Source organism: Pyrus communis, chromosome 17, assembly GCF_963583255.1.
Source record: "Pyrus communis chromosome 17, drPyrComm1.1, whole genome shotgun sequence".
Taxonomy (NCBI): domain Eukaryota; kingdom Viridiplantae; phylum Streptophyta; class Magnoliopsida; order Rosales; family Rosaceae; genus Pyrus; species Pyrus communis.
Genome location: NC_084819.1, coordinates 11,262,449 through 11,404,952, shown reverse-complemented (window position 1 = coordinate 11,404,952; position 142,504 = coordinate 11,262,449). Strand labels below are relative to the sequence as shown.

The 142,504-nt window shown below is 37.6% G+C and overlaps 12 protein-coding genes and 3 long non-coding RNA genes across 20 annotated transcripts; 10 read left to right on the top strand and 5 right to left on the bottom strand.

Moving 5' to 3' along the window:
• Positions 1-7,166: 7,166 nt before the first annotated feature.
• Positions 7,167-8,689, bottom strand: LOC137721830 (uncharacterized). Its single transcript, XR_011066727.1, has 4 exons — positions 8,566-8,689; positions 8,349-8,448; positions 7,727-8,066; positions 7,167-7,589 (listed from the first exon to the last, which is right to left on the bottom strand). It is a non-coding gene; the product is annotated as an uncharacterized lncRNA (long non-coding RNA).
• Positions 8,690-9,333: 644 nt separating this feature from the next.
• On the top strand, positions 9,334-12,251 carry LOC137722485 (L-ascorbate peroxidase 2, cytosolic). Its single transcript, XM_068461494.1, has 10 exons — positions 9,334-9,495; positions 9,712-9,843; positions 9,951-10,125; positions 10,263-10,328; positions 10,920-10,968; positions 11,059-11,141; positions 11,236-11,315; positions 11,503-11,605; positions 11,738-11,796; positions 11,914-12,251. The coding sequence occupies exons 2-10, from the start codon at positions 9,725-9,727 to the stop codon at positions 11,930-11,932; spliced, it is 753 nt and encodes a 250-aa protein (XP_068317595.1). The 5' UTR covers positions 9,334-9,495; positions 9,712-9,724; the 3' UTR covers positions 11,933-12,251.
• Positions 12,252-15,034: 2,783 nt separating this feature from the next.
• LOC137723736 (uncharacterized) lies at positions 15,035-17,048 on the top strand. The gene is made up of 3 exons (XR_011066957.1): positions 15,035-15,649; positions 15,938-16,091; positions 16,438-17,048. It is a non-coding gene; the product is annotated as an uncharacterized lncRNA (long non-coding RNA).
• Positions 17,049-25,612: 8,564 nt separating this feature from the next.
• On the top strand, positions 25,613-32,574 carry LOC137722826 (probable LRR receptor-like serine/threonine-protein kinase At1g67720). Of its 2 annotated transcripts, none has more exons than XM_068461927.1 (15): positions 25,613-26,098; positions 26,435-26,966; positions 27,176-27,681; positions 27,857-27,989; positions 28,098-28,169; positions 28,286-28,354; positions 28,430-28,498; positions 29,271-29,339; positions 29,645-29,799; positions 29,897-30,135; positions 30,709-30,835; positions 30,912-30,980; positions 31,096-31,282; positions 31,722-31,857; positions 32,025-32,574. In XM_068461927.1, the coding sequence occupies exons 1-15, from the start codon at positions 26,032-26,034 to the stop codon at positions 32,364-32,366; spliced, it is 2,772 nt and encodes a 923-aa protein (XP_068318028.1). In that variant the 5' UTR covers positions 25,613-26,031; the 3' UTR covers positions 32,367-32,574. The 2 variants fall into 2 exon arrangements, with proteins under 2 accessions (XP_068318028.1, XP_068318029.1); XM_068461928.1 differs by having other exon boundaries at positions 25,614-26,098; positions 26,438-26,966.
• A 21,856-nt stretch (positions 32,575-54,430) lies between these two features.
• Positions 54,431-55,636, top strand: LOC137722891 (nuclear transcription factor Y subunit B-like). 2 transcript variants are annotated; one of them, XM_068462004.1, is made up of 3 exons: positions 54,431-54,617; positions 54,735-54,969; positions 55,074-55,636. In XM_068462004.1, exons 2-3 carry the CDS (start codon positions 54,746-54,748, stop codon positions 55,207-55,209), a joined length of 360 nt encoding a protein of 119 aa, XP_068318105.1. In that variant the 5' UTR covers positions 54,431-54,617; positions 54,735-54,745; the 3' UTR covers positions 55,210-55,636. The 2 variants fall into 2 exon arrangements, with proteins under 2 accessions (XP_068318105.1, XP_068318104.1); XM_068462003.1 differs by having other exon boundaries at positions 54,739-54,969; positions 55,074-55,631.
• A 6,823-nt stretch (positions 55,637-62,459) lies between these two features.
• Positions 62,460-69,946, top strand: LOC137722676 (E3 ubiquitin-protein ligase UPL4-like). Its single transcript, XM_068461735.1, has 17 exons — positions 62,460-62,678; positions 63,181-63,855; positions 63,968-64,078; positions 64,168-64,284; positions 64,368-64,526; positions 64,617-64,778; positions 65,029-65,181; positions 65,269-65,390; positions 65,471-66,644; positions 66,961-68,154; positions 68,261-68,491; positions 68,577-68,681; positions 68,791-68,871; positions 68,951-69,019; positions 69,108-69,236; positions 69,335-69,418; positions 69,519-69,946. The coding sequence occupies exons 2-17, from the start codon at positions 63,223-63,225 to the stop codon at positions 69,582-69,584; spliced, it is 4,590 nt and encodes a 1,529-aa protein (XP_068317836.1). The 5' UTR covers positions 62,460-62,678; positions 63,181-63,222; the 3' UTR covers positions 69,585-69,946.
• A 3,088-nt stretch (positions 69,947-73,034) lies between these two features.
• LOC137723572 (pentatricopeptide repeat-containing protein At3g09650, chloroplastic) lies at positions 73,035-75,898 on the top strand. Its single transcript, XM_068462769.1, has one exon. It carries the CDS (start codon positions 73,474-73,476, stop codon positions 75,697-75,699), a length of 2,226 nt encoding a protein of 741 aa, XP_068318870.1. The 5' UTR covers positions 73,035-73,473; the 3' UTR covers positions 75,700-75,898.
• Positions 75,891-81,422, bottom strand: LOC137723571 (probable DNA helicase MCM8). Its single transcript, XM_068462768.1, has 16 exons — positions 81,118-81,422; positions 80,681-80,939; positions 80,363-80,585; positions 80,116-80,279; positions 79,635-79,898; positions 79,111-79,206; positions 78,860-79,012; positions 78,296-78,366; positions 78,098-78,216; positions 77,685-77,814; positions 77,399-77,450; positions 77,107-77,263; positions 76,822-76,996; positions 76,378-76,548; positions 76,180-76,293; positions 75,891-76,026 (listed from the first exon to the last, which is right to left on the bottom strand). The coding sequence occupies exons 1-16, from the start codon at positions 81,301-81,303 to the stop codon at positions 75,973-75,975; spliced, it is 2,388 nt and encodes a 795-aa protein (XP_068318869.1). The 5' UTR covers positions 81,304-81,422; the 3' UTR covers positions 75,891-75,972.
• Positions 81,423-84,684: 3,262 nt separating this feature from the next.
• Positions 84,685-86,939, top strand: LOC137722001 (uncharacterized). The gene is made up of 6 exons (XM_068461010.1): positions 84,685-84,909; positions 85,417-85,614; positions 85,727-85,990; positions 86,495-86,529; positions 86,610-86,702; positions 86,910-86,939. The coding sequence occupies exons 1-6, from the start codon at positions 84,777-84,779 to the stop codon at positions 86,937-86,939; spliced, it is 753 nt and encodes a 250-aa protein (XP_068317111.1). The 5' UTR covers positions 84,685-84,776.
• An 81-nt stretch (positions 86,940-87,020) lies between these two features.
• On the top strand, positions 87,021-89,156 carry LOC137723813 (uncharacterized). The gene is made up of 3 exons (XM_068463001.1): positions 87,021-87,167; positions 87,276-87,850; positions 88,082-89,156. The coding sequence occupies exons 1-3, from the start codon at positions 87,137-87,139 to the stop codon at positions 88,778-88,780; spliced, it is 1,305 nt and encodes a 434-aa protein (XP_068319102.1). The 5' UTR covers positions 87,021-87,136; the 3' UTR covers positions 88,781-89,156.
• Positions 89,157-90,081: 925 nt separating this feature from the next.
• On the top strand, positions 90,082-91,065 carry LOC137722000 (NAC domain-containing protein 104-like). Its single transcript, XM_068461009.1, has one exon. It carries the CDS (start codon positions 90,082-90,084, stop codon positions 91,063-91,065), a length of 984 nt encoding a protein of 327 aa, XP_068317110.1.
• A 2,729-nt stretch (positions 91,066-93,794) lies between these two features.
• Positions 93,795-98,338, bottom strand: LOC137723375 (interactor of constitutive active ROPs 2, chloroplastic-like). 4 transcript variants are annotated; one of them, XM_068462562.1, is made up of 4 exons: positions 98,148-98,338; positions 96,688-96,786; positions 95,920-96,094; positions 93,795-95,735 (listed from the first exon to the last, which is right to left on the bottom strand). In XM_068462562.1, the coding sequence occupies exons 2-4, from the start codon at positions 96,714-96,716 to the stop codon at positions 94,077-94,079; spliced, it is 1,863 nt and encodes a 620-aa protein (XP_068318663.1). In that variant the 5' UTR covers positions 96,717-96,786; positions 98,148-98,338; the 3' UTR covers positions 93,795-94,076. The 4 variants fall into 4 exon arrangements, with proteins under 4 accessions (XP_068318663.1, XP_068318666.1, XP_068318664.1 ...); XM_068462565.1 differs by having other exon boundaries at positions 95,920-96,091; XM_068462563.1 differs by having other exon boundaries at positions 98,188-98,336.
• A 3,223-nt stretch (positions 98,339-101,561) lies between these two features.
• Positions 101,562-102,466, bottom strand: LOC137721796 (salt stress-induced hydrophobic peptide ESI3-like). Its single transcript, XM_068460808.1, has 2 exons — positions 102,304-102,466; positions 101,562-101,915 (listed from the first exon to the last, which is right to left on the bottom strand). Exons 1-2 carry the CDS (start codon positions 102,382-102,384, stop codon positions 101,832-101,834), a joined length of 165 nt encoding a protein of 54 aa, XP_068316909.1. The 5' UTR covers positions 102,385-102,466; the 3' UTR covers positions 101,562-101,831.
• An 8,183-nt stretch (positions 102,467-110,649) lies between these two features.
• LOC137721999 (uncharacterized) lies at positions 110,650-111,328 on the top strand. The gene is made up of 2 exons (XM_068461008.1): positions 110,650-111,190; positions 111,306-111,328. The coding sequence occupies exons 1-2, from the start codon at positions 110,650-110,652 to the stop codon at positions 111,326-111,328; spliced, it is 564 nt and encodes a 187-aa protein (XP_068317109.1).
• A 192-nt stretch (positions 111,329-111,520) lies between these two features.
• Positions 111,521-112,929, bottom strand: LOC137721718 (uncharacterized). The gene is made up of 4 exons (XR_011066706.1): positions 112,656-112,929; positions 112,385-112,491; positions 112,035-112,158; positions 111,521-111,915 (listed from the first exon to the last, which is right to left on the bottom strand). It is a non-coding gene; the product is annotated as an uncharacterized lncRNA (long non-coding RNA).
• Positions 112,930-142,504: the final 29,575 nt, after the last annotated feature.

The window sequence follows — 142,504 nt, the reverse complement described above, 5'->3', positions numbered from 1 at the left end:
TCCAACTCGACTCGAGCCTAATAACTAGCTTCCACGGTCAACACGTGGGTCCGCGTGTAGGCGCGTGGAGCACACTCGTCTTTGCCACCGTCCACGATGGTGTCGACGAATTTTTCAGCGACCTATCTCGGCACGTACGATGGTACATGGCATCCCAAGTCGCCGTACCGTGGCAACGTGTGCGGCGGCGTATGGGGGAACCTGAGGTCCCTCTTTGGGTTTTCGACGTGCCACATCCGAATCCATTTTCCCAAATTATATCGTTTTAGTAAAGTTTTACTAAATGGTTTCTAATTGTGTTTAGGCGCATCGGTGGAAGTGACCTCGTTCTCCCTAGTTCGAGCAGCTCCTCGGTAGTGGAATATTCTTGAGTGGACCCCTTCTCAAATTGCATGTTTTATAAAGTATTAGGATTGCATGCATATCATATTTCATGAATTGAGCATGTTTTATATTATGTTTTACGAATTTCTGTATTTATGGTTTATGGAGAATATATGATTTATTTAAATTGCTTTCACGAAATATTTATAATTTATTGAATTTACGTTTTACTAAAGGATATAAATTATGGGATTTTCGTATATGAAATTATGTGGATTTACGAATATGAATTATCATGGGTTTATGAGATGAGCTTTTGAGCTTTTGAGTTCTGGTGATTTGGTATGATTTTTGAGATATGTTTTCGGTGCTTATCTAGTGGGTTATCATACAACACATACACACAACACGGGTATGTAGACGTCTATGGCCATAGGACACAATTGAGGATATTTATGTCCTACCCCCAGCTTCACTGGTGAAACCAATGTCGAACAATTTCAATAGCCACGGCTAATGTCGGTGTGTTATGTTATATATATTTAACAAAAGGGATCCTCATTTTTCTAAAAAAATGGGGACACTCTCTTGACTATTGGATTGGCTTTAATGAAATTGTGTGGTTGAGATTAAATCACAGGCCACATAATCTCAACCACACAATTTCATTAAAAGCCAATCTAACGGTCAAGAGGGTGTTCCCATTTTTTTAGAAAAAATTGGGATCCCTCTTGTTAAAGGATTCTTATATATATCTTCTTTGGCGTAACCCAGTGTCGTAAAACTTCACCTTCGGGTGATGGACAAGTTATACCTTTGAGCGACTGTGATACCCCTAGTTGAGTACATAATTGATGTGATTTACAAATGTTTAATGGATTTGCCTTTGGGCGACTATACTACCATCTCTGAGCACTGTTTTATATGTACATGTTTTACAAATGTTTTCCTTGGCATGCTAGAGTTTTCAGGAAAAACCTATTACATAGTATTATATGAGTTTTCAAAATAGGGGGTTAGTATGTTCAGAAAGAAAATGTTTTTCCTATTATTAATATTATTATTATAAACTTTGGTCCTATCACCCTTTGTTTTGCGCCCCATTTAGGAGTTAGAATCGAGGCATGCAAGCTCGGTGTCAGGGCACTTTTGCATAGGCATCTTCGAGTCTTCTCAGCATATGACCCACTCCATTATTCTTACATTTTCTTAATTGTAATTCATTCACATTATGCTTGATTAGTTGTATGCTCTGAATATGTTTTCGCACTGGCATATTTTTTTCTAATTACCTATTTTATTTGTATGCGTGCTAATATGGCTTCGTCACCCTCAGGTGTCGGCCAGCTGTGCCCATCCTGGTATTTGGGAATATCGGGATTGGGACGTGTCAAAATTAGTTGGGAAAAAAAAAATTAGAAACAAAATGATAATTAGCATGTGTGGGTGTAGGTTTCGTTTCAAGTTTTAAGTTTAACTGAAACAACGCACGGCATCACCACTTTAACGTTGCTTTGATAACCGTCTTTTGTGGTTGTATGTTTAACTTTCAATTTTTCCATCGACATAGTGGTCCGTTTTGATTCATTTTATTAGCTTATGAGAGTTAGGGATGTAATTATAAGATCTCATGGTTTTAAGTGGATCGAGATAGGAATAAGAATTAGAATCTTCTCATGCATTCACTAACACAAAATTCTGACTCCACTAATGTTTATGATGGGCGGTAAAGTTATATTAGAGACTTAGCGTAGATACCTTACTCTTCCCAGTTTGTCCGATTTCCGCACAATGGCATCGGATTTAGCTTCCTCTAAAACTAAAGTTGAAATCTTTAGCAATGACATATGCATTTTAACACTGATGACTTGGTATAATTTAATCTTTGGGATGATTAATAATGAGAATCCAATTGCATCACATCCTCTTTTTAAAAAACCCCACGAGGAGCTGCCTCCGATAGACGCAACGACGTAACTTTTTTACGATTGTGAAACTGATTGCTCTTCTTCGTGGCAATAATTTTCCCCTCGACTACCAATCTGCTGCAGCAGCTGCTGCTTTTTTATTTTTTATCTTTTAAAGAAAAACTAATGAAAAGAACATGAAAAATTTTAGTTTTAATAAAAAATCATATTATAAGTTTTGTTTAATGATTAGTACAAGGCCATGTTAAAACAGTTTAACTAAAAATGGCCCAACTATAATAAATTATGATTTGTCGATTTTACCCCTAACTTTTTTAGGTTGGGTTCCAGATTTTCATCGTTAATAGAGTTCATCGTTGTTTTGCAGACCTTCTTCTTTTTCTTTGAAACAAAAATATAGATCCTCATGCTATTTAATTTATATTTTGTTGAAATGTGATCGTCGTTATTATTCATAGTGGATTTGAGATAATGATTTTCAAGTTTTCTTCGTCAGTGGAGTTCATCGTTTGTTTCTCGAGAAAATAAATTTGAGATCTACATACTATTCAATAACAACGACAGGTCACTGTTTATGGACTGTAAAAATAAACCTGTTTCTAGATTCTAAGTAACATTGTTTTTGGAATCTAAGTCATTGTTTCCAGAGACAGTATTAGTTTTTTTAGAGACAGTGTTAATTTCTCCAGAGACTGTTTTTTCAGAGACAATGTTAGTTTTTCCAGAGACAGTGCTAGTTTTTCCAGAGTTCTTCCACAGATAGTGTTAGTTTTTCTAAAGACAGTGTTAGTTTTTGCATAAACAGTTACAGATTCAAAACATAACGGGTTGCATTGTTTTCTAAAAAGTGGCAAAAAAATCATACTATTTCCTAGAAATGTTTAACATTAACAATGTTATGAAAGTTGAACGCCATGGTTGAAGTCACTTTTCTCTCTCTTTCTCGTCTACTTTTTCTATTTTCTTTTTCTTTTCTAGATTTTGTAATTGGGGAAGGTGGTTTTATCACATGTAGAGATATATTTTTATTTTTAGTTTTATGGAGAAATGGGTGCAAGGAATTGGAATTTTTGTTTTTTTCCTATTCCATGGAAAATGGATTCAGTTTGAGTGTCCTCCTCCTTGATTCAATTGCACATCTCCTTTCCTGTTCGTTTCTTTTTAATTGTACTTTTGGAGATTGGATTCAATAATTTGGGATTTTTTTTCTTCTCAAAGTCTGGTTATTCTCCAAATTTGAATCTAATTTGGACAAGGAAATTCAAAAACTGAAATATGCATTGAGAATGAAGGAAGAAAAACCCAGAAAACGAAATGCTGATCAACGCTTTGCTTGGAGCTAAGGTGAGTTTTCTCCTTCATGAGAACAAACAAGTTTCCGACCTGTGCCTCCTTGTTGGGGTAATTTTGGAAACTTATTTTTGTTTCTGTTGGGCTCTGTAATTCATCCCATGTAGAATTGAAGGCCCCTGCCTTTATGTTTAATTTTGAGGTGCATTTGATTAAAGAAAACTGTAGGGTAGTTTTTTTATTAAAATAATCTTGGTTTAAGCCCTTCTCATTAAAACTCTTTTTTTGTTTTTGTTTCCGAGGCAAGATCTTTGGTTATGGCGATTGACCATTGAGGAAGATGGAGTAATTAGATTGATTTATTCTTAAAAAAAAAATGCATTGGTTTGTTCTCAAAAGAAAGGTGGAGTATTTCGAAAATGCTTAGGTTATTGCCAAAATGGCAGAAAAAGATATTGGTATGAGAGCATATGCCTTGAGTCCTAATTCTCCCACTACGAAATCTGTTGTTGATCAATTACTCGAGACCCTTTCATTGGGAAGGCAGCAAACGGGGAGCTCCTCATCCCCGGCATTAAAGCTCTTGGGAATTTGGCAAAGACATTTGAGGCAACAGAAACAACGATAATCGGTGCATTGGTCCAGCTTCTTCATGGAACAGAAGTTGTGATCGCCGCAGAGGCTTGCATTGCACTCATGACATTTGTCTGTATAGACAATTATTTTCACCTCGATCATACCAAGGCAATAGTGAATTTTGGAGCTGCTAACCGTCCAGCTCCTGTATTATGGGGATCAGACGGTTCTGTTTTCCACGTCGGTTCTAATATGCTGCATTGTACATGTATCAGTAACTCATGAGAAACTTGCTACGTCTGGAGTGCTCATCATGCTTCACTGCGCATCAGACTGGTTTTCTTCTCAAGCAGCTTGCGCCTTTGTGCTGAGAGAATGGGGGAATGCCTATCCTTGCGGGCGCTCGTAGAATTGGATCGACCACCATTCTTATCACTCAAGGTCAAGCTCTCCTTGATGGTCTGAAGGCTGCTCGCGAGGGGATTTTCTTACTTGGATGTGGAGAGGGTGATTCTAAGGTCCCTGTTGATGCTTTGAATGGGAACTCCTCTACCCCTAGCAGCTATCTACTTTGGAAGCCGACATTCGGAAGTTTGCTTGCTACCTCCAAGATATTTCATTCCTTCATATCTTTCGTGAATCTAGTTTTGTGGCGGATGGTCTAGTGTTGGGCATTTGTCTTCTGATGTTCATATGCGGTGGCAAAATCTTCCTGTTGAAGCTCGTCCTACTTGGTTTTGGGACTTTTATAGGCATGCACAATTGTCCCCGGTGACCTAGAAAAGGTGAATGTTTTGGACCAACCCTAGAAAAGCAAAACCTAAATTAGACGAGTGCAAGCAAAAATGCCTATAACAAAAGGAACGAAGACCTAAATGAACTACAAATGGATGAGAGGCTAGAAAAACATGAGAAAAAAAAAAACACCAAGATGCACAGAAATAAATCTTAATTGTAATCGGGTCTATACACTTGGGAATAGCTAAGGTTCTCCCCTACTTAGTGGTCTCTGATAGTGTATGCCATAACAGTCAGCCAAATCACTACCACTAACTTAACTTTCAATTCAGCATTCATTTGTGACAATTATACACTTGCTCACTAGCGAAAGTGATCTATCTTTAACAAAGGTCGATATTGGGTACCATCAGATTCATCCATTGAGTAAACAAACGGACGTACTTGTTAATACCAGTGCCCTGAACTCTACCTGCAAAAAGAAAACAACACAAATAACTAATTACTATGTCGAGAAGCATTTTTCTGGACATGTGAACTTTAATTTGTCCTCCGCAAACGCAAACTATCCAAATTTACAACAATAAGGGGCAATTATCCAGACATTTGGACTGTATTATGTTTTTCTTTAATATACTTGGACAGATGTCACACTTACATTAGTATTTAATATACAACCTCCTTTAGCACAAACTAAGCATATGCCGCAAGTGCAGTCGCTATAGTCTATAACACATTGCAATGCATATCATTTGTCAATTCAAAATCTAATTAACGTAAATCTTGAAAACGGACATTATCTGTTTCAATATATGTGATGTATGTATAATGTATCTCACCTTGCTTTTAGAAGTTGCAGCAGCCCATCAGTGTTCCCTCATATCAATGCTAGCATATCCATATCCTTGCTTAGGTAACATGTGCCTTCACTATATGGAGACTGTTTAACTGCATTGACAGTTACGAGACAGACCAGGAATGTCGGTACTCGAGGCCTCTTACTAGCAAATGAATGCATAAAATTCCTTCCAGCTGATTGTTCCATTCTGTCAATGCAGCGATCCTTGAACCCATTACTTTGTCTTTTCAAGAAACATCAAATTCCAACAAAAAGAAAGACAAAGGATAAAGCTCCATCACATGGGAACATTTAACATCAACCAGGTCATCCACTCGGTCACACTTGACCCCAGTCAAGAGTGAAAGAGAAACTCCAGCTACAGGAAATCTCACATTTCAAATGATCTGTCGTTTAGATGACTGAAGTAACTTTTTGGAGACGGCATATTCTCATAACAGAGAATGAGCTTGTTGAATCCCAATGGATTGTTTCTCAGTAGATTTGATAAACCAAGATTGCAACACTATTGACCCCATTCCATTGCGCCCAATCATTATTTGATAAATGCATATCACTGAAGTGTTGACCGGGGGTTGCACAAATGAAGATGGATTGTTGGGCTAGAATTGATCTGGTTGCTGTGGAGTAATTCTTTGTGCATCATTTAGGTAAGAGTAACTATTCCTGAAGTGGTCTTGAAATCCTAAGTTATGTGGGGTAGAAGTTGTTTGCTGTCAGCATATGGAGCCTAGCATCTGGCTTAGAAGAATAACAGGACAAAATTAAAAGGACCAAGAAGATTGGAAGAGGGCAGTGAGGTAGTGTACTCTCTCTTTAGATAGAGAGCTAGGCACCATTACATAATCTCACAGAGAGCTCGGTCTTCAGCCACCTTATAATTTCACCATTTTCATGCTAGTTGGGTTTTCAGCCACCACATAACCTCACCATTTTCATGCTAGTTGGGTCTTCAGCCATGGCAACATCACCTATCACAGCACCACCCATCACCTCAGCCACTGAACCCTCCATCCTCCTGAAAACCCAGAAACTAACCCAAAAACTTTGGCCGCTTCTTTCACAACCCTGCTTGCACTTGGAAGGCTGTTGTTTGCTAGTGGTACCAGTGCTACAGGTACCTTTGTGAGTAATGATGCCCACAAAAAGTTGGTTTGGGTTGTCAGTTTCTCTCTGGGTTCTATTTTCTATGGACTGGTATCCTTATCTGCAAAATTAAAATGCCCTCTCCACATATGGGCTGGGTTTAGGAGTCTTTCATGGGATGAACGTCTTGATGGACGCCGAACCAGAATGTTATCCAAGTGAGGGATAACCCAGCCCATATGTGGAGAGGGTATTCTAATCTTGCAGATAAGAAACCGACAACCCAAACCAACTTTTTGTGGGCATTATTACTCACAATGGTACATGAAGGACTAGTACCAATAGCAAACAACAGTCTGGGCAAGCAGCGTTGTGAAAGAAGCGGCCAAAGTTTTTAGGTTTTCAGGGGATGGATGGTTCAGTGGATGAGGTGATGGGTGTTGCTGTGACAGGTGATGTTGCCATGGCTGAAAACTCAGCTAGCATTAAAATGGTGAGGTTATGTGGTGGCTGAACACCCAACTAGCATGAAAATGGTGAAATTATGTGGCGGCTGAAACCGAGAGAAAGTACACTACCTCCCTGCCCTCCTCCAGTCATCTTGGTACTTTTAATTTTGTCCTATTATTCTTTCTACCTGTGTTCCTGTAGAACATTGAAAGTGGTAACCCCACTTACACATAGCAACTGTTGTTTGGAGCCTGTTGGATAGCCCCATTTTCTATACGAGAGATAGAAACCTTCAAAATCTTTCCGTACTGGCCAAAATACTCCCTTCACTTGAGAAGCTAGTAAAACCGAAGAAAAAACAAATCTTAGGATCTACATTTATGAGAGTATTATACAATTTCCATAAGACATCAGGTTATGTTTGACTAGGTCCCAACTTAAATACTTTGAGAGCAATGAGATAATAGCTACTCACGTCTTCACTTGCAAGGTTAATAGGTATTCCAATCACATACACTAGGCTCCGTTGGAGAACTCTAACATCAGTAAGATGCTGCTTCTTTACTTCAAATCCCTTGGGTTTTTTCTGTTTCCGCTTCACATTAATTTCAGCCACCAACCTGTTCAAGGAGGGAAACAGTTTCTATCCTCAACTTGTCAGTTGTCACAGAACAACATACATTAACCTGAAACGAAACCATGTGCTGCCACTCCAACAATTTCTTGTCATAAGGTGTACGGCATACTGGACAGCAGCCCTCCCTTCCATCCTTCTCTGCCATTTCCATAATGTGATGCCAGCACCAAACACATACCTATGCCCGCAAATGGTGAACAATCAGAGGATTAGAGGAAGTCCACAAAGAAGTGCCACATAAATCTGAATACATAGTTTACTTACCATGAAAAACTACCCGAAGAAATCAAATCTTTCGCCAATTATACGAATTACAATGTCATCAAATTTACACATTCATCCATCCAGACTTTTATATCAAAGTTATTTCCACTATAGTCGACGAGTAAATACAACACATTGTCACAAAGAAATTACAAACAAATAAAACTAGCAAGTGAATTTAGTGTTTCGCTCAGACCTCGTAACCGCATTTCCACAGCTTCAGTTGCTGATCCGTCAAATCCATCTCCTCGGCACATATCGGACACGTTTTCCCTTCGATTTCAGTCATGATTTTGCTGAGAAACAAACAATGCCATAACCATTACTACCCAAACAAAGCAGTTATCGCACATCGACATTGATAACGTACTATCCAAACGAAGTCGCTCGGAGGCATTGAAGCGAAGACTTACAGACTTACAGCGTGCGACGGAAAAGGAGGAGACGAGAAGCAGGAAATGGTGTGTAGGAGATGAAACCCTGGATATGATAAAAGCACGGAAAAGTACACAGAGAGGACGTTTGAGGGTTGGGAAAAGTAAAGGGCCTTTTTTGATGACTTTTTGCGCGTCACTTAACGACCATCTTACAGGCATCTTATACTTTCGTTAAAAATAACTTTAAACCGCATTATTATAGTTAGTTGAGTGTGTGGTCATCTTGAGTTTGCAACTTTGCCACGGGTGAAGCTAGATTTGTGTTGTGCTAAATCACCTTAATATTTTGATAAAGATGGTTTTGATTGGAAGAGGATCTTCTTTGGATTCATTTTGTGGAGATTCTAGGGATTCTCATATCTTAATCGTTATTGTATCAGTTTTCGTCAGATATTATTTATGTTTAATTTTAAGTAAAAAAAGCAAAAAAAACTTTTAATCGCACGATACACGATAAATAATTAAGATATGAAAATCTTAAGATCTTCACAAAACAATCCTGATAGAATCTAATTCCGTTTTGATTGTTATGGTCTCTAGAAGCTACTCCTCAAATGACTCAAATCATTCTATGAACAAAAAAAAACAAAAATTAATGATCCAATCATCCATGTACGTCCAAGTAGTCACACTCTACACCACTCTCCATCCAACACGTGGCCCAACTAATTGCAAATTTCTGTTTCCTTTTCCGCCTCTAGTCCACACCTCAGCCCTCGCTTCCTTGGCACGATCTTGGCCGTTGGTTCAGCACCAGAAGACTAAAAGAATCGCTAGAACCTTCGTCCCCGAAAAAACGCTTCTTATATATCCATTTTGATGTGTGTCTGAAACTCACTACAGAGACCTGTGCTGTGCTCAATTCCGTAGCGTTGGCTTCTACTTTCTAGCTAGATTGTTTGGATCGTAAGTTTTATTTCTTATTTTCTTATAAATTTCGATTGCCGAAATGATTGTTTTTCAGTATTTGATCGATATGTGGTCATCACTTAATGGATATGTGATTAAACTTTCATCTATATGTTCATGAGTATTTGATTTTGATTGGTTTAACGACTGAGATTTGTAAATGATCGTGCTAAGTAATACACTTACCTTTTTATACTTTGAATGTGTGAAAAGATTGATCGTCAACATGGTGAAACAATACCCGACTGTGAGCGAGGAATACCTGAAGGCAGTTGAAAAATGCAAGAGAAAACTCCGAGGGCTCATCGCTGAGAAGAACTGCGCTCCTATAATTCTCCGATTAGCGTAAGAACTCATAAACCTCTGTGTATATATTTATTGATCTGACTCTTTTTGTTGTTGGCAATGATCGAGTGGGTGCTGAGTGTTGATGTTTTGAATGATGGGCGCAGATGGCACTCAGCTGGTACGTTTGACATAGAAACGAAGACTGGAGGACCATTTGGGACCATCAGGCACCCGGAGGAGCTCGCTCATGAAGCAAACAACGGTCTTGATATTGCGGTTAGGCTTTTGGAGCCGATCAAGGAGCAGTTTCCGATCCTCTCATATGCAGACTTCTACCAGGTACATATCCATTAAGGGAATTTGTCTTATAAAAGCGATGATCGACACTAAATTAGTCATTGAATCCTAATCTTTTATTTGATGTGATTAGTTTTGTTATTTTAATGAAATTTGATGTGTTTTGCTGTGAATTGAAGTTGGCTGGAGTTGTTGCTGTAGAAATAACAGGAGGGCCTGAGATCCCTTTCCACCCTGGTAGACCAGTAAGTAAACCCTTGTTTTTCTCCACAACTTTAATTTTTTTTTTTTTTTTTATGACATTTAATGTCCCGTATTGTGAATGGAAACTTGTTTGTGAGTTTATTTATAATATATACACTATGATTTCTTCACCCATTTTTTCTCCCGTTGGTAATAATCAGAAGTTTTGGTAGGATTAAAGGATTTGGTCGACTGAAATTTGGCTCTAATGACATTCACAATGCAATATTTGGTTTACACTCTTAGGCATCGTTTGGTATATTGTATTGGATTGAATTTGATAGCTTGCTAGATTTAATGTATGTAGCAAAAAGTGGATTCCAACTCCCAAACCTTGTTCGAGTTGATGGTAGAAGACGGATTATATATGAAGGCCTTCCACCTTGGTAGGATTGGAAGGTGAGGAAGGGACCTTTGACTTGGATAAAATTTGGGAGTTAGACAACCATTTCTTGTTCAAGTTTAATCTAGTGACTTATCCAATCCAATCCAAACCACTAAACGAGGCCAGACTTTAGGATAGAGTAGATAGTAATCATTGGTCGAACTTGTTTTCCTTCCTAGAATCATCTAACCTTGTGTACTAATTTTAGGATAAACAAGAACCACCACCAGAAGGTCGTTTGCCAAATGCCACCGAAGGTTAGTAGCTGCTAAATCTTGCAATTTCAAGTGTATGATTGTAAGACGGATGTCTTTAATTATTTCTTTCTGTGTTGGTATGTGTTCTAGGTTCGGATCATCTGAGGGTTGTCTTTGGACACATGGGACTTAGCGACAAGGACATTGTTGCATTATCCGGTGGACACACCTTGGTCTGTGCATGACCGTTACATTCTTCCTTCTGTGTAATTACCATAAGAGTATGTAGTACTGAAATATTGTGTATTTGGGATCTTTTTTCTGCAGGGTAGGTGCCACAAGGAGCGTTCTGGATTCGAGGGACCCTGGACAACGAACCCTCTCATTTTTGACAACTCCTATTTCAAGTAAAGATTCATTCCATTCAGTTTTACTTTCGCTGAATTAATAATACTTCGCAGATTAAATGGAACCTTGCGCTGCAAGTCATCTAATTATCCCTTTTATACTGTGCGTATGTTAATATTGGTACTACTAACTATTTGTGAAGAGTTAAGTATTGTCTGTCTGATTTACCATCATTTTTCCAAACAGGGAACTTCTTAGTGGGGAGAAAGAAGGTCTTCTTCAGCTGCCATCAGATAAAGCTCTTCTCGAGGATCCAGTCTTTCGCCCTCTTGTTGAGACTTATGCTGCGGTTTGTATCTAATTGTGCAATTCTACTTAATCTCAGTAACTTATGGCTTTAAGATGCAGTGTATGCGTATGATCTGCGGCATTGATGATCGTCTGATCCAACTTTTGATTTCTTTGGTTTTGCTTCGATTAGGACGAAGACGCCTTCTTTGCTGATTATGCCGAAGCACATTTGAAGCTCTCCGAGCTTGGGTGAGTACTGGAAACTTAGAACACTAGCTTTTGTTGTTTTTCCTTCGATTATTCTCTAGTATTTCAATTTATTTATAAATCTGAAAATTTGACTTGTGTAACATTTTTCTTTTGCAGATTTGCGGATGCTGAGTAAAGGATTGTGATTTGTAGATTGGTTGGGGGCTGGCTTGTGCGATTTCTTCTAGATTTGAATGAACAAATGATTGTAAAAATATGGTATGTTATTTTCTGTCAAAGTTTTTCCGCTTGTGATTGGTAATAATACTATGGCAGCATTTGCTGCTTATAATATAATGTCATGTGTAGTCGTAATGAACAATGCTAGTAAAACTGTATTATAATTTCACGTTGTGTATCACTTTTTTAATGTAATGTCACATGTGTACCCGTATTGAACAATGCTTCTAATGAATGTAATGTCAGAGGTGTGGTGAAACTTGTCCTTCATGACATTCACAATGCAATATTTGGTGCACACTTTTGGCCTTGCTTGGTGGTTAGTATTGTAAGAACAGTTTATAAATTCTCATTCAAGGAATATAGATTCAACCAATCAACCACAACTCATATCAAACAATCAACAAGCAAACCGAAGAATGAATACCTTTAACACTTCCGTGCCGGATTCGATCCAGATGATGAAGCCATTGCAGCTTCTTGTGCTCAAACCTTCTCTTTTACAAAAACAATAGCTCTTTCAATCAATAGGTTCTGGAACGAATAATAAGCCGGTGATTGCAAGAGCAGTGGTTTGAACTTTATATAATGTTCCTCCAACCATTCCCTATCAGAATATACAAACCATAAAGATCTATGAATCTAATAAGAGTTCCAGTACTAAGTTCTAATCCCAAAAGGATTGAACTACACTCAATTTTGTTATCCCAAAACACTAGGGATAACTAATAGCTTTTAATCAAGACCTTTCCACATCAATTTCAAACACTATAACCGGTTCTGACATATGCTTCATACTCATAATCTTACAAGTATTCAGAGGCGGATGCATTGAGGGGGCAGGGGGTCAGCTGACCCCTCGAACCTTGGTGAATGTCCATAGATAACTTGAGTGCTAATCCCCCGAACTTTGGTCAATATCCATAGATAACTTGGGTGGTGCTCCCTTGTAGATTGGAGTTGACTTCATACATGCCCTCCAACTGTAAGAGTAGCTCTTCTAATTATTTTTTAATAAATATTACTTTGAGCCCGAATTATTCATTCTTGGTTCTTAATGAACAAAGGCTAATTTGTTTTGCTTAATTTTATCCGAATGAATTTACTATGTCAACTTTTGGCACTTGAAGATCAACTTGAGCATTATATTCTTGATATGTGTTTGAGTAGTGAATTTTCTCAATTGAAAGGAATTGGTAGACTTGCAAAAAAAATGGTGGAGATGGGGAGGAATAGAGTGTATAATCACGTGTATTTGCTAATTACATTGGCTTTGGTTCTACCAGTTGCTACTACTTCAGTGGAGAAAGCTTTTTCCGCTATGAATATTGTGAAGACTTCATTGCATAACCGAATGAGATATCAATGGTTGATAGCATGATGGTTTATATTGAGAGCAATGTTTTTTCTTCCATTGACAATGAAGCTATAATGCAACGTTTTTAAAATATGAAAACACGTCGGGGATTATTGTAACTTGTATTGTTATTTGTTTTATAAGTTATGGATGATGGAACTATGATTTAATTTTTAAAATTATTATATGTCTAACACTCCGAAAAATAAAATAAAAATAAATAAATCCTAGATCCGTCACTGCAAGTATTGGATTGGATTTGATATCTTGTTAGCTTTAATTTCATCCTATCCAGTTGGAAGTTATAAGTTTTCTACATTGTTGAAGGTATAAGACCGATTAGATACGAAGGAAATTTGTCACTTCCAACTTGGTAGGATTGAAAGGGAGAAGTTTCCGTTCTAACTAATTTATGTTCCACCTTTAAATTGGATAAGATTTAGGAGTTGAAATGAATTGCTTGTTCAAGTTGAATTTAGTGAATTATCCAATACAATCATATACTCAAACAAGACCAAACTTTAAAATAGAGTCAAATAATATTGCAAACTTGCTTATCCTAGATACCAGGGTCCAAGAAAATTGTACCCACCGTTAGATCCTAATCCAATAGTAGATGGTCATTTAGTCCGAACTGTACTGACTAAATTAATCGAACGTTTGGTGCTGTGTCGGACTAATCTGTGCATCAGATGACGACGTAACTATAATAATTTTCAAAAAAATTTCACCAAATAATTGTTGTTAAAATGAATAAAAAGGAGAAAATTAACCAAAGAAAAACAAAAAAAAGGAATTAATCATCATAAAAAATTAGAAAAAAAAAAAAAAAGAAGAAGGAAACCCAGCGTGGCTTCCTTTCTTCATCTTCCCCACCAGCTGTGCATCAAGAAATGCGGCAAAGATTGAGTACCTTTTGGATCTCAGCAAATTGGCGACAAAACCGAAAGATTCTGGACCGGGCCGGTACGTTTCAGCCTCCATGTTGTAATTCACAGTCGTACTCGGAGCAGGGCTCAGCCGTTGAACACGCGAAACAAAGCTCATCAATGGTTGATCTGCCACCGGTTCTTGAGCGGCGTCGGTGGCCAAGAAGGACAAATTGAAAAGCTCGTCGATTGCGTAAACGATCATCGACCCATCATCTAGAACTGCGTTAGGATTAATACCCAGATCGTTGATCGACAAATGGCCTTGGAAATTTGGGGAGGCAGTGACGGTGAGGGAGTAATTGGAGAGCAAAGTCGGGATCTTTGTATTGGGGCGGAGGTACTTGAAGGTTGTTCACGGAGATTCTTCTCGGGGAGATGTTGTAGAAGATGAGTGGGAGAAAGGGCTCGCCCAAGGGCATGAAGGTGGCGTCTGGCGGAGCGAAGATGGTGGCAGTGGGGGATTTGAATTCGATGGAGTCGGACACAAGTTGAAGGGTGAGGGACATGGAGAGGAAGCTGGAGTTTGAAAGCCCACTCTAAGAAGTCGTTAAGGGTGACTTCGTGAAGATGGAAAGGACCCGACTAAGCCCCAGTTTAGGGTTGAGGTGATTTTAAAAAAAACCTAGAAGAGTTTTTGGTGTTTGATAAACCTCTCAAAACAGCTTTATTTCAAAATTTTAAATTAAAAAAAAAGCCAGAAAGTGGAAGCTGCAAAATGCAGCTTCAAGAAACGGCTTATTATACAAAACACGGAGCTACAATACTTTGTTAATGAATTTTTTTCAATTTGCCAATACTGCTCCCTCTTTTCTCCTTTCTCCTGATTCCTCAAAACACTCTGCACGCCCTCTTCTCTCTTGCAAAACACTCCGCACGCCCCTTTTCCCTCCTGCCGCTTCACCTCTTCCTCCTCCTCCTTTTCCTCTCTCTCAGTCGGTCTCAGCGCCACACCACCGTCGCCTTCTAGGTACTAGGTACTCGATTTGCTTGAATATATTTGTTGTAATTAATTTAGTCGGATCAAATCAAAGAGTGGCGCTGCAACTCTACTGCTGCAACTGTGTCCGAGAAGACGACAACGACGGTGACGATGGAGAAGGGAAAGGGAGTAATGGAAGAAGGTCGGAGATGGGCCGTTGACTTGACTGACAACTCAACTTCCCCTTCTTCCCGCAACTTCCCTGACCCTCCTGGCTTCTCTCGTGCCTCCCTCGAACGGTTTTTTTACCCCCTTTCTCTCTTTTGCTTCTTCGTTCGATTTGGATTGGGAATTTAGGGTTGGGTTTGTTCCCAATTAATTGGACTTGGGGTTTTTGTTTTTCTGTAGGATGATTCGACTGTGGGTCGCCAGAAGAAGGATGCTGAATCTACTTGGAAAGCTCATGTACTGACTCCCCTCTCCCTAAATTAGAATTTATTTAAGCAATTGGATTTAGGGTTTTTCAGACTTAGGATTTCAGACATTTTAAATGGTGAAAGATTGTACCTTTACCTCTTAACTCGAGAATAATCACTTGATCGCAAATTGGGCATGATTTAAATTGCTGATGGATTAGAATTTTAGATTTCTTTTCTGCTGAATTTTTTTAGCCCTGTTAATACCGATGAGAATGTGGTGATATTCGAATATTTGGGCTTTTATGGATTTCATGGTGTCTTTATGTTTGAGCAGAAAGCATGGGAAGTTGCACAGGCCCCATTCAAGAATTTGATGATGATGGGTTTCATGATGTGGATGGCTGGGAGTACGGTGCATTTGTTTAGCATTGGAATCACATTTTCCGCTCTTTGGTAGCCCATAAGCGCCTTACAGGGTGTAGGGAAGGGTAAGATGACTGTAACACTGTTAGACTGTTAGTCCATCTATAACTCTCTGAATGTGTGGAATAACAATTGAAAGCAATAAATGACTTTGAAATCTTATTCTATACTTGCTTGTCTGTATCGCCTTATCATCGTATGAATGGTTTCCTATAACCATCAGTCATGGCATTTTGTTGTAGCCACCTTGTCATTGCGGAATAATTCTGTTTTAATGGGAGGGTTTTGATTCTTCATTATTGTTATTCTGCCTTTACCTGCTTATGTTTTGATGAAATAAAGGTTGATCATGGCTTGCTGTCATAGCTCTCTCAGTATGACAACAAGATTACTAATTATTCACCTGTGCAGGAAATGTGAGTTACATTACCTTCTCAAACATAAATATGAGCACAAGATACTATGATCAATCCTGGTGGGGAAGAGCGGAGCCAATCTACATGACCACATGTCCTCGACACTCAAAGTCAAAGGAGGGTTCAATCTCTAACCTACTCTTCCATTAATATCACCTCAACTTCCGAGAATGGAGTATTCTTATCAGGTTCTAAAGGCGGGCTTCTGAGTGATTTACAATTCATTAACTTGGATCTGACTTACAGAAGATGGACCAACAATGCTGGTGGGTTGGTAGACTTCAGACCGGCATGCCAGGGACTTGTTAAACACAGCACGGCCGGGATCATCATGGAACACATCAATGGCTTGGTGATTGACAATGTTAATATGAGATGGCCCGATGATCCGTTAAGGCAATGGAATGATCCTTTGGATTTTAGGTCTGCTACTGTAAATAACATATCTCTGCTTAATTTCCACTCCAGGTTGTACAAACAATGAAAGAGGTGGATAGAGAGAGAGATTAGGAAGAGGTATTGAATAATGTCATTCTTTAGATTGTATGTTGGTGATGGATTTTGTTCAAAGTTTTTATTAGATTAAGGGCATGAAAGTTTGTTCAATTGGTCACCCACTAAGCAAAACCAATATCTAGAGTTGTTTTGTATGTTATGGTTTAAAAGTTTTTTAACCAGAATACACTACAAATTCCGTTCACTCGCACTCTGAGTTGTGAGAAATACGGAGGTATTTCAATTGAAGTATTTTGTCGTACTAATTAATATTTAAGATAAAGTTTATAAATTTTTTTCTTTTAAAAATAAAGCATATATTTAGTAATTCACCTTTATTTGTTAAGAAAATTAAATGAATAGCACATCTAGTATTATACATTTTTTTTGTCATTTCACATTGTCATAGTTGTTTTACATAAAAATTTACCAAACATTATTATACTGCTTTTTTTCCAAAAGCACTTTTACAAAAAAGTTTATCAAACACTCTGCTGCTTTATTTCATAGCCGCTTATTCTCACAGCACAGCAGAAGCAGTTTTTTTGCAAAACACAGCAATACCAAACCAACCCTAACTATCCCAAGCTTTTGGGGTGTTTTAATAGTCCCGTGTCAATTGTATTAAATTTGATGGAACAGTTAACAAAGCAGGTGTTTATTTAGTGCGAGAGTGTACCAAACAACTACTTCTATATTAATTATGATGAGTCATACGGCATGCCAAACAAGGTCTTAACTTTTATTGTTGTACTTTCTCTTTCGCCATTAAATAAGATTAAACCAAACTCAATAATATTGATTGGTCCATTTTACCTTCGTCACCAAAGTTGCATCAAAGCCCCCTAGAAGAAGGCAAGAAACAAGCACACTAACCACCAATCAATGGGACCAAACCATTACCACAAATAGAGTTAGCAGCAGAATGAGTGATTTTAGGGAACTCAACTGAAGTTTAATATGGGACTTAATTGAGTTGGAAACTATCATAACTAGTTGATAAAAATTCTTGAATTTATGATTGTTTTTCTCCACTCGACACAATAAACGATAACAATAAGACACGCTCATAACGCTATAGGTAAAAGAGATGAGCATCCAACGAAATAAGAAGAGGCCACTTTATAGTATTTGACATAAATTTATACTGTCATTCACAAAAATTAGTTGTTGACTAACTTTTTGAATCATGTTTCTAGTAGAAAGTTTAGTGTTGCATACTTTAACTTTGAAATTAATTGGAGTTTTGATTAGATTTTTCTTTTCTCGCTTATTTTACGTAGATGCGTATCGTAATCTTATGTAAATTGATATTGATAACGAGCCGCCATATTCTCTCCGTTGCATCATGATAAACGTTAGTTGATGGATTATAACATTTAATATATGAAGAAGGTTGATTTATATACCGTCAGTGAATACATACACATGTGTAGTTGAATTAAACATGGTAAAATACCAAAAATATATATGATAATATTTGGGAATTTCTTGTATATTCATTCATCTCCAAAGTGGAGTATGTATACGAGTTTCAATTAGTATTACATATGCATTTCGTCAATGTGGGACAACAAACTACTATTTACACTTTAACTAATATATAAATATATAACTCGCAACACTCCCCCTCAAGTTGGAACAAAGATGTCATGCATACCCAACTTGTCAAGCGAGTTGGAAAACACATTATTAGACATAGCCTTAGTAAGCACATCAGCAAGTTGATCTGAGATCCCACAAACGGAAAATTATTAATTCTAGCATCCAATTTTTACTTGATGAAATGTCGATCAATCTCCACATGTTTTGTTATCACAATGGAGTTTCATAGCACCCTTGGGTTTAAATCTAAGATCTCAACAATTTTTTCAACCACAACTCACATACACCATGAGACATACCACGAAACTCAGCTTCAACACTTGACCTAGCCACCACCTTTTGTTTCTTGCTTCTCCAAGTAACTAGATTACCACCCACAAAAGTAAAGTATCCAGATATAGATCGCTGGTCAGTGATAGAACCTGCCCGATTTGCATCTATATACCCTTCTACATTCAAATGACCATTATTGGAGAAAAGCAAGCCTTTGTCAGGAGCCATCTTCAAGTACCTCAAAATACAGATTACAACATCCATATGAGCTTCAATAGGTGAGTACATAAATTGACTTACCACACTAATTGCATAAGCAATGTCAGGGCGAGTGTGAGACAAATAAATTATTCTCCCCACAAGCTTCTGTACCGTTCTTTATTAGTAGGAACTTGATTTGGAAATAAGCCTAGACAATAATTCTACTCAATCGGAGTATCAATAGGTTTGCAATCTAACATACCTCTTTCATCTAATATATCAAGGACATCCTTCCGTAGAGACAGAAAAATACCATGCTTGCATCGTGCAACCTTGATTCCAAGAAAATACTTCAATTCACCCAATTCTTTCATCTCAAATTCAATAGCTAGATAGTTTTGAAGGTGTTGTACCTCCGCTTGATCATCACCAATCATTATCATGTTATCAACATAAATAATCAATGTAGTTAGCTTACCATTTCATCACTTTAGAAACAAAGTATGGTCTGAATGACTCTGAAAATATCCAAACTTCTTCTTTGAACTTGTAAACCTTCCAAACCACACTCTAGGAGATTGTTTCAAACCATACAAAGCCTTTCGCAATCTACACACAACACCTTTTTCAGGAGATATACCGATACTGGGTAGGAGATCCATATAAACTTCCTCCTTAAGGTCACCAAGAAGGACATCATTTTTAACATTAAACTGCAATAGGGGCTAATCCTGGTTTTTGCTAAGGACATAAGAACACGAACAATGTTAAGTTTGGCAACAGGATCAAAAGTTTCCTGATAGTCCACACCATAGGTTTGAGTATAACCCTTAGCAACTAACCTGGCTTTGTATCGGTTAATAGAACCATCTGCTTTATGCTTAATAGTGAACACCCACTACATCCAACAACTTTCTCCCTGTTTGGCAACGAAACCAATTCCCAAGTGGAATTCTTTTCCAAAGCTTCCATCTAAACATTCATGGCATTAACCCACTTAGGGTTAAACAAAGCATCCTGCACTTTTGTTGGAACTGATACACTAGATAACTAACATATGCAAGATGCATATGGTTTGGACAAATGATGAGTAGACACATAGTTGTTGATAAGATATTTGGCTTTAGCATGCATAACAGGCTCATATTTCCACAATTAACTCGTGGAGGCAATTGATAAGTAGAAGAATCATAAAAATTTACCTCATGTGTGTCACCATCTTATACCAAACCATTAGAAGAATCATCACTGGATGAACCATCAACAAGTAGCTCGTTAGTCATACCAGCAGTAAGTAACTGGCCATCAAAAGGCAATTCGTCAAACATAACAACAACATGCAACTCGTTAGGCACATCCGATGGGTTGTTTGTAGAAATAGTCTTAGGAATGACAGTTGACTGATCGCTATCTATAGCCAACTGGTTAGTATCACGCAGCATAACAGGTTTCGTCCGCAACTCTGCCTGTAACACATCATCCATACCATCTTCTCGAATTTGCACTTCACTCCCTCTTTCCCCCTAAAATGGAGAGTCAGAAGAAGGCTTCACAAAATACGAAAGTTCCTCGTGGAAGGTGACATCCATGCTAATATAAGTTTTTTAAGTCGGAGGATGATAACACTTATAGCCTTTCTGATTTTTAGCATATCCAATAAATACACATCAAAGTGCAAATGCATCAAGTTTACTCTGCTGAAGAGAGTAAACATGCACATATGCCACACACCCAAACACCTTCGGAGGAAGTTTGGATATAGAAATAGGAGAAACATATTTTTGTAGCACATTAAACGGTATCTGAAAATCAAGAACCCTACTTGGAAAACGATTTATCAAGGACATAGTAGCCAAAACAGCATGCCCTCACAAATGATTATGAACATATTTATCCAACATAAAGAGCGAGCAACCTCCATTATTTGACAATTCTTCCATTCAGACACACTATTTTGCTGGGTGTAAACATAGTAGTCATCTGGTGAATAATACCATGCATGAAAAAAGCATGCCAAAGTGTGATTCACATATTCTCCTCCATTATTAGACCTAAAGACCTTAATTTTGGTCTAAAACTGAGTTGATACCATTGCACAAAATTCTTGAAGAAGTAAAGGGGCATCACGCTTATTCTTCAGAAGACCCAAGTTAATCGAGTACAATTAACAATAAAAGTAACAAACCAACGAAATCCATTAGAAGTAACCTTCGTTGGACCCCACACATCAAAATGTATCAAATCAAATGGCAAAGTAGCTTTAGAATTACTTATGGAAAAAGAAGCATGATGACTCTTAGCCATGACACATGTTTCATGCTTGAACTCTGAATCACTACAAGTGCGAAATAAAGAAGGAAATAAATGCTTCATATGATTGTAGTACTAGAGTGTATACCATTATTACACCCAGTCCTTTTCATGTCAGAATATCTCAACATGAACTCGTGTGTCAGCATCTGTCAATGAGCACTCGATGTGATATATTTATTTATGTGAAATATTGTGATTACTAGAAGTTATGCTTATCTACGAAATTTGTGACGTATTGGAGTCTTGAGATATTGTAGGCTACGGTAAGTATTATCATACTATACATAGTATGTATATTTTGGAAACTATACTTGTTTTACGGCAAAGGGTTATAATGTTTTCAAAAAGGTTTTTATAAAACTTTATTTTTTGGCTCACTCATCTTTGTTTTTCGCCCCTCCAGGTTTAGTAGTTGTGCTTTTGTGTCGACGAGGAATCTTGTCAAATCTCAATATAGGTGGTTACTTCTGAGGGTATAATTCTCATCCTACTTTACTGTACTTTACTTATGTTCTGGCATCACGTGTGAAATGAGTTCATTCCCGCTCAAAAGCGCACTCTTATACTTAGGCTCGTTTACGCTTAAATTTATTCACATTTTCCACATTACTACACTTTATAACTTCGTCACATTCTTGGTGTCAACCAGCACAACTCGATTCGAAGTCCAGATAGATATTCCGAATCAGGATGTGTCAACCATAATCTCTCCATTGCATCTTGAGATGCCAGTTGATAGATGATACTTTAAAGAAAAATTAATGAAAATTGCTTGAAAACTTTTATTTTTACGATAAGGACAAAATAAAGGATAAAGTGAATAGTATCAGGTTTGACTTTTTAGTGTAAAAATGTGATTTTTCGTTAAAGTGAACAGTACCGCAAGCTTTTCGTTAAAACTCCCTAACTTTAAAGCATGGGAGTTTAATATAGTCGTATACATATTTTTTGTTGGTATGGAAGTACAATCATATATACTTAGATACTAAGAAACATGTTATATATATATATATATATATATATATATATATATGTATGTATATATATATATATGTATGTATGTATGTTAAGCCTTGACTATCTGTCTGAGTGTCTGTAGCTTTTGATTCCACTCCAAACTCCAACAAGCAAAAGCATCGTGCCATTAAAAAAAGCTTTCTTTTTGTAAAGCTAATCTGGACAAAGCTCGATTTATATACTTTGGTAAAAAAGAAAAGAAATTAAAGGTAAGATAAGATTCTAGGTCTATCATTGCTGCTGTGGTGTGTACATGAGCGCATTAACCTCTTAATTTTTGACATTTTGGTACTTAAATTTGAATAACACATATCTTTGTTTCAATATCTAAACTTATTCAGTATTCAGTTTCTTTGTTTCATTATACACCTTTAAAAGAAAGAGTCAGTTAGTGCATGGTAGTTGTTTACTTCACACCTGTATGGAATATTGTCATTAGTACACAAATATGACGTGAATGTGAATCGTTAAAGATAGTTAGATAGTCTCATACACGCCTCCAATATCTCAAACAAACCTTCTTTTTTTATTCTTTTCATACAAAAGTGATTTATGCAGTCTTTTTCTCTTCCTTTTTATATACTCATGTTTATTTCTTATCTTTGATCTGAACGAATCAAAGAAAAAACAAGAAACAAAAACTAACAAGATTGTAAAATGAAAAAAAAAATAGTTGTGAGCAATTCATTTTTCTTTTTACGTGACGTGCGGTGCTGTGAGCAATTGTAAGGCAAAAATACGTATGTTATTCCATGACCACCTCTTAAACAAGGTTTAATATTCTACGTAGGGCAAAAAATACAAACAAAACCAGCTCAATTCTTCCACTTTATAATAAGTACAAACAATGCATGATTTCATGGGAAATTTCATCTTAAGCAAAGATAAAGTGTAAAACGACAATCTTTGTTGGTGTTTTGTATAACAACTCTATCTAGTCGTAACAGCAAAACCCAATGCCCTCTCTGTCAAACATGGTCAACGATTTGGTCAAGCAACCGTCCCAAGCAACACAAAGCCACCAAATAACATGTGGAAATTAATGTCGTTTTTAAGTTTTTTGACACTAATATTTTTTTATAAATATTTTTAAATAAATAACATTAAGAATTCAAGACCATGTTTTACTCAACAATAATACGACCAAATTATTTGTCTTGTTATTATTATATTGCATTTGATTTAATTTTGGAGTCATCAAGTATCGAATGGTAGGTGTGGCCAAGTACAAAAGTAGATGGAATGTCAAGCAATAATATGGATCATTAACTTCTTCATTCTTATTAGATATATTTCACCAAACTAGGTACTGTTTCATTGCCTATATGAAAGTTGGGAAACCAAAACTTATCAAAGTATTACGAATCACCACGTGATTAAGGACAATCAAGTAGTTATGCAAGCAACGAGGTCCTTGAATCAAAAGATCTATGTGTGAAACGAGATGGATCTGAAGCTCGATAAGAAGTTAATAATTAAATGTCACGTTAATTTTAACCATTAAATTTCTTTTTCACGTTCATAACTTTTAAAATAGTAGTAACTTGGGCTTAGCTAATTTGGTGAGAGCAATATATTCTCTAGACCTCTTTTCATAATTTACTTAATTATATCGTAATTTAGTTTAAATTTTTGTTACCCATATATAGGCTTCTAAAAACATGAGTATGAGAATGTTTCATTTGTTAAATTTTGCTTTTTATATAAGAAAAAGTCATAATTATAAAAAATAATCACATATTATGACATACCATATGTCCCTATACCTGTCAATGGATAGGATTTTGACCCAAATTTGATTTGAATCCGATATAATTACGGATATGGATCGTAATTTTCAATCCGATTATTCGTATAAGAGCTGAACCCCACAGTCTAATTATACATGGACCCGGATACGAATCGAGGCTGATCCAATTTGGATTTAATATAACATATTATTTGATTTTTATATTATTCACTTTTGTATAATGGTAATTTAAGTTTTTTATGCAATAAAAATACACTTATATTATATTTTCTATTATTCATCATGAAAATTTTAATTAAAAATAGCAAAATATAATAAAAGAATGAGATTACTAGTGATATTTTCATCTTTTCTAGGTCTTAAATTTAATCCGATAAATTTGATTCCGAACCTAATCGGATTTGGAATGACAAGTCAAATTGATCCGAATAAGTACCGAATTTGTATCCGATTATAAATGTATTCAATATGGATCAAGACCGATTCAATCTGAATCCAACCCGTTTACAAGTCTATATGTCACACTATTTATTGATTACAAACTGCACTAAAACTTTAAAAAAAAAAATTAAAAAAAAAAAAAAAAAAAACTACACTAAAACTTAAAGAGAAACGCTAGTTACACTCCCGTTTGTACCTTCTCTTTTTACCATTTTCTTTATTTTTAAGAACTTTTAATATCACTTGAACGCTAGTTACATTTCATTTGTAAATTCGTTTGGTGAAAGCTCTTTTGCCGACAAAATCAATTTTGTTGGCTCAAAATTCATCGTTAGAGATGATTTTTCTAGTAGTGTGATAATCTTAAAGGATAACTAATGAAAAAAACTTGAAAACTTTGAGTTTTAACGATAAAAACAAAATAAAGGGTAAAGTGAATAGTACCAGGATTGACTTTTTAGTGTAAAAATATGGTTTTTCGTTAAAGTAAACAGTACTGCAAGCTTTTCATTGATTATTTTTTTAAATTACCATTCAAAGATCATCTTTACAAAGAATTAACTAAATTCGAATTCATTTAGTCATATAACTTGTTGTTCAATAAGAAATGAATCATATTTTATGGTTGAACAATGAAATCAGGACAATTAATCAAACAATTAACTAAATTTTGATTCTGTTAATTTTTTAAATAGTTCATCTCTATAGACAGCTGGTCTATAACGATTTCGATCATCTAAGTAATATTATAGAATCTTAAAAATAAAGAAAAATGTAAAAGGAGAAGGTAATATTGCAGAATAAAAAACGACAAAAGTCACTAAAATTTGGTGAAGATTGGAATGATTGATGAATACAAAGCAAAAACAGGTGGGCGTGTGCGATGTGAACGTGAGTCGTGACATGGTGCAAAAACAAATGGCGGGACCATCTCTTCTCTACTCACTTCCTCAACCAACTTACGAAAACTGGAATCTTGTCCTTCCAAACCAATCCCATCGTTTCACCACCGCACCATCACACGTACTCAACCTTGAGCTTTCCCTCCCTCTCTCTCTCTCTCTCTCTCTCCTCCGCAGACAGATAGAGGCAGTGAGGAGAGAAGGAGTTGCCCAGTCGCAACCCCCTCGCTTTATCTCCTTGCCGGGCCCCACTGGCCAATTGCGCTCTTACCCATGTGGAAAAACATTGGACCCCCTGTCCCCTCAGAGACTCCTCTCTCTCTCTTCTCTCTCTCTCTCTCTTCACTTGCTCTCCACCATGTTCTAACTAGTAACTTCTGTTCTTCTCAGTATATTTTATTTTTTGTTCCATTATGAGGGTTTGTTTGTTGGATTCACTTTTCCTTTTTATTCAAAATTTTTTTAATCCCCCTCAGTGCCTCTGCAACTTTATCTCTTTGTAATTACTCACATATTCACCACCTTTTTCGAGTTTTTCCTCTTAGCCAATTTTTATGGTCTCTCCATCTCTCTTCCATCTTTTCGCACCGCCATGGAGGTTTCCCTTCTCCTTCTCTCTCTCCTCCTCCTCCTCATCCCCTCCTCTGCTCAAATGCCTGGTACCCTTCTCTCTTTTTTGAATCTTTACGCTTTACTCACAAGATTTTAGTTTTCTAGTATTTTTCTTCGTTGAACTGATTGAATCCGAACAATTGTACTAAAAAAAGCATGATTTTTTTAGTATTTTTAGTACAATTTTAGCTTGTTTCTTAGTTCTTAGAAAAACCCTGTTCATAAATTGTATGAAAATTACTTTAGAAGTGAAAAATCGGCTTAAGTTTTACTGAATTCAGCCATGGATTACAAGTTTCTAAGTTTTTTATTAAACCCGTGTTTTAGTTTTACTCAGTTAGTCAAAATTCCTTTATAAAGTTCCTTCCTTGTTCAATTTGAAGCAGGATTTGTGAGTTTGGATTGTGGAGGTGAAGAAAATTTCACTGATGATCTGGGTCTGGAATGGACTCCTGATCAGCTCAATTACGGCGCAACGGCCTTTATAGCTGTTTCAAATGAATCGAGGAAGCAATACTCGACGGTGAGGTATTTTCCGGCGGATCCGAGAAAATATTGTTACACATTGAATGTCACAAGTAGGACTAGGTACCTTCTAAGAGCGACATTCTTGTATGGTAACTTTGACACCAATAATGCTTATCCCAAATTTGATATTTCTGTTGGGGCAACGCATTGGTCTTCGATTGTAATTTCGGATGCCAATACGATAGAGATGCGAGAGCTTATATTTCTGGCTATGAGTCCGACTGTAAGTGTGTGTTTGTCCAATGCTACGACCGGACAGCCTTTTATATCGACTCTTGAGCTTCGACAATTCAATGGTTCTATGTACTATACTGAATTTGAGCAACAGTTCTATCTCAGTGTCTCTGCTAGGATAAATTTCGGTGCGGATGATGAAGCACCAGTCAGGTATGCTAAATTTATCTTCGTAGAAGGGCTTCACAGCCTACTCTTTGATGTAGGTATTGGTCCAAATGTGTGCAACAAACCACTGCAAAATCGAACTTTGTAATAATTCCCTGACTTAGAATATCTGAGCTAGGAAATTTGTAGTCTGAACTCTTTTCGCAATGACAAAGATTTATGATTTTTAAGGTTATGTATTCTGTGAATTTCAGGTATCCTGATGACCCCTTCGATAGAATATGGTTATCAGACTCTGTCAAGAAAGCAAATTACCTCGTCGACATCGCTGCTGGAACCAAAAAAGTGTCAACCAAGTTGCCAATTAACATCAATAGCGATGAAAGGCCGCCCGAAAAAGTTATGCAGACAGCTGTAGTTGGCACAAATGGAACACTGACTTACCGGCTGAACCTGGATGGTTTTCCTGGTTTTGGATGGGCATTTACCTACTTCGCAGAAATTGAAGATTTAGCTGAAGATGAGTCTAGAAAGTTTAGGCTAGTACTTCCAGGATATACTGAACTCAGCAAAGCTGTTGTTAATATTGAGGAAAATGCTCAACGAAAATATCGTCTCTATGAACCAGGGTATACAAACTTATCCTTTCCGTTTGTATTATCGTTCAAATTTGGCAAAACATCTGATTCTTCCAGGGGGCCGCTCTTGAATGCAATGGAGATAAATAAATATCTGGAAATAAATGATGGTTCTCAAGATGGTAAGTTCAACAGTAGTGTCTGGATGGTTTATGGCTCCTTTTCTCACTTGATGCTGTGGTGCTAATTTTTTTGCACGGTTTATGCTTTTACCACATGCTCTTGTTCATCATTCTCTCAAATGAATCTTTTGAAGCTTTCCAGTTATATGTGATACTTGGTTTGTGTGATTTTCAGGAGCTATTATTTCCAGTTTTGTTTCACACTACTCATCAGCAGATTGGACTTCGGAAGGCGGTGATCCATGCCTCCCAGTTCCATGGTCTTGGGTTGAGTGTAACTCAAATCCACAACCAAGAATAGTTAAAATGTAGAGCTTATATTTTTCTAGTTAAAGTTATAGTATGAATTACTACTGCTTCTGCATAGGTATATAGTTCGGAGCTGACAACGACTTTTGTATCCCTTTGCTTGGCAGAAAATTGTCTAGTAAGAATATTACCGGGAATATCCCTTCAGACTTGACAAAGTTGAGCGGTTTAGAAGAGTTGTAAGTTTCATATTGCATTCTTGTTTTTATGAATGGTATCTAGTGTTTCCATGTTTAGTTTCATAAAACCTGATGTTTTTGTAGTTTCATCGTTAATATTTGTGTTCTAATTACAGATGGCTTGACGGGAACTCACTGACTGGTACAATACCTGATTTCACTGGATGTGTGGACTTGAGGATTATGTAAGTGATCTTACTTATTCTAACGATGCTTTTCTTAAAGAGATAATACTAATAAAATAGCTTTGCATTATACAGTCATCTTGAGAACAATCAGTTGACGGGAGGACTCTCCTCTTTCCCGAACCTACCAAGTTTGAAGGAACTGTAAGTATTCGGGGACTCACATTAGTTTACTTAAAATTGGAGAAAAAATGTGTGACTGTGTGTCAGTTGTTCTTTCAAGCAATCAGTCACATGGCCCTCTTTGTGTATATTTTTATCATTTAATTAAATGATTTTACTGAAATAGTGATTAGTACATAACGTCTGGCTTCCACCACATGCTTCTGGCACAAGTTATACATTAACAGACTTTGGTATTTTTTTCAGCTTAAAAGACCTTCAATGTGTGGGTGCCAGTGTTGTAATTAATGTTATATATTGTTGTCCCATAACTAACAACTTAAGTTTTTGGCTCTCGTAGTTGTCTGACATGGTATTAAAGTTCGGGTTGCTTGATTCCTGGGTTCAGGACCTCCATTCCCCAGTTTCTTCGTTTTCTTTTTTTTTATTGCAAGGTGCATGTCTGATAAACTATACATCGCTTGGCATCTCTACGTACAAGAGGCTGCACATGAAATAAGATGTTAGCGTGAACTACATTTTGGGTCATTCCCTAATCACTTAAGTTTTTGGATGTGTTTGTACTTGAACATTTTCATATGTAAAGATAGTCTAAGATACATTATACCATAAATTCCGTGTCTATTTGAGAAAAACGAATAGAAGATTATTATGACTAAGTACTTGGAAAATAAGTAACTCTAAGAAATTATTTATGCTGCTCATTTCTCTTTTATTTTCCATTTTTCTAATCAATTTCTGACATGCTGGTTTTTATATAAGATCTTAATCTTAGCGAATCTGATGTTTGCAGGTATGTTCAAAATAATATGTTAAGCGGAACAGTGCCATCGGGTCTTCTCGATAAAGTGGTTAATATGAAGTGAGTGGCATTTTTTGCAAATAAAACTGAAGAGCATGAGAAGAAAGCTATATGTGAATTTTAAAGCTTAAAATCAGTGTAAACCTTGTATTATGTTTATTTGTTTCTATAGTAGAAATCAGTGTGTCCCAAAGTAAGTGCACGTCTTCATCCTTATCTTCGTTCATCACATCTGTCTCTCTCTCTCTCCCTCTCTCTCTCTCTCCCAAAACTATCCAATTTCTCTCTCTACTCTAGTCATATGGACTTGTCTAGGATTTACTCCAATGTATTCATCACCGCTCTTTTATTTTGTTTTCCGACAGCTACACTGGAAATGTTAATCTTCGGAAAGGGAAAATAAGTGGGAGCCGCACAAACATTATTATTGGTACGTCAGTTGGGGCTGCTGTCTTGGTCATAGCTACTATTGTATCTGGCGTACTTCTACGGAAAGGAAGGAAGAAATGTTACGAGCATGGTACAATTCTGAAACAACTTTGAGGTTTACATGGTTTTAGTTTTCTCTTAATTTTCAGTTTGCTTGAATGTGGTGACATTATTCTAACTTGCTACAGACCAACTTGGGCATCCACCTGCGCAAGGAATACATTTTTCTAAGAGTGATGCTCCTAATGAATCTGCACACTGCTTCTCTTATGCCGAAATTGAAGAGGCTACTAGAAAGTTTGAGAGGAAAATAGGGTCCGGAGGTTTTGGAGTTGTTTACTACGGTAAAATGAAGGATGAAAAGGAAATTGCTGTCAAAGTTCTAACCAGCAATTCCTACCAGGGAAAGCGAGAATTTTCAAATGAGGTTAGTTTTTGTAATATTGGACATCTTTTACATTTCAGGTTGCTTTTTCTTTCTTTGAGAGGATGCTTAACCCTGTCTGTTTGCTACTGTGGTAGACTGGTAGTGCCTGTTTGTATCTTTCTATTTATTGAACCGGTGATGATTCTTCTTTTTCTTGGGGTCGAAAATTTATTTCTTATTTTTGTTATGTTTCCCATGCATATAAAATATGAAATGTAAACTAGTGGCAAACAACTGCTTGGAAACCTCTACCAATTTAGGAAGAAATAATTAACAGAAAGTTAAGTTGGACAGGGAATTCCAAGGATTAAAGTGTTTCCACATAACCTCGAATTTGCATTGATATATTTTTCTCTAAATCATAAAATATTCCGATTTTGCATCACTTTTGGAAACTAAATGGGATCAAGCAGGGGTGTTTTTAGAATTTCTCCGCTGTTCCCTTCTAGTGTAGAAGAGCATTCATAAAGAAAATTTCTCTCGTTGTTCTAGACATATCCTGTCACTTGACATTTACTGTTGGATGTCAAAACTGGAACTGTACGGACTGACATATGCTTCGATATCATCTAGGTAACTCTTCTTTCGAGGATACATCACAGAAACCTGGTACAGTTTCTTGGGTATTGCCAAGAGGATGGAAGAAGTATGCTGATTTACGAGTTTATGCATAATGGAACTCTCAAGGAACATCTTTATGGTAAGCTTCCTTGTTATTCATTGAATCTATCAAAACTTGGACAGCGAACGAGTTTTGAATTGTTTGTATTTTGTAGGCCCATTAACACGCGAACAGAGTATCAATTGGATCAAACGCCTTGAGATTGCTGAAGATGCTGCAAAAGGTCTAACAAGCTGAAGAGTTCTCGTTCGTTATTATTTCACTTTTAAGTAGCAGCCAAAGTGCCTTTTCCGTAGTTATATTATTATTAATTCATGGTCTTTCTCGTGGTTGTTCAGGAATCGAATACCTTCACACAGGCTGTGTTCCAGCCATCATTCATAGAGATTTAAAAAGCAGCAACATTTTAATTGACAAACACATGAGAGCAAAGGTTTCAGATTTTGGTCTTTCCAAACTTGCAGTAGATGGGGCATCCCATGTGTCAAGCATAGTTCGGGGCACTGTAGGGTATCTGGATCCCGAGTAAGGCCTTGATTTCCATAGAAGTTTCTGTTTCTCTTTGAGTTCAAATCTACCATCATTTTGAGATAAATATATTACTGCTTCTGTTGTTGAGTGACCGTGAAGCGGTAAATGCCTTCCTTTGTAGGGTGCTCCAATTGGTAATTCAATTGTGCTATACAGAGTAGGGCTTTAGGAGATAGCGACTGCACAATAGTTATACTTAATGTCTGACTACTCACAAAAGCAATCAAAATAAAATAATTTCTGCCACAGAAGTCTCTGTTGAAAGCCGTTCTCAGTATTTTCCTTCTGTGTTTATTACAGTAAATACATAATAAGAGCTTTTTTGGTCATGCACAATGATCAAAATTGAACTGAACCGTAAATTTTACAATTTCATTTCTTACCCCATATTTCTGTGCGTTAAATTGACTTCTTTGTCGTCATTGGTGTTCAGGTATTACATCTCCCAGCAGTTGACAGACAAGAGTGACGTTTACAGTTTCGGTGTCATTCTGCTTGAGCTGATATCAGGTCAAGAAGCGATATCTAATGAAAACTTTGGTGTTAACTGCCGTAACATAGTGCAATGGGTAAGTGTAGTTTGCTTTGCATTGCAGTGAAGTATTTGAAACTTTTGATCACTGGCCGTAAACTTTTGATCAGTACTAATATTGAAAGTAAAACATTGGCATAATACTTAGAATTACCGTCATTATGAGTTGTTCCCTTTCTTACCTGTGAAAATGGTTTGTCACAGGCAAAATTACACATTGAGAGTGGTGACATTCAAGGAATAATCGACCCCTCACTGGATGGCGAATACGACATCCAGTCAATGTGGAAGATAGCAGAAAAAGCCTTAATGTGTGTTCAAGCACACGGATTCATGAGGCCGTCCATGTCAGAAGTTCTCAAAGAAATCCAAGATGCAATCTCAATGGAAAGGGATGCCGGAGCAGTAAGAGAAGGTAACTCAGACATATCGAGGAATTCAATCCATTCAATTCATTCTTCCTTGAACACGGGTTCCCTGGACCTTGGCAGAAATGATAATTTCTTGTCGATCGATGAGTCTATCGCACGGCCAATTGCTCGATAGTAATTCGGTTGGCTTACATGACGTATAAATATTTCTCTTCTCCTATCGTAACCTTTGGTTGTACATCGAGTTTGCATTAGTATGACTCTTACTCTTAGCCATGTCGGTAAGTGTAGGAAGGAGAAAGGGATCAAAATGGCTACGATTTGAGGTTGCATGTTTTGATGGTGCAAAATTATTAGCATAATGGAATGCTGTATTGAATTTTTGATTGAGCGCCCTTTACAAGAAGTGTTGTGCGGAAGCGTCAACCAATACGTTCAAGATTATGTGCGAGAAAGTAAACTAATTACAACAAGAACACTGAAATTTATACTGGTTCGGCTATGTTAGATTGACAAAGATTTACGAGAGATGTGCAACACTCCAACATCTCACATCTCTCGTCAACAATTAATCGCAGGAAAGAAATGGCCGTCACAATGAACATCGACATGGTCTTGAAGAACCCGAAGTCACGAACCAACACTCGAAGCCGAATAGCTTCCTTCGTGGAAATAATAAAACACGACTGTACACAAAATATACCGTAAAATCCATTTGGCAACTTGTCAACGTCCTTTCCTCGGATTATCATGTATCGACTCACAATACCAACCGCTTGTGAAATATGAAGTTAAGTAAAAACTATAGCAGACATCAAATTACAACATCATTTGTGCCAGGAGACGTTGAAACACTAAGTTTGAAAAAAGAGTCAAAAGGTGTACTGATTTGGACTTGTCATCGATCCTGACAAGCCGTAGATTGAAAAAAAATAAAAACAATGGTCATGACTTTTTGTGTATTTCTGGCCAATCATAAACTGATCAAATTACTTGTTCAATTGTCGTGGAGATTGTTTCAACTCATACAATACGTTTATTGTTGAAAATAATAGTGGGTAATGAATGCCCACATAGAAACTAAAGATATTGGGTAGATTTTCAATGTCCATAAAAATTAATCTTGACTTGGGAGATGAAGGAAGATCATATTGTCAAAGATGTGTGCTTGGAGTTGCTCTATAAATAGAGCACTCCGTATGCTTTCAGTACAAAGAAGAGAGAGAAAGAGAGGAAGAGGATAGGAGAGAATAAATAGAGTTATCTTTGTACTCATAATATTCCAAATTATAATGAAAGCACCACAGCTGCTCGAGGACGTACTCCAGTCACACTGACTGTAGAGGTACCTCGTAAATTTTGTGTCTTGTTTTATTTATTTCACTGCACACACACCGTCGATTTTACAACACGTTATCAGCACAAGAAGCTCTCATGTCAGTGGAAAGCACAAAGCCATAAATCCGGTGAAGCACTATCTACCTCTCACCTCTGTCATCTAAAATCTCACAGAATAAAATGTATGTCCATTTTTCATCTCTCCCACTACGCCAGAAACACCCCACTGAATTCCGGTAAGAATTGAAATTTACGACCTGAAGTCGTTATGAGATGAGAAAACTCGTACCTGACAACTGGTTTCCAGAGATCCAGAAGAATCTCATCAGACTTGGAAACCCAGATCACGTTGTTTTCGACGGATCTCGAGAACTCCCATGAATACTTGGTTGTTTGAGATGGTGATGGCAAGAATGAATCCACACAGGCCTCCTTCTCTTGTGCCTCCGTCAACCCCATTGTCATCTATATCTCTGTAGGGAGGTTCTTGCTTAACGATGCCATGTTCCCTGGGTCATGCAAGAACAACGCCAGTCTCTAGTAGCCTTTTGGAAGGAATTGAATTTGGGCAACCTCCACAACTACCCAGCTGGCCCTGCGTTTCAAGACTGGCAGAGACAGAGAATGAAGAAAAATAATAGAAAAGGGGGATTGATGGAATGATAAGGCACATGTGAAGAAGAAAAGGAAAAAAAAAAAGGTGTTGACTGCACCCCAAGAAAAAAAATATATAAAGGGATTTGAATGGTGCACGACACCATTTGGTCAAAATAGTATAAAAGTTTCTGTTGGTGCATGGCACCATGTTGCAGAAATAAGAAAAGTAACTATAATAAAGTTTGAATCAGTGCTGACAAAAGAAAGAAAAATAATAAATAAAATGAGGTATGATATTTCTTGTTATTTATGTGAATTGGTGTTGGTTTAAAACTCTTTCACAAGTTTTATTTACTTTAAAGCAATTTATTTATCATGGACGGCTTTACCGCCTACTGCTTTAAGTTTTGATTTATGTGAATGGTGCTGAATTAAAGTCCTTGTCACAACCTTTATTTACTTAAATGCAATTTATTCACTATGGTTGGAATTATCGTCTATTGTTTTAATTTATTTATTGTACTTCTTTTTGTTACGATGAGTACATACTGGACCCGAAGTTCCTTGATCAGATCAGAACCTGAAGTTTCTTGATCCTCATCATATAAAAATGATTGGACTTGAAGTTCCATCATACAAAAAGATCGAGCATGAAGTCCCTTGATCCTCAAGATCAGGACATAAAGTTCCTTGATGAGTACAATAAGTTTGAAGTGCCGCATTGCCTCAACTTAACTAAAATAAAAGCCATAAGAGTCTCAGTCTACAGACTATTAAATAAGGATCAGAAGTTCCTTATGTCCATACTCAAAAATGGTTTAGCAGAAGCATTTATTAAGAGGATGAAATAGATTACCCGCGCTCTGCTCATGAAAACAAAATTGCCAGTTTTTACATGGGTACATGCTATTTTGCATGATGCATTATTAATTCGGTTGAAATTTGTTACCAACCATCAATACTTCTCAATACAACTCATGTTTGGGAACCAGCCAAACATTATACATTAACGAGTTTTTGGTTGTGTTATCTATGTGCCTATTGCACTGCCACAACATACTGAAATGAAGCATCATTGCGGATTAGGCATTGATGTTGAACATCATCTATCATTCAATATTTAGAACCCTTGACTGGAGATATGTTTACCACATGGTTTGCAGGCTGTCATCTAGATAAGACAATTTTCCAACCATTAGGGGGAGAAAAGAACATCATTCCAGCAGAACGATAAGAAAATATCATTCCAAAATAATGATGAGAAAAGGCCGTTCCAGAAGAACGAAGAGAATTTATCTTATGTTGATTAACAAAGCAATCAATGTGAAAATGAAGTAAGAATAATTGAATGATGCAATGATGTGCCAATCAAATGCCAGATGCATTTAATAATGCAACAAAAGTGATAAAATCACATATACTTGCTGCAAATGTGCTTACAAGAACTAATGTCCCTGTTGGACAAAATATAGTGATGCAGTAAATGATTTATCTGTTGCATACCTGAAGCATAGCAGACCCTCAAACTCAAAAGGTTCAGTCATTCGAAAGAAGAAGAATATGACACTACTGAACTATTGCATTCCTGAAGCATAATTGTTACATGCCGGAAACATGACAGTCGCCGCATGGATACACGTCCCAGAAAAGACAGTCCGCAGACATGGGAATATTGATGTCTCATGCATGAAGCATGATAAACGTATAGGTTCCAATAACTCAACTCCCGGAAGTGGAGATTAAAATACTAGCTTTATAACGCTCAAGAAGAGGTTATAATCCACATTCTCTAAGTTACGACTATCCTCGAAGAGATAATATAATGTCCTTAAAGAGGCAATGGATATCCAAAAGAAATGAAAAGTTTTTATGCATGCACATGCACATGAGAATAAGGGATCTTGAATTGATGATAACCAATTGTAATTTTGATTTTACAAGTAGCTACTAAATTCATCAATGAGCTATGTTGATATCGAGTCCTGTTCTTTTCCCGTCAACAAAAATTATTGACCAAGAATGGAGAAAGACAATTCCATTACAATTTTGTAAGAACGTGGAAAAATGGACATATATACTTGAATACAATACAAATAGCCAAAAGATATTGAACCGAGGAGGTCACATATGAGTATTTGTAATACAGTGAAATACACTCACATGATATGACACAAGGTTGGAAACGAGTTTATATAAATGGAGAATTATATACGAAGGGTTCTGAGTCGCCTACATCATATCTCCAAAAGTAAATCCCTCAAATATACATGGAAGCAAATTGTTCTGTATAAATTCCAAAGGAAAATGTGTCATGAAGTGTAGAAAATCCTTGAAGGATTCAGATTGCTTGAAGTAAGCCCCGGAAGGGTAAAGCATAAAATATGTACTCAATACCAATGGATGATATAAATTGCCTTAGTGAGCACTTTCATTATGGTATTATTGCAACATACTAAAATTTCTTGCAAGAGTTGATGATATTAAATTGGGACTCCTGAAGAGTCAAGAAAGATTATGAAGTGTTGAGAGAAATATTGTCTCGAACTGCAAAATCGAACAATATGCCAACATGAATCTTATCCATGATGTTTATGATATTAAAGAATCATATGGAATGAAGATTATGAGTTGAATACTTAAATGATTTAGACACTAAGAATGATCATTTATCTTCGCGAGAGTAAAGATAAATTGATATTTGGTCCAAAAACACCACATCTTAGTAAAGTATATGCTTTATTGTATTTAACACAATATACTGAATGAAATAAAGCTTATATATTAATATTTCCGAGAAATTACATACACATGAGTTAAAACAAACAAACAGGAGGGAACCTTCACAAAGGTTGCTCATGTGAAGCCTCAGTACTCGTAAGTACCCCAAAAGGGGGAGACACCAGAGGTTGATTATTAGGAGTCTCAATACTTGGTGGAACTCCAGACAGCTGAGACAATGGATGTCTTTGGAATAAAGACTCGAACCCCTGATTGTCATTTTGAGTCCGACCTTCGGATTCCAGTAGCTGGTCGAGCTTTCTTTTCATGCTCGTAGAGTAATTATTTGCAAGCATGTGTAACACTCTATTCTTGTGATTGAGCCATTTAATCTCTTGTTTAAGACTTGCCATCTCAGCCATTAATGATTCAACTTGGTGAGTTCAAGCAAGTAGGCGCTGGCCCATATTAGATACAGAGCCCGCACATTGAACACTGAGAGCCAATGAGTCTTGAACAGCCGCCTCATCAGACCGGTTTGAAAGGATTCTGTTATCCTTTGGAGTGAGAAGATTCCTGGCTACCACTATAGCGGTTATGTATTCTTCATCACAGAGTCCCCAACCATAAGAGGACCATTAAAAGATGAGAATGACGAACGCCATATGTTATCCTGACGCTGCTCGTCTATATCACTCCTGAGACTCAAATCTAAGCAAATGTTAGATGGGTAAGCCATTTTCAGAAATGATGAAGGAAGTCAGATAAAATCTCAGAAGTGCAAGAAAGGAAAATTTCTGTAGGCAACAATTTTCTGAGTGTTTCTGAACAAAATTGATATCTCTATTAAGGGAGAGGCAACATAGCCACTTATTCAAAAATCGAAGAGACACCGATTTTCGAATTTCAAAAGCTAGGTTTCCCTACATGACGTCTGTCAACATTTCTTAGATGCAATCTCAGCTCTTGGATATCACATGCAACTTTATCAAAGATCTCTGATAAAGTTCAAAATGCGTGAATCTTACTGTTCTAATTACACCACAGTTGCTGATAAGAGTAAAGGCACAACACTACTACCTGATATTGGGAAATCCTTATATATGTCAACCTTTTTCCTCCATGGCAAGGCAGAACTGAAAAATATCTAACTCTTCCTCATCTCCAAGAATGCATCTTCCACAAAGTATCTCGAAATACTCAATTTTCTTCCTCTCCGAGAATACCTCTACAAACAAGTCACACCAAAAAAAGAGTATCTCATATCATTAGGGACGAGAGCAAGAGTATCTCATATCATGCAATCTCCCTGTCCTTTCCTTTGCCCTTGTTCTTACCTGCCAAGACAAGGACAGAGAAAGCAATATGTCGGAACCTCCACTCAAACTTTCGCTACCACCAAGAAGTGATGGCCCATTCAAATGCAAGGTTTGCATTTAACTCCTGCATTAGTAAGCAACTACTACAAGAGAAGATGCCACACATGCATGGGGAAAAACTAGGGAACATACCACTTCTGCAAGGGAAACAAATAAGGCAAGTGAAAATGATATATTGAAGCATGTGGAGACAAGCACAACAAACACATGTCAGTTCATCCCCGACAAAGCCTAAGATCACTTGTCACATGAAGCTTTTCATGGTGATCAAGCCTAGACGGCCTTTGAAGAAATCACAAATCCGATTCAAGATCAAGTGTCCACCACCCTTGAATCAAATTCAGTGATGTGAGAACTATACGCACACAAATTAAACCCTCTTTTTGTCAATTGTAGCATAAGTATAAGTAGGGATCGTTCTTAACCGGGGATTAGGAGGGATTGCAAATCACTTGGAAACTGACTCAAAAACGTAAAATAAAGTTTAAAACACTATACTAGACTCAAAGAATGCAAAACTAAACTTTAAAACACTAAGACAAACCAAAAGACTCAAAACTGCCTAAAAACACTAACTAGACAGTTTCTGACCTTAAACCCAATTTTGGACGAATTTAAGATTATGACTTGATTCAAAACACTTTAAAACATAAACTAAACAGATTCTAAGCACTAAAGAACAAGAAAGTAAAGGGGGATTTTGATTTGACGAAAATTGAAATAACAAAACAAGTTAATAAACTAAGCAGATTGTAAAACGAATTTGATGGAATGGAATGGATGGGAAGCTAGCTAAGGGGTTCATCTCCATACATGTTATACTTGCATATAAAACGATTTCCAATTGCCTTTCGATAAACCATGAATTCTCAATGCTCCAAGTTAATTAGATCCGCTTAAATTAACTTTCAGATTTCCCTAGATTCATTGGATTGAATGGAATACGCATTACAACCAAATTATTCCTAATCAAAGTCCCTAACTATGGAATACGCATGATAGAGACATTCAACAAAGATCATTAAGTTCAACGGAAATCATAAACATCGACTAGGCATTCATAACTATGGAATACGCATGAAACTTATGCCAAGAATTCGTTTAACGCGATTGTTTATAAGCAACCTCCACTACTTGTGAATATAAGTTCGTAACTATTAGGTGAAACTCACTTATATTCTAGCGTCATATTCATGCATGATAATTAAGCGTGCACTCTCAATAAACATACATAAATAAGTTATTAATCAAACAGTTAAACGAATTGAATTCACAACTTATGAAACGCAATTAGACGTAATCAAATCATATCGCAAACATAAACATATATTTCGAATCCCCCCCTAGCCAAGGGGGTTTAGTTCCTCATACGTACAAAACAAAGAGAATTGAAATTAAACATTGAATTCAAAGGAAAAGAAACACCTAAATATTCCAACAACTCAAACTTGAATTGTATGAACGTTTAGGCCCGCTTCTCTTCCTCTTTGTTGTAGCACAAGGTCTAAGGTGAGTTTTGGGATTATGGATGATGTAGAATGATAGGTTTTGTGGAATAGTGAAGGAAGTGATGGTGTTTGGATTGGTAGGAAATGAACGGCAAGGGATGATTTCTGGTGGTGTTTCTGAATATGGAAGAGTGAATATGAATGTGTTTTGCACAGCCCCAAGGGCTCTCCTTTGGTGAATTTCTGAATATGGAAGTGTGAATGGATGTTGTGTGAAGTGTGTATGGTTTTTATAGGGAGAGAATGGATGGGAGAGCATGTGAATCTAATGGATTAAAGGGTGCATATGGGTTGGAAATGTGGCTGTAATGATGAGAGATTATGCACGGCAAAGGAGAATATGAATGCATGTGGCTGATTTAATTGAATAGGAAAGCATGTGGAATGACAGCTAGGTTGAATTAATTAAAGGGAGTGCATGTGGCTGCAAGGTGTGAATGATTATGAGTGTATGTGGGTGAATTAAAGGATGGAATGCATGTGAATTAGGTTGGAAAGCTGGAATGATGAAGTGGGAGTGCACAGCAAGGTTGGATTTGTGGTGGGTTGATGAAAGAATAATGTCAAGGTGTGGGATTGTTAAAGTGGGAAGTAAATGTGCAAGGTTGTTGTTGTGATAAGTGATGGCAGGTTGTGTATGTGATTGCACGGCACAAAGGTGTGGATGGTTTATGGGAGAATAAATGTATGATGGTGGCTGAATGATTAAAGGGAGAGCATGTGAGGGAATGATTATGGTGAATGATGATGAATGCATGTGGGAGTGTGGCTGAAATGAAGGAGTGGAATGTTGGAATGTTATGCACGGCAATGGTGGAAATAGAGGTGCTGGAATTGATGGAATGCACGGCTAAGGATATAGGAAAGGTTTAAATTTCCTAAAACTAAAGGGAACAAGGTTCCAACACTTTGGTCTTCAATTAGGTCTTCAATTTCGTCCAACACTTTGGCTCCAAGCATAAGCTATCCATCCTTAGCCCAAAAGTGCTCCAAAAGTCTCCAAAATGCATCTTTTTGCTCTTTTAGCCCTTTGGACCTACAAACACACGAAAATAGCTTAAAGTACTAAAATTACTAAGTACTAGCAACATAAATGCAAGAAAACAAACAAACTAAGGCGCATAAATATGCTCCTATCAAATTCCCCCACACTTAGCTTTTGCTAGTCCTCGAGCAAAACAAAACAAAAGAAACCAAAAACAAAACGACACTGAACAAGTAAAACACAACCTAAACCTTCCAACAATCGTCTCAGGGATTTCCAATGCACATGACAAGTTAAAAATCATTATTCCCACAGATTTTAGCCATCTTTACACATAAGTACATTCTTAATCATAGTCACCACATACTAGTTCACAATTAAGCATTTAAAACACATTTCGAATGTAGTAACATGCCTTAGAGAATTTCCTCAATTCCTTACTAGAATGCACTCTATTTTCACACAGATTTTCTGACTACACACCCTATACTAGTTATATGTGAGAGATTGATGTAAACATGAAAGACTAGTATCTCACATATGTTATAACAAAGAAAGCATTTTCTGGATTTACGATAATGACATGAATATGATCTCATGAATGGAATGCTACTACTTAGAATGAGAACCAGTGATTCCATAAGCTCATATCAATTCCAAACTCCACATTATTGAACACATAACGATCAAGATAGAAGTCAAAGGGGTGTAACGGGGCTAAGGTATTGGCTAACAATGAAAGGTGAAGGATAAACAAACATTCTTAAAGCAATAGTGAGCAAAGTATTGAATTAGGCACTTAGAATTCCCTTTTGAATGAAAACTCAACTTTTGAACAAAAAGGGAGAACAAGCTCTTTTTTCTTTCTTTCTTCCTTTTCTTTTCTGTTTTTCTTTTTCCATATGTTTTTCACAATTTTTTCTTTTCTTTTGACTCTCAAAACATACATAAACACTTAAGAACAAAACATTCTCTCCCCCACACTCATTTTCTTTCATAATGTACTCAAAAGGAATTCATTTAAGTCATGCTCACTATCTTTTAAGAACAAGGGTGTGGACAGTCCTAAACTAGGCTAGGTTAGGATAATGTGGGTTAACAATGAAAAAAGGCTAAACAAAGCTCAACGGGGTTAAAACTTACAACATATACGAAATATGGGAAGTAAGGCTATTTGGTTATGGTGGCAACTACACAACTTCATCTTGATATATGTTATGCAATTCAAAGTCATGCTTTGAATGAAACGGATATAAGTTCTAGCATGATACAATTGCATTCTAAGTAGCAACCAAGCAAGGAATAATGAGATCATGCAACAACTTTAGAAAACAAAGAATCACATATTATAACTCTCCAAAGAAGGTAATGGCTCGAGTCTCACAGGGTTGTAGCGTTTGTTTGAGTTCCTTCCTTCAAGCATGTTACAAAACGAATTTTTCTTTTATGATTGCATGTGAAGTCATACATTATAACCATAACCAAGCATATACCAAAAGTAAATCAAACTTTTCTCTATGTTTATAACTCTTTTTAACAGTCATGCAATTACAAACCAAATCCTTATCATTGTGTTGGAAGGTACCCTAAGACACAAACACACAAAAACGACTCAAAACACTCTTTTTAGGCTTTTCAAAACATGTTTTTCAAATTTTTATGTGATTTTCGGAGTTATAAAAACAAAACATACTAAAACACTCTAAAACAACTTAAAAACACCTTAAAACAGTAAGGATCAACATTTGAAGTTATGGGTGATAAAATCCCACGAATTTGCATCAAATATACTTAGTTACCCCCCCCCCCCCCCCCCACACTTAAATCAAACATTGTCCTCAATGTTTTAAGCATAGATTCACACAAAACATAAGTAAACACACAAAAAGCATTTAAACATACTAAACATGGCAGAATGTAACTAACAAAAAGAAGAGTTTAGGGACGCAAATCTGGAATTGGAGTGCTTTCTCGGTCTTCCTTTGTTGAATGCATGGGTTGATCTTGGTGATTCCACAGGCTTAATCTTGAACTGGTTTCCTCCCATCGTTGATTTTCCACAGGCTACTCTTGAACTAGGCTGTAGGATTCTTTTGGTCTCCCCCGAAGGTCTGAGCTTACCCCTTTTATCTGTTTCTTTGTTCAATCTTTCCAATTCGTATTGAAGAGGGTTAGAGGATAGCTCAGCATATGCAGTTGTTGCTTGTCTCCACATGCTTCAATATATCATTTTCACTTGCCTTACTTGCTCCTCTTTGCAGAAGTGGTCCATTCTCTAGAAGTGTATCAACCGTTGAAGATGACTATTCGAGAGCAACGCTAGGTAAGCAACCAGGAATAGATTCCAGGCAGTCAGTTCCAGATCGGAAGACTGACTCCAAGTGCCGGCTGATTGCTTCTTTCACTTTGCCATGCGAGTAAGAACAAGGACAAAGAAAAAGACAGGGAAAGAGCATGATATGAGATACTTTTGCTTTTGACCTTGATGATATGAGATACCTTTGCTTTTGAAGAAGCGGTGAATGAATCAGCACATGTATTTGTTGTGCTTGTCTCCACATGCTTCAATCTACCGTTTCCTCCTGGGTCATCTGTACTCCAGGCATCTGGTATCATCTTTGGGGAAGAAGAAAAAATTGAGTATTTCGAAAGGCTTTGCTGGGAGTGCGCCCTCAGAGGTGAGGAAGAGTTGGGCATTTTCTTCAGGTCTACCTTGCCATAAAAGATGAAGGTCGACATATATAGGGATTTCCCAATAGCAAGTGGTGGTACTGTTCTTTTACCATTGTCGACAAAAATTTTGATCCAGCAAATCCGGCTTTTTGAAAAAGAGTGATGACTCTTCGATTTCTGAACGAACGCCTCTTTGATTTCTGAACGACGCCTCTTCGATTTCTGAACGAACGCCTATTTGCTTTCTGAACGACACGTCTCTTCGATTTCTGAACGACACGTAGTAGTGCGGATGCGGCTCTGTCAGAGATCTTTTGACAAAGTTGCACGCGTTTTCTGAAAAGCAGAGAAAGCGTCGCCGAACTTTGCGCTTGTCGGCAAAAGTATGTAGTTGCGATGATGGCCTCCACGTGTTTTCGACTTTGTCAGAGATCTTTGGACAAAGTTGAACGCGTTTTCTGAAAAACCGAGAGATCGTCGCCGAACTTTACGCAGAAAAATCCGGCTCTTCGAATCGGTGGTCGTGTTGCCTTGGCTTTTTATAGAGGTATCGATCACCTCCCACATGCATACTCTGAAGATTGCCCATTCTTGAAAATCGTCTCCGGCCCTTTGAAATTTTACTCCATCCAACCCTTATCTTTGAACACCTTTGATAAATGACTAACCCATCGAACCTTTACTTAGATTTGAGTCTCAGCAGCGATCCGGTTGCGCCCCGTCAAGGTAATGTATGGCGCCCTTCTTTCTTATCTTCTAACGGTCCTCTTACAGGTGAAGACTTCATGATGACGGATGCAACAACAGCTACGATAGTAGCTAGGAACCTCCTCACTCTTAAGGATAGTAGGCTGCTTTTAGGACGGTCCGATGAGTTGGTCGTTCAGAGTCTCTCACTCTCAGTGTTCAGTGTGCAGGCTCTGTGTCCAACATGGGCCAACGCCTACTTGCTCGCTCCCGTCAGGTTGAATCGTTCATGGCAGAGGTGGAAAATCTCAAGCAAGAGATCAAACAGCTTAAGCACGAGAATAGAAGTTTGCACGTGCTTGCCAACAATTATTCGACGGGCATGAAGAGGAAGCTTGGTGAGCTACAAGAATCTGAAGGTCGAATTCAAAGTGACCGTCAAAGGCTTGCGGCTTATCTCCAGAGGCACCTCTTTCCTGGGTCATCCAGCGTTCCACCAAGTATTGTGGCCTCGAATGATCTAGCTTTGATGCCTCCCGCTCCGATGCCTTCCGCTCTGAGAGTTTTGCCAAGTAGTGGGGCTTCAAGCAAACAACCTTTGTGAAAGTTACATTCTTTTTTTTTTTTTTTTTTTTTTTTTTTTTTTTTTGAATCAAACGGCATGGAATTGATCTTTGAATGGAAGGTGATACTTGAAATGATCCGGTAATGGTTTAAATTCAAGATTGGATGCCTGAATCATTAACAACATGTTAGTATAAAAGAAAATTGAAATTGGAGGAGGTGGCTTACTTATGTGATCCAATAAGAACTCAAGAATAAACACTCCTTCTTTGAACATGTCAGGGACTTTGCACTTGGTCAGATTTGATGTGAGGATTGGTCCTTGTCTTGTGTCATAAAATTCAACTTCTTTGGGGTTGTTTATCTCAAGAACGTCCTCTTTGATGAATTCATGAAATTCCCTACTTTTCACCTTTGGAAGGGCTTCCAAGGTGTCTTTTTCACTTTCTTCTTCCTTGGAATTCATGAACCTGCAAGGAATAGGGATATTAGGTGGAATGGGGTTAGAACTAATTAAATTTGGAACAACCTTACTTGAATTAGATGGCATAGGAGCAATGGGTGCCTCCGGCAAAGGTGTTTCAAATCCTCCCTTCGGATTTGCAATGGTTGAACTAGGGAGTTCGCCTTGGTCTCGAAACTGTCCTACGAACTCCGCGAATGGCCCAATTTGCTTTTCCAAGTGGTCCAACCTTTTGTCTTGATTTTGGCTCTCTTTGTTTTGAGTTTGGACTCCCTGCATCAAAGTAGTAAGTAATTGAAAAATCTTATCATTATCACTTGAATTACCTACATTGCTTTGGGCAGGTTGTGGTGGCTGCATAGGCGTTGAATAGAATTTCTCATATGGCGGCCAATATCCTCCTTGTTGAGCCTCCTTGACTTGATTTTGTGAGCCATGCACCAAACAAATTAATTCATTAAGTTTTTTATTATAATCTATTGACGAACTTGAGTTTGGTTGGGCATATTGAATATGAGGTTGTGGTGGCTGCATAGGTCTTGAATATAACTCCTCATATGGCTGCTAATATCCTTCTTGTTGAACATGTTGAGGTTCCCACCACATAGAGTTTGAATGATCACTCCAATCCGAATTGTAAGTATTGGAAAACACGTCGTTCCGTGATTGAAGATCAAATGTACCAACGCTTTGCATTTGGGACCTTTCCATGAGCCGTGACAAAAGAGAAGCATTATCAAGTGCCATGTTGTGCTTCTCTAGTACCTAAAATCGACAAACAAAACACAAATCAAAAACTAAAACTAAAATACATAACAGAAATGAACAATCCAAGGGATTAGCAAATTTGCTAATCCCCGGCAACGGCGCCAAAATTTGATGCGAGAACTATACGCACACAAATTAAACCCTCTTTTTGTCAATTGTAGTATAAGTATAAGTAGGGATCGTTCTTAACCGGGGATTAGGAGGGATTGCAAATCACTTGGAAACTGACTCAAAAACGTAAAATAAAGTTTAAAACACTATACTAGACTCAAAGAATGCAAAACTAAACTTTAAAACACTAATACAAACCAAAAGACTCAAAACAAGTTCAAAAGACTCAAAACTGCCTAAAAACACTAACTAGGCAGTTTCTGACCTTAAACCCAATTTTGGACGAATTTAAGATTATGGCTTGATTCAAAACATTTTAAAACATAAACTAAACAGATTCTAAGCACTAAAGAACAAGAAAGTAAAGGGGGGTTTTGATTTGACGAAAATTGAAATAACAAAACAAGTTAATAAACTAAGCAGATTGTAAAACGAATTTGATGGAATGGAATGGATGGGAAGCTAGCTAAGGGGTTCATCTCCATACATGTTATACTTGCATATAAAACGATTTCCAATTGCCTTTCGATAAACCATGAATTCTCAATGCTTCAAGTTAATTAGATCCGCTTAAATTAACTTTCAGATTTCCCTAGATTCATTGGATTGAATGGAATACGCATTACAACCAAATTATTCCTAATCAAAGTCCCTAACTATGGAATACGCATGATAGAGACATTCAACAAAGATCATTAAGTTCAACGGAAATCATAAACATCGACTAGGCATTCATAACTATGGAATACGCATGAAACTTATGCCAAGAATTCGTTTAACGCGATTGTTTATAAGCAACCTCCACTACTTGTGAATATAAGTTCGTAACTATTAGGTGAAACTCACTTATATTCTAGCGTCATATTCATGCATGAAAATTAAGCGTGCACTCTCAATAAACATACATAAATAAGTTATCAATCAAACAGTTAAACGAATTGAATTCACAACTTATGAAACGCAATTAGACGTAATCAAATCATATCGCAAGCATAAACATATATTTCGAATCCCCCCCTAGCCAAGGGGGTTTAGTTCCTCATACGTACAAAACAAAGAGAATTGAAATTAAACATTGAATTCAAAGGAAAAGAAACACCTAAACATTCCAACAACTCAAACTTGAATTGTATGAACGTTTAGGCCCGCTTCTCTTCCTCTTTGTTGTAGCACAAGGTCTAAGGTGAGTTTTGGGATTATGGATGATGTAGAATGATAGGTTTTGTGGAATGGTGAAGGAAGTGATGGTGTTTGGATTGGTAGGGAATGCACGACAAGGGATGATTTCTGGTGGTGTTTCTAAATATGGAAGAGTGAATATGAATGTGTTTTGCACGGCCCCAAGGGCTCTCCTTTGGTGAATTTCTGAATATGGAAGAGTGAATGGATGTTGTGTGAAGTGTGTATGGTTTTTATAGGGAGAGAATGGATGGGAGAGCATGTGAATTTAATGGATTAAAGGGTGCATGTGGGTTGGAAATGTGGCTGTAATGATGAGAGATTATGCACAGCAAAGGAGAATATGAATGCATGTGGCTGATTTAATTGAATAGGAAAGCATGTGGAATGACAGCTAGGTTGAATTAATTAAAGGGAGTGCATGTGGCTGCAAGGTGTGAATGATTATGAGTGTATGTGGGTGAATTAAAGGATGGAATGCATGTGAATTAGGTTGGAAAGCTAGAATGATGAAGTGGGAGTGCACGGCAAGGTTGGATTTGTGGTGGGTTGATGAAAGAATAATGTCAAGGTGTGGGATTGTTAAAGGGGGAAGTGCATGTGCAAGGTTGTTGTTGTGATAAGTGATGGCAGGTTGTGTATGTGATTGCACGGCACAAAGGTGTGGATGGTTTATGGGAGAATAAATGTATGATGGTGGCTGAATGATTAAAGGGAGAGCATGTGAGGGAATGATTATGGTGAATGATGATGAATGCATGTGGGAGTGTGGCTAAAATGAAGGAGTGGAATATTGGAATGTTATGCACGGCAATGGTGGAAATAGAGGTGCTGGAATTGATGGAATGCACGGCTAAGGATATAGGAAAGGTTTAAATGTCCTAAAACTAAAGGGAACAAGGTTCCAACACTTTGGTCTTCAATTAGGTCTTCAATTTCGTCCAACACTTTGGCTCCAAGCATAAGCTATCCATCCTTAGCCCAAAAGTGCTCCAAAAGTCTCCAAAATGCATCTTTTTGCTCCTTTAGCCCTTTGGACCTACAAACACACGAAAATAGCTTAAAGTACTAAAATTACTAAGTACTAGCAACATAAATGCAAGAAAACAAGCAAACTAAGGCGCATAAATATGCTCCTATCATTCAGCTCCAGATAAAATAAGTAAATTAAGACCTTTGGAGGAAGTCTAGCAAAAAGCCATCCGACCCAGTTCAAGAACAAGCTTGTGGAAAGTTAACAACAAGTAAAACACCTTATTCGGCAACTATCACCGCTAAGAGACTAAAGCAGCAGGATCAATGATCAGCCCAAAGAATTTGAAATCAGGGGGAGATACTCATCAAGGGGGAGCATCCAAAAATAGATCAAGATTTTAACGAGGCAACTAATGTTAATATGTGGGCATCCAAGTAGGAGTGTTGAAAATAATAGTGGGTAATGAATGTCCACATAGAAACTGAAGACATTGGGTAGATTTTCGATGCCCATAAAAATTAATCTTGACTTAGGAGATGAAGGAAGATCATATTGTCAAAAATGTGTGCTTGGAGTTGCTCTATAAATAGAGCACTCCGTATGCTTTCAATACAGAGTAGAGAGAGAAAAAGAGGAGGGAAGATAAAGAAGAAGAGGAAGAGGAGATGAGAGAATAAATAAAGTTATCTTTGTACTCCTATTATTCCAAATTATAATGAAAGCACCACAGCTGCCCGAGGACTTACTCCAATCACACTGTTTGTAGATGAAACTCGTAAATTTTGTGTCTTGTTTTATTTATTCCACTGCACACACACCGTCGATTTTACAACATTTATGTAATTTACGAAGTCAATTAGCTTTATCAGAAACTTTTAAGGGAACTTTAACTAAAAGTTTCCGGTACTGTTCACTTTAACGAAAAACCACATTTTTACATTAAAAAGTCAATTATGGTATTATTCACTTTACCTTTTATTTTGTCCTTATCGTTAAAACTCAAAGTTTTTGAACATTTTTTTATTAATTTTCCTAACTTTTAATCCTTGTGAGTGACACATGTAAATTTTTTTTTTTCCAATCATTGTGCAAGAAAGTCGTCTTAATATCAAGTTGAGCCAACCCAAAGTCGTATTGCACATCCAAAGTCAATGCCTTCTTTTTGAGCGTAACTTTTGCTACCAACCTAGTTTTGAATCTTACAGAAGATTCCAACTTCTTGGCATAAATCCATTTGCACCCATTTTTCTTCCCATTTGGTAACTAAACCGGATTCCAAATTTTTATTTTTACAAAGAGATTTCATTTTCTCGCTCGTAGCCACTGTTCTAAAAATTCATTCCTAGCATCCTAAGTCATGCCTAAGTGCTAGGCGATAGTCACCACATTGATTAATCTCTAGGTGTTTGAAAGTTAAGAAATGGAACCTACTTAGGCGCTTGCCCAGACCCGCCTAGCCTGCCCAGACCTACCTAGGCGCCCATTTAGCCTGTCCAAACCCATTTAGGTCGCAATTCTCACGTAGACAAAAAATATATAACTTTCATTTTGTATTTTATTTTTCAATAAATTGTAAGAGACTTGTTGAATACTAAGATGAACACACATTATATGCTTGTTCCCCAATGGAATTATGTTTTTTTTTTAACAAACAATATTATATATACTAAGGGGGAGGGGATGAGCTTAGCCTCACAATGGGTTAGCAATAATGTGGTTCAAATTCAACTTTAGCGAAAATCGAACCTAAGACCTCTAACTTACAAGTGAAAAGGAATACCACTAGATCATAGTACTAAGTGGCAGTGCAATTATGTATTTCTTAAGTATAAGCAAACATTTTTTTGTACGATATATAGTAAATTTTCTTAAATTCGCCTAGTCCGCCTAGGCTCCAGCTTGTCCCCTAACGTCTTTTAAAACATTGACGGTCGCTTATTCAAATCTTCATTCTTTAACCTTCTAATTTATGCTTTGTAAGTAAACGAAATGTCATCTTCAATATCTGAAAGTGCAAACCAGGAAGAGTAGAGGAAGAAAACGTAGTGAGAAATAGAGGTGAGAAATAGAAGATGACGGCTAGACCTGAATCCTAGGCCCAATTTGAAGCTGGTACCATGTAAAATTATGTATCCTTGTTTTAATGTGGGTAAGGGTACAATATAATAGGGATAAGACAAGTCCTATTAAGGTAGGATGCAAATACCAGTTACAAATATATGATTGACAATAATTACAGAGAAGAATTTAGAGTCAAACATCAAACGAAATCCTAGTTATTCTTAGGGATTCTACTTTAACTTATCAAGAAGGCTTTAAAATATAACTTTCTTTCCATGACATGAAAATAAGCAAGACAACCAAATAAATGTAATTAGTCATAATTTCTCAAGCAAAGTATGATTCATGCGCTCTGTCCCGTTTCTGTTGCGGTGTCTCCCTAACCATTGAGTGCATGTTGAGAATGAGTCCCACACTGATAGGATAAGTGATCTTGCATGGGCTTATAAGTAGTTGGGTTACTCCCATATTGCTAATTGACTTTATGATGGAGCCCAACTTTCTTCATAGTATCATATTAGGTTGTCCCATGTATGACGCCAAACGGTCACACGCACTGCACATCACCTTGTTGTGTTGTCAACATGTTAGGCTTGAAAATTCACTACACATGAAGGGCGTGTTGAGAAAGTCCTGCATTGATGAGAGGAGAGACCTTGCATGAGGTACTCCTCATGTTGCCAATTGATTTTACGGTGAAACCCAACTTTCTTCAATGTGTCACAATACCCTAATTTTGACAAAACTTCAAAAATGGATCAGACTTACTCTCTACCATTTTCTTATATGAGATTCTTGATTTATTATTATCACTTTGAGTTTCAATCATTTTCTTCCGCTTCAATAATTTGTCCAAGACATTTTTATGCTTCATAATGTACACATATACTCTTCTAGATTCTAGAGAAGTCATCAGCGAAGAAGACAAAATAATGGTTCCTCCCAAACATGCATTATCGGAAGGACTACACACATCAGTGTAAACATAATATATAATACCTTAGATACGATGAATTGCAACCAAACTTTACTTAGTTTTGTTTTCCCAACACGCAATGTGCATACATAATGTGTACCTGTCTTATTAGATTATAAGATATCAACTCACATAATCCAACGACTAGAAACATTGTTTAGGATAACATGTATGAAGAGATTCTCTTTAACCTATATGCTCGAGAAGACTACCATTTTGAAATTACCACAATTCATATGTATGTAAAGTTATTCATGGACCAATTACCTAGAATACATCTAGTAATTCTACTATGGTGATCTTGCCTTTGTGATTAATTAATGGACTAATCATTGTATCACTTTAAGCAATTCACTAATATTGATTCTTTTGAAGGCTTACATCCAACAATGGTGAGTGACGATCCGATTATCACGCAACCTAGCTCGCTAGTTAGGGTCAGGAGTTTCTCTTGAAGCCAGGGAGTGGTTTCAACCGGATTTCCTTCCGGGGTTGAAGTATCAGGAATACAAATTTGGAGGTCAAAACTTAAGTTTGATGAGTGATTCCACGAACAATCTCCAGGTCCTTTATCCGCTTTTCCATATCAACAATGTTTGAACAGTTCTCTGCCTAGAAGCCTTCGAAATCTTTTGGAGATCATCAACAGGTTCGCTGATATTCTTCAGGGCTTCCCAAATCTGGTCCATGGTGGTTGCGTTCTCTAAAAGCTAGTTGCTTTCGTCTTAGGCGGTAGCGTTATTGTTAGTGGACATGTTGAGCATTCAGTTAAGGTGAGAACAGTAATCTGGTTGTCAATGAAAGCACCACCAATTAGAATTAAATTTCCGTACCAAAAAAATCATACAAAGACAAAAGTATGTCTTCCACAATATATTGTGGTTCATCATGACAAAAAGTCATTGAAAATATCTTCCACAAAATAAACAAATAATCTAGTTTCCCACAAAATAAAATCAATTCCCTGTGCTTCATCATTTCTTTTCCAACTTCTTCCACCATATACTTTAGTTCAATTAAAGACAAAATTGTAAGGCATATATGCATTCAGACCGGTATAAATTGATATAAAAAAAAATCAAATTCAAATAAGATTAAGACTCTAACTCATGATCAAAGACATGTTGACACTGGAAAAATAAACAAGGGTTTGCATTCGGATTTCTAAACTAAATACTTACGAAATTAGGCGCGACTTCACCTTCACCTCTTCTCTTAGCCATTGACATGGTTTTACAAGTATAGTTCACTCTTCGACGGTGTTCAAGTTTTTTTTTGCTATGAAATCTAATTTTAGTTGAACCGTAAGTCATACTAGATGTCCACATCATGGGATGTAATTTGGATTGAAATGACCAATTTGACCCCTCTATGTGATAGTCACGTGAGTTTATTTAGCGGAAAACTAACATAAGTTTAGATTTGGCCCTCAATTGCTAACAATGCTCAACACGAGGTTTTAATTAACAACATTTTCACCATGAGGGTCACATTGAAAATGTCGTGTCACCACAAGGACTAGGAAAAATATTTGGCCTAATCTAAGGTACCAATGTGGTACCAGCATAAAATCTTAGAGCTCAAGCAGTAGACAAGATAGCAAGGTATATGTTAACATGTGAACCTTAGGTGGGTGTTTTTATAATAGTAGGGAGAGAGTCCTTAGGATATTGAATCCACATTAAAATGGGAGAATTATGGAGGATATCTAGCATAAGATATTGCTTCTTTTTAAGATTATCTAGAAAAAGTCCTAGGTTTTGTTTGGTTCCTATGTTTGGATTGGACAGTCACAAGGTTTAATGTATGTTGAGTGAAATCTCCACTTCCAAATTTGTTTAAGTTGAAGGTAGATAGATTATTCATTAAGGAAATCCATCTCTCTCAAGCCTAATATACATTAACAATTTCGTACAAACAAACGCTCTAGGGCTTGTGTTTGGTGTCTATGGTCAGATTGGATACTAATTGGATTTAATGCATGTTGAATGAGAAATCAATTACAACTTCCCAATTTGTCAAAGTTGAAGAAGATGGGTTTATCATGATGGAGACTCTAGGACTTTGTTTATTGTCTATTGTTTAATTGGATACTCGCTAGATTCAATGATTGTTGAATGAGAAATGGATGACAACTTCGAAATTTGCCTAAGTCGAAGGTAGCAGATAGATTTATCATGAAGGAATTTGTCTTGTTCCTTACGTATATTAATGATTTCGAACAACAAACACTCTAGGACATTGTTTGGTGTATATGGCTAAATTGGATACTTTTTTTTTTATTTTTTTTTATCAAACAATAGACTTTGTTAGATTAGACACCGATGGACAAGTCGACAAACAACATAGGACTTTCTTTGGTGTCTTTAGTTGGATTGGATACTTACCAAATTTAATGCATGTCGGATGAGGAATGAATGCCAACCTCTAAATTTGTCTAAATTAGGGTACATAGATGTGATGCAAATAACCTTTTTCTCTCATTTTTAACAACCATTAACAATTTCGAACCAACGAATACATAATCATTGTTTGTTTTCTATGATCAGATTGCTCTCACTCATTCACTAGATTCAATGTATAAGTTTGAGGGAGGAATTAAATGTCAACTTCTAGATTTGTCTAATTTAAAAGTAGAAAACTTATTAGTAATGGAAGAAATCATTTCTTAATCACACCATTTTTGTAAGAATTGAAGAGATTAGTTTCCTTCATAGTTAATCCATTTTATACATTTAATTTGAACAAAATTTGGAAGCTGTCATTCATTCTTTTATCAACATGCTTTGAACCTACTCTATTATCTAATCCAATTCTTACACGAGTTGAAAATGTTCGAAAAAATGACAATATTCATTAAAACAATTTCAATAGTACAACTTGTACAACACACGAACCCAACTTAACGGGCAAAAACAACAAATTGAAAGAAGGATTAAATTAAAACGGGCAAAATCCGTACAAACAACTAAAAATCCTACAAAGACTAAAATCTTGTTATTAAATATTTATAAAATCTTTTACCTAACCTCTACATGCCGACGTTGTCCTAAAAATCTTCAACTAGCGCAGTAAATGTCATGGTGAAAAAATGGTAACTAGGACCTACCACCGCGATTTTGTCGGTTGGATAATTACAGGGCCACACAAATGATGATTTCAACAGGGAGTTCCTACGACGTCGTTTAGCGCCCACCTGAAAGTCCAAAACCACGTGGTCTAATCGTTATGACTACACCGCGCCACAACCGTACCCGCAGCAGAACACGGAATCGCTCCCTCCTCCTTCTCTCTCTCCTCCGCAAATATAAAAAGGAAAAACCAACGGTGCTGATAAGCATCACTCTCTCATCCCAGTCGTCTCCTCTCTCCTTTCTTTTCCAGCGTCCGATCTAAAATCTTCCCTGCAATCACCATCTCTCGCGCCAAATAAAATCAAATAGGTTTTCTCTTGTTCCTTCATCCCTCTCTCTCTCTTAATTATGGCGGGTTTAGGGTTTCTGATTTTTTCGATTTCGGTTCCGTTATGTGATTTCTGTGCTGTTTTGGATGTAATTAAGCTAGGGTCTCAATGGCGGAAGCTCCCGTGAGTCCAGGCGGCGGCAGCCACGAGAGCGGCGGCGACGGGAGCGGGAGCCCGCGCTCGAACGTTCGGGAGCAGGACCGGTATCTTCCAATCGCCAACATCAGCCGTATCATGAAGAAGGCGCTTCCTGCGAACGGCAAAATCGCAAAGGATGCCAAGGAAACCGTCCAGGAATGCGTTTCTGAGTTCATCAGCTTCATCACCTCCGAGTACGACGTCGTTTTGTAATTTTTGTTCGTAAATTATCATTTTTATTTTTGAAAAATTTATCTGTCGGTTTTGTTTTGATGTGTGGGGGTGGAATTATGTGCAGGGCGAGTGACAAGTGCCAGAGAGAGAAGAGGAAGACGATCAACGGTGATGATTTGCTCTGGGCAATGGCAACGTTAGGCTTTGAGGATTATATCGACCCCCTCAAGGTTTACCTCACCAAATACAGAGAGGTATAACTCTGTTTGCTAAGTTGTTGCGCCGTACTTGTTTGGTTGCTGAGAAAATTTAGCCGCAAATGAAATGAAGAGAAAAATATTGATCTCACTAGTTTTTCGTATTTTTTGAATTACTTGTATTCAATTAATCTCAGAATTTCGGATTTTGTTGCGAAACAAAACGGAGGGTTTTCCTATCTCATTTGTTGTAGGTTCAAATTTGGTAAATTCATTAGTAACATCATTTCATTTTGATTTTGTCGCGAAACAAAACCGAGTGTTTTCTGATCTCATTTGTTGTTGGTTCGAATTCGGTAATTCATTAGTAACATTTCATTTTGATTTTTTTTGCTAAGCGAAACGAGTGTTTTCTTATCTCATTTGTTGTCGATTCGAATTTGGTAAATTTGTTAGTAACATTTCATTTTGGGGTTTGACTAATACACTGTTGGTTTTGGTTTCAATGGTTGTCTTCTGGCTCGACTGGGATGTTTCAGGTGGAGGTGAGTTAAACTTAGGACTGTCATTTTCTATTTATGCAGCCGTTTTAATAATTTGTACCGTTTGCATCTTTTTCGCTTGTAATCAGATTTCTGTGTGTGTGGGGTAACAGGGTGATTCCAAGGGCTCGGGGAAGGGTGGAGATTCATCTTCCAAGAAAGATGCTCAGCCAAGTCCAAATCCTCAGGTTGAATATGGTTTAATCTTATTAATGAAGCGATGGTCTTTTTTGTTTTGTGGGTATAAAGTGTGCTTACTTCTATCAGGGGATTGTAATTTATATGGAAGTTTGTCTTGTTCTTATGGTGGCAATTTTTCTTATGGTAGATTGCTCGCCAAGGTTCTTTCTCCCAAGGAGGGAATTACTCAAATTCTCAAGTAATATCTTGCTCTTTATTTCTCCATACCTATCTGTTTTTCAGAATTTTTTTCTCTTTTAATCAAGTTTCTTTAATACTTATCGGTGTTCAAATAATATACGGTTGTCCTTTTATCGCCAATATATTTCCGTATATGTTATTATCATTTCCATCTATATATAAGCAATACATTTATGATATTTTCCTTTGCAGAGTTCTCTTTTATTGAGGGCTACCGCAAATAACCTTATTTGATGGAAACCTTGTAGGCCCCAACTCCGATTGTATTTTGAGATCCAAACTGAGTTTTTTAGGTATTTCCTTGAATAACATCCTTGCATAAAATTTGACAAGTCCGAAACCATTAAGAGATCTAGTTGTACCCAAGAAAATGATATTTCAAGAAAACACTAATGACAATCGTTTAATTAAGTGGGTAAATGCGAGGATGAACTTTGAGGGAAGACCTAAACACTGATGGTTTGGATCGTTGAAACACAATGAGGAGTGGGCCCTCCAAGTGTGTGGTATGATGGAACCCTCAATTAAGGTTCCCTATTCCTTTACATGTTTTGAGCATGATTTGTGCAAGGCCAAATGATGGTTCTTCAGGAAGAATCATTGACAATTTTTTCCCACATCATGATTTAATCTTATTCCTGGCTTTGGTTGATTGGGTTATTTTCACTTCGGTTAAAGATACAGAGTTGCAATTTTACGTAATAATTGTGCCTGTCACTGATAGAATTGCAAATATATGCTGGATGATCATTTGCTTGTGGAAAATGGATAACCTTGTCTCTATGCAAAATAAAGTGAAAGCTGCACTCCTACACTTAAACATGCATGGTTTTAGTGATATGTTTCTGGTAATTGCTTATATACATTAATTTGGCTTGACATGAAACAGTGGTGTAATTTTGGCCACCCTGAACGTCTGTTGAAAGTTTCTGCAGAGTTTGTAGTTGCTGCTATGTTTTTCTTTTCACTCAATGCATGCTAGGTAGGTGTGTGCTTTCCAATAGTTAAGGCTAGTGCTATAATATATACATTTGGCTGGGGAGATAATGAGATGTGGGCAAGCCACTATGAGCACTGTATTGTGTTTTAGTTCCGCTTCGAGCTTTCCAATAGTTGAGTCTAGCTTCAATAATGTTAAATTTTGGGTAGGGAGAACATGAGACGAATGTCATACCAGCTGTGCGGCAAAGTTACTGATGAAAGATTCTTAAATCTTCAGATGACATTTCTGCCTTCGTCTGTTTGGCTTGTGTTACAATTCTATTGTACATGATTATTGCTTTTCATTTATCTTTGGTATCGAGAATCGCTTTATGAAAGAAACTATAGAATTGTTATTGCTGGTGGTGAGTATGTTGGTTTTGTGGTTTTTGAACTCAGGATGATCTGATTTAACGAATGATTTATCGTCACAGAACCAATACAAGATAGCTCCTAAGCAAGGGTCAGAGTAGATCAAGTCTTCTTCAATCGACGCAATAAATCAGCTGCCCTTTAGTGTCCAGAACAAACAGCGACAAATAGCGCGTTAAATTATCTGTTGTGAAAGTTATAATGCGAGGGTAGTATTAGCGATTTCGTTTGTTTACAGTAGTGCTTTCTTTTCTGTATGGTTCGTATGTTAAGGAGTTTATTTGAGTCGAATTTCTAGTATTTTAAATCTCGGGAGGATCTGTATTCTTCTGATTTAGACTTTATCATGGCAATGTGCCTATTACTGTTCCAAATATTTGGCTTCTTACTTGTGAGGAGTCATCTTTGCAGGCAAATTACAGAACATGTGTAGAAAATATTCTTGTTGTCTTAACGATTTACTGTTGCACTGCAAATGTGTCTGGATTGTATTCACTGGCAACAAAGAATGGCTCTGCATAAGCCAAGCAAATGTTGTCATAAGATTCTCTTAGACTTTATGGTCTAAGAAAAGTGAAGTCACTTGCCGTTCAATTTCATTCAACAGTTGAGAAGAAAGTACAATAACAAAAGTTGCTGTTTACATTAAGATCGAATTGTAACGGTTGTAATTTTTTTGAAAAGATTGAACGTTGGGCGGTCATAATTTTTCTGAACTACCGAATCTAGGCGAATGGGACTGTACAATACGTTAATCTTCTTTGTACGATGACATTTCACGTCTTATCTCAAGTCTCCATTCAATCCCTAAAAATAGAAGTATCGTGCACAGGAAGGAAGGAAAAAGAATCCGTATTTTAATCAGCGAAAAAGAATCCGTAAGAGAGAAAAAATTCAAATGGGGAGGGTCGAATGTGTTTGTGGGCGGAGGTCCACGTCGACATGTTGCTTTTTGCGCGCCCAAATCCAACGTCGAAAGATTCGGGTTTTGCGTGTGGTGCACGAATAATGAAAAGAGTTTGAAAAATTTAAGCTTTAATGATAAGGATAAAATAAAAGGTAAAGTGAATAGTACATGATTGACTTTTAGTGTAAAAATATAATTTCAACAGTGCCGCGGATTTTTCGTTAAAATTCCTTTTATTTATCTGGAAGCGCAACTAGAAACATCGCTTCTAAAAACATTGCCAACTAATTTTTAAATGAGGCATTGCTTTTTTCATGTCAGGTCATGCTTAATATTATTGGTCCTTGGCTTTCAATCAAAACGTAATAAACATTTTGGCAAATTTGTCAAAAGGACCAACCTAACGATCCGGTCTATTATTATTCCCATTGGTCCAAGTTGGGTTAGTTTTCCTTTTCCATGTTTGTTCAATCATAAGGATCACAAAAATTCAGTTATTTAGGGTCAATTTGGGATTGATGAGCTTTTAGAAAAAACTGATCTTGCTGTGTTTTAAGAATAATCAGTTGTAAAATAAAACAGTTGAGTGTTTGATAAACTATATTTTTAAAAGTGTTGTGAGTTTGAAAAACAGTGTAAAAAACATTTGATAAAATTTAATGTAAAAATGATATAATTGTGTATAATGACAAAAATAGATTGGGAGGTTGGGGCGATGGTGATGACAATGGTTGCAAGAGCAGTGGTGGTGATGGTGGCGACAGTGGTGATGGCAGCGACAAAGGTGGGCGTACGGTGGTGGTGCCAATAGTGGGTGTGGTGGTTGGGGTGTAGAGGTAATAATGGTGGTGAGACGACAATACCTATGATAGTGGCAGGTGTTGTGGCAATGGCAACGACCTTGGTTATGGTGGTGGTACTGGTGGTGGCGAAAACGATGGTGGTGGTGGTGGTGACAATAATAGTGGTTTCAATGGTGGTGGTAATAGCAGTGGTGTAAGGTTAGTGCTTCTAATGGTAGGCAGTGACAATTACTTTGTGCTCCAAGAGATAAAATGAGTGTAGAAAGTTAAACAATGTCATTTTAAAAACTAAAGAAGGTATTACAGGAATTTGAAATATTCATTAAAGACTCAACTCTGCTTTTTATTAAATTAACTTTTAAAAGCAACCTTTTAAAAGCTGCTATCTGGAGGCCAATGTTTTTAAAATAAGTAGGTCATTTTGTTTTTACCAAAAACTTGTTTATTTTTTAACTTTAAAGTGAAGCAGTTTTTGGTGAAAAAAAACAAACGGGGCCATATTTATGCCTTAATTCGAGCTGTGCTTTTGTATTATGCATAAAATTCACTTTATATATATATATATACATATATATATATATATTGTGTATTTTTTGGAAATTAGGAATATCATTCCAAGGCAAAGAAGCCAAACAGGTACACGAAAGCCTACCTAGAAGCAAACACCATGAAAGACAGACCAAGATGAAAGCAGTGAAAGGGGATACATCCAGAAGACACTTCAACCAAGTGAAAGTGTCACCCCAATCACCACCACAACAAAATTAATGTGGACATGGAAGACCATCATTGTTCAAAACATGTACCAACGAAGATGGGGGCATATCGACCCAAACATAATCACTCATCTCCGTAAAACCAACTGACACAAGAATATCCGCCGCCATATTGGGTAATCTTGGCACCCAAGACCAACGACATTTTTGAAAAGCCTCACTCAGCTGTTTGACCCTTGCCAACATAGGGTAAGCCTCCCAACTATCATTTTAAAGAGAATCACTGAGACAAGAGACAGCTTTGAGAGAGTCTGATTCGAGAATGACAGAGCTAACACCCAAAGAGACACCCAATTCACACCCACGAAGCAGTGCCAAAGCTTCAGCCCCCGCAACATTAGGAGCCATGATAGAGTACCTCGTTGCTGCCAAAAACCTTACCCCCCCCCCCCCTTTACCCACATCACCACCCCAGTGAAACCCAACTTAGTCACCTTGGACCAGCTAGCATCAACATTGATTTTTGAATACGAATTTCATTTTCCATCCCCTAGTAGCGGACACGAGCAATTATTTTCTCATGAATTCATTTTCTTACCAAACTTAGTGTAAGAAGTGAGAAATAAATTGGTATCAAACTAATTATTTATACAATTCAAATTTTAAAACTTTTAACTTACACTATGTTTGGAGGAAGAAATTTAATATTACTAATTTACTAAGAAATTTTAAACGACAGAAGTTGAAATGATGAGATTTTATTATCTAGAATTTATGAATTTTCTTGTTTGGTTAATCTAAAAGAACAATGGAATTCAATACTGAATTTGTTATTTATAACTTTCAATCATAAAAATTGGTAAATGACACATATTTACATGAAATTTAAACTTGGTAATTCGAGATCCCGAATTCCAAGTTGTTTTTCCATGCGGAAATTCTGATTTTTATCCGAACTCCAAATTTATTTCCATCATCCAAACTTAGTGTTAGTGAAAAAAGGTACTATGTTTTATTCTCCAGAACTTTGCTTTACACTAATAAGGAGGAGATAATAACTTGTTGTCTAAATAATACAAAGTTTAATATAAATATTTTCTCGATTCGAAAAATTCTTAATCTATTTCTGCTTAAAATTTATAATTTTACACAATTACTCTACGTTAAATATTAATTACAGCAAGATTTACAATTTTTATTCTAGTGCGAGCATTTATATATATACATACATATATATATATACATACATACATATATATATATATATATATATATATATATATATATATATATATGTGAAGAGACTTAGCATTGGAATTGGGGGTTAATCGAAGGGCACTCGTAAGGCGGTGTCACTGAAGCTAATGAATCTCAATAATCGGAGGGTCCAGATCCATCCTAATCATAATCAACAAGAGGGTCCCGGGCGCGTCATCCCAATGCGACTCGTGTAAACAATAGTCAATGGCTAACTGGCAGCCTTAGAATTCTAATTAATAAACGAATTTGGGGTATGCAAAAGCATTCCAAATATTCTTGGGGAGATAATCTTTCCAACATATTTTTATCCCTTAAAAATCTTTAATTTATCATTTGAAATGTACTAACAATTAAAAAGTGCAATTCTTATTAAGAACATAACTAATTCAAAAAAAAAAAAAAAACTAAATAATCATAATATTTTTTGAGTATTTTTGGATATTTCTATTTTATATGAAAAAGATGCGCTCCAAGTAGTGCTAATTTATAATAGGAAATTTTAACGAAAAACCTACAGTACTGTTCAATTTAACGAAAAACCACATTTTTACACTAAAATGTCAATCCTGTTACTATTCTTTTTACTTTTTATTTTGTTCTTATCATTAAAACTTAAAGTTTTCAAATCTTTTTCATTAGTTTTTCTTTTATAATATGAGGTCACATATGATGTGACTCTACCTCAATTATTTTCTTCCCTTCATCAAAATATTTCACAAAGGGTTAAAAGTATACATGATACAAGGTTTTTTCTTTCTATAAAAAGTTAATAACTTATTTAATCAAATATTTTCAATTATTAAGTATATATTACGTTAAAAAAGAAAAGTGTTTATAGCACTCCAAAAATCTTATTATAACTCCTCATAGGTGTATTTTTCTTTATAATTATAGAAAGTTTGGAGTCTAAAATGAGATTTTTTTAGAATGCCAATAACAATTTCAAAAAAATATTATATATAATAATATAATAAAAATTTTTATTAGCATTTCAAAATAGTCTTGATCCATCCTAATTAGTGATTATTATCACATTACCCTTCTCCAAAATATTCAACAATTTTTTTTTTGAGATTACTTAGCAGTGATTATAGCAAAAAATAAATAGCTAAGATTGAAAATAGAAAATAATTATAAAAAGTAAATTCAACTGCTAAACACCTGTAACATTGAATTGCTACGTAGTACCAAGATGGTTAAAATTTAGAAGTATTTAAAAAAGAATAATAGAAATTTTAAAAATAAAATAAAAGTGGCTTCCACTTCGAACAAATCTTTTAATTTAATAAAGATTCAGCTCCCACACACACACACACATATATATATATATATATATATATATATATATATATATCTTCCGTTCCCTCCCACACCCCCTCATCATCATCCCCACCACCGTGACACCGTCGTCCTCCAGAAGAATTTCCAAGACGAAAAAACCCAGAGACAATCGAACCCTTCACCCCTACGAAAAAACGCCACACGCTTTCCTCTACAATTCAAGGTCTTCGACTCCCTCGAAGGCCGATTAACCACAGCAGCAACAACAGCATCAACTACTGCACCTCAGGTACAATTAAACAACCATAATTCGCAATTTTGATTGATTTAATTTAATTTTTTTTATTAATCTGTTGCTTTTTAAGTACATGATCACTCTTATCCGTGTTGATATGGAGAACCAATGATGAGTTTTTGTGTTGAATGTGGATTTTTGTTTTTCTGGGTTTTTTTATATATATTTTTTATGAGTCGGTTATTTTTGGATTATGATCAAGTTTTTGGAGAATTTGTATTGCTAAGTGTTGGGTATGAGATAAAAACGCAAGCTTTCACATTAGTAAAATACATTTTGCTGATCATCTGGGTGCTTTTTGATGATCGTCTGTTTTCAGTTTTCGATTTTTTCGGTCTAAGATTGTATTTCGTGGCTTCTTTCTGTTTGAAGTGATATCTAATGATAAAGTTTGTTTCTGTTTAATTGTTTGGTAATTCTGATTTGGATTTCTAGGTTGAATTAAGTTTTAGTTTTAGAACTAGAGTTAAGGTGGATTTATGCTCTGATCACGCAGGAGTAGATAAATATTGGGTTTCTGTGAAAGGTTGAGTTATAAATGGAGAGTCGAGGTCAAAAGCGTACTGAGCTTGATGATGAATTGCCAGCAGATAAGCGGGTGTGTAATTCAATGGAGTTTAGAGCTATTTCGTCGAACTCTTCAGCTCAAACCCATATGAATTCTGTGAACTCCACACCTGAAACCAATGACCATGATATGGATACTTCATCTTCTGCTTCGGCTAATAGTCGCTCAGAGGGAGAACGTGAGAGGGATTCAGCATATGGGTCTTGTGATTCAGATGATGCAGACGAAAGACACAGTGAACTCAAGGACTATCAGAGACGGAGATCTTCGGGTGATCATCGAAAGTTTAAGAGGTTCTTATCATCTTTAAGTGAAGAGACTGACCCTTCAGGGCAGTTAGCTGTGCTCACCGAGCTATGTGAAGTCCTGTCATTTTGTACAGAGGATTCACTATCCGGGATGACATCAGACTCATTGTCACGGCTTCTTGTTAGACTTGCTAGGCATGAGACTAACCCGAATATCATGCTATTGGCTATAAGGGCTATAACTTATTTATGCGATGTGTATCCGCATTCATCGGGCTTCCTTGTTAGGCATGATGCAGTTCCTGCTCTTTGCGACAGACTAATGGCTATTGAATACTTGGATGTAGCTGAACAGGTAATGTTTCTGTACTTGGTCATATTTATGTTATCCAGGCATGACATTTATGGGATTGTTTATACAATGTAAGAATGGGGTTGCATGGGATTCTTTTACTGTTTTTATGCAGTGCCTACAAGCATTGGAGAAAATGTCACAGGAGCAACCACTTGCGTGCTTACAGTCTGGGGCAATAATGGCTGTCCTGAATTATATAGATTTCTTTTCGACAAGTATACAGGTAATTCAATCAGTGATGTGTTCTTGTTTGGAAATTGGATCATTGCTCTTTTAATGGTTCGTATATTAATCATACTTTATTTGCATCAGAGAGTTGCCCTTTCCACTGTGGTGAACATATGTAAGAAACTTCCTTCTGAATGTCCTTCACCCGTCATGGAGGCTGTTCCCATTCTGTGCAATCTTCTCCAGTGTGAGGATCCACAGGTATGGACTGTGAAGTGCATTTTTAAGCCTTTTGCATAGATTTCATATGACCTTAGTACTCAGCCTTTGTTTTAATTTCTCAGCTTGTCGAAAATGTTGCTGTTTGCTTGATTAAAATTACAGAACGAGTGAGCGAGTCTACAGAGATGCTGGATGAACTTTGTAAGCATGGGCTGATTCGTCAAGTCACACATTTTATGAGCTTGAATACCCGACCAACGGTATCCCAGCTAATTAGTAATGTAGGCAACTCAATCATGTTTCATGAGATCCACTGCTTTTGTATTTTATTGCCTTGGAATATGTTCTTACTGTTGTACTTTGGTTGGCAGAGTTTGATGGGGGTACTTGTCAAACTTTCTTCTGGTTCAGTTGTAGCCTTCAGGACGCTGTATGAGCTTAATATTAGCAGCATACTGAAGGATATCTTATCTACATATGACCTCTCGCATGGAATGTTCTCTAATCATGTGGTGGATGGGCATTGCAATCAGGTTTACAAGTGGATATTTTGGTTCTGTTCTTTTTCCAGGGTTACTGATTCTTATTGAATCATTGGAATGTCAATTGTGTTTATGAAAATGTTGTGACTTTACTATTCCTTTGTTGCTTTATGAGATAATTACCGACTTCCTAAAAACATAAATGTAAAACTCATCTGTGATTACAAAATAAGCATGTGTTGTCTTATTATATAACTTGAGGAAAGTGAATGGTATCATTGTTTCTATTTTTCTCCTTCAGGTATATGAAGTTTTGAAATTGCTAAATGAGCTTCTTCCAACTTCGACCAGAGATCAAGAGAATCCACAGTTGTCAGATAAAGAATCTCTTTTAGTTAATCAGCCTGATCTTCTGCAAAAGTTTGGGATGGATATACTTCCATTGTTGATTCAGGTTTTGTTTCTGATAAATATAGGGCACTTTATTGCAGTCCATCCAACAAATGAATAGTGTTATAATGTTTATTTCACCTCTCGACAGGTTGTAAACTCCGGTGCCAATTTATATATTTGCTATGGCTGCTTATCTGTTATCGACAAGTTAATTTATTTGAGCACACCTGGCATGCTTGTAGAACTGCTTCAGAAGGCCAACATTTCAAGGTGATTTGGTCTCCTTGTTTTTTTTTTTAATAGAGATCAGCAATTTATGCTAATTTTATTAAATCCTCTCAATGTGGCAGTTTTTTGGCTGGAGTGTTTACACGAAAGGATCCCCATGTGTTGATATTAGCTCTACGGATTACTGAGCTAATCCTGCAGAAACTTTCTGATTATTTCTTGGACTCTTTCATAAAAGAAGGCGTCTTTTTTGCCATCGATGCACTGTTAACACCGGAAAAGTGTCAATTGGTGACCCTGAAAAAATGCTCGAGGTTCTTGTTCCCTGTGTTTAGTGGCTCACAGATTTTGTTGGATCCTCATCAGAAGTCTGCCTTGAGTGAGGTCTTGAGGTGCTTATGTTATGCTTTTGCTACTGATAAATCACCATCAGTGTCAGAAAAAGGAAGTTGCATGCTTGAAAAGAATTCTGTTTATAATCTTGCAAAGCATATAAGGACCAAGTACTTTGCACAAGAATTATGTGACCCTGAGAAAGCGTTAACTGATGTCCTTCAGAAGCTTAGAAAATGTTCTTCTGCATTAAGTGATTTGAACATGTCCATGAATGATGATGCTCTTGATCAGCGTGAAGAAAGGTTCTATAGTATCATGCATCAAGTAATGGAAAAGCTTGGTGGAGGAGAACCCATTTCCACGTTTGAATTTATTGAATCTGGAATTCTAAGGTCCTTAATGACTTACCTGTCCAATGGTCAGTACTTGAAACAAAAAGGGGAGATTAGTAGTGGTAACAGTGATATTTATTCTGTAGAAAAAAGATTTGAGGTGTTTGCAAGGCTGTTATTTTCTCCTTTAGACATGATCCCTGCCGACCTGCCCATGATAACATTAATACGCAAACTGCAAAATGCACTATCTTCTTTGGAAAATTTCCCTGTTATTTTGAGCCATGTGCCCAAAATAAGTTCTTATGCTACAGTACCACTTGGGCGTCGCACACCATATCCATGTATTGAAGTTCGTTTTGTGAAAGACAAAGCAGAGACATGCCTTTGTGATTACCGTGAAGATGTTCTGACTGTGGACCCTTTTTCCTCATTGCATGCCATTGAAGAATTTCTGTGGCCTAAAGTCAATGCAAAAACAACCAGCCACATTAATTCACCTACACAAGTTAAGGACCAATCTGAAAGTCCACTGGATCAATCACCATCAAATGCAAGCTCTAGTCAAGGGCAAGGTCCACATCCTATGGAGCCTGAAAGCATGTCGACGGACTTGCCTGAGTTGCAGGTTTTTATTCTGTCTCACAATTGATTAGACTGAGGGGTGCATTTCTTTTTTTTTTTGAGTTCCTGTTGGGTGCATTTCTTCATCCTCAGCCTTACTCTCCAGGTTGATGAGGTCAATTTAACACTGGCCTCACTTTAACAGGCGATAAGCTTAGGATAGACAAGCCAAGGAAATCTTTAATGTATTTATGTTTAAGAAAATATAATTTTTTTTTTCTTGGGAAAACCTTGGATAAATTTAGTCATGATCGATTCTTCTAATCAGCTCTAAGGTGGTGCAAATGCCCTTACTTTTGATCGGTTGTGTAATGTTTCAGGAACCTGTGGAAAGAGAAGCACAATGTCCTTCAGAGGAAGATACTGAGATGGAAGAACAGTATCCCGCATCTTGTAGCAATGAAGATTCTTCTTCGAAACTGTTACTTTACCTTGAAGGGCAACAGCTGGAGCCGTCATTGACATTATACCAAGCAATTCTGCAACAACAAATGAAGGAACATGAAATTGTCATTGGTTCAAAACTGTGGAGTCAAGAATACACATTAACATACAGAAAAGCTGAAGGTCATCATGGTACACGTACAGAAAGTCTTTGTTCAGCAGAAAGTTCTGCTGAGAAAGCTGGGGTACATGAGTTGTACACTTCATTTTTCTCCAGCATGTTTGCTCGTGAGCTTGCTTCTGACTTGGATAAGTCAAGTCCTATGTATGATATAATATATATCCTCAAAAGCTTGGAAGGCATGAATAAGTTTATATTTCATCTGATGTCTCGAGAAAGAATATGTGCTTTCGCTAAAAGGAAAATTGATGACTTGGATAATTTTCAGACGGCAGCTATTCCGGTGCCACAGAATGAGTTTGTGAGCAAAAAATTGACAGAAAAACTGGAACAACAGATGCGGGATACTTTTGCAGTGTCCATTGGTGGTATGCCTTTGTGGTGTAATCAGTTAATGGAATCGTGTCCCTTTTTATTTAGTTTTGAAGTTAAATGTAAGTACTTCCGCTTGGTGGCATTTGGTCCACTGCTAGTTCAGCCTCATTCACCATCTTATAGGGATTCAGGGGTGACAAGTGACAGGCGACCAAGCTCTGGAAGCATGCCTCGAAAAAAGTTTTTGGTTTTCCGCAACCAAATTTTGGATTCTGCTGCCCAAATGATGGACCTGCATGCCAGTCAGAAGGTACTCCTTGAGGTGGAATACAATGAAGAAGTTGGTACTGGTCTTGGTCCAACCTTGGAATTCTATACCCTGGTTAGTCACGAGTTTCAGAAGTTTGGTCTAGGCATGTGGAGAGAGGATCGTGGATCTTTTCCCTCTGGTGATGGGGATACTGGAATTTTGATATGTCCTTTTGGTCTCTTCCCTCGTCCATGGTTGGCTACATCTGATGAAGTAATTAAGAAGTTTGTTCTTTTGGGGCAAATCGTAGGTAGAGCGCTCCAAGATGGGCGGGTCTTGGATGTGCATTTCTCCAAAGCCTTCTATAAGCTTATTCTTGGCAAGGTACTCTCCCAATTTCTGTACTATTTATTATTGAAAGGGAATGTTCATCAATCATCATCACTTATGAAGCAAGTTTTCATCTCAAACATATGTTTTCATATTGCAGGAGCTTGGTGTGTATGACATCCTGTCATTTGATCCTGGGCTTGGGAAGACACTGCTAGAGTTTAAGGCTCTAGTAGACAGGAAAAGATTTTCGGAATCTGTTCCTGGAGGAAGTACAACATTGGAATTTGACTCTTGCTTTCGGAAAACCCAAATTGAGGATCTTTGTCTTGATTTTACACTTCCTGGTTATCCTGATTTTGTTCTTTCCTCTCGGCCTGATCATAAAATGGTAAGTCTCACCTAGCTATGATCCCATTTATTGTTTCATGTTTTTCATTTGGTGAACCGTAAATTTAATTTACCCCATTGTTTAGGTAAATATGACAAACTTGGAAGATTACGTCTCACTTGTGGCGGATACAACGGTAAATGCTGGTATTTCTAGACAAGTGGAAGCTTTCAGATCTGGTGTTAATCAGGTGTGTACCATTATGAAGTGGCTTTTCAGTACAAGGACGTTGACTAAACTACCTCAATGCCTTTTAATTTTGGTATAAATTTATGGTTTCTTTCATCATGATGTTTCAGGTTTTCCCTATTGAACATCTTCAGATTTTCACTGAAGAAGAATTAGAGCGTTTGCTAAGTGGAGAACGTGATTCTTGGGCTGTATGTTTGCAACCACTTATTTTGTATTTTTTAAAGGCTATTGACTATATTCCTAATTTATAAGTTTTTATCTTGGCAGTTCAATGAGCTCCTTGATCATATCAAGTTCGACCATGGTTACACAGTTAGCAGTCCTCCCATTATCAATGTTAGTCTGTTCTCTTGTCTTTGGTTTTGTGGTGATATTTCACGTGCATTTAAAGAAATTTCATATTACCATTTTCTTTGAATTTCAGTTGCTGGAAATCATACACAAGTTTGACCAAGAACAGCGAAGAGCGTTTCTGCAATTTGTGACCGGGGCACCTCGCTTACCTCCTGGAGGTTTTGCATCTCTCAGTCCGAAGTTAACTATTGTTCGAAAGGTCCCTATCAGAAAAACATCTTCTTCTTTTTTTCCTGATTGCTCTTTGTTATTTGTATAGGCATCATTTGATCATTGTTTGCTTTGTCTCTCTTACAGCACTCTAGCAACTGCGAAGACTTAGACCTACCAAGCGTGATGACTTGTGCAAATTATCTTAAGCTACCACCTTACTCTTCGCAAGTGAGCTTTGTTTCTTTATAGCTTTTCATGTTACTAGAAGTCTTTTGCAGGGAAACATTGCACCGACAAGATGCTTACATATTTTCATATCCGTTTTCAGGAGACTATGAGAGAGAAGCTCTTATATGCCATTACAGAAGGGCAGGGATCATTCCACCTTTCATAGCCTTCCATTTCTCAGTCTGAAGGATCAGTTCAACTGTAAATTTGTAATTATTAGAGTAGGCCTTTGCCGGTGTAGACAAAAAGAAGGGGTGGCTGGTGATGGTGGTGGAACTGATTGCTGAAAGGGGAGCTAAATCTGGTGAAACAAGAGGAGGCTTCTTTGACCGACTAATCGGTAGGACTCTGTAAATACCTGGAAAGTGTAGGTAGTTGGGAAATTTCAGGTAGCTGTACAGAAGAAAGGATGGGGAAGTTTAGATTGATACGTTGGACTTTAATAATTTTCTTACTGAGCTGTAGACAGAGGTTTTGGTTATTACACAGTTACCTTTTTGGTTGCAATGGAAGTTTAGATTGAACAGATTTGCAATTGTATTTTGTCGACCGCTATCATTAGTCGCACAAAATGATGGCGGTCGAGAGCGTCGTGGTGAGGATGTTCCAAGACGTTGTAAAATTATGTCGAACCAAAGCATTTTCGGTTTGGCTTGAACAAGTTTTGGCTGTTGAGCACGGCCTAGTCACCAACTAGCTCTTAGTCCAGTACTGCTTCTGTCGGATTGATGGCGAAGATTAGTCGGTTGATTATAATGGCAGCCGACCATTGCGGCTGACCTTGTGTGTCTTGGGATGAGCACGGCCTGAGTTCAATCAGTTTTATCCCAAATTCACGATCAAAATAATAGCAACATAACAATTCAGCTCGGTTCGGATTTGACAAACTTCCCTAAAGAAACCGAACCAAACCGACGTTCAACGGTTTTGGACGGGTTTGAGCCGAAATCATTTTTTCTTTTGCATCTTCTCAAGTTTGTTACCTCAAGCACAACAAAACAAAATTCATAAATGAAATTGATGCCGAGCTCTAGCCCAAATATATAAAGGACATACAAGGATATTAAATAATACAAATATACATGAATGTGCGAGAATCATTTCTTTAAATTTATCTATTCAATCTCTTTTGGATAATTGAGGCAACATCACCATACAAACTTCATAATATGAACAGTTTAATTCGTTTAAATGATCTTCGTTAAAAAATTCATTTGATTTCTAGATTATTTGTCCATCATGTGTGGAACAAATCGACAATTTATGATAACAAGTAACATTTTCATAAGGATTAATCGTCAACTTGTTTAATTTATATGAATGACTAAAAGGTAATCAAATGAAAGTTTCTAGAGACAATGAATGGAATGACCAGTTCAAGTTATGATGTTTGTATATAAAAATAATGTCAAGTCGTGCCATCTAGTGCTGTGATTTCGTACCTCATGGATAATGAGTCCAAACCGTATTATAGGTAGGTCATTGTGTGACATTGCTCAATCTTCATTTCTTAATGTTAATATATCTTTGTGTTAAAAGAACAACATAACTTACATCCTTATGTGAGAAATGACCTCTTAAATGTAAGAGCCAGACAATATCTTTTTTCCTTTTATTTTTTCGATTACAAAATAGTTTTCTTTTCAATTTGACTAGAAAACTCTTACATGAGTGACTTTAATGGTGAATAAGGGGTTTCATAAAATATGTCTCGAGAGTCAATTCACTTCAGATCATAGCGACTTTGCATGAGAGTTCTACTAACATGTCTGTATTTGGGCCTGTTGTTGTGGACTCAAGGTGCTACTGAATTTGATCACTGAAGCAACTTCTTCTCACATTTGTTGACATGTCAATCAAGTTGCTCATTACCTTCCCCATCTGGCCCTTTGATTAGCTAATGATTTAACTGGGTTTGAGGAACCTCCTATTATAATCCATCTCTTGTAATTCTTAGCCTTTGAGCTTTTTCAATAAAATTATGCCGCTTGATTTAAAATTAAAAATAAAATTAAAAAATAAAAAAAAACCTGTCCCTATTGCTCACCAAAAATAGAGACCAACCTCAACATGTCCCCATTTTATCTGCAAGTAGCAGCAACAAACACAAAATAAACAAGCCGATAAAATATAGTCAACATATTTCTTGATAGATTTTTCAGTGTGTCGAAAATACGACTTGGTATACGAAGTGTTCATAATATAAGTGGTTGAATATTTGAAAAAAAAAAAAAAAATTCAACCTCTTTATTATGACACTTGGTGTACTGGACCGTGTGACCGGCACACATAAAATTTCTCTACATTCTATGCTTCTCTTTTAATGCTTAGTGTTAGTTCATATATGTATGTAGTGCTCTTTTTAATGCTTCTCTTTCCAAGTAACCTTATGAATACACACAGAACAACCAATGCTTCTTTTCCCCATTGAAAGATGTAACATTAGACTTATTAACAGTATTATAATGCAAAGTTTATTTTTATATATAACTGGTCCGATCAAAAAAAATTTATGAATACATGAAGGTTATTCACTTATTTCTTTATGGAGTATTACTATAAAGTTTTATTGTACAGGATGATTTAAGAAGAAAATTCAATTCACTAAAGCTTGAGAGACCTTTTTCCTATTTGCTCGAAGGCAAGTTGTAGTCAATGAAATTCTTGTTTGTCTCGTGTTCAACATATAATCGGTGTAGACGTAATTTCTAAACAAGTGGAGTTTGAGTTTTAAATTGGCAAAATTTTAGTTTGGTTGGTATTTGTACACACTTCTAACAGTCCAAGTGATGTTTGCAAATTTTAAAATTTCAAAACCACCCTACCTTGCCTTAAATTTAGAAGAGTAATTTTATGCACATCATATTTCGTTTTTGTGCACTCTTATTTATTTTCAGAAAATGTTAAAGAAACTATATTTTTAGACCATATTTTGTAGATTACATGATGTGGTGATTGATGGTTGAATTTCTTGTTTTAATCATTAAATAAAAAATCCAATCATCAACCACCACATCACATGTTCTGAAATATATGGTTCAAGTAGATATTATCTTTAGCATTACCTTTACTTTCAGCCATTGATAAATAAACAACATATGTTGATTTCAACTAGAAATTTATAGAACTTTTTGTAGTATTTCAGAATTTTTTTTTTGTCAAATGGTAGATTTTATTAGATTAATCACCGACGGGGTTTGAATCCACGCCGTCATGCAAAAAATCAACACATTTCCACCATTGTGGTAAAGAACCACTTGCTAGTATTCCAGAATATATGATACTCCAAATTTTTTTAACCATTAGATTTTTAGTTTAAAATACAAAATAAAAACTAACCGTTAAAATATCTAAAACATCCTATACTAGTATCTTGAGAAATTCGTCGCATAAAGAATCCGGATCCTCGTCAAATCCTCTTTATGAGGATTTCGAGAATTCGTAAATCATATCTATTCGTCGTACATCGTACAGTTAAAAATCATTTTAAATATTTTTAATTAAAATTAGGGAATTGTTATTAGTACTTCAAAATCTCATTCTACACTCCAAACTTTCTATATTAGGAAAAAAATACACTTGAGAGGAGTGTAGAATGAGATTTTTGGAGCACCAATAACACTTTCCTAAAATTAAATACAAATAATATTTGACAAAAATTAACTGTACAATATACGATAAATAGACATAATTTACGATTTCCAAAATCCTTGCGAAAAGGCCAGAGAGGATCCTGTTGGTCACATAAATAGCATTTTGTTCAACTGTCAGTGTTGCTGGCTAAAAATAGAAACCAACCTGTAATTGTCCCTAATCTGAATATCTAAATATCTGCAAGCAGTAGTAGCCGCAAACACAAAATAAACAAGAGGATAGAAATATAGTGGACGTACATACCATCCCTTCCACTCACCCAAAACTCCCTCCCAATCCCAAATCTCTCATTTCTCCACCTCCATTATCTTCTTCTTCTTCTTCCTTCAGTCTGTTCAACCTTCCCCAATTATTCATCCTCTCTCTCTCTCTCTCTCTCTCTCTCTCTAGATGGACCAATCATGAACCTCAAACCACCATCTTCTTCCCCGCTAGCCCCCAACTCTAACAACTTAATTCCGGTAACCCACCACTCTCTCACTCTCCATTGGGTTTCTTCCCCTCCCTACTTCCCCTCCATCTCCAACCCCACGCGCCCCTTTCGCCTTCTCGCCACCGCCAGCCCCACCAACCCAGCTTCCGACCTCTCTCTTACACCCGCCGCAGCGCCGCCCAATGAAGACCACAAGCTTCTAACGCTCCTCCGCCAGAGGAAGACAGAGGAGGCTTGGATTGCCTACACCCAGTCTACCCACTTACCCAATCCCACTTGCCTCAGCCGTTTGCTCTCTCAACTGTCTTACCAGAACTCTCATTCCGGCCTCACACGCGCCCAGTCCATCATCACGCGCCTCCGCAATGAGCGCCAGCTCCGCCACCTCGATGCTAACTCCCTCGGCCTGTTGGCCGTCTCTGCCGCCAAGGCCGGCCAGACCCGCTACGCTGTATCCATTATCAAGTCCATGCTCCGCTCCGGCTACCTCCCTCACGTCAAGGCCTGGAGCGCTGTTGTGAGCCGCCTCGCTGCCACCACCGATGACGGGCCTTCCGATGCGCTCAAGCTCTTCTACTCAGTTACACGCCGTGTCCGGCGGTTTGCAGAGCCGGAGCTGGTGGCGGACTCGCGGCCGGACACGGCAGCCTTCAATGCTGCGCTTAATGCTTGTGCCAATTTGGGGGACACTAAGAGGTTCTTGAAGGTGTTTGATGAAATGCCTGAGTACGGCGCCAAGCCCGATGTGCTCACCTACAATGTTATGATCAAGCTGTGCGCCAGAGCTGGAAGGAAGGATTTGCTTGTTTTCGTGTTGGAGAGCATTCTTGACAAGGGCATTGCGTTGTGTATGACAACGTTGAACTCCCTTGTGGCAGCTCTCGTCGGTTTTGGTGATTTGGAAACCGCGGAGAAGATGGTTCAGGCAATGAGGGAAGGGAGGAGAGACCTTTGCAAGATTCTAAGGGATTCAAATTTGAATTCGATGAGTTCAAATCCGAGTCTAAGCAATGGGGATGTTTTCGAAAAGTTGCTTCCTAATTCGGTTAGAGGAAATGATTCGGAGCCGCCATTGTTGCCTAAAGCGTATACTTCTGACTCTAGAATTTACACCACTCTAATGAAGGGTTATATGAATGCCGGTCGCATTACTGACACGGTTCGGATGCTGGAGGCACTGAGGCATGAGGATGATAGCGCAAGCCATCCTGATCATGTAACATATACAACTGTTATTTCTGCATTTGTGAAGGCTGGCTCCATGGACCGTGCTCGTCGAGTGCTTGCAGAGATGACAAGAGTTGGTGTGCCCGCAAATCGGATTACGTATAATATTCTTCTCAAGGGTTATTGCCAGCAGCTGCAGATAGACCAGGCCAAGCAGCTGCTTAGAGAAATGGCTGATGATGCGGGGATCGAGCCTGATGTGGTTTCATATAACATCTTGATTGACGGATGCATACTGGTTGATGACAGTGCTGGGGCTCTTGCATTTTTCAACGAGATGCGAACGAAAGGAATTGCACCCACCAAGATCAGCTACACCACACTGATGAAAGCGTTTGCCTTGTCGGGTCAGCCGAAGCTGGCAAACAAGGTGTTTGATGAGATGCTTAATGATCCTCGGGTGAAGGCTGATTTGGTTGCCTGGAATATGTTGGTTGAAGCGTACTGCAGACTCGGGTTGGTTGAAGAAGCCAAGAAAATCATTCAGAGAATCAAAGATAACGGGTTTCACCCTGATGTGGCAACTTATGGCAGCCTTGCCAATGGAATTGCATTGGCTAGAAAACCTGGAGAGGCGCTGTTGCTCTGGAATGAAGTGAAGGAGAGATGTAGGGTGAAAGAAGAGGGAGAAACTTCAGGTGCTTCCGACCCGCCAACACTGAAACCGGATGAAGGGCTTTTAGATACTCTGGCTGATATCTGTGTCAGGGCTGCTTTCTTTAAGAAGGCTTTGGAGATAGTGGCTTGTATGGAAGAGAACGGGATTCCTCCGAATAAAACCAAGTTCACTAAGATTTATGTGGAGATGCATTCGAGGATGTTTACTAGCAAGCATGCCTCGCAAGCCAGGCAGGACCGGAGGAGTGAGAGGAAGAGAGCAGCTGAGGCTTTCAAATTTTGGTTGGGTTTGCCAAATTCTTACTATGGGAGCGAATGGCGGCTAGAACCTATAGATGGAGATGAATGATATTATGCTTTTGAAAAACCTGGTATGTAATTCCAGTGAAAAGAAATATTCCCATGTAATATAATCATGTTATATTATAGGCAATACATAATTTGGTCCTTCACAGAACACATTTGATATGTGTGTTAAATATCCAGGCCACTGTTTCGACTACAAAATTATCCATTTCGAAAATCTAATACAATTTGGCTTTAGATTCTGCAAGTGCTTTTGCTTCTGAAACAAACTTTAAGATGAACAAATTTTGATGTGGCGTGAACTGCTGCACTAACCTTAGCCTCTTGACCTTGAGGACGATTGACTCCGAGAATAAGACGATGATAGTACCTGAACAAAATCATGGTTAAATAAGAGCTGCTGGACATAAAAATCATCATCGACAATGAAAAATTTAATAGGGGTAATTGTTTGTGTTGTCGGCATTGGAATCTTATGAGTTACCCAAATAGGTTGCCTATGGTTATCTGCAGGTTGTAGTACCTGGTATGTCTTTGCTCCTTTCTTCAGTAGATAACCAACACTGTTTAAGTTGTCAACAAATGTGTCGATGTCTGGAACTCTTAGACCAATCCTATCTGCCAAACTGTATATTTCCTGAAACAAAAGAGGATTGCGCGAATATGAGTTACTAAAGGAGCATGAATAATTGCAAAATCGCATAAAAGCATGCAGACATACAGAAATTGTAAAACAGTCTTTCTGCTGCAACTCTGATTGCCTATTGAGGGCACTTAAGAACCGTTTTGCTTCTTTTTGTTGACTCATCCCTCCACTCCGACCAAAATCCACAACACCATGCTCATCAATGTACTTGTCATACAAGGATTCTCTCATGATTTCAACCACATCCTGCAAAATAGAATGATTCAGAAGGTCTGTCCAAACTCAGTTGTCTTAAATTTTTATCGATTGTGGAGTAGTCCATTAGCACATGAATAACTCAATGATTAGCATTCAAATTCTTTCCCAATAGGACTACTGAAAATACTGGATCAGTGAATCTCACATCCGGAATACTAAGTCTTCCATGACAATGTATACTTGTATTGGATCCTGGACCTTCCTATATTTGGAGAGCAGGATAACTGAAAACATTTGTTAGATAGAAGAATAAGAAGTAACCATTGCATCTTGGGCTGTTATTTCTTCTCTCAAATCTAGCCTCGCTCGAGCTTCGGTCAGCCTCACCAGACTCTCTAATTGCCTTGCTGTTATTGGTGTGCTATCAGCAGATGTCGCATGGTCTCTCAGTTTTAAGTAAAACTTTTGCAGGATTTCTGCCGCAGGCTTTGACATCCTGGTTCACCCCAAAATGAAAACTTGAAGGAAAAAAAACGGAGAATTGAATCGCAATTCTTGCAACAGAAATTGGATGCACAAGAATCACACAAGTCATGTGAAAATCACCTAGGAAACACAAAAGTTCTTGCATAAGCAATATACTTGCGGAGGAGTTGTACTGGTAATGGAACAAAATCCTCATCCTTCTTCGGGTCAAGCCTCAATCTTGAAACCAAAGAACCACCTTCTCCACTGATATCTATGCCTTCTGCACTCTGCGATGCTGCACTTTTTGAAGCAAAAGGCAATATCTTGTTAAATAGAGAATTGTTTGTATGGGGAACTGCATTTTATGATATGAAATGACTCCCTTGCTTTACAAGAAAGAACTAATATGTATGGATATGTTAGACACTACCTCTACGAATCTTTTTTGCAGCTGGCGAATTTTCTCCAGATCCAGCATGAAGCTATATGATAAACAACCAAATCCTTGAATTAAACACTGAACAAAGAAAATTACGTAGTAGTCTGTTATCGCTTCTTTTGACCTTTTTTGGTTACTCCCATTACAAGTTCTTGAGGACCTGGTTTACTAAGCTCCTACCATACTCAACCAATTTCATTACACATATATGGTATCAAAACACTAGCAAATAACTAAAAAGACGAATTGTAGGTAGGGATCAGAAACGATAACTTACTGACATGATGTGTTCTGAGACTCGCTTATCCAAAAGTTCATTAGGTTTGTCAAGTAATATGAAAACCAAATCAAATCGCGATAAGAGAGCAGCACTTATTTTCAAATTTTCATTCACTGTTTTTGCACGGCTGCAAATTTGAAATGTTAACGGTATCAAAAAATGCGGGACTGAAATGTAACAATATCAAAGCTAAATAAATGTTATTTTGTTACTGAAGGGAAATACGAATGGGAATTCGCAGATTGATATAGAATTCTCTGAAATGAACTACAAGGGGTATGAAACAAGTTTCATGTGGATGCAGTGTAGGAAATGACAATGGGATCAAAATCTACCACAAAATAGCACTTAATCCATTATCAGAATTGTAACAGTCCTCTCACCACCAACTTAAAATTAGAAAGCATTACTTATAATGACCACCAACAGGATTTGCAGCTGCTAAGACAGAAGTTCGTGCTGACAAACTTGCCACCAGTCCAGCCTTTGCGACTGAGACACACTGTTGTTCCATGGCTTCCAGTAGAGCCTGCAGCAATGTCAAAGTAAAAGAAGCTTCTTGCAGAAATTAGATAATAGAAAATAATACAGAACAACTGGTGACAAACCTGATGCTCTGAAGACATTTTGTCAAACTCATCAATACAGCACAACCCACTGTCTGCAATTACCATTGCACCTAATCCAAAATTTGATTATCATGTATTAGTGCACAGCATTTTATACTTGTTCAGTACTGACTGAGTCATGGGTTGCAAATGATATGGACTTAGACGTCTCTGTACCTATGGCATTTCTAAAAGTTAAAAATTTAGTACAATTATGTAAAAGATGAGAAGTGGATCAATTATATTTCTCTTTCTCATCCAGTATGTGTAGCCGTACCACTTGGAAAAATTGTGAGTTATTGCTTTGGACTACCAAATCAATTATTATGTTCATAATCGTTTGAAGCTATAACAGCAGAACACATACTGGAAGAAGAATAGTTATCTTTTCCCTTGAGAGAGATGGATTACTAGTTAAGTCTCAACAATCAACCATGAAGTTAATCATAAGTAGACATTCATAAGCAGATATTGCATTCAATTACAAGATAGCATTAGGATATCTTTATTGCCAAGAAATTAAAAGCAAAAAAGGATGATGAACGAAAGAAAGAAAAGAATTACCAGCTTCAAAACCATAATCACTTGTCATAGGATCCTTTACAACAGCAACAGTGAGGCCAGCTTTGGTTGTGGCATTACCACACACATAAATGCCTCGTGGAGAAATGGCTGCCGCTGCTTGGAGAAGCTGGCTCTTGCCTAGTCCGGGATCACCTAAAAAAATGAGGAGGTACATGTTCATCTTCTGTTTTCCATCCACAAATTACCAGGTTTAGTACCATTTTTAGGAGCATGATGGGGTTCAAATATACCAACAATTATCACATGGATATCTCCTCTAACAGGAACCTTGTTCTGATCATTTGAATTCTTCCGCACACCTCCAAAGAGTGCCAGCAATATTCCCGCTGTAAAAAAAATAAGTAAATTAGCACCATCATAACGCTTAATTATCAAGTGAGATATTCTTAGTGAGGAGTCAAATGTGGAACTTGAGAAACCAGGTGGGTTTCATCATCCATAAGTGACTTATATTACTGTTGGCATCTGCTTTTCTACCAAAAAACAAAACCCTTATTCAGTGAAATTTTAAAAGAACTAGTAGTAGTGAAAGAAAACCATGGACCTAGTGACATTATTAATAGAGATATTTCTGGATATTTTCCTTTTCATCTAGTTCTGAATAAGTTGGTGCAATGTTGTCACAATTACAAATGATATCACAATTAGAGGGATAAAATATAAGAAAATTGAGGAAACTGAATTAGTAGATAACCAAAAATGAAATAGCATGAAATTTTTAGGGACACAATATGGACAATAGTATTAAGGTTACCTTTAACAAGCTCGTGACCAAAGATTGATGGACAAATAGATTGAAGTAGTTGCCTGAAGGTATCTGGACCATGTTCCCCAGAGAACTTCACAATGAATTCCAAATTCCTTGGGGAAAATGAGGAAAGATCAACAAGTGCCATAGGTGTGTCATTAGAACTAGAATCTTGTAAATCCTCGGGCATAGATTGTGACTTTGTGTTTTTAATGGAAATAGCTTCTAGATACAAGTAGTAAATTCCTTGAGTCTTTCCCTTCGATTTGCCTGAAATGATAAAAAAAAAATAAAAAATAAAAAATCCAATGTATATTAGTGGTGGGAATTGGTTCAAGAACTGCAATTGTCTGTCATTCATGTAATTGGAACTATCCTTTTTTCTGATCAGTTGCACACTTGTGAATCAGACAAAATTATTTCCAAGGGCATAGAAGCTTGAATGTGCATGCAGGATACTGGATTGAATTATGAAGAATTTCTTTACCTCCTCCAATGTCCATGTAATTGTTAATGACTCTTATAATCCCAGTGAGAGTCACCACATCTCCTGGGATGCATGCATCAACAAGATCTTCAAAAAGTTCACATTCTACCGTTCGAGGCATCCTGCCTTCTTCATGATCTTCAGGCTTTAGTAGCTCCTGTATCCTTAAGAAGCATCAAAGAATTTTAACAAGGTTCAATAAAGGAAAATATAAAATGTGAACTTGGTTCATATCCAAAGTGCCTACCTTATCTTCTGAAAATCTATCGTCACAGCAGTAGATCGAATGGGATCAAAATTTCTGCTCTTGCACCCATTTAGATCGCATGTTGTTGGCGGTGAAAATTTCCCATCAGGACACATGCGTGTAATACTTGTTTTACACTTCACACAATGAAAATCCATTTGCACCACAAAAGGTTTGACAGTGCTAACTTTTACTACTGTCCCACGCACAGATACAATCTTGTCTGTCATGTAATCACATCCACATTAATTCTATACAATCGACCAAATGTATAACACGTGAAAACCAAACAAAGGCCTTAGAGTATAGTACACATACCAATATATGCAGCTTTTAAGTTCTTCAAAGCAATCATGGATTCCGGGTTGTTATGCAATCGAATATTAATTTTGGTACCGTCCTCTACCCTGCAATTGTCCCATTGAGTCAGCAGGACTTTGTGAACTGCAGCACTCATGCATAAGAGGGTTATCTTGGGTTTCTCCTCTAAAGCTTCATAAAACTCCTCAACATCACAAATTTTTCGAAATTGCTCGAAATCAATTGGCAACACCGCCACACCGCCATCATCCTTCACCTGCACCAAGTGTCATTCCAAGTACAAATTACGAAATTTAGCCTCAAATCAAATGCTTCATAAACCCTATACCCTAATTAATGCAATTGATGACCGATACCAAGTAATCGGTGTAATCAAATTATACATTTTGCGTGGAATTAACAGATTTTATAGAAGAAGGAGAAAGAAATGAGACCTGGGAAAGGAGAGCTTGCCCCGACGTCGTGGAGAAGAAGCCGATGAGGGAGTGTGTGAGACTGAGCCATGGCTTGTCGTCGCCGAGCTCGATTTGAGCAAAGTAGAAAGGCCAGATGGTGTGGAGGTCAGGTGCGTAGGAGGAGCCGTAGTTCGAGCTTAAGCTTCTCCGTTGTGCTCCGTACATGGCGGTGGAGAGAGAATGCAGGTGCAGCGGTTTGGGGTTTTGCTTATGCGCTTATGGTGTTGATAGTCCCGGCCCTCCTGGGTTTTGGCGGGAGAAATGAAAGGAGTTGTCCGATACGGTGGTGGATTTGAAGTCGTTTTGCGAGTATGCGATTGCGATCGCCTTATTTTTAGGCTTTTTTTTTTCCTTATTTTTTATTCTTATATTAAATTTTCACTAATTTTTACAAAATGACTCTTAATTTTATTTGCACAACCTTATTCTTCTTATACTAATTTTTGTAGTAAATAAAGTCGAATGTGTAGGAAAAGAAAATGATGCATGATTACTAATTAGGCAAAGTAATGTTACGGACAACTGCTTGGTAAAAAAAATAAGAATAATATTAAATTAACTTTGAATTACAAGAATCAAAACACATAATTTGATAAAGAGTAAAGATGTCAATACTTGGCGGAAGAATCTTATAGCACGTTACTAACCATATCAGTATCATGGTCATTGATTACATCTTTCTTCCACTTGATCATTATTAAAAATATCTTAACATTAAACCGTTTCTTGATTGTTATGAACCTTTGTACGTCTACGAATTTTCTTTGATACATAATTCACAAAAGAATAGTAATTACACTATTAAATTAAACTCTTATACACAAAAGAAATACTTTAACTTACAAACACCTTAACAAATATAATATTGTGTGTGTGTTGGTGAGAATCGAACTTAAACTCTCACTTACAAATGAAGAGGAATACCATTAAACCGTAGTACTAAGTAGCAAATATGTAGTAGTTAAGTGTACTTGAATAGAATCAAAAAATCATTTTCTTCTACTTATATTCCTTTGCTTAAGACAATTGAACCTAAAATGTCCAAACGGAAAATTATTTTTCTTGCCCTTATTCTTTGTGAACTATTTAGAGTTACCTTTTTATTATTCTTTTGTGGCTTATTACTTTATGAACCTTCAGCTAGCTGAAGACTACCCTCTCTGTTAATCTTGTCATTTTCCTTCATTTGGTTTCAATCTGACTTCCTTTATAGCCAACATGGAGGGTAATTTGTTTATGGTTAACTCTTTTCTGGGCATAAGTCAAAGTGGTTTGTACATGATCCCAAAATTCTAGCAAACTATTTACAAGTATAGAACTTGCATTTTGTCTAGAATAGGATGACCAGCATAGCCGTGAATATGTCGCCTCTTGAATATGGGAGCATCAATCGTAAAACCCTCCTCGTTTTTGAAAGATGATAGATATTGAAGGGGGAATTGGATTCCCTCATCTTAACTATTCATCGTGTATCGTGCAGTTAGAAATCATTTGACTTTTTTTTATTTAAAATTAAACACAAATAGTATCTGACAAAAACTGGTCGCACGATATATGATGAATGGTTAGGATGTGAGGGTTCCTAAAATCTCCACAAAGTGGATCCAGAGAGGATCCCCTTCCATTTAAAAGGATCTCTCATTTTTTTTAATGGGGATTAGTTGTGGGTCTCACATCACATCGAATTTCAACGATCTGAACCGTATATTTTTCAAGTTGCACCTCATACACCATCTTTGCGAAATATTAGCCAAATCAGAAATATTTGAGACTTCTAATTGAGTTCAAAAAAATTGACGAACACTTTGTTCTACAAGAAACAATGTAATTTCATCGTGATAATTAAATAAGCAAATGGTTTCGGATTGAATTGAATTTTTGCAAGGATGATCTATGAATTGAGACTTATAAAATAGACTATTTGGATTGTTGAAATTCGATACGGTGTAAGTCCTACAACAATACCCTTTTATTTTTTCTTCCAAAAAATGAGAATCCTTTCCCTTAAAAAAAACAATGAAATCAACTATTTGTATATAATATATGAATTAGTAAAAGTCTGACAATATAATAATGGTCCCACTAAAAAATTGCTCGAAACGGGGGTATGTTGACGAATACGCAGATGGACTCTTCTTTACTTGCACTAATGATCTTTTCACAAATCTGGTCAACACCAATATAGTTACAGCTAAAGTAGACGTGATTCTAAATTTTTAGTCTAAGATTATTAAAAAATAAATTTAAAATAAATTTTTTTTTAAAGTAATTTAAAAACTTTTTTGCAGACTATTTTAATTTAGTTTTGTGAAAATATTAACTAAAAAATATTTAGATTATGATAAATATTAAAAAAATTACTAAATCAACATCATGAAACTTGTGGAACGCTATGAAAAATATGAAACACATAAAAGATTTTTTTTTTTTTATTTACTTTAGTTATCGGATTCAAATTTGGACTGTTAGATTTTTTTTTTTTACCGTTGGATTGGATCATATTATGCCACATCCCGGACCCGATTTCACTCCGTTGTAGCACGATATTATCAGCTTTGGGCCCCGACCACGTCCTCACGGTTTTGTTTCTGGGAACTCACATGAGAACTTCCCAGTGAGTCACCCATCCTGTGAATGCTCTCGCCCGAACTAGCTCAACTTCGAAGTTCCGATGGAACCCGAAGTCAGTGAGTTATCAAAAGGTCTCGTGCTATAGGAGGTGGGCATGTACATATAAGGCACATCACCCCCTTTATGTTGGCCGATGTGGGATGTTACATATTAGATCTTAGCCGTTGGATTCAATGAATTTATAAAAGTTTTGGGTTAAAACTCATATTTGCCCCAAGGGTTGGAGTAAGTTGAATTTAGAACCTAAAATTTGAGTTTTACTCTAAGGGTTGAAGTAGATCTTACAGTTTAGGTATTTATTTACTTATTTTTAATAGAATTTCAATGGTAACAAAAAAAAAAAAAGAGAATATTGTTTGTTAGGGGTATTTTAGGATTATTATATTATTTTTTCTTCAACAAACGATATTATCTATACTAAGGGAATGAGGTAGGTTTAGCCTCATATTGAGTTAGTTGGTTCAAATTCGCCCTTGGCGAGAATCAAACCTAAGATCTCTCATTTACAATTGAAGAGCAATACTACTAGTCCATGGTATTAAATGACATACTTTAATTATTATATGTTGGAAAATACATTGAGAGATTAGAATGAGAACAAAAAATTTAGGACACCTTGGAGAATAATTTTTTTAAATGTTTTAACTATTAGATCTTAATTTTATATTTTTAAATAAAAATTTAACATTAAAACACTGGATATATCTAGGCCTATCACAGGGCCCATGCAATAAGTAAAACAACGTTAATCCGGCCTGAGCAAAGTATACACAAGACGCTCCCATTATCCTTCCCCCACACATAAACTCCCTTTTTTATTTTGTCCAAAAAAAAAAAAAAAATCCCCTTTTTATTTATTTAATTATTATAATTCCAAATTTGAACCGCCACTTCTTCGCTGTTCAAATATTTCATTTCATTTTACTTTCTCCACAGAACGACCTGCGCTTTTTCCATCACTGCAGCAACCCCGATCCAATCCGATTCGATTTCGCTGGAGCTCCAAAATGGACAAGTCTGAGTCGACGAACAAGAGGACCGATGCCGGCCAATCGAGGCGTCTTAGCCTTATCGACGTCTCGGCCGAGGACGATTCGCTCCTCAATTCCTTTGCCGGAGACAACATGTTTTCAATTTCAGGTCCTTTCAATTTTACGATTTATTTGGAATTTTTTCAATTTTTTTTCGGATTTATAGGTAATTGGAGCTTTTTCTAGAAGCATTTTGATCTAGTTCGCGCAATGCTCGGAATGGTTGAAATTGAACTGATTTCTTCTTGTTTGAAAGTATATGATTTTTGGGTGTATTTTGTTCTTTTCGTTCATTCGATACCTGATTAAGTTGGTATCGGTATTGTTATCGAAAAGGGGAAGGTGGGAAATTGTTTTTGCGCAGTATTAAATCAGAAAGTGAAAGCTTAAGTTTGTGTGGTGGAAGCATGAAAAATTGATTTTCTCACAAGTCTTGAATTTGTAATGCTGTATAAGTATGTAATGCAAAGGCTGTGCCTGGAGCAATGAGAGGAAAAGAAAAGTACCCTTTGCGATTTCATAATTTCTGGATTGCTGTTATTGTTACTGAACGCTTTTCAATTATTTCTGTGGTTGGTGTCACATTTAATATAATCTTTCGTAATGTGGTATGCAGAAGACCAGGAAAGCAGAATTTTTCAGTTGTTTGAGGGTATGGCCGGTAACAAACTAGAGGACGTGCCTGAAAATTTTGAGCTAACCCAGCGAGTAACTGAACCTTCTGAGTCATTGGAACCTGAAATGACAAAGCAAAGTGGGAAGTATAATCTTCGCAAAAGTTTAGCTTGGGATAGTGCTTTTTTCACCAGTGCAGGTACACTTGTGTGCAGATTTGATATTCAGAAGTTTTTAGGTCAATGTGATTTAGGTTGTTTCTGTCATGCGCATTCCAATTAATAGCGGGGATACACATTTTGTGAATTCAGGTGTTCTGGATCCCGAGGAGCTGTCTTGCATGATTGAAGGAGATAAGACTGGGAAAAAGATGTTACCTGGAATTCAAGAGGAAGTTCACAGATCCACTGATTCAATCTCCACATTAGAAAGTGATACTTTGACACTAGAAAGTATTGAGGCTAATTTGTTTGAAGATGTGAGAGCTTCAATCCAGAAATCAAGTAAAGCATCCAAAGCAGTGAATGAAAGTATGAAAGATGGTTCGGGAGTAACAGAAACCAACAATAGCAGTTGTAAGTATACTTCTGTTTGTACCATACTTCACCAATCCCGAAACCTACCTACCGATACTGATCATGTGTGACAAAGATTTGGACCAAACGGTGATCTCTTGTTTAATCGGACACCCTCATAAATTTGTGAATTAGCCTGGTTTATAAGGTCGTAAATTTGTGCTTGATGGAGAGGATTGGAAGCAGAAATGGAATTTAGTGCCACAATTTTTACTTGTTTCTTCCTCTTTGTCTCTTTTCTTGATACAATCTAACTGTAGAAATAAATTGGAAGTTGATGGGATAGAGGGAATTTAACCAATTCTTTTCTTTGGCATCTCTCTCTCTCTCTCTCTCTCTCTAGAGAAGTAAAGGTGGTGTTGTTATATAACATATATTCCTCTGTTGAGGAACTCTGGAATTATTTTGAAACCTTTGTGGTGCCACTGCCTTCACACTTCTCATACCAGCCTATTTTCTTAGAAGACTTATTTTCCATACTAACCAGGCCCTTTCATTTTTCAGCTTCGAAGGGTGTAGATGTTGTTTCTCAAAATAAGGTATGCCAAGTTAATGCGTGAAAGCTTCAGTTTCCTTGATACGATCATAAGAATATCTGAGATAATGTGTTGAGTTTCAGGCGATGCCTAGACTTGCTTCTAAGAAGCCAACTGTTAGTGTGCAAAAACCAGGGAAAGTGAAAAAGCCATCCACATGTCCAGTAGTATCCCAGGTATGTAAAACAAAATATACTCTCGATGGCGTGTTTACATGTCCAGATATCAATGCTAATTATGCTATACCATGCACATGACTCACTAATCATGCAAGCAGTTAGATCTGGAACATATACTACTGGGAAATCAATCTATTCGTAATATTATAACGACGATTTAACCAACTTATCAAGCTTTAATTGTATTTGAATTCAACGTTACAGAGAACATATTTCTTCTTTATGCTGATTTAGTCATTTAAACAATTATTAAAAATAGATCTGATAATGATATTTTTAATTGACACATCACTTATATTCTCTAAATGAAGTCTGTTTCCGCACGTGGAGACGCAACCTCCCTTTTGAAGCAAACAAAGCTATTAGGGAAGCCTAGTCCTAGCCCAACACCTTTAACCAAGAGGGCTTCTCTGGGTAGCAATCTTATCCAAATGGAAAAGGATAACGTTAAAAGCACAACTGGTAACAAGACCTTCCATTTGATTATATTTCTTCATTTTTTCCCTTGAAGGTAGAAGTGTTTACACTTGTGATATAAAATAATCATTTATCCTAGTTTGATCACTGCAGGTAGAGGGGCTCCATTGCCAAAAATACCAGAAACTCAGAGAGAAGGAGCTTCTTCCTCAATTGATAATTCTGGCAGTACTTCTAACAACATTGGTCCCTTCAACTCCAAAAGAAAAACTGATTCCAGGACTGCTAATCCACCTTCCTCTGGTTTTACCTGCAAAACACCACCACGAATTGAGCCAGGAAATAAAAGTCAATCTGGAAAATCTCATCTGTCAACTAACAAGGTGCCTGGGACAAAGCTGCTTACTATCACATCCCCTGCTTGCTCATGGTCCTCAGAGTCATCATCATCATCATCAATTTCAACTTTAAACAAAACGTCATACAGTCCAAGAGTTAGCCTTGACACAGGATCTTCCAAAAGCAGCTCCGTAGAAGGTGATGTACCAGAGATTTTGGATTTGGAGAACCATGCCTATGATCAAAGCTCAACTGGAGATGAAACTCAGGTGACTGGGGTGCATCGTCGTTGTGATGTGAAAGCATCAACTGAAAATAGTGCACTTCCTCCAGCTTCAAAACCTTCCGGATTACGATTGCCATCACCCAAAATTGGCTTCTTTGATGGGGTTCGTTTTTCCTTGCTTCTTTTGATCCTTGTGTTCTAGATGGGAAATTATTATCTCCAGTCACTCCCTAAGTTGAATAAGATAAACTATACTGTTACTGAAAGGCCTAGGCTAAATAACTTGAAAGTAGCATTTTTGTGAATGTGATGAAAAACATGTTAGCAAAATCACCTTGTTACTTTTCTTTTGTTTTCTCTTTTAAATAACCATCTGGTGTTGTACTTTATGTAGGCAAAGTCAGCGGTGTCTTCCCCAAAGGGAAGTATGCAGCCTCATCCTGTCATACGTAGTGGCTTGCCTAAAAGTGGGGCACGAAATGTTAGCCTGAGCACGGGACAAAACAAGGGAAAGGTGGGAAAGCTTCAAGCTGTTAGAAATGTATCTAAATTGGGGAATAAGACCCCTGATGCTCAAAAAACCTCCTTTAACACGAAACCTAATTCTCTAGTACCACTCCAGCAAGCATCCAGTGCTGCAAAGAAGGTGTTTAGTCCTTCAAGGAACAGCATATCTCCTACAGTTCCAAGTAAAGGGCGTCATAAATCTGGCAGAGAAAATCACTTGAAGGGTGAGAAAGTTGGAACTGAAGGACTTGGTATTGACATTAATGAGCGAGAAAACTGTGTTGTGGAGTTGAAGGACAGCTCTGCTTTCTCGAAAGATAAAGTGAGCCCACAATCGAAGGTTCATTCCCATGGGAAGGCTGCGAAAGTCACTCCTATTGATGGTGGGTCCCCTACTATCTTTGATACAAGTTCCACTTTTGATGCTGACAATATAACCCTTTCTGATAAAATGGGTGATGCAACATACGAACCAAGTGATTTCAAGCAGACAGAAAGATCCCATCTCGAAGATCAGGTTGGTGGCTTGAGCAAACAAGTTGATGCCATGAACAAAAACAGAGACTTAGTAAATGCTGGTTGGTGATTCTCTCTCGTCAACTCAATTTCATTAGTGAAGATAATGCTGGTGCTGCTAGAACTGTGATTCAGATGATGTTTATTGATTGTGCCAAAATGGAGTAAGTCCTTGAATTAAGGCCGGAAAAGACTAGCATTTTCTTGTCACGAACCTTTGCAACGCATGTGGGTTTGTCGATGATTCAAGAGGATCAATTGTGCTGAAGGGAGAACAAGCCGAAATTAGGGCAGTAGCGTAGAAGCTGGTCTTGTTACATAGGATTGTTGTGTAGGACTTTGCATTGTAAATTGTTTCTTTGGTGCATATATCAAGAAGAACGCACTTCAGTTGCCAATTAAACGGTTTTTCGTGTACTCTTATTCGATATTATTAAGTCATATTTATAGTGTGTTTGTTTTGTTGTGGACGTTCTTTTTTGTTCCCGTTTGGCAAACTATGAATTGAAGTCAACTGGGCGGATCCACAATACGAGCTACTATGCAATTTTGTGGACGCTCTTTTCGTGTACTCGGTCTCAGACAGAGACTCGTCAAAATTACCAAGAGAATATCAGAATTTTGACACAAGGAACTCGAGTTTTGTAATGAAGATGAAAAACCTCAGATAAGTAGCAGATCAACAGCTACAAGATTTGAGGCCAAGCAAAACCTACAGTTCACGCGAAATCTAATGAAACGATACATTTGCCATGGCGGAACAGAAGAGTGAGCATAATTCCCCAAAGGAACAATTGGAATGTCCCAAAGTTTCAATTAATTAATCAGTCCTCAAAAAACTTTGATCCTAATTAATATTAATATTAACAAGATCAAAAGTTTGGGTCCTAATGAAATAACACTAATTAAGAAATTTGAATCTAATTCCATCCCAATTGGTCATAATTGAACCAATAAGGTAACTTAAAAAAAGAGAAAAATTTAATCATTTCCAAATTAAACACGTGGTTAAAATGAGTAATGACTTAGCCCATTCCCCCCACTCTGTCTAATTACTATAGTTTGTTAAAAAATAAAATTGAGTAACGGCTAATTCCTAGGAGTCAGGACTCTCTATATCTTGGGACTGAGTGTTTCTGTTTCTTACTCTCCAAGCAACTACTTAACCCTAAACCAAAACCCTCACTCACTGCCCCCTCTATATCTATAAATATTTCACTCATATATCTATCTATCCATCACTCTTGCTCTCTTGCTTTTGTCCGATCAAAACGCAAAGGCAAACATTAACAGACAGATCAAGAAACGGGGTTTCCATCTCTCTCTCTCTCTCTCTCTCTCTCTCTCTCTCTCTCTCTCTCTCCGGTGTTAATGGACAATCATTCCCTTGTGCCGTGCGGTTTCCACTTCAAACCCACCGATCAAGAACTCATCCATCGCTTCCTCCGCGACTTTCTGATGAACAGAGAGCCACTACTGCTGCCGCCATACAACACCCTCATACACGAGTGCAATCTCTTTGGCAACAGATCCGAACCCTCCGAGATATGGGAAGCCTATGAAGGAGGGGCTCAGCGCACCGATCAAGCCTTGTATTTCTTCTCCGAACTCAAGAAATTAAACCCCATGGGTTCCCACATTGATCGAAAGATTGGAAGCGGAGGTACTTGGAATATTGGCAAGGCAGTTGCCACATGGGTTAATGGGACCGACGGAAACCCTTCGCCCATTGGACTAAAGAGAACCTTCTGCTACAAGAATGAAGGCTCGGAGGACAACGGCAGATGGTTACTTGACGAATACAGTCTTTTCGCCAGTCCTAGAAAGAACTACAGGGATTCTAGGTATGATTTTGATTATGTGCTTTGTCGGCTGAGGAAGGATGGATCACCTGGCATTAACAAGAGAAAGTGTTCGACTTCAGAGGATCAAGCGACGAGTTCAAAGAAGAAGTGCGCTGACGAAAAGATTGAAAAAGATGATGATCACGAGGGATCAAAACAAATTGTGAATGCGATCAATGCTGTTGAGGAGGAAGGACCACAAGGCACTTCTTGTCTAACTAATGATCTTGTGGCTTTTGATCATGATCAGATCAATGAGTTTACGGTCGGTTATGATGTTGCTGCTTATGATTATGATATTGATCCGAAAGTTGCCGAAAAAATGACCATCAACGTTGCCAAATTAGAAGAACCAGAAGAACTATTGGGTCAAGAATTCCAAGAAGTGCCTCTGCCAACTGCTTCTGGGGTCGTCGTTGCTGATGGAGAGCAAACTTTGAATTCAAGTATGTTAGAGGAGTTAATTAAAGAAACCCAAGAACTGCCTTTGCCCGCATGTAGAATCGCTTAAGATGGAGCGGTAGAAGAGAAAGCTTGGGATCCAAGTTTAGTAGAGGAATATTGGCTTGCAGAAACCCAAGAACAGGAACCTCAGAATCCAAGTTTAGTACAAGCATTTTACCGCCAGGATCGTTGCTGATAGAGGAGTAGGAGAAGCTTATCATCCAAGTAACTTTGACAATGTGGTCGACCAATCAATATTCGGCACTGGCACTAGTTACTTGAATCTGTTTTTTAAGTAAATTTACTCTTGATTTGTTAATTTGTCGACCAAATAATGGAGATCAAGCCATCAAAGCAGGGCGGTAGTGCAAGTAGCAGGTGGTAAAGGAAAAATAAGATTTTTAATTTCAGTCAAAACTGTAAAATATATGGTGCATAAGAAACAAATTTCACTTTCCATTAGGCGAAGGCGCAGGCGAGGCATTTATTGGATAGTCCTGTCTAGGTTAAAGCCTTAAGGCATGGGTCCTATAATTTTTATTTCATATATAAAATATAATAATTTGAACAAATATTCCTTGTCATTCAAAAGTACACAAGTCATAAACAATTTTAAATCACAAAAAAAAAAAAAAAAAAAAAAAAAAAAAAAACCAAAACGAAATCATTCATCCAAATATGGTCCACATACTTTGAAAAAAAAAAAAAATTGTAACAAACATATTCTTTCTCTCATTAATATCCACTCATTTTACAACATTAATATGATCCACATACATCTCCCACCCACTTTCTTTCCCTCGGTACACTCTCTCTCCCACTTTCCCTCTTCTCTCTCTCTCTCTCGCTCGTTAATATCTATTAATTTGCAACATTAATATGGTTCACATACATCCCCCACCCACTCTCTTTCTCTAGGTACACTCTCTCACTTTCCCTCTTCCCTAAGGCGCACCTCGACCACATCTAGACGAGCTTTCACCTTCTTCCACTCGGTAGAGGCGTTTTCACCCCTGCCCCACCTCCAAAGTCGCCTAGGCGCGCCTCATGGCGCATTTTTGAAATCATTGCTGTCAATTCACACAAAAACTGATACAGTAATGATGCCTCTGCCACGGAGGAAGCGTGAACAATGTGTATGCAAGCTTCATCTTGCTGATAAGTTCTCCAAGGGATTCAAAGCTTGCAGCAGCCTGCCTAACTGCCTCTGGTACAGTTGTAAGGTCTCGATTTGTCTTATCACTGGCTCAATCAATCTTCTGCTTGTCTGCCGGATCCAATTTCCCATCAACCTTCTCATCCTTGACGATGTTCCTCAGGTTGCAAGTGTAGTTCTCGAGCGAGTTCTTGGCATCCAACTTGTTCTTATCCTCCTCATTTTCAGCTCTCTACCTCTCTGCCTCCAGCACAATCTCTCAATCTCTTCCTTTCTAAGCCTGCCCCTGTCATTGGTGGTCTTGCTCTTCACAAAAGAAACCGCAAACCTCTCAGTCTTCTTCGTTCAGAAGAGATGCAATTGAAAATCTAGGAGGAAACTAATCCCTAGCATAAGAGAAGAGATACAACTGAATCAGGAGATCGAATTTCACTACCCCGAAGGTGCCCATGATTGCCGTTTATTTGCAACATTCTTCCGCAGCTAGTTCCAAAACATGAACGAGAAACATATGTCCTACCGAACTGCCCTGCAATTGTGCAATCTCCGTGCAAATTACGATCATATCAAGCCATATCCAACATAAGAAATACCATTTTCGGTTGGCGTTTAAATTTGATGCCAAGAGTGAGGCATTGTGTGTAATAGTTTGATCTTACTAACAAGTCCTCCAAGATTCAAACTGCAAGTTCGAAATCAAGTCAATATAAATACTTCAGTCATTTGGTCCCAATCAAACAAATACTTAATGGGACCAAATATTCATGCATTGAGAAGACAAATATATTTACAAAAGAATTTGAATGGGAAATTAACACACTTTTTCTCGTCTGCCTGCACACTCATGTTTAATTTTGTTCGTTATTTATGTTTAATTTATTTAATCCAACATCTAGATATAAAAAAAAAAAAAGTAAATAAAAAGAGAAAAAAAGATGTGTGTTTATCATTTCTCATTTAATATTCAATTTAGCTTTAGTATAACTCCACTTTCAATCCAAGAATTAAAATACCTCCAAATATTTTGTGTTTAATTTGCTTTTAGTAGACGGCATAATAATTTATGCATGCTAGGGTCTTTTGATATCCATGATTAGTGAGAACATATTTCATGCTACGGTCTTTTGTTACCCATGATTGCTGAGAGAAGCATATGCTTTTATCGTTGAGGTTAGAATTCTCAATTACGTTTTATTATATTTATTGGAGAAGGTTGCTTAAAGCTGACCCTCAAAATATTCTTCTATTGTTATCCATTTCATCATCTTTTTTTTTTAATTTTCGTTACAAACGATATTCTTACTCTAACTCTAAGCTACACTAAGGAGAGGAGACATAAAGGGTTTAAACCCGAGACCAAGTGATTTGAAGAGGAATGTCCTATCCACCAGGGTAATCCACCACTTGCTTTCTTCATCTTTCTAACTTGAAACATAGATGCAAAACTTGAAACGACACAAAGCATACCCGGGATTTTATGTGACAAGGCGGAAGATTTAGCGCAAAGGCGAGCAGATGCATGTACATTTTGAACCTTTAGTCCGGAAAAGGGACAGTGTCCGGTTTGAATCCGGAAGGTCCGTTCGTTACAAGGGACTGGATGCATTAGGTCAATATTAAGATAATGCAACCCTGAATGGTAATGAAATACGAACTGCATTGTGCTTTTATTAACATAGATGGAAAGACTCAAAGTAAAATACAACATTAATCAAGTCTAATCCATAGCGATACATCAGGTGAGATAGGACTTTTAAAATGTTCGCCAGTTTCCACATACCTATACAGTCTGCAAACATCGGTCTTTACCTCCATACGAAACTTGGATACCCTCCAAAATACCTGTCAAGATTACAACAGAACATACTGAATCCAACAAAAAAATAATGAGCAATGATAAGCAACTTGTCCCATAATTCCGACTAGTTTTGGCCCTTCTTCCATAAGACGCCGATCTTCTTTAACATATTCCCGTTTTTCTTCTTCGGCGAGTCATCATTCATGTCTTCTGAATAAGGTGAACTCAAGGGATTGTAGTTGTTGCAATCAAGAGAACCTGTTCTCTCGACAAGTTTCCCATTGTTTCCAGTTGAAAGCATGGCAGCAGCTGCCTCAGCGGCCTTCCTCCACTGATCCGCCTGCACTTTTAACTTCCTTAACTCAGCTTCCATTTCAGAATTTGCAGCCTGTGCTGCATCCAGCTGCTCAGTCACCCGTGCGGCTCTCCTGGTACTTTTATCTGCTTCCTCTGTCACATAGCCAAGTTTCATCAAAGCCTCTCGCTCTGCAGCCCTTGCAGCTTCTGCCGAAACAACAGCATCATCATTAACTTTATTCCTCTCCGTTTCCTTGCTTTTAAGTTCCATCTTGAGCATTTCATTCTCCTCAGCTATATTCTGCAATTCTGTCTCCTTATCCAACAAACTCGCCTTCAACTCTACCATTACAGTCTCCGACTTCTTTAGCTCCAGTGCAATTATGGATTCATTTTTAGTTATATTTTTCTCAATTTTCACGGCAACCCCATCATTTTTCTCCGATGTACTCTCTAATTCAGTTTCCTTATCCATTAGCTGTGCTCTCAAGTCTTCAATATGATCCTTTGCTTTCTTCATTTCTGCTGCCAGCTCAGCTTCCCTCTCCGACGCTTCAGATTTCGCAGCATCAAGTTTCTCGTACACATTCCTAATCTGTAATGTGCTCTGTATGTATTCTTCCTGGTACCTGACCTCAGCCACATCCAATGCAGATCTCAATTGACCCACTTCGGATTTCAAAGAATTCAGTTCTGCTTGTAACTGTCTTCTTTCTTCATTTTCTTCACCTTCCTTAACAAGTTTTACATTGTCTGCAGAGTTTACCAAATGATTTCCGTTCCTATTAATCAGTTCTGCTTGAAGTTTGCTCACAAGACCCTCCAGTGATTTAACTCGACCATTGGATTGCTCCAACTCCAATGGTAGGGAGTTGTAAGACTCCATGGCTTTCATCCCATTCAATTTGAGCATTTCTATGGTTGCATTTGCGGCTTCCAATTGCATATGAGTGCTTTGTATAACTTCTAGGGCCTGGGATTCAGATTCTTTGCATTCATTGAGCTCAGTCTTCAATTTCTCAACCAGAGATAAAGTTTCGGAAAGTTCCATTCTCAAGGTCTGGATCTCACCATATGCTGACTCTGCATGCCTGTTTTGGGCGTCTTCAGACTGAGCCACCCTTTCGAGCTGTCCCTTTAGATTCTGAATTTCATTCATAGCAGAAGCCAGGGCAGTAGAATCCATAGCACGCTGCTTTTGGACAGCGTCGAGTTCAGACTCCCATGCTCTATCCCGATCCTGAGACAGTAAACGAAGTTCTTGAAGACGAGCATCTTCAGAAGTAGAAAGTTCCAAAAGTTGCTGTTGGGATTCTTCAAGCTTCGCAGACATGGCTAATATCTGGTTCTTCGCTTCTTCAGCCTCCTGCTGGGATTGCCTCTTCAGTGACTCAGTTGAGTTCAACTGGTCCTTTGTCTTCTTCAGATCCTCTTGGAGTTGAGCAAGTTGTGTTTCCAATTCTGAAACTCTTTTCGGTTGCTTTTTCTGAAGCTCAAAACAAGAGAAAGGGGCAGTAAACTAATTAAAAACTACGATATTTTCATATCAAAGGGTAGACGATCAATACACTTGAACAGTGTTGGATGCATTAGCTATTCCAAGTATGATAAGAAGCAACACTAGAGAACCTTCCATAATTCACAAAGCTATAAGTTCTCAAAAAGAATACCTCAGGTACTGGGCTTTGTGGTGACCTGCGCTCAATGACTTTTGGACTTCTGTTTTTCGGAGTCCTCTTTGCCATATTTGGAGAAGATATCGAATCAGGCTCTGATCCAGGTGTCTTGGTGGTTCGAGGTGTTACTGGAGATCTCCTTTGAGGCACTTCCAAAGAGCCAGTTCTGCTATCGATTAGGAAAGGCATTTAAATATTAGAAGACATGCATCAAATACTAAAAATAAAGATAAATTGCACAAATTGATGCATCGAGAACACGAAACACAAAAAAAGATAGATTCAACTTATAGATGCAAATACAATTTTGCTTCAAGTGGATTCACCCATAACCGGACTGATTAAGCATAAGTCACCCAAGCATTGCGCAAGCTGCTTCTTAGATATATACTAGAAAATGACGAAGAAATTCCATAGCAGTCTAACTCCAACAAGGATCTTTCAGATACAGTGCGAGAATAATTTAGGCAGAAAAGGGGAAAAAAAATGGGTTCTTACAATATAACACGAATTCTGATGATACTGGCACATAGCACAAATTCCGCATGGACAAATACAAATAAGATATGTATCACTCTAAAGACTATCCTGTTTTGTTTTCTTACCTTATTGTGTCGCCGTTACTTTTACAGCCAATGTTTCAAAATACTTGCAAAAAAGGACACAAGATTCGAAGACTAATAGTGATTATTAGCACACTACAACATTAAGCAAACAAATGTTAATGTTCTTATAAAAGACGCAAATAGATGTTGATCTTACTTTGCTTTTGGTGTCTGCATCTTTGACATCTATTTGTTATAACCGCTGATTGTGTTGTCCTAATTCGATCTCCCTTTCAAATCCCCTGACCCACAACACCTGAAGTAGTTCAGAGAAACAATCATTGGCTGAGAGAGAAACATCAACGAGAATATCATACATATATATATGCAAACAAAAAACACAAGAAAAATGGCTCACAAAAGATGGCCACCTTAGATCCGTTTTTCTACAAAACCTAACAAACAAACAAACACCTGCCTTCAAAGAAATCCCACTAAAACTAACACCACTACTACCAACCAATCCCACAAAATAGTCAATAGATATATGTGTGTGTGTGTGTGTATATATATGTAATAAAGAAAGCTGCAGCTGCAAGATTCATTGGGTATCATTAAGCAAGCTATGCCACAACCTTTTCAATTGCCCTTCTCCTTTGCCCACCTTTATACTATGTTCCAAACAAATGATTTAAGACACAAGGGGCCAGCAAGAGTTAGCCACGTCTGATTGCCGCTTGTTAATTTTTACTTTGCATCAATGCCAAATTGCCAATGATTAAAGGAGGGTCTTTGTGTTAATAGCTGATTAACTGTAGGCATACTGGACCCAGCAGAGCACAGATGAACCCCATTTCTGTTTGTTTGATGAATAACCCAATATTTCTTGATTAACTTTTTCTGCAAATTAAAAACTAGGACATAATATCCTTAAAAAGCAGCAATGCAAGCAAATGAAATTACAAGTGTTCTTAAATTACAGTAAATTACAGAACGAATATATTAATGAAACCCATAGATTGACGAAACAATGGATTCGAACAACAGATCTACAGAAAATTAAACATGAATAACTTAAAGAGAGAATCTTGGAACAGAGCTTCACGGTTAGCAAAATGGGAAAAAAGGAATGTTCTGGACCAAAAAATTTTAAAAGAGAAAAAATTAATGAAAAGGAGGAAGCTTTAGCTCTTCTTCTCCAGTAACTCTTCAAAAACCAGAGATTGCATTTGAAACCAGAGCTTGCAAGGTAAGAGACTTTAAGCTAAAATACCACAAACCCACATTTTCATTCAGAACCACAAGTTCCCAAACATTTAAATTAAACCAAAAAACAAATATAACGTAATAACAAACTAAAAGCAACAGAACCCATAAATTCACTGTCTAAAACAAGCTCTTTAAACCCAGAAAAGTTAACACATTTTCAATAAAAAGGCAACTAAACCCAGAAATTCATAGGCTAAAACAAGCTCTTGAAACCCAGAAAAGGAAACACATTTTCAACAGAAGGGAAAAAATAAGAGTAAAATCAAGTTGAAAGGATAGTATAAAAATGGGAAAAGTTTTGCAAAGAAAACCATGACACAAAAATATAATTTGAATCCCTCGCCCCCGTAGTTTAGATTAAATTAGAATATCGCTCAAATAATTAAAAAACATGACATTTGGTCTTACCAGAAAGATCTCTGCCTCTTACTGGGGTGGCTAATATTACCAGAAAGATCTCTGCCTCTTACTGGGGTGGCTAATATTGCAAAAGGTTGGATGGTACTAATTAGCAGATGTTGGCTTTGAAAATGGCAGAAAACCCTAGAGCTTGCTTGGTAGCTGCTTCTGGGTGTCCATTTCCCAAGTGAGTGACACTCTTTTACTCCATTTCTTTGTATTTGTCAGTGGAGGGAGGGAAGTGAGCAGCAGAACAAAGCAATGCCTGACGCGCCTATAAATTCACACGCTCCAATCACATGGGTAGTAGGTCTTACCTTATGTGATTGCTACAGCTACCCAAATAGTTTTGGTTTGGGGTGAAGAGCAAAGCTTAATTCAAGTTCCAACATCCAAAAAATGGGGTGGATTAGTGATTATATATAGTGTACTCTCCCGTCTTAAGGTAATCCCAATAATTTGTTTCCATTAGGCCCTCTATGCATAATTTGTTGTCCTCTCAATTCCCTTATTAAACTAATTTCTTTGGCTATAAAACAAATCTTAGGTATCCTCCGTGATATACGTAACTAATCTTGTTTGATAAATACGATAATGATGATCATTTATGTGTGCATGCATAATCGTGAGTCACACATTGGTGTGAGTCGTACGTTAGACCTTCCACAATTGTTTTGGTGAGTTTAATTTCAAAATAAAAGAATTAGGCACCTTGAGTTTTATTTCTATAACATTATTGCTACAGTTGTGTGCGTTTGATAGAAGAGAATTCTATTTATTAATAGTGTGTAGAATTATGAGAGAGACGGGCCATACGGCTCACTTCCAACAACATCGATATTGTCCCTAACTTGGTAATTACCACCTGCACAATCCGTCAGGTGTGGGGTTTTATCACAAAAAACCTCGATGTTAGTTGGAGTGGGGTTAGATATTTAAATTATTCTTTTTTCATTGATACGGTCAATGTGGGACATTTCAACACTTCCAACAACATCGATATTGTCCCCAACTTGGTAATTACCACTTGCACAATCCGTTAGGTGTGGGTTTTTATCACAAAAGGCTTCGGTGTTAGTTGGAGCGGGGTTATGATATTTAAACTCTTATTTTCTCATTGATACGGTCGATGTGAGACATTTTAACATAGTGGAACCCATCTATTTTTTCTACTATTTTATAATCCCCAACCTTTGCTCCCATAAAACTAATTTTGTGTTCTACTACAGGAGTTTGATTCTTATAAAATTAGAATCAAACCCAATTTTTCTGCCCATTGTGAAAGAGCTTAGGGGTGACAGAAATAATATTACTTAATAAAGATTCATGCTTAATTAGGTTCGGAGATTATTCATGACCCCAATTTTCAATAAACAAGACTTTCAAACTATAACTACTTTAAAATAATGAAGAGTTGTTAGTTCTTCTCAGTTTTCAATTCCCATGTTTCCAATTTGGTCTTGGAATTAAGGCATATCATCCTTCACATATCCACAGCTCTAAACAGCTGGCTTGCACAAGCAATTGGGACACACTTGGATTTGTCAAAGCTTTAATGTTTCAAGTTTTCTTCAATGGTTTTAGAGCCCATTGGATGTTATAAATTCACCAACTTGTTGATCCCCAATTGTTACTTGGAACTTTCTTGTCCTTTCTTTGACCTAGGACTCTTGCTTGGTCAAAGCAACTGATCAATGCAACTGATATATAATGACCGATAAGACATAGATTGATTAGGCTATGGATGCATTTTCAACCATCACATGTGCTAAGTCTTTTGCTTAGGGTTTACGGGACACAGATGGCTGGTAATTAGCTAACTAGTTAGGTCCTTTCTTCCATGGGGTCCGCCACCCCCCCCAAATTGCACCAATTATGGGCAAACCGCTTTGTACTTGCACTTATTTGTATGCTCAAACTATAGGCCTTCTAGCTTTGTCAAGTCAGTGCAGTTATTAAGGAGTAATGCATTTGATTTAGAAAGTTCCTTCTGCATGATGAATCGTAGTGTTATTGGAGAAATTCATGGGTGCGGAAGTCTAGGTCACGTTGTTTTCTGATCACACACTCAAAGTGCTCAATCCACCACCACCCCGCCCTCTTGTCCACCTACGTTCTTTTGTCTAATGCCCTTAACAAGTGTTCGGACACAAAATTCTCTCGTGTTTGCTACAATCGGTCATTCCAATTATCAAACTTATAGATCTCAGTATTGTTATTTATTATCACTATATTCTCGTGTTAGGATGAAGTGTATGTTTGCTTTGAGCATTCTAATTTTTTTAAAAGTAACAACATTGAGTGAATTCTTAGGTGTGAACACCCAAAGACCACGTGGTCGTCTTACTGCACACACAAAGCCTCTCATCTTCCTTGTGTCTGGTGCCTTGTATGAATAACCAAACAAAAAATTATCTTGTGCTAATGCTACAGTCAGTTCATACGCAGGCGTGCGATTCCTTATTATTGAATCACACTTATTATTGAAGCAAGCAAGACCCACAGTATATCGAAAGGTAGGATTCACCCAACGCACACATGGGCAACCAACTTAGTCCACAATAAAAGCTTATAAAAATGCAAAAAAAAAAACAAAGAAGATAGCCTTCCCATTATATCAAAGCGTTGTCAAGTGTCCTTGCAGTGTGCATGGCATGAGTTGATATAAATTAAAGAATGGTGCATTCATTTCTTTAATTCTATCATGTCAAACGTAAGTGGAAATCAAGGTTTCCTGTTTATATATATCATAAAAATAGGTTATAATTTTGTTCATTTTCTCGAACAGAAAGAGGTAAAAGCAAAAGATCGATCTGGAAAAGCAAAGGGAAAGTCGCACTCATTGCTCAAAAGTTGCACTAGAGACTAAGGCTTCGGTTGTTGTTTTAACTTTAAGACTTCTCTGAAGGGGAGAGAGGGTATTTAGTATGTACTTGTCCACAACAACTTGATGTATCATAGGCTAGCCATCCATTCATCCGATTAGGTTTTTATTTTTTATACGTAAATTGGTTTGTTGCTTGTACAATGATCAAAATGAGATAAGGAAGTGGGGGTGGAGGTGGGGATCTTTGTCTGTAAATTACATCATTTCTCCAACTGCTAAGGAAACAAAATAATGCCTTTGCTTAACTAACTTGCATTTTGCATTATGATTGTTTTATTGTCACTATCATTGTATTAGTATTACTGTAACTCGAGTTTAGTGATTTTTTTTTTCTCAATATAAAAAAATTTCAAATTTGAATCCGTTGATCAGAAAAGAAATGATGAAAAAAAATATTCAATTAGTATTAAACATGTATAATGTGTAAGTTTTATGGAAAAACTCACAGAGACATTTCAATATTTCTCTGACCAACATCGTGTGTAATTCACCAACACCAGAAATCGAACTCAAGACCAACGTGTGAAATACAAGCCTGAAATTCTCTCCAACCACTGAAACGCCCCGTGATGGTTAATTCACAAAGCTTCATTCAGCCCATACCTTCTTGCGTTATTTCTAAGCATGCGGGAGATGAAAACTTGACAAAAATGAAAGACTTTGATCTTAAAATATGTCCATCAGATCACACATTACACAAATTGATCACTAATTAAAAATGAATGTACATTATACTATATCTAATACCTATAACTAAACAAGCCATTTATTTGATCCAATAAAACTTGAATAATTAATTAGCAAGTTTATACAACCAAGACATAAACTGCATATATAATTCCTGGTATATATCCAAACAGCGTCAGCAATACGGCGATCCAAAACTCCACCTGCAATATCCCAAAATAAAAACGACATGATAAAACTATTTTGTACTATCTTTAGCGTCACGTGATGATAGAAATAAAATTATATGCAATGAATTCTAGTCATGTGACTAGAATATAACCACATAACTTTTATAAACAAAAGTTGTTTTTCCTCGTAACTTTTGAAACTAACTCATTTAAATTACCAAATGAAAATAGATACATAATTGTAAACACCTGATGATAATTTTTTTTTTCTTGTCTCAAATGTGTGCATCACAAATTCAAATTTCGGTTAGATAGATTACCATGCATCACAAATTCTAACTTCGGTTAGATATCGCTAGTTGAGATTGTAACTGTAAAAGAACTCGATCTCAATACAAATGGTAAGAATGATGTGACTTACCCCGCAGCCATAGCGAATGAAGACACCAACTGGTGGAAGAAAAATGGCACACAAGACTTCTAGGAATGTCTCGGATCCCATCTTATTAATTCACTGAATTATTATTGCTTTTTTGTTTGTGGCGGATGGTTTGTATTGGGAGAGATGATGAGATGAACATGCAAAGTTAGTTGTGGAAAACCGCAGGAACAAAGGCTACGTTTACTTGGCCAGAAGTACACCTGTCTTTAATACACGTGTCCTTCATTCCACCACACAATGCTTTGGTGGGTTTTTCATTTAGGATTATGGGCTTGGTGCTCTGATGATGCTTTCAGGTAATAGCTGCCCAGACAATTTTATTTTTACGAGTGTATATTAATTTATATTTGAGTTTGGAACACAATGAGTTAAAAATAAATGCCCTACTTATTAATGCAGTTCACTACTTGCTAGATGACTAAACATTAGCAGATTCTAAATGATTTTTTTTTTGTTTTTTTTGTTTTTTTTGTTTTTTTTGCTGCAGCCTTGTAAAGTAGAAGATGTATGGATGAAGTGGAAGAGTGCATTGGGTGTTGTGCGACCGTCGTATGCTATTAAAGCTCAAGGGACAATTATAAAGGACGACAGTAAGGCCATCAATGCTTTATGACACAGAATGGTGGACAATCAAACATCCACACGTGCAAAAGTTAATGTAGCGGAGATGATAATGCTTTGTTGGATGTGTAGGCACGCGAGAAATGACAAGATTAAGAATGATGATATTAAACGGTGGAGCGTTGACGTCCGTTGAGCCCCATCGTCTTCATAGGTAGCTGTCTGGGCTAGATTTGCTTCGACAGCCTCTAATGCTTCATGGGTTCCACCACTTGCTTGGTTCTTCTTCTTTTTTTGGTAAATTGGGTATGCATTGCCAGGGCAAAACGGTAGAGGAAACACCAAAAGCCCAGAAAGAGGCTAACAAACATACACAACAGCAACTTACAAGCAAATAAGGTGCATAAGAGAATAAGACGATCCACCTTGTGCAAGAATGTCACCCCACAAACATTCGAAAACACTAATGAGAAAGAGGACAAGGCAATCCATCATTGTTGAGAATGTGCACCAATGAAGACAGGGGTCTACAGGACCCATGTGCCAACGCTCATCTTAAGATTCTTAAATGACGCCAATATATCCCTTGCTATATTAACTGATTTATCCAAGACCAACAACAAACTTGAAAGGATTCTCCCAAATGAATAATTTTCTTCGGTGTAGGAAATGCCTCCCAACTGCCATGATGAATGAACTGCTTTTCAACATAAAATGGTTTCCTTTGAATCTGATTCCACTAGCTTGGCTTTGTCCACTGGTGGAGCTAAGTTTTGGAGAAAAAGGTCCATTTGCCTATGCATTTGGATACTAGTGGAGTTGCTCTAATTGATTACACCTTTCAACAAATTGGAGGTGCACAACACAACGATTTGATAAGAATCTTGAAAACCCGTATTTTAATATTCATTTTAAATATGGATTTTTAAGAGAATTGTATTGGCACTCCAAAAAGTCAATGTGTACTATTTATAAGTATACTTTTATTGGATTTTAAATATAGAAAGTTTGGAGTGCACAATGACTTCTTTGGAATGCCAATAACTACACATATTTTTAAAATACGGGCTTTCACGACAATATGCACAAGCCCAGATTGTTTAAAGTTTGAGAGAACATAACACAACACGAATTTTGATGAGCTAAGCCAAGCACGACACGAGAATGTGAAATAGCAAGGACGAAGATTTTGAAAAAACGAGCAAACACAAACTTGACGACACATTTTTTTTTAAAGTAATTGGATAATCGAACCATCCCTTTAAGGCATGACACACTCGTATAATATTCAGTCTTGTGATATGTTGGGCTTTAGGTTTAAAATAAAACTTCTATGAGAAAGGAATGAGAGCTTTTATTTATGTAGATCAAACCTTGGCCTCGAAAAGGGTCACCTTTCTTCCATCCTTGCGTAGCTCGATATCAACTATTTTTCCTACTATCTTTTACCCTCATCTAATTCCAACCACCCAAACCCAAGCGAAACCCATGAGTTTTACCCCAAGGTTGAGTAATATTATTGCTGCTGGAGAACCACTACAATATACCGTGATTGTTGAAGAACCTCTCAATTGTTGAAGTATAAGCTATGTAGCTACAGAAAGATCAAAGAAATGATGGCAGGAAGTTTAAGTTTTGTTCTTAGGATTGCAGCATTTGTTCTAAGTTTAAGCTTGTAAAAATTTGTAATGGATGGTCACGATTATGAAATCTAGAGGCTGTAATCTGAATTTTACTGTGTACAGCACACTAATAAGTTATTTGCACAATGCTGGAAAGCTTGATGAAGCTCATGAAGTAATAAGTGATAACACATATGATGAAGAAGTGGCAGTATACCCAGCTACTTTCAAAGTTCAATGGATATAAGAGTTGTTAAAGTGGTAAATTCTTTTATTTGCAATATTTACTTGCAATCTCATAAGAAGAAATTAATTGATTCAACTCAGTTAACAATATGTAGCTCCAAGGTATCTTAGTTATGCTATGTAGTGAACTTTTAATCTAAACCATTTAACAAACCATTTAACACATCTCAACAGGTGACAAATAGTTAGGGATGAAAAGTTGGTGGAAATAAGATGGTTCAAGAGGAAAAAATGGTTGCAAATAGTTGAGGATGAAAATTTGGAGGAAAGAAGTTGATCACAAAAAAAAAAAAAAAAAAAGGTCACCCAAACAAATTTTATCTTCTTCCAATGCAAATCTCAACAAGGTTCTGATAATAACCTATAAAAATCAATCAAAGCCATAAATCAAGTCCATAAAAATCCTTAAAAAGCCATATAGAAATCCTTAAAAATCCATATGAATTTTGTAGGAGTTTTCAAATCCTATCAAATCTATTACTTTTAAAATCTTTTAAAATCCTCCTAAATCCTAGATTGACAACCGCACTAAATACATTATTTTTGTGATAAGAAAATATTAATGGATAAACTATTTCAATAAAATTAGGGATATTAAAATTGAAATTTATTTTTAAAATAAAAGAAAAAAAAATCAAATTAATTCCTACATCAACTAGAAACATATTTCATCGCTACAAGACCCTTGCCAAACTTGAGTGAACGTGATCAATTACAAAACCTTGCATATTAGTTTCTATATCAAGATACATACTACATAAATGGCTTAGCTGGGGGTATGTTAGGAATCCAAAAAAAATATGAAAACTAATACAAAAACTTAATTTGGTAAGTTGTTTAGTTGGGTCCTAATCACTGGGTTCTATTCGGATAAAAATAATATGATGGATTATAGGCTAGAAAAAATAAGTTTGGAGGAGGAAGTTAAATTTTCAAAAAACCTTTAAGTATGAAAGTTGAAATTTCACAATGCTTAAGGGTAATGAAGTGAGAATTACCGTATAATTAAATTACGTACCCTTGCCAAATTGGGATGAGTTGGGACGAAAATTTTGTCACAACGAGCTAACAAAAATATGGTGTGACCCAATCTAGGTTAAGTTGGGGCTTGTTTGTCAAGAAAAATGGGTTGGGACAACACGATCCGAGCATGGCTTGTAGCCCATTTAGTCTCATTGTACATGGTTCGGGCTGGCTCATTGTACACTTTTACAATTAATGCTATTTCAGGATCAAGAGCAAGTTGCCAAGGCTTCAATGAAGAAGAATCATTGCATCGAGAGCAAGTTGCCAAGGCTTCAATGAAGAAGAATCATTTGAAGAGTCTCTAATCTCTCTTCACCCATATGTGAAAGTTGTGAGGAGATTGTTGTCTTTGGTTGTGGGGCAAATTATGGAGGCTATATAACTTGTGGAGGGAATCAAGGTTAGCTATTGAAGGTTGCGGCTCATTCTTATTTCACTTGACTTTGCTTGACAAAAGTAGATACAGATGTGGCAAACTGTTTGGTTATATATCCTAATCATTGAAGGCTTAAATGTACTTTTATTGAGTTTTAAATATAGAAAGTTTGGTGTACACAATGACTTCTTTGAAGTGCCAAGCATGACACGAGAATGTGGGATAGCAAGGATGAAAATTTTGGCAAAACGAAGAAATGATGGTTGGAAGTTTAAGTTGTGTAGCTACAAAAAATCGAAGAAATGATCGCTGAAAGTTTAAGTTTTGTTCTTAGGATTGCATGATTTGTTCTAAGGTTAAGCTTGTAAAAGTTTGTAATGGATGGTCATGATTACGAAATACAAAGGTTGTAATTCAATTTTCACTGTGTACAACACCCTAGTAAGTTATTTGCACAATGCTAGAAAGCTTGCTGAAGCTCATGAAGTGATAAGTAATAGCACATATGATGGAGAAAGGGCATTATACCCATATACTTTCAAAGTTCAAGGGATATAGAAGATTTTAAAGTGGTAAGTTCTTTTATTTGCAATCTCATAAGAAAAAATTAATTGGTTCGGCTAAGTTAACAACATGTAGCTCCAAGGTATCTTAGTTATGCAATGTATTGAACTTTTAATCTAAACCATTTAACACATCTCAACAGGTGATAAATAGGTAGGGATAAAAAGTTGGAGGAAAAATGATGGTTGAAGAGTAAAAAATGGTTGCGGATAGTTGGGGATGAAAAGTTGGAGGAAAGAAGTAGATCACAAAAACAAAAAAAAAAAAAAAAAAAAAAAAAAATCAACCAAACAAGTTGATACTCTTCTGATGTAAAATCTCAACAGAGTTCTGATAGTAACCTATAAAAATCAATCAAAATCATAAATCAAAATCATAAATCATTGTATATGGTTCGGGCTGGTCCGTTATACACTTTTACAAATTTATGCTATTTTAAGATCATTTACTTTGAAGAGGTTCGATCTGTCTTCAGGGCGATCAGGGTGAACATTGCATTAAAAGCAAGTTATGAAGGCTCCAATTCTTTCAAGAGTCTCTATACTCTCTTCAAGTTGAACTCGTGTGCGAAAGTTATGAGGATAATGTTACCTTTGGGTGTGGGGCAAAGTATGGAGGTTATGGAACCCATGGAGTGAATCAAGGTTAGCCATTGAAGGTTGTGGCCCATTCCTATTTCAGTTGACTTTGCTTGACAAAAGTAGATACGAATGTGGCAAACTACTTGGCTACATATCATGATCATAGAAGGCTTACATGCACTTTTATTGGGTTTTAAATAGAGAAAGTTTGGTGTGCACAATGACTTCTTTGAAGTGACAAGCACGACACAAGAATGTGGGATGGTGAGGAAGAAAATTTTGGCAAAACGAAGAAATGATGGTTGGAAGTTTAAGTTGTGTAACTACAAAAAATCGAAGAAATGATCACTGAAAGTTTAAGTTTTGCTCTTAGGATTGCATGATTTGTTCTAAATTTAAGCTTGTAAAAGTTTATAATGGATGGTCAAGATTATGAAATATAGAGGTTGTAATTCAATTTTCACTATGTGCAACACCCTAGTAAGTTATTTGCACAAGGCTTGAAAGCTTGCTGAAGCTCATGAAGTGATAAGTAATAGCACATATGATAGAGAAAGGGCAGTATACCTATCTACTTTCAAAGTTCAAGGGATATAGGAGATGTTAAAGTGGTAAATTCTTGTATTTGCAATATTTACTTGCAATCTCATGAGAAAAAAATTAATTGGTTAAACTCAGTTAGCAATATGTAGCTCCAAGGTATCTTAGTTATGTAATGTATTGAACTTTTAATCTGAACCATTTAACACATCTCAACAGGTGACAAATAGGTAGGGATAAAAAGTTGGAGGAAAAAAGATGGTTGAAGAGGAAAAAATGGTTGTGAATAGTTGGGGATGAAAAGTTGGAAGAAAGAAGTTGATCATAAAAAAAAAAAAAAAATAAAAAAATAAAAAAGTCACACAAACTAGTTGATCTTCTTCTGATGTAAAATCTCAACAGGTTTTTATAGTAACCCATAAAAATCAATCAAAATCATAAATCAAGTCCATAAATCATTGTACATGGTTTGGGCTGCCTTGTTGTACACTTTTACAAGTATATGCAATTTCAGGATCATCTACTCAATTCGTCGTCAGGTCTATCAAGAAGAACAATGCATCGAGAGCAAGTTGCGAAGCCTCGAATGAAGAAGAATTCTTTCAAGAGTCTTTATACTCTCTTCAAGTTGAACTCGAGTGTGAAAGTTGCGAGGAGAATGTTGCCTTTGGTTGTGAGGCAAAGTATGGAGGCTAAGGAAGCCGTGGAGAGAATCAAGGTTAGCTATTAAAAGTTGTGGCTCATCCCTATTTCACTTGACTTTGCTTGACAAGAGTAGATGCAGATGTGGTAAACTACTAGGTTACATATCCTAATCATCGAAGGCTTAAAATGGAGTTTGGATTTGAAGGTAAAAGCATAAAAAAGACATGAGTGATTTATGGAAGCTTAGAACTCAAAAAGAATCAATTGGAAAAATAGGGTCAAATCTATAGAAATTAAAGATGCGAAGTGTTATTGGCACTCCAAAAATCTCATTCTACACTCATCACAAGTGTATTTTTCTTTTTAAATATAGAAAGTTTGGAGTGTAGAATGAGAATTTTGAGTGCCAATAACAATTCTCTTAAAGATAAGCTACTAAGAAATCTCATTGTTGAATACAGAAGGTTTCACCTAGAGATTTATGTATTTGAAAAGTCGAAGATGTTCGGTGATGCAAAGAGTCACCCCTTATAAAATGTTCACAAGCAACATGACATGTTTCATCATTGCTAATATGTGTCATGATTCTCAAGGATGCATGTCTGAATCTGGAACTTCAAAAATTCGACGGTTATGAAGCCAAGACGCCATTGTAAGAAGAATTAAAACAGTACGTATTTTGACTTACTCTGAAAGGCATAGTCTTTGGATAATATCCATCCTCAAGGGGAACAAGTCTTTTCAGTACATAGTTAGGGGCAATTATGGGACCATAATTTTCAAGGGCGAGAGTAAGGCGAAGCGAAATACGAATACCTCAGAAGTCTGGTCACAGACTTGACAGCCTCTGCAATGGAGCTGAATAAACGGAGCATTGATGCCACTATCATTCTGCTCCAGAATCAGTGGGCGAAGTCCTATGACTTCGCTGAGATTGACCATGGTTGTTCTACAATATACGAAAACCTAATCCAGCAAGGTATCAATAAGTTTCCTTTAATCTTGGAGTCCTTACAATCTAAGTATTGATGTGCACCGCAAGTAGTTACACTCCTAAGAGAACGCAATATCTACTTCCTATATATTCTCTGGGATTCTCCAGGTTTAATAAGGAGTCTCTATCTTAAAAGGTCTCATCCTCGATTGGTATATGCACCCTTTTAGAGTATCTGGTAACACAATTATTGCATAATTATTCTTTTGGCCACTACTTGAGTCATATATTGCTTACTAACTTGATCGTCCGACAACTTTTGACCGGCACATCCACAACCCCCCTCCATCTTTGGCTAATTCACAGATTTTTGTTCTTTTACAAGTTACTCGCATTTGTACATCTTCATCCTTCACGCCTGTGCACGAATTTGGTTCCAACATAGATGATATTATGTACCACCCGAACAAGTCTCTGTTGATTTGATAGCCCACCCCTACCCCCCTCCTCTTTCGTGTCTAGTGGGACTAATAATTTATAATTACTCAATTTTATATCCGATATTAGGAATGAATAGGTGTTCTTATTATATTTAATTTTTTTTAACAAGCAATATTATTTATATTAAGGGTAAGAGAGTGAGTTAAGCCTCATAATAGGCGAGCCATAATAATGTGGTTCAAAACCACATTTGGCAAGAATCGAACCTAATATCTCTCACTCACAAATGAAGGAGAATACCACTAGATTGTATTATTACGGGTGTTTATATTTCAATTTTAATTCTTAATATCTGACCGAGTGACCATAAATCATTAATCCCTAGCCGCCGGGTGACCAAGACAACAAGGCCAAATAAATCCAATAATTGTATGTACTAATTTATGCAATGGAAACCCTAGCTAGCTAGGAAAAAAACACCACTCAGTTTGTCATTTCTCATGTTTTTTCTATTGGAATTGGCGGAAGAAATTTTAATGTGTAATCCAATTTTGGCCCAAATGGATTTGGTAAAGTCTAGACATGCGATTTTATTGGCGATTCTAATACCCTAATTTGTACAGCCTAGGAAACGTTACAGCGGCACCTCCCAAAAATCATGCAAATTAATCGATCACTTACCATTTTACCTTCAAGTTTAACGTTTAACGTAATCATAGGACTAACTTAAAGCTTCTGAGTTTTTAAATAACTTTGTGAGTCAACTTTGCACTCTCAGAAAGCAAAACAATGGTCGAACGCTGCCTAATTGCAGCTTCTCTGGCAGCGTTGGTGTGCCATCCAAGCTCCACCATCAAGTGTTTCAAACCCAGGCCAAAACCCACATCCCCACAACAAGAACAACCAAAAGGCAACCCTTCTCCTCCGCCGCAAGGGGCGAAACAACGTGACGTGATTGCCAAGGAAGTGCCCTCAAAATCCAAGGTAAAACCATGCCCGAAGGGAGGTTCTTCTTCGTCTCCAAGTCAGTCGAAAGAGAGCACGAAGAAAACAGTCGCGACACGGATGAATGCGGTCTCGGAGCTTGTCAGCGGAGACCCTTGGATCGGCGTCGTGGAGGATATTTTCGGGTGTAGTTGGGCGGGTGAAATAGGCCTCAAAATTGAGAGGGTGTTGAGGGTGAATCATAGTTTGGATGTTCTTCATAGGTTTGAAGAGTATAGGAAAGTGGTGAAATCCAGGTATGAAAAGGGTCGGATTCTCAAGAGGATGGAGAGGTTGGTGGTTGATGGGAATGAGCTACTGCAATTCCATGGTGGCACCATTACATGTTCGCTAGGGATCAATGGATTCTCAAGTATTTGTCGTCGAAAATGCTGCCAAGTTTGCAGATTAATAGCCGGTGAGTTTTCCGGTGAAGGGCTGATGTCGTTGTTCGACGACAGTTGGAAGGCGCATGATAAGATGAGAAAGGAATGTGCAGGGAAAGGAGTGTGTGCAAGTGCAAGGAAGGCTATTGTGATGTGCAGAGTGATTGCAGGGCACATTGCTCATTACTATGCACATGGACATGGAAGGTGGTCATTCATGGATAACGAAGAGGGCGAATTTGATTCTGTCGACTGGACTGCGGATCAATTTAGGGAATCGAAAGAACTCGTTGTTTTGAATTCGGAGGCAGTGCTTCCATGCTTTGTGATCATATATAATGTCAAAAATAAAAATCTTCCATGATTCGAAAGATTACTGGTTTTGTCATGTCTTTCTTGTGACTGAAAATGCATATTTCCACAAGCAAAGTCAGATTTATAACACTGCATCTTTCTTGATCTCCGAATTTACAAGTGTCATACAACGAAGATAAAACATCCATGGCATAAAAAATGGGAGGCAATGATTGCTCCTTGCTGTTGTGACCAGTACTAGCCTCGAATGTTCAATGCCAAAGCTGTCTCAGCTGCTCATCCGCCAACCAACGTTGTCAAATGACTCAAACCAACCAGTCGCCCAAGGGATCAACCATGTCTTGATGAAATAAGGGGATATCGTTTGGTCCTGCAGAAACAACATCGCGAGTTAAATGATCGCGAAGGAATAGAATAGAGGCCAAGGGAAGAATACTAGTATAATGCATTGAAAAGCTGGTTCAATATAATTAAAAGAGAAAAGCTTACCCTGAATCTGATTCATTGCAACTTCAAACAATGAGACTTGTTCATACTCATAATTACACTGAAAATAGTGTTCTCGAAACATGGCTACAACCGTCTAAACTCTGAAGCAACCAGTCTCGAGGAACTGATAAAAAATTCAAAAAAAAAACTTTGGTCAATGCCAGAGTTCAGAAGAAGTGATAGGGATGAACAATTCCGTCCTTTTGGAAGAGTGACTGACTTGACTTGAATAGTTTTCTTAATAACAATGAACTAATCATTAGGGGATTTTTTTTTAACTAAAGGGACGCTAAACAGACAATAAAAGGGTACTGGAAGGGAGTAATCATGTAAATAGTGGAGAAGATCACCTGAAACAATTACAAGCCCAAGTTTCTTGAAGTGAGTTTATCCCCATGCAAGGTAATCTTCCAGCAATCAACTTGAAATATAGAAACAGAAAATTTTTTGGGCACCACTGCAAACAAGCCCAATATCCGTTATTCATTCACAGAACGAGAGGAGAATAAATCATCTACAGCATGCACACATACATGTTTACTTTCAGGGCAAAGTTTTATCAACACGAGTTGTACCAAGAACATCTGAATAATTGAAGGTTTGAATAAGCAGCTCAATTACCTCTGAATTTATCATCCTGTGTAATTATGCCAGACGTTTCTGCTGTTTCATGAATCATCATACCCCTCACTCCAGTGTATGAAGTTACTTTACACTCGACCACTGCCAGTAAATAGACAGGGAACTACAGTAAGTACTGGCAGAGAGAAAAGGGAAGGGGAAGGCGTGTTTGACACTGCCAAGCACTGTGCACGAATCAGTTCAGATAGTTCAAATAGTACGTGCATTTCAACAAGGCAACGGAATAAGTTCATAATTTGATAATGAACAATGTATCCTCGAGCCATTTATATAAGAGAAAAAAAAATGAAATAACTTCATAAAGCCCTAAATAATTCCAAGATTGATTGACAAAAAAAAAAAAAAAAAAAAAAAAAAAAAAAAAAAAAAAAAAGTTCCCAAATTTAGGATGTTTGAACATGTTGGAATTACAAGAAGCCATGGAGGGAGAGGGAAGAAGGAGAGGGAGTAGAGCTCCAATATGTTTTTTGTATTGATTTCTTTCCTGTAAAACTGATCTTTTCTTTACATCCAGATTCCAGAGCATGAGCTTATACATAAGTTTCCACTAAAACAAATTGCCAGCTGGCAATAACTAATCACTCCCTAATACTCATATTTAATATGCTAATACATCACTAATTGTGATCAAGATACAGGTTCAGACAACGTCGTGTCAAATGGTGTTCGGGCGAGCTGACTGGTTGATATTTTCGGCGGCGTTACGATTTCTGTTGAAAAAGTACGGAAAAAGGAAGACGTCGACAGAGAGCTTGAGCGGCGAACTCCAGATGTTGGGATTGGATTTGGATCCTCAGCTTAGCATTCTGAGCCTACTGAGCAAATCACATGGACCGTTGGATTTTGATCCAACGATTACAAACAGGAGCCCTTCTAAAGTTATAATAATTGTAGCCGTTGGATTGCCCATGTGATTTGCTGAGTAGGCTCAGGACAGGATCCAAATCCGTTGGGACCAAAATTACAAAAAGAATTATTATTTCCACTCCACATATTAAAGGCTTCTTTTAGGGAATTTTACCAAAATATTACCCAGTGTTTTAAAAAACTCGTCTCAGAGCGAGCCCAGGCAATCCTAGAAGCTAGACGGTTAGGTTTTCGTGCGTAGGGCGGTGTTGGGCCACGCCTTTAAACTTGGGCCTTTTTTTCTTCAAAATCTATGTCTATTTTTAAAATGCACGAGACTTTTAGTTTCAATGAACAAGAAAGAGGGAGTTTCTCTCTCCAAATCCTGCATGACAAAGTCTAACTTTTTTCTATTTTTTAAATTGTTGCTCATTCAGATTTTGGCACCTAGCATTTTGATTAGCAAAGTTTTATTTCTCTTCCAATTCCCTATAACTACTCCACTCAACCTTTATTTTCCTTTAAATTCTCTATAATCATTGCTCGTCTAAGCCTTTATTTCCTTTTAAAATTCCCTATAATTGCTTCAATCAATCTTTATTTCATTTTAGAGTCCCTATAATAGTGACAACCTTTATTTTCCTTGAAATTCCCTATAATTGTGGTCACTCGCCCTTATTTCTCTTGAAGTTCTCTATAATTGCTTACAATAAAATAAATAATTATAACATTTAAGACTTTTTGACATAGTTTCTAAGTACAACTAGACTTAGTAATGAAAAAGATGATATTAACCTTGATTTAGTTAGAATTATATTTGTTTTACAAAGTATTATATTTTATAAATATAATTATATATATGGTATATATTAAAATTTTAGGTACCGTGAGGCTTCGCTTCATGCCTAAGGAGAGTTATCTATAGGACGCCTTTGCCTTTTTATACATTAATATTACCTGAACTTGAATGCATGTGCGCCAATACTACTTGAATTTTTATTTTTTATTTTTTACTACCTGAACTCTCTTAGATGCGGGAATTGACCACCTACCATTAATTTTCATTAATTTTTCTGTTAAAACATCTCAACTGTAAGGATATTTTCATCAATTAACTTCTTAGGGCTAGCTAGAATAAAGTAGCTCCAAAATAAAACTGCACAAGTCAATATGGCGACAAAATTTGGAGTTTGTACAGCCCAAGTTCAGCAATTCCCTCCATGAAAGTTTGAAAAATTAATATTTTAATAAAGTAAGGTGAACTATACACCCATCTGTTGACCTACAAAAAAGCAAATCTTGAAAACTCACTGTAAAATAAAGACTAGATTTTTGCATAATTTCTACGCATAATATTTGTAATTCCATGAAGCTTAAAACTAATTTAAAACACACAAATTAAACTTGTGCTTCATCAATTATGACATATAGTTTCTAGGAAATCAGGGCATATACCAAAATACCAAAATAAGCTTTAATAAGCTTAGAATTCATGTTTGCAATATCTACAATGGGCACTTAAATCCAAGTCTCAAAACACAAGAGCATTTCATATATGGACATGCTCATATTAAACCCCAAATCTATTACATCAAGCACTTAAATCCTCTAGGATTTCCAAACCTTTCTCATCTTGGCAGAAGATACTTGAGCCTACATTTCTTGGTTGTTTGGTTTGTCTTAGAACAAATGGGTTCATCGGGTTGTGATTCCATTGGCATGCTAGAGCTTGGTTGAGTTGTTTTATTTTCGGAGTATGGTTGGCCTCTTGGGTGCACTTGTAAAGCATGGTTAGCTTCTTGGTGCACTATCAGTTAAATTTGCATCATTATTGCTTGAATTCTCATGGGAGTGTTCGTACGACAAGTCAATACATATGTAAACAATGATGGATAATCTAAGTCCCAAAATTTAACAAAGTCACTAATTAACTTAAGCAGTCCACAAGATGCAGATTAAAATAAATCATTGTTTTCTTAAATTACCTGATACTACTGTTGGCATCTTTTTTATGACACAATATGTTGGGTCCTTCCTCCCTACAAACTTTGCATTTTATTTTGACATTGACTGATCTTGAAAGCTTCGTTCTTATAGGTGTCGCTGGTTTCTCATCTGGTTCCATTCCCCTTACTTTCTTAGGTCTACTTGGTTGTTTACAGTAAGTTGGTGTTGATGCGAGATTTACTTGACACTCAAATTAAACCCTCGTTTGACAATTGTAGTAGAATGGATAAGTGAGGGATCGTTCTAGACCGGGGATTAGGAGGGCTTGCTAAAACCTTCTAAATTGACTTAAAAACATAAAAACTAAATTAAAATACTCTTAACAAGACTACTATGACTCAGAATGGCTTTGAAAAACTCAAATTGTCTAAAACAATCAAATTGACTCAAATAGAAGCTAGAACTTGATTTAGACGAATTTGCAAGTGTTTATGACTCCAAAAGCTTAAAGATACAAAAATAAAACAAATACGAATGATTAAGACTCAACGAAATATGGGGGAAATGTGTTTGGACGATATTAAATTAAAAAGACAGAATATAATTAAAGGCAAAATGTAAATATGAATGTGATGAAAATATGGATGATGGAATAGCCAAGGGGTTCTTCTCCACACATGTTACACTTGCATACAAAATTGATTCTCAGTTGGTCTTTCGATAAGTTGTGAAACTCAATGCTCCAAGTTAATTAGATCCGCTTAGATTAACTTTCAGATTTCCCTAAATTCGTTGGATTGAATGGAATACGCATTACAACCAAATTATTCTTAATCAAAGTCCCTAACTATGGAATACGCATGATAGAGACATTCAACAAAGATCATTAAGTTCAACGGAAATCATAAACATCGACGAGGCATTCGTTACTATGGAATACGCATGAAACTTATGCCAAGAATTCGTTTAACGCGATTGTTTATAAGCAACCTCCACTACTTGTGAATATAAGTTCATAACGATTAGGTGAAATTCACTTATATTCTAGCGTCATATTTATGCATGAAAATTAAGCTTGCAATCTCAATGAACATACATAAATAAGTTATCAATCAAACAGTTAAACGAATTTAATCCACAACTTATGAAATTCCAACCAAACGTAATCAATTCAAATTGCAAATATAAACATAGTTTCGAATCACCCCCTAGCTAAAGGGGGTTTAGTTCCTCATAACTTTGAAATCAAAGAAACACCTAAACATTCCAACAACTCAAACTTGAATTGTATGAACGTTTAGGCACTCTTATCTTCCATTCTCATACGTACAAAACAAAGAGAATTAAATTTAAACTTTGAAATCAAAGAAACACCTAAACATTCCAACAACTCAAACTTGAATTGTATGAACGTTTAAGCACTCTTTTCTTCCTCGTTGTTGTAGCACAAGGTCTAAGGTGAGCTTTGGGGATTATGTGAAGTGTTTTGGAGGGATGGGAAGTGGTTGGATATTGGCTGCAATGGAGGAGAAAAACTGCACAGAAATGGAAGGGATTTGCGGCACAAGGGTTGTGTTTGTGTTGTGTGAAGTGTTGTGAATGGAAATATGAGATATGCATGAATGAATGAATGCTAGGGTATTTATAGGGGTAGTGGAGGGAACATATGGCTGTTTGTTTAAGCATTTGTGTGGAGGAATGATGGAAAAACAGCTAGGACACATGTGAAAACTGGAATTGCACAAGGGGAGCAAAGGGAACCCACGGCATTGAGTGTTTGTTTGATGATGATGCATGTGATGGGTGGGAACAAAGGGGGAAACATGGCACAAGGGGGCTTGAATGAATGATTGAATGTGCATGTGGATTTAAAGAATGAGTGGTGGTGTAATGATGAAGTGAATGCATGTGACTTGTGAATACAAAGAGAAGGGGAAAAACTGGAAATGCTCAAGGAGTGCACGGCATTGGGGGGGGGGGGGGGGGGGGGGAAGAAATGATGGCATGAAAGTGAAGGGATTAGTGGTGCATGTGCATGTGTTTTAGGTTGTGAAAGCATGTGGATTAGGTGGAAATAGGTGGATGTGCATGTGAGTTGAAATGCATATGTTTAAATGGTTGAAATGTGTAGATGATTATGAGTATGATAAGTGATAAGTGAATGATATGTTAAGTGATAAATGAATGATATGTGGTGAGTGATAAGTGAATGAAAGTGATAAGTGATAATAGGGCTAGTTTAAAGGGCTAGGGTTTAAGTACATAGAATGGGCCTAAAATAGGTTGGTTTGCATGGCATAATATGTTTGATTGGGCTAGAGGTTTTCCATGGCTCAAAGGATTTGTTTGATTGGGCTAGGCCCTTTGTTTGATGTCCCCAAAGAGCATACAAGGCCTTCAAATTCGTCCATCCTCTTGGCTCCATGGATAAGCTATCCAATCCATGCCCAAAAATGCTCCAAATGGCCTCAAAATGCACTTTCTTGCTCCCTAAGCCCTTAGAACCTGAAAACACACAAAAGAAGCATAAAGAACTAAAATAACTAAAGAAACATAACGTAAATGTACGAGAACAAGCCATTTAAGTCGCATGAATATGCTCCTATCAAATACCCCCACACTTAGCTTTTGCTAGTCCTCGAGCAAAACAGAATAAAAACAAATAAACAAAACGACACTAAACACGTAAAACACAACCTAAACCTTCCAACAACCGTCTTAGGGATTTCCAATGCACATGACACGTTAAAAATCATCATTCCCACAAATTTTAGTCATCTTCACACTTAAGTACATTCTTAATCATAGTCACCATATACTAGTTCACAATTAAGCATTTAAAACCATGTTTTGAATGTAGTAACATGCCTTAGAGAATTTGCTCAATTCCTTACAAGATATGCACTCGATTTTCACTCAGATTTTCTAACTACACACCCTAATCTAGTCATATGTGAGAAGATTGATGTAAACATGAAAACGAACACTCACATATATGTATCATAAAGAGAGCAATTTCTGGAGTTAATAAGCATGTTTAGGTATGATCTCATGAATGGAATGCTACTACTTAGAAGCGAGAACCAGTGACACCATAAGCTTATACCAAGTTCAAACTCCACAAATTGAAACACATAACAATCAAGATAGAAGTCAAAGGGTTGTAACGGGGCTAGGGTATTGGCTAACAATGAAAGGTGAAGGATAAACAAACATTCTTAAAGCAATAGTGAGCAAAGTATTGAATTAGGTACTTAGAATTCCCTTTAGAACTCAGAAGTCAACTTTGAACACCCAAGGGGAAGTCACAAAACTTAGGGCCATATTCAACTTTTTTGGGCCCTTTCTTCAACAATCACACTTGTGAGTCCATTCTCACTTATTTTCACTCTTTTTCTTTCTTTTCTTCTTCTTTTTCTCACATTTTTTTTTTTCCCGTGCCTCCTTTAAGACTTAGGCACATACATACACACAAAAAAAATCCCTTCCCCCACACTTATTTTCTGCAACATATTAATCAAAAGGAATTCATTATCCGTCATGCTTACTATGCTTCAAGAACAAGGGTACGGATGGTCCTAATCTAGGCTAGGTGAGAATGATATGGTTTAACAAAGAACATGGGCTAAACAAGGCTCAACGGGGTTAAAACTTACAACATATACGAAATATGGGAAGTAAGGCTATTTGGCTATGGTGGCAACTACACAACTTCATCTTGATATATGTTATGCAATTCAATGTCATGCTTTGAATGAAACGGATATAAGTTCTAGCATTTAGTTCTATCATGATACAATTGCATTCTAAGTAGCAACCAAGCAAGGAATAATGAGATCATGCAACAACTTTAGAAAACAAAGAATCACAGAATATAACTCTCCAAAGAAGGTAATGGCTCGAGTCTCACAGGGATGTAGCGTTATTATGAGTTCCTTCCTTCAAGCATGTTACAAAAACGAATTTTTCTTTTATGATTGCATGTGAAGTCATACATTATAACCATAACTAAACATATACCAAGAGTAAATCAAACTTTCATCCATGTTTATAACTCTTTTTAACAGTCATGCAATTACAAACCAAATCCTCATCATAACGTTGGAAGGTTCCCTAAGACACAAAAACAACTCAAAACACTCTTTTTAGGCTTTTCAAAAAAATGTTTTTCAAATTTTTATGTGATTTTCGGAGTTTATAAAACAAAACACGCTAAAACAGTTTAAAAACACCTTAAAAACATTTAAAACAGCAAGGAACAACACTTGAAGTTATGGGTGATAAAATTCAACGAATTTGCATCAACTTACTTAGTTACCCCCCCACACTTAAATCAAACATTGTCCTCAATGTTTTAAGCATAGATTCACACAAAGCATAAGTAAATACACAAAAAGCACTTAAACATACTAAACATGGCAGAATGTATTTAACAAAGAGAAGAGTTTAGAGACGCAAATCTGGTTATAGAGTGTAAATTCCATCTTCTCCTTGGTAATTGCATTGAGGCTTTTGATCTTTGTGATTCCACAGGCTTACTCTTGAACTGGTTTCTGCCCATCGTTGATTTTCCTTTGTGCTACTTCTTGAACTGGGCAGCAGGATGGTTCTTTTGGTCTCCCCCGAAGGTCTGAGCTTATCCCTTTTATCTGTTTCTTTGTTCAATCTTTCCAATTCGTATTGAAAAGGGTTGGAGGATAACTCAGCCTATGTTTGTCTCCACATGCTTCAATGTATCATTTTCACTTGCCTTACTCGCTCCCCTTTGCAGAAGTGGTCCCTTCTCCGGAAGTGTATCAACCGTTGAAGATGACTACTCGAGAGCAACGCTAGGTAAGCAATCAGGAATAGATTCCAGGCAGTTGGCTCCAGATCGGAAGACTGACTCCAAGTGCCGGCTGATTGCTTCTTTTACTTTGCCATGCGAGTAAGAACAAGGACAAAGAAAAAGACAGGGAAAGAGCATGATATGAGATACTTTTGCTTTTGACCTTGATGATATGAGATACCTTTGCTTTTGAAGAAGCGGTGAATGAATCAGCACATGTATTTGTTGTGCTGTTTCCTCCTGGGTCATCTGTATTCCAGACATCTGGTATCATCTTTGGGGAAGAAGAAAGAATTTAGTATTTTGAAAGGCTTTGCTGGGAGTGCACCCTCAGAGGTGAGGGAGAGTTGGGCATTTTCTTCAGGTTTGCCCTGCCAAAAAAAAGACGAAGGTCGACATATATAGAGATAATAGCAAGTGGTGGTACTTTTTACCTTTGTCGACAAACGTTTTGATCCCGCAACTCCGGCTTTTTGAAATAGTGGCGCCTCTTCGATTTTTGAATACGCCTCTTCGATTTCTGAGCAGGCGCCCCTTCGATTTCTGAGCGACACGTGGTAGTGCAGATGCGGCTCCTTTTGACAAAGCTGCACGCGTCTTCTGAAAAGCAGAGAAAGCGTCGCCGAACTTTGCGCTTGTCGGCTAAAGATGTGTAGTTGTGATGATGGCCTCCACGTGTTGTCTGAAAAGAAGAAATCTTTTGACAAAGTTGAACGCGCCTTCTGAAAAGCCGAGAAAGCGTCGCCTAAATTACGCCGGAAATTCCGGCTTTTTGAATTGGTGGACGCGTCGCCTTGGCTTTTTTTATTGAGCTATCGATCACCACAACAAACACACTCTGAAGAATTCCCATTCTTGAAAATCGACTCCGGCCCTTTGAAATTTAACTCCATCCCTTCTCTTTGAACACTTTTGAAAAATGGCAAACTCATCGAACCTTAGCTTGGAATTGAGCCTTAGCAGTGATACGGGCGCGCCGCGTCAAGGTAACGTATGGCGCCCTTCTTTCTTTTCTTCTAACGGTCCTCTCACAGGTGAAGACTCCGTGATGCAGGACGCCACAACAGCTACAATAGTAGCTAGGAACCTCCTCACTCCGAAAGATAGTAGGCTGCTGTCAGGACGGTCCGATGAGTTGGCCGTTCAAGAGTCCCTCGCACTTAGTGTTCAGTGTGCGAGTTCTGTGTCCAACATGGGCCAACGCCTGCTTGCCCGCTCCCGTCAGGTGGAATCATTGATGGCAGAGGTGGAAAGTCTCAAGCAGGAGATCCAGCAGCTGAAGTATGAGAATAGAAGTTTGCACGTGCTTGCAAACAACTATTCGACGGGCATGAAGAGGAAGCTTGATGAGCTGCAAGAGTCTGAAGGTCGGATTCACAGTGACCGTCAAAGGTTTTCGTCTTTCCTCCAGAGGCACCTTTTTCCTGGCTCATCCAGTGCTTGGCCAAGTATTGAGGCCTGGAATGCTCTATCTTCGATGTCTCCCGCTCCGATGCCTTCCGCTCCGATGCCTTCTGTTCCTATGCCTTCCGCTCCGATGCCTTCTGTTCCTACGCCTTCCGCTTCAAGAGTAAAGCCACGTAGTGGGGCCTCAAGCAAACAACCTTTGTGAAGCACCATCTTTCTTTGTTTAGCAGTGCCTATCAATAAATCAAACATTTTCTCAATGTTACAATCATAGACTCACACAATTAATAATCAAACAAACAATAACAACTAAACAACCTAACAAGGCAGAAACGAAATAGCAACAAAGAGAAGAGTTTTTTTTTTTTTTTTTTTTTTTTTTTTTTTTTTTTTTTAGGAATCTGGATTTGGAGTGCTTTCTAAGTCTTCCTTTGTTGAATGCATGGGTTGCCTCCCAAGTAGCGCTTTCTTTTACGTCTTGCAGCCGGACGGTACCTCTGTTTAAGCTTGACTAGGTTCCACGGCATGGAGGGGTACCTCCTCCACGACATGCTCCTCAAACATCTCTGTGAACACGAAAGATTCCTTGAAACAAGAAACCAGAATAAACGTGTACAAAATAATATTTTTGTGTTTATGATTTTGGGGTTACGATCTCTCTCAAATTTGGTCCTCTGATTCTATCTTCGTAGGCTGTAGGTTTGTGGATGAGTTGTTGATCCAAAGGGTCGTCGGGGCTTGATCTAAGGATGAACAGTTGATGAACGGATCTTCAAGGGGCGTTGGGCTTGATCTTGAAGAATGGGTGTATGGATTTCTTCAAGGGCTTTTGGGCTTGATCTTGAAGGTTGATGGATGAGCAGATCTTCAAGGGCTTTTGGGCTTAGCCTTGAAGAACGATTGGATGTGTGGATTTGTTTGTGCTGTTGATCCAAGGGGTCGTTGAGGCTTGATTTAGGATGAACGATGAACACTTTCTTCAAGGGTCGTCGGGGCTTGATCTTGAATAATGGTTGTGTGGATTTCTTCAAGGGCTTTTGGGCTTAATCTTGAAGAACGATGGATGAGCGGATCTTCAAGGGCTTTTGGGCTTAATCTTGAAGAATGATTGGATGTGTGGATTTGTTGAGGTTGTTGATCCAAAGGGCCGTTGGGGCTTGATCTTAGGATGAACAGTTGATGAACAATGAACACTTTCTTCAAGGGCCGTCGGGGCTTGATCTTGAGTTGGTGGAAGTTCTTCAAGGGTCGTTGGGGCTTGATCTTGAAGGAGGATTTGACGAAGAAACGAAGAGTGCTTTCTTGATCCTTCGGGATTTTTTTTGAGAGCTTTAGAACTTTAAGGCTTCAAGGTTTTGGTGTGTAGAGAAATGTATTTGTGAATTGGTTTTGGTGTGTGTTGGCTTTTCTTGGGAATTTGGATGGTTGGAAGCTTTGGAGTTTCAAAGCTTCAAGGATTTGGGGAATTCTCTTCCAATTTGGGAGTAGAGAAATGTATTTGTGAATTGGTTGATGCTTGATACCTTGATGGAGAAGCCTATTTATAGGCTTTGAGAATGAATCACCACCACAAAATATTTTTTTCCTTTCCAAGCACCATTGCCTAATTTTCCCACTTAATGCAATATTGAAATTGAAGTGGTGTAACTTATGGCCTAATTTCCCACTTAATACCATTTTAAACTTGAAGTGGTCTAACTTATGGCCTAATTTCCCACTTAATGCAATATTGAAATTGAAGTGGTGTAACTTATGGCCTAATTTCCCACTTAACACCATTTTAAACTTGAAATGTGTATGCTTTGTCATTGCCCAAATGAGAAAAACTTGTTTTGATCCGTAATGGATTGAAGTGTGCTTGCCTTGTCATTGCCCAAAATGAGAAGAAAAACTTGTTTAATCCTTCAAGGGTATTTCTTCCTATTTTGTTGAGTCACACGCCATGTGTACAATTTGTACAACACGTGGCGTATGCCATGTATGCCTTGACACGTCAAAACTTTAATGCATTGGTGAACATTTTTTTTTTACTGAAATTTCGATGTCTACAATCTCGTAATAGGGCTTCAATCGATGCCCATTCACTTTGAATTCTTGCTGCGTCCTTGAACTTTTGATTTGCACTGCACCATGAGGGAAAACATTAGTAACAACAAACGGGCCAATCCATTTAGAACACAACTTACCAGGAAACAAACGTAGGCGAGAGTTGAAAAGTAACACTTTCTGCCCAACTGTGAAGGTCTTGGTTCGAATCATTTTATCATGGAATGCTTTGGTCTTGGCTTTGTACATCCGGGCATTCTCATAGGCTTCATTCCGAATCTCCTCAAGTTCATTCAATTGGAGCTTCCTATGAACTCCCGCTGCATCTATGTCCATGTTGAAAGTCTTCACGGCCCAATGTGCCTTGTGCTCTAACTCTACGGGCAAATGACATGGCTTACCATAGACGAGTCGAAAAGGTGACATCCCAATGGGTGTTTTGTATGCCGTACGATATGCCCACAGTGCATCATCTAAACGTAAGCTCCAATCCCTCCTTGTTGGTCCAACGGTCTTCTCCAAAATTTGTTTGATTTCTCGGTTAGACACCTCGGCTTGGCCATTTGTTTGAGGATGGTAAGGTGTGGAGACCTTATGGTTGACATGGTACTTTCTTAGCAACGCCTCAATGGTCCGATTGCAAAAGTGAGACCCTCCATCACTTATGATTACTCTCGGCATTCCAAACCTAGCAAAAATGTTAGTTTTCACGAAATCTGCAACCACCTTAGAATCGTTAGTACGGGTGGCTTTTGCTTCCACCCATTTAGAAACATAATCAACGGCTAGCAAGATATAAGTGAAACCATAAGATGGAGGGAAAGGGCCCATGAAATCAATGCCCCAAACATCAAAAATTTCAACATTAAAGACAGGGGTTTGCGGCATTTGGTCCTTGGTACCTATGTTACCCATTCGTTGGCAACGATCACAAGACATACAAAAGGTTCTAGCATCCCTAAATATAGTCGGCCAATAAAAACCACACTCTAGAACCTTGAGGGCAGTGCGTTGTGTGCCAAAATGACCACCACATGCATATGTGTGACAAAAGCTTAGAATTGAGTGAAATTCAGAATCATGCACACATCTACGTACAATTTGATCTGAGCAATACTTCCACAAATAAGGGTCATCCCAAACATAGAAACGTGCATCATTTTTAAGCTTATCACGTTGGTGCTTGTTTAGTTCATTTGGAATTTGTTTAGCCACCAAGTAATTCACTAAATCTGCATACCATGGTTCACTTACCTCAATGGATAGCAGCTGCTCATCGGGAAAAGTTTCAGGGATAGGTACGGCATGTTCATGCTCCTCGTGGATCATTCGGCTTAAATGGTCAGCCACTACATTCTCGCTTCCTTTCTTATCCCGGATTTCAATATCAAATTCTTGAAGAAGAAGAATCCAACGGATAAGCCTCGGCTTTGCTTCCTTTTTCGTGATCAAGTACCTCAAAGCTGCATGATCAGAATAAACGATTACTTTAGTACCAATTAAATATGAACGGAATTTATCTAAAGCAAAAACCACAGCTAGAAGTTCTTTTTCCGTCGTGGAGTAGTTCAATTGGGCATCATTGAGAGTCCGAGAGGCATAGTATATGACATGCGGCCGCTTGTCTGTTCTTTGTCCTAGAACAGCTCCTAATGCATAGTCGGATGCATCGCACATGAGCTCGAACGGAAGGCTCCAATCTGGAGGTACAATAATGGGGGCCGAGACTAGCTTCTCCTTGAGTTGGTTAAATGCCGAATTACACTCTTCATCAAACTTGAATGGCACATCTTTTTGAAGCAATCGGCAAAGAGGGTTGGACATCTTGGAGAAGTCCTTGATAAAACGCCTATAGAACCCTGCATGGCCAAGAAACGAACGTACCTCTCTAACCGAAGTAGGAGAGGGTAAGTGACGTACAAGGTCTATTTTCGATTTATCTACTTCAATTCCTTTTTCTGAAACAATATGTCCTAAAACTATACCTTGTTTCACCATAAAGTGACATTTCTCCCAATTCAAGACAAGGTTAGTTTCAACACATCGTTTCAAAATTAAGGTTAGATTATCCAAGCAATTATCAAATGAACTCCCAAACACACTGAAATCATCCATGAAAACCTCAATGATCTTTTCAACAAAATCGGAAAATATACTTACCATACACCTTTGGAAAGTGGCCGGTGCGTTGCATAAGCCAAATGGCATGCGACGATAAGCAAATGTTCCAAAGGGACATGTGAATGTGGTCTTCTCTTGATCATCCGGGGCTATCACAATTTGGTTATATCCAGAGTATCCATCAAGAAAACAGTAAAAAGCATGACCGGCTAACCTTTCGAGCATCTGGTCGATGAATGGCAAAGGAAAGTGATCTTTCCTAGTCATGGCATTTAGCTTCCGGTAATCGATACATACTCGCCATCCAGTCTGAATGCGTGTAGGCACGAGCTCATTCTCATCATTCTTGATAACAGTTACTCCGGACTTCTTGGGAACGACTTGAACTGGAGAGACCCAACGGCTATCGGAGATAGGGTAGATCACTCCGCAATCCAAAAGCTTGATTATTTCCTTCTTCACCACTTCCATCATCGGAGGGTTGAGACGGCGTTGAGCCTCTCGAGTTGGTTTAGCCCCCTCCTCAAGAAGTATACGGTGCATGCATGTGGTAGGGCTTATTCCTTTAATGTCGGCCAAAGTCCACCCTATGGCCGTTTTGTGCTCTCGCAGCACCCTCACAAGCTTCTCCTCCTCCATTGCCGTGAGACTTGATGAAATGATGACGGGCAATGTTTCGCCTTTTCCCAAAAACACATACTTCAAATGGTCCGGCAACGGCTTAAGTTCAAGCGATGGTGCCTGAACAACAGAAGGTAGCATCTTAGTGGAAACTGAATTTGAAAGTGAGAGTGGAACCTTACCATATTGTTGTGGCAATGACTCAAGGGCTGCCACAACCTCAATTATTTCTTCACTAGAACCCATTGCAAAGAATTCCTCCTCCTTGCCGTGGCCTTGCATTGGCCCAAATCCTTTATTTTTGCGCTCTATGGCCTTAGTGATGGTTGTTTCCAGGGCGTCCTCGTTCAATTCTTCAAGGTATACCTGCGCCAAAGAATTGATAACATCAATGGAAAAACAAGAATGGTCATCAACGGGATATCTCATAGTTTCAGAAATATTAAAATCAATCACTTCCCCATCGAATTCCATTGTCAAGGTGCCTTTGTATACATCAATCTTTGTTCGGGCCGTCTTCATGAATGGCCTACCAAGGAGAATCGGCAAAGATGTAGAATGGGCTGAATCCTCCATGTCTAGGACGTAGAAATCAGCCGGAAAAATTAAATGGTTCACCTGCACAAGCACATCCTCCAAAACTCCTTTTGGATACGCGTTAGAACGATCAGCCAATTGTATAATTACACCATCTTGTTTTAATTCACCCAAATTCATAGATGCATAAATAGAATAAGGCATGACATTTATGGATGCACCTAAATCAAGCATGGCATGTTCAAAACGATTATGTCCAATCACACAAGGAATCGTGAAACTACCGGGGTCTTTGCACTTGGTAGGCAGTTTACGTTGCAAAACAGCGGACACATTCTCGCTTACCTTCACTACCTCTTTGTTTGCCCTTCTTCTCTTTGTATTGCATAGGTCCTTGAGGAATTTAGCATACTTTGGAACCTGTTTGATTGCATCGAGAAACGGTATGTTTACTTGCACTTTCCGGAACGTTTCAAGAATGTCCTTCTCGCTTTCTTCCTTTTTTTCTTGCATGAACCTGCGAGGAAAAGGTACATTGGGCAGATTAGGACGTGAAGTACATGAATTTGAACTTAAATTACCTGATTTGGCCGAGTTAGGGTGATTGGGGGCCTGCGGCATTGGGTTTTTCACCCTTACCGTGGGTGAGCTAGACACTTCCTCAGGTTGTGTCGTCTCTTCATCTACTTTCTGGGCAGATTTGGGATTGTTTGGCTCGGTCCCAACTTCTTTTCCACCCCTTAGGGTGATGGCCTTGGCGGATTCGAATCCTCCCTTTGGATTGACTGTGGTTGAGCTAGGAAGCTTTCCTTGCTCTCTAATCTGTCCAAGGAACTCAGAAATCTGCCCTATTTGTTTCTTCATATCCATCATCTCCTTCTCGTTATTTGCTATCCTGTTGTTTTGATTTTGCAACCCCTGCGAAATAGAGGTTAGTAATTGCATAGCTTGATCACTTTCCAAGGACGTACCTGAATGAGATGATGCCGAAGGTTGTTGGGGTTGTTGGGGTGCATACGGCTTGGAATAAAAACCAGGGGGGTTTGGCCTAAATCCTCCTTGTTGGGCAGCTTGTTGTGGCTCCCTCCATTTGAAGTTTGGATGGTCCCTCCATCCGGCATTGTAAGTGTTCGAGTATGGGTTGTTTTGATTTTGTCCTTGGAAACCAATTACATTGGCAGATTCCCACCCACCATTCTCGATTAGTTGAGGGCACTTGTCGGATGGATGCCCTTGAATTGAGCACACGCCACAAACTTGGTGTTCTTGTGCTTTTGGACCAATCACAACCTGAGAAACAAGAGAAGTAAGATTAGCAAGTTGTGATTGAATTTCAGAAATAGCACTCACCTCATTTACACTTTGTTGTCGTGGGGCTTCCCTTTGACCCACTCCTTCATATTGTTGAGCGTTGAGCGCTCGGTTGGCTATGAGAATCTTGGCATCCCTTGGTGTTTTGTCCACCAATGCTCCTCCCGCTGATGCATCAAGCATTTGACGTTCGATAGGAAGGAGGCCCTCATAGAAATATTGAAGGAGAAGTTCCTCCTTCATTTGATGTTGAGGACATGAAGCTACAAGGCCCTTGAAGCGCTCATAATAAGCCGGGAATGTCTCACCATGATTCTGTTGAATACCACTAATTTTCTTCCGTAGGAGAATCACTCTCGAAGTAGGGAAGAATTTCTCCAAGAAAGCACGCTTCATACTCTCCCACGAAGTCACAGTTCCCGGGGCTAGTTCGTAGAGCCAATCTTTGGCCTTGTCCATAAGTGAAAATGGAAAGGCCTTCTTCTTCAATATACTCCCATCCACATTGACGGGGGTCATGCTCAAATAAACCACCTCGAACTCCTTCAAGTGTTTGTTGGGGTCTTCCATAAACAAGCCATGGAACTTCGGAATATGGTGTAACAAACTGGATTTGAGTTCAAATTCCTCAGTCTTCCCCTCTGCAGCCGTGGGGTATTGGATACAAAGAGGCAATGCATTATCCAAACCCGAGGCCGAAAGCTCCTTGATGGTTCTATTATCTGCTGCCATGGCTTGTTCTTCTTCAAAAATCTGATCCGTGGGCTTTTCTTCTACACCTACTTCGTCTTCTTCAAGCCCAGGTTGTGGTGGCTCTTGTTGACTCCTCGTTCTCCTCAAAGTGCGTTCAAAATCACCGTCAAAGTCGGAGATGTTCTCTATAATAGGCCGAGAGCTACGAGTCATACACAGTACCTAAAAAAAACAAGGAAACAAACAAACTAAGAATCTGAAATAAGAATGCACGAAAAACAAAAAAAAAAAAAATATATATATATATATATATAAAAATAAAGACAAGGGATTAGCAAAGTTGCTAAATCCCCGGCAACGGCGCCAAAATTTGATGCGAGATTTACTTGACACTCAAATTAAACCCTCGTTTGACAATTGTAGTAGAATGGATAAGTGAGGGATCGTTCTAGACCGGGGATTATGAGGGCTTGCTAAAACCTTCTAAATTGACTTAAAAACATAAAAACTAAATTAAAATACTCTTAACAAGACTACTATGACTCAGAATGGCTTTGAAAAACTCAAATTGTCTAAAACAATCAAATTGACTCAAATAGAAGCTAGAACTTGATTTAGACGAATTTGCAAGTGTTTATGACTCCAAAAGCTTAAAGATACAAAAATAAAACAAATACGAATGATTAAGACTCAACGAAATATGGGGGAAATGTGTTTGGACGATATTAAATTAAAAAGACAGAATATAATTAAAGGCAAAATGTAAATATGAATGTGATGAAAATATGGATGATGGAATAGCCAAGGGGTTCTTCTCCACACATGTTACACTTGCATACAAAATTGATTCTCAGTTGGTCTTTCGATAAGTTGTGAAACTCAATGCTCCAAGTTAATTAGATCCGCTTAGATTAACTTTCAGATTTCCCTAAATTCGTTGGATTGAATGGAATACGCATTACAACCAAATTATTCTTAATCAAAGTCCCTAACTATGGAATACGCATGATAGAGACATTCAACAAAGATCATTAAGTTCAACGGAAATCATAAACATCGACGAGGCATTCGTTACTATGGAATACGCATGAAACTTATGCCAAGAATTCGTTTAACGCGATTGTTTATAAGCAACCTCCACTACTTGTGAATATAAGTTCATAACGATTAGGTGAAATTCACTTATATTCTAGCGTCATATTTATGCATGAAAATTAAGCTTGCAATCTCAATGAACATACATAAATAAGTTATCAATCAAACAGTTAAACGAATTTAATCCACAACTTATGAAATTCCAACCAAACGTAATCAATTCAAATTGCAAATATAAACATAGTTTCGAATCACCCCCTAGCTAAAGGGGGTTTAGTTCCTCATAACTTTGAAATCAAAGAAACACCTAAACATTCCAACAACTCAAACTTGAATTGTATGAACGTTTAGGCACTCTTATCTTCCATTCTCATACGTACAAAACAAAGAGAATTAAATTTAAACTTTGAAATCAAAGAAACACCTAAACATTCCAACAACTCAAACTTGAATTGTATGAACGTTTAAGCACTCTTTTCTTCCTCGTTGTTGTAGCACAAGGTCTAAGGTGAGCTTTGGGGATTATGTGAAGTGTTTTGGAGGGATGGGAAGTGGTTGGATATTGGCTGCAATGGAGGAGAAAAACTGCACAGAAATGGAAGGGATTTGCGGCACAAGGGTTGTGTTTGTGTTGTGTGAAGTGTTGTGAATGGAAATATGAGATATGCATGAATGAATGAATGCTAGGGTATTTATAGGGGTAGTGGAGGGAACATATGGCTGTTTGTTTAAGCATTTGTGTGGAGGAATGATGGAAAAACAGCTAGGACACATGTGAAAACTGGAATTGCACAAGGGGAGCAAAGGGAACCCACGGCATTGAGTGTTTGTTTGATGATGATGCATGTGATGGGTGGGAACAAAGGGGGAAACATGGCACAAGGGGGCTTGAATGAATGATTGAATGTGCATGTGGATTTAAAGAATGAGTGGTGGTGTAATGATGAAGTGAATGCATGTGACTTGTGAATACAAAGAGAAGGGGAAAAACTGGAAATGCTCAAGGAGTGCACGGCATTGGGGGGGGGGGGGGGGGGGGCAGAAATGATGGCATGAAAGTGAAGGGATTAGTGGTGCATGTGCATGTGTTTTAGGTTGTGAAAGCATGTGGATTAGGTGGAAATAGGTGGATGTGCATTGATGCGTGAATTATACGCACACAAATTAAACCATCTTTTCGTCAAATTGTAGTATATGTATAAGTAGGGATCGTTCTAGACCGGGGATTAGGAGGGATTGTTAATCACTTGGATTTGACTCAAAAACATAAAAACAAAGTTAAAAACGTTCACAAAGACTCAAAGGACTCAAAACAACACAAACACACTCAAATCTGCCTAAAAACCACTTTCTGGGCAGATTTGAGCACAAACACAAATTTGGACGAATTTGTGTAACAAAATGACTCAAGAACGTAAAAACACAATATAAAACACTAAACTAACTCAAAGAATGTAAAACTAAATGCTTGAAACACTAAAACAAACCAAAAGACTCAAACATCACCCAAAACACTCAAAACTGCCTTAAAATCACTTTCTGGGCAGTTTTGAGCACTTTGGTGAATTTGGACGAAATTGGGAAATAAAATGAATCAAAACACTCATAAACACAAACTAAGATACTTTCTAACTAAATTGGACAATAAAGTAAAGGGGGAATTAGATTTGACGAAATTAAATAAAATACACATATTGTTATTAAAACAGATTGTAAAGATGAATTTGATGAAAATATGGATGGAATTGAAATGAATGGATGATAGAATGGCTAAGGGGTTCATCTCCATACATGTTATACTTGCATAATAAAATGATTTCCAATTGCATTTCAATAAACTATGATACTCAACACCCCAAGTTAACCGTGATGCACTAATTAACCTTCAAATCTTCCTAACGTTATTGAATTGGATGATGCATGCGACAATTCAAAACATTCCCCACAAGTCCTCAACATGAATGCATAGAAGAGGTACAAGCAAGAATCATTACGCTCTATGAAAATTATAAGTGTTGACGAGGCATTCGTTACTATGGATTGCATGAAACTTATGCCAAGAATTCATTTAACGCGATTGTTTATAAGCAACCTCCACTACTTGTGAATATAAGTTCATAACGATTAGGTGAAACTCACTTATATTCTAGCGTCATATTCATGCATGAAAATTAAGTGTGCACTCTCAATGAACATACATAAATAAGTTATCAATCAAACAGTTAAACGAATTGAATCCACAACTTATGAAACGCAATTAGAAGTATTCAAATCAAAATGCAAGCATAAACATATATTTGAATCACCCCCTAACCAAGGGGGGTTTAGTTCCTCATGGTACAAAATAAAGAGAATCAAAGAAACACCTAAACATTCCAACAACTCAAACTTGAATTGTATGAACGTTTAGGCCCTCTTATCATCCATTCCTCATTCGTACAAAACAAAGAGCATTGAAATTAAACATTGAAATCAAAGAAACACCTAAACATTCCAACAACTCAAACTTGAATTGTATGAACGTTTAGGCACTCTTCTCTTCCTCTTCGTTGTGGCACAAGGTCTAAGGTGAGTTTGATGGTGTGAATGGTTTGGGGAGTGGTTGGAGTGGCTGCAATGGAGGAGAAAAGTGTTTTGGTGGCTGCTGCAAGGGTGTGGAGAGGTTTTGACGAATTTCTGGAATATGGAAGAGTGAATGAGAATGAATGAGAATGAATGCTTATTTATAGGTGAAATGGGGAGAACATGACAGCTAGGAGGGAATGTGGCTGCATGTTTGAATGATTAAAGGATGCATGTGGGTTGGAATTGCATGTGCAATGAATAAGTGGCTGCATGTGCAAGGGGACAATCTGAAAATGCATGTGAAAGCATGTGTTGGCTGCAATGATGAAATGGATGGGAGTGCATGTGGCTTAATTAATTAAAGGGAGTGCATGTGCAATGTTTTAAAGGATGGAATGCATGTGAATATGATGGAAATCTGATATGGTGATGGGAGATGCATGTGGCTGATTTATGCATGTGAATGCATGTGGCTGCAATGGATTAGGAATCCTTCAATTTCGTCCATTCCTTTTGCTCCAAACATAAGCTATCCATTCCAAGTCCAATTTTGCTCCAAAATGCTCCAAAATGCATCTTTTTGCTTCCTTAGCCATATGAACCTAAAAACACACGAAAATAGCTTAAACGACTAAAACAACTATGAATTAACAATATAAATGCACGAAAACAAGCTAAGTAAGTCGCCTAAATATGCTTCTATCAAATTCCCCCACACTTAGCTTTTGCTAGTCCTCGAGCAAAACAAAACAAAAGAAACCAAAAACAAAACAAAACGAACAAAACACAACCTATACCTTCCAACAATCGTCTCAGGGATTTCCAATGCACATGACAAGTTAAAAATCATTATTCCCACAGATTTTAGCCATCTTTACACTTAAGTACATTCTTACTCATAGTCACCACATACTAGTTCACAATTAAGCATTTAAAACCATGATTTGAATGTAGTAACATGCCTTTAGAGAATTCCCTCAATTCCTCACTAGATGTACTCTCGTTTTTCACACAGATTTTCTGACTACACTCCCTACACTAGGTATATGTGAGAAGATTGATGTAAACATGTAGACGAACACTCACATATGTTATAACAAGGAAAGCATTTTCTGGATTTATGATAATGACATGAATATGATCTCATGAATGGAATGCTACTACTTAGGATGAGAACCAGTGATTCCATAAGCTCATATCAATTCCAAACTCCACATTATTGAACACATAACGATCAAGATAGAAGCATAAGGGTTGAAACGGGGCTAAAGGTGTTTGGCTAACAAAGAAGGGATATGGAAAACAAAGGTTCTTAAAGAAATAGCGAGCAAAACATTTGAATTAACTTAGAATTCACTTTTGAATGAAAACTCAACTTTTGAACAACAAGGGGGAACAAGCTCTTTTTTCCTTTTTCTTTCTTTCTTTCTTTTCTTTTCTGTTTTTCTGTTTTTTCATATGTTTTTCACAATTTTTTCTTTTCTTTTGCCTCTCAAAACATACATAAACAGTTAAGAACAAAACATTCTCTCCCCCACACTCATTTTCTTTCATAATGTACTCAAAAGGAATTCATTTTAGTCATGCTCACTATCATTTAAGAACAAGGGTGTGGACTGTCCTACACTAGGCTAGGTGAGGATAATGTGGGTAAACAAAGAATAAAGGCTAAACAAGGCTCAACGGGGGTAAAACTTACAACATATACGAAATATGGGAAGTAAGGCTATTTGGCTATGGTGGCAACTACACAACTTCATCTTGATATATGTTATGCAATTCAATATCATGCTTTGAATGAAACGGATATAAGTTCTAGCATTTAGTTCTATCATGAGACAATTGCATTCTAAGTAGCAACCAAGCAAGGAATAATGAGATCATGCAACAACTTTAGAAAACAAAGAATCACAGATTATAACTCTCCAAAGAAGGTAATGGCTCGAGTTTCACAGGGTTGTAGTTTGAGTTCCTTCCTTCAAGCATGTTACAAAAACGAATTTTTCTTTTATGATTGCATGTGAAGTCATACATTATAACCATAACCAAGCATATACCAAGAGTAAATCAAACTTTTCTCTATGTTTATAACTCTTTTTAACCGTCATGCAATTACAAACCAAATCCTTATCATTGTGTTGGAAGGTACCCTAAGACACAAACACACAAAAACGACTCAAAACACTCTTTTTAGGCTTTTTTAAAACATGTTTTTCAAATTTTTATGTGATTTTCGGAGTTATAAAAACAAAACATACTAAAACACTCTAAAATAACTTAAAAACACCTTAAAACAGCAAGGAACAACATTTGAAATTATGGGTGATAAAATCCCACGAATTTGCATCAAATATACTTAGTTACCCCCCCCACACTTAAATCAAACATGGTCCTCAATGTTTTAAGCATAGATTCACACAAAACATAAGTAAACACACAAAAAGCACTTAAACATACTAAACATGGCAGAATTAACAAAGAGAAGAGTTTAGGGACGCAAATCTGGTTATGGAGTGTAAATTCCCTCTTCTCCTTGGTGATTGCATTGAGGCATTGATCTTGGTGATTCCACAGGCATACTCTTGAACTGGGCTGCATGATTCTTTTGGTCTCCTCCACTTGTTGATTTTCCTTGGTGCTACTGGGCTGGAGGATTCTTTTGGTCTTCCCCGAAGGTCTGAGCTTACCCCTTTGGTCTGTTTCTTTGTTCAATCTTTCCAATTCGTATTGAAAAGGGTTGGAGGATAACTCAGCCTATGTTTGTCTCCACATGCTTCAATGTATCATTTTCACTTGCCTTACTCGCTCCCCTTTGCAGAAGTGGTCCCTTCTCCGGAAGTGTATCAACCGTTGAAGATGACTACTCGAGAGCAACGCTAGGTAAGCAATCAGGAATAGATTCCAGGCAGTTGGCTCCAGATCGGAAGACTGACTCCAAGTGCCGGCTGATTGCTTCTTTTACTTTGCCATGCGAGTAAGAACAAGGACAAAGAAAAAGACAGGGAAAGAGCATGATATGAGATACTTTTGCTTTTGACCTTGATGATATGAGATACCTTTGCTTTTGAAGAAGCGGTGAATGAATCAGCATACTTCAATCCGCCGTTTCCTCCTGGGTCATCTGTACTCCAGGCATCTGGTATCATCTTTGGGGAAGAAGAAAGAATTGAGTATTTCGAAAGGCTTTGCTGGGAGTGCGCCCTCAGAGGTGAGGGAGAGTTGGGCATTTTCTTTAGGTTTGCCTTGCCATAAAAGACGAAGGTCGACATATATAGAGATAATATCAAGTGGTGGTACTGTTCTTTTAGCCTTGTCGACAAATGTCTCTTCGATATCAGAACGACGCCTCTTTGCTTTCTGAACGACACGTAGTAGTGCGTATGCGGCTCCTTTTGACAAAGCTGCACGCGTTTTTTGAAAAGCAGAGAAAGCGTCGCCGGACTTTGCGCTTGTCGGCTAAAGATGTGTAGTTGCGATGATGGCCTCCACGTGTTTTCTGAAAAGAAGAAAACTTTTGACAAAGGTGAACACGTCTTCAGAAAAGCCTAGAAAGCGTCGCCAAAATTACGCCGGAAATTCCGGCTTTTTGAATCGGTGGACGCGTCGCCTTGGCTTTTTATAGAGCTATCGATCACCGCCAACAAACACACTCTGAAGATTTCCCATTCTTGAAAATCGACTCCGGCCCTTTGAAATTTAACTCCATCCCTTCTCTTTGAACACTTTTGAAAAAATGGCAAACCCATCGAACCTTAGCTTGGAATTGAGCCTTAGCAGTGATACGGGCGCGCCGCGTCAAGGTAACGTATGGCGCCCTTCTTTTTTATCTTCTAACGGTCTTCTTACAGGTGAAGACTCCGTGATGCAGGACGCCACAACAGCTACAATAGTAGCTAAGAACCTCCTCACTCCAAAAGATAGTAGGCTGCTGTCAGGACGGTCCGATGAGTTGGCCGTTCAAGAGTCCCTCGCACTTAGTGTTCAGTGTGCGAGTTCTGTGTCCAACATGGGCCAACGCCTGCTTGCTCGGTCTCGTCAGGTGGAATCATTGATGGCAGAGGTGGAAAGACTTAAGCAAGAGATCCAGCAGCTTAAGTACGAGAATAGAAGTTTGCATGTGCTTGCAAATAACTATTCGTCGGGGATGAAGAGGAAGCTTGATGAGCTGCAAGACTCTGAGGGTCGAATTCACAGTGACCGTCAAAGGCTTGCGTCTTATCTCCAGAGGCACTTTTTTCCTGGGTCATCCAGCGCTTGGCCAAGTATTGAGGCCTGGAATGCTCTAGCTCCGATGCCTTCCGCTCCGATGCCTTCCGCTTCGATGCCTTCCGCTACTATGCCTCCCGCTTCTATGCCTTCCGCTTCGACGCCTCGTAGTGGGGCTTCACGTAAACAACCTTTGTGAAGCTCCATCTTTCTCCATGTTTAATAAATAATTTTTTTTTTTTTTTTTTTTTTTTTTTTTTTTTTTTATAAATAAAATCAAACGGCATGGAATTGGTCCTTGAATGGAAGGTGATACTTGAAGTGAACCGTCATTGGTTTGAATTCTAGTGTAGGTGCCTGATTCATAAAAAACAGCAAGTTAGTATAAAATGTAATGGAATTTGAAAAAAAAAACTTACTTGTTTTGTCCGACAAGAACTCAATGACAAACACCACTCCTTTGAAAGTTTCAGGGATATTGGACTTGGCCAGATTGCAAGTGATGGTTATGACTTGTCCACTGTCATCAAATTTAACTTCTTTGGATTTTGTGGTTTCAAGAACGTCCTCTTTGATGAATTCATGACATTCCCTACTTGTCACCTTTGGAAGGGCTTCCGAGGTGTCTTTTTCACTTTCTTCTTCCTTGGAATTCATGAACCTGCAAGGAATAGGATTATTAGTTGGAACGGGGTTAGAACTAATTGGAACAACCTTACTTGAATTAGATGGCGTAGGAGCAATAGGTGCCTCCGGCAAAGGTGTTTCCACTCTTGCCGTGGTTTGGGTGTATTCCTCTTCCTTGTGATTTGATTTTGATGGTTGAGGGTCCGTTCCAACCTCCTCGTCACTGCTCAATATGATTTCCTTGGCAAGTTCAAATTCTCCCTTCGGATTTGCAATGGTTGAACTAGGGAGTTCGCCTTGGTCTTGAAACTGTCCTACGAACTCCGCGATCTGCCCTATTTGCTCTTCCAAGTGGTCCAACCTTTTGTCTTGATTTTGGCCCTCCTTGACTTGACTTTGTGATCCCTGCACCAAACAAATTAATTCATTAAGCTTTTGATTATAATCTATTGACGAACTTGAGTTTGGTTGGGCATATTGAATATGAGGTGGCTGCCAATATCCTTCTTGTTGAACATGTTGAGGTTCCCACCACATAGAAGTTGAATGATCACTCCAATCCGAATTGTAAGTATTGGAAAACACGTTATTCCTTGATTGAAGATCAAATATATCAACGCGTTGCATTTGGGACCTTTCCATGAGCTGTGACAAAAGAGAAGCATTATCAAGTGCCATGTTGTTCTTCTCTAGTACTTGATTTTAACAAACAAAACACAAATCAAAAACTAAAACTAAAATACATAACAGAAACGAACAATCCAAGAGATTAGCAAATTTGCTAATCCCCGGCAACGGCGCCAAAATTTGATGCGTGAATTATACGCACACAAATTAAACCATCTTTTCGTCAAATTGTAGTATATGTATAAGTAGGGATCGTTCTAGACCGGGGATTAGGAGGGATTGTTAATCACTTGGATTTGACTCAAAAACATAAAAACAAAGTTAAAAACGTTCACAAAGACTCAAAGGACTCAAAACAACACAAACACACTCAAATCTGCCTAAAAACCACTTTCTGGGCAGATTTGAGCACAAACACAAATTTGGACGAATTTGTGTAACAAAATGACTCAAGAACGTAAAAACACAATATAAAACACTAAACTAACTCAAAGAATGTAAAACTAAATGCTTGAAACACTAAAACAAACCAAAAGACTCAAACATCACCCAAAACACTCAAAACTGCCTTAAAATCACTTTCTGGGCAGTTTTGAGCACTTTGGTGAATTTGGACGAAATTGGGAAATAAAATGAATCAAAACACTCATAAACACAAACTAAGATACTTTCTAACTAAATTGGACAATAAAGTAAAGGGGGAATTAGATTTGACGAAATTAAATAAAATACACATATTGTAATTAAAACAGATTGTAAAGATGAATTTGATGAAAATATGGATGGAATTGAAATGAATGGATGATAGAATGGCTAAGGGGTTCATCTCCATACATGTTATACTTGCATAATAAAATGATTTCCAATTGCATTTCAATAAACTATGATACTCAACACCCCAAGTTAACCGTGATGCACTAATTAACCTTCAAATCTTCCTAACGTTATTGAATTGGATGATGCATGCGACAATTCAAAACATTCCCCACAAGTCCTCAACATGAATGCATAGAAGAGGTACAAGCAAGAATCATTACGCTCTATGAAAATTATAAGTGTTGACGAGGCATTCGTTACTATGGATTGCATGAAACTTATGCCAAGAATTCATTTAACGCGATTGTTTATAAGCAACCTCCACTACTTGTGAATATAAGTTCATAACGATTAGGTGAAACTCACTTATATTCTAGCGTCATATTCATGCATGAAAATTAAGTGTGCACTCTCAATGAACATACATAAATAAGTTATCAATCAAACAGTTAAACGAATTGAATCCACAACTTATGAAACGCAATTAGAAGTATTCAAATCAAAATGCAAGCATAAACATATATTTGAATCACCCCCTAACCAAGGGGGGTTTAGTTCCTCATGGTACAAAATAAAGAGAATCAAAGAAACACCTAAACATTCCAACAACTCAAACTTGAATTGTATGAACGTTTAGGCCCTCTTATCATCCATTCCTCATTCGTACAAAACAAAGAGCATTGAAATTAAACATTGAAATCAAAGAAACACCTAAACATTCCAACAACTCAAACTTGAATTGTATGAACGTTTAGGCACTCTTCTCTTCCTCTTCGTTGTGGCACAAGGTCTAAGGTGAGTTTGATGGTGTGAATGGTTTGGGGAGTGGTTGGAGTGGCTGCAATGGAGGAGAAAAGTGTTTTGGTGGCTGCTGCAAGGATGTGGAGAGGTTTTGACGAATTTCTGGAATATGGAAGAGTGAATGAGAATGAATGAGAATGAATGCTTATTTATAGGTGAAATGGGGGGAACATGACAGCTAGGAGGGAATGTGGCTGCATGTTTGAATGATTAAAGGATGCATGTGGGTTGGAATTGCATGTGCAATGAATATGTGGCTGCATGTGCAAGGGGACAATCTGAAAATGCATGTGAAAGCATGTGTTGGCTGCAATGATGAAATGGATGGGAGTGCATGTGGCTTAATTAATTAAAGGGAGTGCATGTGCAATGTTTTAAAGGATGGAATGCATGTGAATATGATGGAAATCTGATATGGTGATGGGAGATGCATGTGGCTGATTTATGCATGTGAATGCAATGGATTAGGAATCCTTCAATTTCGTCCATTCCTTTTGCTCCAAACATAAGCTATCCATTCCAAGTCCAATTTTGCTCCAAAATGCTCCAAAATGCATCTTTTTGCTTCCTTAGCCATATGAACCTAAAAACACACGAAAATAGCTTAAACGACTAAAACAACTATGAATTAACAATATAAATGCACGAAAACAAGCTAAGTAAGTCGCCTAAATATGCTTCTATCATGCATGTGAGTTGAAATGCATATGTTTAAATGGTTGAAATGTGTAGATGATTATGAGTATGATAAGTGATAAGTGAATGATATGTTAAGTGATAAATGAATGATATGTGGTGAGTGATAAGTGAATGAAAGTGATAAGTGATAATAGGGCTAGTTTAAAGGGCTAGGGTTTAAGTACATAGAATGGGCCTAAAATAGGTTGGTTTGCATGGCATAATATGTTTGATTGGGCTAGAGGTTTTCCATGGCTCAAAGGATTTGTTTGATTGGGCTAGGCCCTTTGTTTGATGTCCCCAAAGAGCATACAAGGCCTTCAAATTCGTCCATCCTCTTGGCTCCATGGATAAGCTATCCAATCCATGCCCAAAAATGCTCCAAATGGCCTCAAAATGCACTTTCTTGCTCCCTAAGCCCTTAGAACCTGAAAACACACAAAAGAAGCATAAAGAACTAAAATAACTAAAGAAACATAACGTAAATGTATGAGAACAAGCCATTTAAGTCGCATGAATATGCTCCTATCAGGTGTGTCCACAACTCGTCATTAACCATTGTGGAAAGTATTATCTTAGCGAGAGAGAGAGAGAGAGAGAGAGAGAGAGAGAGAATTGTGTAACTGTATTTCATTACATTGAGTATTTATAGATAAATACTAAATTTAACTAATGTGCTGACTCAGCACTTCCTTAACTAACATATACACTAAGATACTAATCTGGTGCTTTACACCTTTGATAAGATTGTGAACCTCCATTACTCCTAACACACCCCCTCAAACTAAAGGTAGAGGAGCGAACTAAAAGCTTGTTAGCCAAGGAAGCAAAATGATGAGCATGAAGAGACTTGGTGAAAATATCAGCAACCTTTAACAATGTGCCAACATGTTGTACACCAATCTGTCCCAAAAGAACTTTCTCACGGATGAAATGATAATCGATCTCAACATGCTTAGTCCTAGTATGGAAAACTGGATTGAAAGCTAGTGCTATAGCACTGTTGTTACCATAGAATATGATAGGTTTCCTGAGAAGAGGAAATGAAATATCAAAAAGGATCTTGCAAACCCAAGTAATTTCTGCGGCATTGTTTGCAAGAGATCTGTATTCTGCCTTAGTGGATGACCGAGCCACATTGTTTTGTTTCTTAGCACTCCAAGACACCAAATTTGATCCAAAAAATACACAATATCCATTTGTAGATCGTTTATCAACAGGGCAGCCAGCCCAATCAACATCGGACCAAGCTATGAGATGTTGAGTACCTTTTGTAAACCATAGGCTTGAGTCAATGGTACCTTTGAGGTATCTTAAGATACGTTTTACAGCCTGCAAATGTGTGGTTCTTGGAGCTTGCATATGTTGACATACTTGGTTTACTGCAATGGCTAGATCAGGTAGAGGAGCGAACTAAAAGCTTGTTAGCCAAGGAAGCAAAATGATGAGCATGAAGAGACTTGGTGAAAATATCAGCAACCTTTAACAATGTGCCAACATGTTATACACCAATCTATCCCAAAAGAACTTTCTCACAGATGAAATGATAATCGATCTCAACAGGCTTAGTCCTAGTATGGAAAATTGGATTGAAAGCTAGTGTTATAGCACTCTTGTTACCATAGAAGATGGCAAGTTTTCTGAGAAAAAGAAATGAAATATCAAAAAGGATCTTGCAAACCCAAGTAATTTCTGCGGCATTGTTTGCAAGAGACCTGTATTCTGCCTCAGTGGATGACCGAGCCATATTGTTTTGTTTCTTAGCACTCTAAGACACCAAATTTGATCCCAAAAATACACAATATCCATTTGTAGATCGTTTATCAACAGGGCAGCCAGCCCAATCAGCATCGGACCAAGCTATGAGATGTTGAGTACCTTTTGTAAACCATAGGCTTGAGTCAATGATACCTTTGAGGTATCTTAAGATACGCTTTACAGCATGCAAATGTGTGGTTCTTGGAGCTTGCATATGTTGACATACTTGGTTTACTGCAACGGCTAGATCAGGTCGAGTCCAGGTAAGGTACTACAATGCACCAACAGTGGACCTATA

Excerpts from the sequence above, each read along its gene's own strand:
- LOC137722001 (XM_068461010.1), top strand. The coding sequence starts at position 84,777 with ATGGACAAGTCTGAGTCGACGAACAAGAGGACCGATGCCGGCCAATCG. Across the intron at positions 85,991-86,494 it reads AGAAACCAACAATAGCAGTT|CTTCGAAGGGTGTAGATGTT; the intron begins GTAAGTATACTT and ends TTCATTTTTCAG. Across the intron at positions 86,530-86,609 it reads ATGTTGTTTCTCAAAATAAG|GCGATGCCTAGACTTGCTTC; the intron begins GTATGCCAAGTT and ends GTTGAGTTTCAG.
- LOC137722000 (XM_068461009.1), top strand. The coding sequence starts at position 90,082 with ATGGACAATCATTCCCTTGTGCCGTGCGGTTTCCACTTCAAACCCACC.
- LOC137721999 (XM_068461008.1), top strand. The coding sequence starts at position 110,650 with ATGGTCGAACGCTGCCTAATTGCAGCTTCTCTGGCAGCGTTGGTGTGC. Across the intron at positions 111,191-111,305 it reads CCATGGTGGCACCATTACAT|TTGGAAGGCGCATGATAAGA; the intron begins GTTCGCTAGGGA and ends GTTCGACGACAG.
- LOC137723572 (XM_068462769.1), top strand. The coding sequence starts at position 73,474 with ATGAACCTCAAACCACCATCTTCTTCCCCGCTAGCCCCCAACTCTAAC.
- LOC137723571 (XM_068462768.1), bottom strand. The coding sequence starts at position 81,303 with ATGTACGGAGCACAACGGAGAAGCTTAAGCTCGAACTACGGCTCCTCC. Across the intron at positions 79,899-80,115 it reads TTACATGGACATTGGAGGAG|GCAAATCGAAGGGAAAGACT; the intron begins GTAAAGAAATTC and ends TTATCATTTCAG. Across the intron at positions 77,264-77,398 it reads TGCAAAAAAGATTCGTAGAG|CATCGCAGAGTGCAGAAGGC; the intron begins GTAGTGTCTAAC and ends CAAAAAGTGCAG.
- LOC137721796 (XM_068460808.1), bottom strand. The coding sequence starts at position 102,384 with ATGGGATCCGAGACATTCCTAGAAGTCTTGTGTGCCATTTTTCTTCCA. Across the intron at positions 101,916-102,303 it reads TCATTCGCTATGGCTGCGGG|GTGGAGTTTTGGATCGCCGT; the intron begins GTAAGTCACATC and ends GGGATATTGCAG.
- LOC137722826 (XM_068461927.1), top strand. The coding sequence starts at position 26,032 with ATGGAGGTTTCCCTTCTCCTTCTCTCTCTCCTCCTCCTCCTCATCCCC. Across the intron at positions 27,682-27,856 it reads AAATGATGGTTCTCAAGATG|GAGCTATTATTTCCAGTTTT; the intron begins GTAAGTTCAACA and ends TGTGATTTTCAG. Across the intron at positions 31,283-31,721 it reads GTAGGGTATCTGGATCCCGA|GTATTACATCTCCCAGCAGT; the intron begins GTAAGGCCTTGA and ends ATTGGTGTTCAG.
- LOC137723375 (XM_068462562.1), bottom strand. The coding sequence starts at position 96,716 with ATGTCAAAGATGCAGACACCAAAAGCAAA. Across the intron at positions 96,095-96,687 it reads ATGCAGACACCAAAAGCAAA|CAGAACTGGCTCTTTGGAAG; the intron begins GTAAGATCAACA and ends CCTAATCGATAG. Across the intron at positions 95,736-95,919 it reads CACAAAGCCCAGTACCTGAG|AAAAAGCAACCGAAAAGAGT; the intron begins GTATTCTTTTTG and ends TTTGAGCTTCAG.
- LOC137722485 (XM_068461494.1), top strand. The coding sequence starts at position 9,725 with ATGGTGAAACAATACCCGACTGTGAGCGAGGAATACCTGAAGGCAGTT. Across the intron at positions 10,969-11,058 it reads TTTGCCAAATGCCACCGAAG|GTTCGGATCATCTGAGGGTT; the intron begins GTTAGTAGCTGC and ends TATGTGTTCTAG. Across the intron at positions 11,316-11,502 it reads TTTGACAACTCCTATTTCAA|GGAACTTCTTAGTGGGGAGA; the intron begins GTAAAGATTCAT and ends TTTTCCAAACAG.
- LOC137722676 (XM_068461735.1), top strand. The coding sequence starts at position 63,223 with ATGGAGAGTCGAGGTCAAAAGCGTACTGAGCTTGATGATGAATTGCCA. Across the intron at positions 64,285-64,367 it reads TCCAGTGTGAGGATCCACAG|CTTGTCGAAAATGTTGCTGT; the intron begins GTATGGACTGTG and ends TTAATTTCTCAG. Across the intron at positions 69,237-69,334 it reads AGTTAACTATTGTTCGAAAG|CACTCTAGCAACTGCGAAGA; the intron begins GTCCCTATCAGA and ends TCTCTCTTACAG.
- LOC137722891 (XM_068462004.1), top strand. The coding sequence starts at position 54,746 with ATGGCGGAAGCTCCCGTGAGTCCAGGCGGCGGCAGCCACGAGAGCGGC. Across the intron at positions 54,970-55,073 it reads ATCAGCTTCATCACCTCCGA|GGCGAGTGACAAGTGCCAGA; the intron begins GTACGACGTCGT and ends AATTATGTGCAG.
- LOC137723813 (XM_068463001.1), top strand. The coding sequence starts at position 87,137 with ATGGAAAAGGATAACGTTAAAAGCACAACTG. Across the intron at positions 87,168-87,275 it reads TAACGTTAAAAGCACAACTG|GTAGAGGGGCTCCATTGCCA; the intron begins GTAACAAGACCT and ends TGATCACTGCAG. Across the intron at positions 87,851-88,081 it reads AAATTGGCTTCTTTGATGGG|GCAAAGTCAGCGGTGTCTTC; the intron begins GTTCGTTTTTCC and ends TACTTTATGTAG.